The 128,771-nt window shown below is 48.2% G+C and overlaps 4 protein-coding genes and 1 pseudogene across 8 annotated transcripts; 1 reads left to right on the top strand and 4 right to left on the bottom strand.

Annotated features, from left to right (window-relative positions):
* Window positions 1-4,613: 4,613 nt before the first annotated feature.
* On the bottom strand, window positions 4,614-12,727 carry Ccdc97 (coiled-coil domain containing 97). 2 transcript variants are annotated; one of them, XM_021168482.3, is made up of 5 exons: window positions 12,581-12,727; window positions 9,192-9,644; window positions 8,235-8,504; window positions 7,837-7,966; window positions 4,614-6,605 (listed from the first exon to the last, which is right to left on the bottom strand). In XM_021168482.3, exons 1-5 carry the CDS (start codon window positions 12,627-12,629, stop codon window positions 6,485-6,487), a joined length of 1,023 nt encoding a protein of 340 aa, XP_021024141.1. In that variant the 5' UTR covers window positions 12,630-12,727; the 3' UTR covers window positions 4,614-6,484. The 2 variants fall into 2 exon arrangements, with proteins under 2 accessions (XP_021024141.1, XP_085698141.1); XM_085842015.1 differs by having other exon boundaries at window positions 9,192-9,576; window positions 12,581-12,720.
* A 2,150-nt stretch (window positions 12,728-14,877) lies between these two features.
* Hnrnpul1 (heterogeneous nuclear ribonucleoprotein U like 1) lies at window positions 14,878-49,304 on the bottom strand. 3 transcript variants are annotated; one of them, XM_029479379.2, is made up of 15 exons: window positions 49,259-49,304; window positions 44,007-44,132; window positions 41,561-41,714; window positions 39,824-39,897; window positions 38,582-38,721; window positions 36,238-36,337; window positions 34,175-34,287; window positions 27,874-28,140; window positions 26,594-26,716; window positions 26,366-26,494; window positions 20,443-20,611; window positions 19,620-19,910; window positions 18,254-18,543; window positions 16,486-16,677; window positions 14,878-16,047 (listed from the first exon to the last, which is right to left on the bottom strand). In XM_029479379.2, exons 2-15 carry the CDS (start codon window positions 44,125-44,127, stop codon window positions 15,931-15,933), a joined length of 2,280 nt encoding a protein of 759 aa, XP_029335239.1. In that variant the 5' UTR covers window positions 44,128-44,132; window positions 49,259-49,304; the 3' UTR covers window positions 14,878-15,930. The 3 variants fall into 3 exon arrangements, with proteins under 3 accessions (XP_029335239.1, XP_021021680.1, XP_021021682.1); XM_021166021.3 differs by lacking the exon at window positions 49,259-49,304 and adding an exon at window positions 47,447-48,261; XM_021166023.3 differs by lacking the exon at window positions 49,259-49,304 and adding an exon at window positions 47,553-48,259.
* Window positions 49,305-50,326: 1,022 nt separating this feature from the next.
* On the bottom strand, window positions 50,327-81,285 carry Axl (AXL receptor tyrosine kinase). Of its 2 annotated transcripts, XM_021168625.3 has the most exons (20): window positions 81,005-81,285; window positions 79,852-80,077; window positions 79,449-79,549; window positions 78,195-78,371; window positions 71,260-71,340; window positions 71,006-71,121; window positions 67,701-67,911; window positions 67,270-67,409; window positions 66,529-66,679; window positions 66,285-66,311; window positions 63,877-64,009; window positions 63,388-63,479; window positions 59,898-59,993; window positions 59,651-59,728; window positions 57,656-57,748; window positions 57,178-57,299; window positions 56,518-56,627; window positions 54,615-54,774; window positions 53,983-54,119; window positions 50,327-52,266 (listed from the first exon to the last, which is right to left on the bottom strand). In XM_021168625.3, the coding sequence occupies exons 1-20, from the start codon at window positions 81,066-81,068 to the stop codon at window positions 51,915-51,917; spliced, it is 2,667 nt and encodes an 888-aa protein (XP_021024284.1). In that variant the 5' UTR covers window positions 81,069-81,285; the 3' UTR covers window positions 50,327-51,914. The 2 variants fall into 2 exon arrangements, with proteins under 2 accessions (XP_021024284.1, XP_029335821.1); XM_029479961.2 differs by lacking the exon at window positions 66,285-66,311.
* Window positions 81,286-94,959: 13,674 nt separating this feature from the next.
* Window positions 94,960-109,626, bottom strand: Cyp2s1 (cytochrome P450 family 2 subfamily S member 1). Its single transcript, XM_021168438.3, has 9 exons — window positions 109,094-109,626; window positions 107,654-107,819; window positions 104,517-104,666; window positions 102,638-102,798; window positions 102,379-102,558; window positions 101,228-101,369; window positions 98,910-99,097; window positions 96,890-97,031; window positions 94,960-96,745 (listed from the first exon to the last, which is right to left on the bottom strand). Exons 1-9 carry the CDS (start codon window positions 109,271-109,273, stop codon window positions 96,549-96,551), a joined length of 1,506 nt encoding a protein of 501 aa, XP_021024097.1. The 5' UTR covers window positions 109,274-109,626; the 3' UTR covers window positions 94,960-96,548.
* LOC147003378 (cytochrome c, somatic pseudogene) lies at window positions 103,168-104,024 on the top strand (annotated as a pseudogene).
* Window positions 109,627-128,771: the final 19,145 nt, after the last annotated feature.

Here is a 128,771-nt window from a genome sequence, read left to right as displayed (position 1 = left end):
GCAGAGCTAAGTTTATGGAAAGCCCCTCAGTCCTTCCCACTCTCTCCAAAAGCTGACTTATCCTTTTTGGGGGATCGTGTGTCTTTACAGGAGGAAATACACACATGGAAGGTGGGTATGTCTTAAATCCACAGAACTTAGTTAGTTTAGCATCTGCACATGGATCTAAGACTGCTTTCTTGATCATATCTTGATCACGAGTATGGGACCCCAAAAGAACTTGGGGGACACATAGCCTTACCAGATGAGCTAAAAAGCCGTATCCGAGGCCTCCATTTCTGGTAAATCACTGCAAGTTGAGTGGTGAGGAACTCTGTCCTCAGTCACCCTGCCTCCCTTCCTGGGGTGGTTGCAAGAGTGTGTGTGTGTGTGTGTGTGTACGTGCACATGCATGAGCATACATGCGTGCATGTGTCCTCAGGAAGATAAGTTACCCAGGCAAGAAAGACCGACTGCCTGAGCCTAGCGAGTCCTGTGTTTCATCTCTTCCCATCTGTTGGGGGGAGCTTGTGAATTCTCTCCTGCTTCCTCTTTCTCAAGCCCGTTTCCTCCTTTCTCCCGTGTTTCACTTCCCCTACCCTCTGCCTTTCTCAGGCCCCTAGGGCTCCTAAACTTGCTTTCCACTTAGGGAGTGTCTGGGAGGGAGGGAGGCAGGGTGACTGAGAGCAGAGTTCCTTTGGTTTGAGGTTGACAGCACTGAGCCTGGAAGAGTGGGGTCAGAGGCCTCCTAGCCTCTTCCCATCGGGGCTGAGAGCCTCTTAGGAACAGGTTGGGGTTGGGGGCAGGACAAGAACATTTGTCATTGCCACTAGCTCTGGCCTGGCAGATACACAAACACGCAAGCAAGAACACAATCAGGATTGTAGTCACTCAAGGATTGCTGAATAGCCCCACTGCCCCCAGCAGAAGCCGAAGTATGGAGAGGGTTCCACAACCACACCAACACATTCACCTCTCAAGACGAGGGACATAGATTCTGACACCTGGCAGTCGACACAGACCACACATACAGACTATAAACAGGCCAGCCCTGGGCCCTCACAGGACATGACACAAGTAGAAAGTTTGATAGAAAAGACCATCACACAAATATACATTATAGGGCCAAGCTTGTACCACATGCCAGACAGATTCATAGTGTCAAACACACCAGACACACATCACAGCATCAGAGCCCAGCTGGGAAACAGACAACTCCCCCGAGCAGTTACACAAACATCCTCCACGGGGTCATGGTCATTGCGTGACCTGCTGCAAACCCACTCATACCACACACGCCGGGGTTTCATACACGTCACAGTCCCAGCCAGACTACCAGTAGGTCACAGCTACTGTCTGACACTCTTCACACACACCCACTTGCCCGGGGAGTCCCAAGTGGCCCCACAGACCCAGACACAGTCACACCCAGGATCCCAGACTAGTAGCTCCCACGTACCCAGACACACCCCCAGGATTGCCGAGCCCTTATACCAGGCCTTCATCCCAGAGCCTGCGGATATGACAACTGCTGGCTGTGCCCCATGTCCTGCCCACTGGTGACATAGCCCGCCCACCTGCCTGTTGCTCCTAGGCAGGCCTGGTTGCTGGCAGGCCTGGGGGAGGGTAAATTGCAGGCTCAGCATCTCTACTGCCCTGGCACTTGGGCTCGATGGGTGGCCTGACCCAGCACAGGACACATCCCTCCTACCCACCAGCATCTACCTCACACAGGACAGACAGGATACAGGGTTAGGCAGCTGGGGCATGGGGGGAACTTGTGGGAGGGAGCCTGGGTTCCGGCTCAAGCCCTAGCTTCCTGTCCAACTTCCAGGGCAGGAAGCAGCCAAGGAGGCCTGCACAGGCCTTCCTGTCCCGTCCTGGACCTACTGGGTGAGCGAGGGTGGGGTAGGGTGGGAGAGGCAGGAACAAAATTTCCCCTGAAGCCTAATCTCCAGGCGCACACAGTACCAATGTGTTTTGTTTCCAGTGTGACCTTGTAGGTGTTCAGAGCAGCCCCTTCTTCCCCTCAACCCACCCCCACTGATCCCTGAGGGCTTTTGGCCTGCCTGGCTTTGTCAGTTTGGGGTGTGTGTTCAGCTCTGTGTTTGTGGCTAGCAGTGCCACATTTCTGCTGAGTGTCTGCCGCTTCACATTTCGCCTGGGCAAGCTGGAGCTCTTTCTGTGGGTTCCCGCTAGTCCTGTTTGCTATACCAGCGGGTTGCATCTCTGGGATGAGTTTTGAGTCTAATTTGTTTTCTCCTGTAGAATCTTCACAGGTCCCTGGGTATACATTTTTGCAGTTAGTGTTGGTTCTACCTGAAACTGGGGTGTTTTATACATTTTTGTGGGTCTGTGAGTTTTTTTGTTTTTTTTGAAAGGTGGTGTGTGTTTTGTTTCTTACCTCAGCTGGTTTTGATCCATATGTATGGTCGTTACCAGTGTTTGTGTGCCTTGCGGGTGGGTGATTTTGTGAGCTATGTGTATGCTTTTTAAGCATTTAGTTTAATGTTTTTAATGATGTATGTGAGTGCTGGTCCCAGTGGAGGTCAGGGTGGGCAGATTCCCTTTAAGCTGGAGTGACAGGTGATGGCTTACATGACGTGGGCACTATGAACCAAACTCAGGTCCTCTGGAAGAGCTGTAACCCCTCTTAACTGCTGAGACATCACCCCTGCGGGGCTGAAATCAGAACCAGGGCCTCAGGTATGCTAGGGAACAGTCACTCTTAACAGTCACTTCTTTAGCCCCAGGGTCACATGTACCCCAGGCTGGCTTCGAACTTTTTTCCGAGACAGGGTTTCTCTGTATAGCCCTGGCTGTCCTGGAACTCACTTTGTAGACCAGGCTGGCCTCGAACTCAGAAATCCGCCTGCCTCTGCCTCCGGACTGCTGGGAGTGCCACCGCACCTGGCTAGAACTTGAACTCTTAATTACCCTGTTTCTCTAGCTAGAGTAACTTAACAGTTCTCAGTTTGAGTCAAGACCCTTTTGAGGGGTGGTGTCCAACAGCCCTTTCACAAGGGTCCCCTAAGACAATTGGAAGACACAATTTATGTTACAATTCATAACAGAAAAAAATTATAGTTACGAAGTATCAACAAAAAGAATTTTATGCTTGGGGGTCACCACAACATGAGGAACTGTATTAAAGGGTCACAGCATTAGGAAGGTTGGGAACCACTGCTCTCTCGTGCTAGGATCACAGATTTTATGCAACATTGAGGATGAACCGCCAGGCAAGCACTGTACCAATTTAGCTACAGCCTCAGCCCCGAGGGCAGCATTCTGTGATTAGTATGTTTTGTTCATAGTCTAACACACATTTCACAGTTTGTATCCGTGGTGTCTCCAGCACACTCGGTGTCTGTGTGAGAGGCCTCACGGGGCTTAGAGGCCTGCATGTCCTTTTGGGCTGGTTTCAGCTAGGGTGGGGAGTTCAGCTTGTGGGTTGTATGGGTCACCTTTGACAGGGTTTGGAGGTGTCTGCATTAGGATGGGGTGGGGGTGGACCCTTTACCATATGCTGATGTTTTCAGAGGAGGGAAACTTCCTATTATGTGAAGCCATTGGCTGTTGTATGACCAGCGCTGGTTGGCCTTTGTGCTGAGTGGAGCCTGTCTGCGGTGTCCCTTTGCTGGAGGGTGCCACGCTGGCTCGGGGCTGGCTGTGGCAGCGGGTAGGGCAGGGCAGGGGTTGTGGTGGGCACTGGCCTTCCGCCCGGCCTTGGTATAAATATCCCTGGGGCTGTTTACTCGGGGCGGGAGCAGCCCAGCAGGTCCTGGGGGGTGGGGGATGACCAGGCCACAGCACAGACATTTCCTTCTACTCAGACGGATCAGCAGCCTTGCTCTCCTCTCGTGGGTGGGGACAAGGTGGTGACCCCTTGTTTTAGGTTCTTAGGGGCCACCAGTAGAGCTCTGACCTGGATTTCCCAGGGTCTGAGAGACAGACAGGGAAGGGGATGGACCAGGAGACAGCAGGGGGAGGGACAGGAAAAAATGAGGGTACAGGCTGGGGTGGGGGTGGGGTCAGGCTACCAACAAGGGTGTCAGAGCCTGGTGAGTGACAAGGGAGAAGTGTGTTTGGGGATTAATGGCAGAAGCCAGGGAGAAAAGGGAGAGGATGGGAGTCACAGGGGTACAGATGGGATAGGTAGGAAATGAGGACAGTGTGGGGCAGGCAGGAACCTCCCCACAATGGAACTGAGGCTGGGAGAGCAGGCGGCAGAGAGGTGGGGGTGTCACGGTGCATGGCAGCAGCCAGCAGAGACCTGTCCAGGGCAGGACAAACAGGAGACATGGAGGTGGGGGCCGGATGCCCAAAGAGGGGCTCTCCCTCCCTGACTCAGCCTCTCCGCCCACCCCATCCCCAGGATCCAGATCAGAAGCAGTGGCGCCAGCCACCGTGGGGGCTGCTCCAGCGAGCGGGGTGTGCTTTTGCCGCCTCTGCCCCCTCCTCTGTCTCCACCTTTCTTCCTGTCTCCTCATCTAATCCCTGTCCTGGTGGCTGGCCCCACCTCTGTCTCTCATTTGCAGGCTCGTCTGAGCCATTTGACTAGCTCCAGATCCTGACTCAATGGCTGTGCAGCTCAGCTCTTTTAGAAAGTTACATAACAGATTGATGGATGGCAGTTTCTATCTTAAATAAGTTTAATGATCGGACAGAACACTGGTCAACTGTGAAAAATACTTAAGCCACAACTTCCCAAAAGAGCACTCCTGGCTCCTGTCCAGTGTGGTGGGGTCCCAGCTGGGGATTCACTGCGTCCTCTGGGGAGGTAAGGGTAGGGGTATAACAGTCCACCACCTGCCACCATACTATGTGCCACAACACCTGCACCTTCCTCTACAGTCCCCCACGACAGGAGGAAGTCTGTCTTTGCATCTCCGCTGTCCAATGAGGTCACATGGAGGCACACTGGCTGTGTTCCAGTCTTGGCTCTGCCTGGGAGGCCAGGTGGTCTCAAGATGCAAATGGCTACTTCTGGGTTCTTTCCATCCTTTGAGACAAGTGGCGACTGACAGTCTTGTTTCCAGGTCTGTTAGGAGGTGTCAGTCAGGCCTGGCCCAGGCTGAGCTGTTGAGGATCTTTCAACAGTTTAAGAGAACACCTTCTACCCCCCTGGGTGAGTTTACTTGATACAGAGGGCAGAGCCAAGACCCAGGGTCAGGACCTTGGCTTTACAAAGCAGTTTTAGGTTCCTTCAGGTATGGCCAGAGTAGACTGCAGTCATTTGCCATTCAGTGCCACAGCAGTTTGGATTCTCAGGCCCAGACATGCTGGCCTCCATCCCCACAGGAGCAGGTTGCTTCTGGCTGCTGGGGGCGCAGGGGCCGGGTGTGGGGCATGGGAAGGTGGGGCGTCTGGGTTCCCACAGGCCATGGCTGAGTCACAGGCAGCCATCTGGCTTTCATTAGCCCAGGGCAGCAGGGGGCTCTGTGGGGCGGGCCCTGTGGCCAGCTGGGGGCAGGGACACTGGGGCAGGCTGTGTGTCTGTGTGTGTGATGACTCAAGACCCATGATAACAGCCTGTGCGTATTTGGGGAGTGTAAACAGGAGAGGGAAAGGGAGAGGGAGGTGGAGGAAGTGAGGAAAAGGAAAACTGTGGCTGGGAAGGGGGTTGGTAGGGGAGAGTCCCCCTCTTCAAGTTCCTCCCACACTCAAGCTGGCCCTGTGGTACCCAGCCCTGCCTCTGCCAGCACTCCCAGCTAGTGTCCAAAAAGGAGCAGCAGAAGCTGGTGCCACCTGGGTTCCCCTAACCTCCACCCACATGGAAGGAAGGCTTCTGATGCCCTTGGCTGCCAGGCCTGGGGAAGGGGACCCAGAGAACCAGAGCAGTAAAGGCTGAGAAAGAGGGGCAGACATCAAGGCCAGGGGATCCATGTAAGTGAACAAGGGTGGGGAAGGCATGAAGGGTAAGGTGGGAGCTTGGGGGAACAAGAGGGCCCTGCATAGGACACTGGCAGAGAGAGGTGGAGAAGCTCAGAGCTGTGCTGGCATTCCGGTGGAGCTGGACACTAGCATCCATGGGGCAGCTGCAGCCACCAGACAGTTGTCAGGGCCCTGCTGTGGGCACAGCACCCGTGACACAGAGATGGGTAGAAGGTGGATGCACAGAGGTTAGACTTAGGAAGCGAGAGGTGAGGCAGTGGCATGAAGGGAGAAAGTGGGTAAGAACAAGACAGGTAGACAGGGCACAGGGACTCGCCTGTACAAGCAGCCTGTGGGCAGCTGAGGCAGGAGGACTGAGTTTCAGGCCAGCCTTGGCTACAAAGCAAGTAACACTGGCAAGTTATATAACAAGATCCTATCTCAAAGAGAAAAGACAGGTGGGGCCAGAGCCAGAGGAGCAGTAATGTTCCCAGAGAGGAGTGGGAACCCCTAAACACAAGTGGAGGCATTGTCTGAGGTGGGCCAAGTCTAGAGGGCCTGTCTTGATGGCCTGAGTCACTAAGCCAGTTTTAGTCAGCGGCCTGCGGGGTGGCTACAAGGGTGAGAGCCATCAGTCCCCACCCAGCTCTGCACTAGACACATCCTCAGGCTCCTCTTCATCAAAGTACCGATCCTCCTCATCACGTGCCACAATGTCCAGGTTGTCAAAGTCAGGGTTGTCATCCACCGTGCTGCGGAGAAGAAAGCTGTCAGGCGTCACAGCAGGCCCAGCTCGGGAACTGACCTCCTGGGTGTGCTTGTGCCTTTGGGAATCCTAAAGAGGTGTTTTCCCAATCAGCCTACATAAAAAAAATGCCCGCTTCTTTGACAGATCGGAAGGTGTGACAACACCACAGCCCTCGGGCTTCTAAGGCTTTTATGTGGCACCCACCCCAGTTCCACTGTGTGACCTGAGTCACCAAGGCTCCACTCCTGTGGGATGAGCCGTCTCAGTTCTGCCTCAGCACTGGAGTTCCTTTGTGTCTCAGGGTGCCTGCACTTGTGCTCACCCTTGCTCTCTGCAGAGCTGCTCAGAAAACACCCCACTGAGGCTCTGACCACTGCTCTGCTCCCCGCACGGTGTTCAGAGCTCCCTCACCAGTGGAAGTCAGGCAGTTCCTGCTGCAGGGGAGATTTCCTTTCGGGAAGGTAATCCTTGGCTACATCCATCCCTGCTTTAACCCTAGGGTCTGGAGACAGCAGACGTACAAAAGTGTAAACTGATCATGGGACACATTTGGGTATCTGCTGCCCTCCTGAAGGAACAGGCTTGGGTACCCTCTTCTGGTGTCCTCGGGGTCACCTAGTATAGTAGCGGGGCTGGCTCATAGGTGCCAGAGCCAACACTGCATAGCCTTGGTGGCCCCGGCTAGCAGTGGATGGACCTCACTGATGTCAGAGCTGTGGGATCCCAGCATGGTCGCTATGGCAGCGATAATGAAACTATTTGTGGACACAGTTCCCATGTCATTGGACCTGGATGTGAGCAGGCAGGGTCCTGAACTGCCAGACTAGGGATGACAGTTATGTCATCTTTCTCTCTCTCCCTCCCTCCCCTACCCCTCCTCTCTTTTTTTCTTGAGATGGGGTCTCATCATGTCTCCCTGGCTGGATCAGAGATCCAACCACCTCTGTCCCCCAAGTGCTGGGATGAAGTGTGCCCCATTAGGCTTCATTTAATGCTTTGTCAACACTGCATTAAATGTTGGCTCAGTTTATCCCTTCGTTTACAGATGAAGGGGCTAAGGCTCTGAGAGGGACAGCCACCTCCCCTCAATGATCTGAAACTTCCAGAGTGACTGACACCAGGACCCTCAGTGGGGAACTATTCCTGAGCACTCTAGCACTGCTAAGGAAGGCTGTCTGTGGAAAGGCAAGGGACCTGCCTGGGACCATGGGTGCTGGGCTGGGGGTGGGAGGCACCTGTAGTCAAAGCCCCCATCTTTGCCGTCCAGGAATCGCTGGTGCATGCGGCTGGTGAACTCCTCTCGAAGGATCAGCCTCTCTTCCGAGTCAGGCACCCAGGCTTCCGAGTCTTTATCCGACCTCTGGTCTGTGGAGATACCCAGGTGGGCAGCCTGAAGGAGACAGGTTACCATCCCATGCCCAGCCCGTGCTGCTGAGACAGCCCAGTCTCTGCCCTCCTGGCACACACACTGGACACAATGGTGATATTGTGCCCTGGAGCCTGTACCACAGCAATCATGAGGAGATGGCAGGGAAGGGGGTGAGGGCAGACATCATGTCTGTTCTCACAGGCTGGGGCCCAGCCGGGTGACACAACACAGGGGTAGGAGTGGGGTGTCAAGCCCTGCCCTTACCTTCCTCATCGCTGTCCTCTTCCTCCTCAAAGCAGGCCTCCTCCTCCTCTTGCTGCCGGAGCAGCTTTTGCTGCAGCTCCCGTTCCTGGTAGGACTGAAACAGCAGGTCGGAGAGTGGAAAGGCAGGCGTGCCAGGAGAGCCGGACCTGGGGGCTTGTGGGGCTGCTGTGCGGGCATTGAGCTCTTCCTGGGTGAGGTATTGTCCTATGTACTGCTCATACAGTAGTGGGGCACGGAACCGCATCTGCTCGTCGCTAAAATACTCGCCTCCTGTGCATAAGAGGCAAGGTACATGTGTGTGAGCACACATGTCTAGGCATGTGCGTGAATGCCCTGCTTGTAAGATAAAACCACCCACAGGTGCCTAAAGGCCAGTGGGGCATTGAATCTATAGCCTGGGCTGAGCCTGTTCATATACCCAGGCCTGCCTGAGCCACGATGTAGACAGGGATCCTGTCCCAGAGATCCTCCTGCCTCTGCCTTTCAAGTGTTGGGGTATAAACCGCCACACCAGGCTCTTCTTGGTGTTTTGTTGAGGGTGGCCTTAGGGGACATGCATGCCCCCTTGGTTTCCCTCGATGTGTGCATGGTGTGAAGATGGGATGCCATTCCTCAGGTGGCAGCCTGACTACCCCGATGCTGTGTATGCTCTTGTCCATCAGAGGACAGTGACCATCTACAGTGCCACTTCTGCTAGCATGTGAAAGGCTGAGGCTGGGGAATTTGGGTTCAAGGACAGCCTGGGCACTAGATAGTGAGACTGTGTCACACAGATGCCACTCTGTCATCTGCATTCTGACCCTGTCTGCTTATCTTTCTCTCCCTTACTTCTCCAGGGTCGGTGCCTCTGGTCTCTTTGTCTCAAAACCTATCTCCAAGGATTTCTCTGGGCTCCTGCTCTGCTTCAGTCCTCCCGTCCTCCCACCTCTGTCCCCCTCACCCACCATCCCCCCACACCTTGGATGAGCTCACGCAGGGCAGCATAACGTCGGTTACGCAGGCGGGTGCGCAGGGTTCGAGGCCGGGCAGTGCCTTGCCGGGCCACCTCGGCACAGTAGAAATCAGCACGGTGGTCTCCACGCAGATGGCCGAAGCACGCCAGGTGCTCTTCCCGGAGGCCTGTGCGGAAGCGCTCCAAGAACACCAGCGGCTTCTTGTGATACAGCTGGCCCAGGATGGCCACCTTCTCAGGCTCTGTCAGATCAGGCTCACCCTGCTGCTGGCTGCACACAGGCAGGTGGCTGGCAGCGATGGCATGTAACATGGCACTCACAGCCGGGCTCTCTGCCTGGGAGCTGTCACTGTTGGGGATGTCTGGTGTACTCTCTGGTGTCTCCTTCTCCTGCGGTCCAGATGGAATGGAAGTCTGGCTCAGCTCCCCCCAGTGCACACCTCTGGGCTCCACACCGTCTGAGAGTCAAGAGGAGTCTTTAGTTAAGGGCATCAGGGGAAGGGGGCTTAGGCAGGAGGAGGCTGGGAACTGACACATTCAAACAGCTCATGTTTACTGAGTACCTGCTACATTCTGGGTAATGTTCTAGGCCTTAGACAGAGAGACAATGGTGAACAGGCTGTGATGCTGCACAGTCAAGAGTCTAATTAATTAACAAAACCATGGAATATGCTGGGCGTGGTGGCACATGCCTTTAATCCCAGCACTCGGGAGGCAGAGGTAGAGGCAGGTGGATTTCTGAGTTCCAGGACAGCCTGGTCTACAGAGTGAGTTCCAGGACAGCCAGGGCTAAAAACCAAAAAACAAACAAACAAACAAACCATGGAATATATTACGTGCTTCCCTGGCTAGGTAGAAAGACAGTCGGACAAGCCTGGTACAGTGGTACACACCTTTAGTTTCAGTGTGGAAGAAGCAGAGGCAAGTGGATCTCTCTGAGTTCAAGGCCAGCCAGGACTACACAGTGATATTGGATTTCAAAATAAAAATCTCAAAAAACAAACAACAAAATCCAAAACACCAATGATAACAATAATGATGCCGGGCGTGGTGGCGCACGCCTTTAATCCCAGCACTCGGGAGGCAGAGGCAGGCGGATTTCTGAGTTCGAGGCCAGCCTGGTCTACAAAGTGAGTTCCAGGACAGCCAGGGCTACACGGAGAAACCCTGTCTCGAAAAGCCAAAAAAAACAAAAACAAAAACAAAAACAAAAACAAAACCAATAATGATGATGATGATGATAATAAATAAAGTATCCAAAAAAGCCAAAAAAGACAGAAGCAGCAAATGTTAGGATGGCTCACTTTTAAACTGCAGGGTAACAGGCTTGCCAGGAAAGTGACATCTTGTAGCTGGAGAGATGGCTCAGCATTTAAGAGCACAGGCTGCTGCTCTTCCAGAGTCCAGATTCAATTCCCAGCATCCACATGGCAGCTCACAAATCCTAGCACTTGGGAGGCAGAGGCAGGGGGAATCTCTGTGAGTTCGAGTCCTGCCTGGTCTATAAATCAAGTCTAGGACAGTCAGGGCTACGCAGAGAAACCCTGTCTCAAGAAACCAAAAAGGAAACAACAGGAACAAACCAAACACCCAGTTTCTGGTCTTTGGTATCTGGCAGTTGGAAGAGCTAAGAAAGAGCAGCCTGAGAAACAGACGGGAAGCAGTGCATGTTGTTTCTCTCATAAGGCAACTGTGCCAGGATTGAGGGGTGGCTGGCAGGCTGGCACTGGCTGCTGGAAGCAGTATAGTAAGAAAACAGTCTGGATGCTGGGCAGAGTAATATATATATACATACACACACACACACACACACACACACACACACAAATAGCCCCAGCATTCAGGAGGCTGGGGTAGAATGATTCATGAGTTTTATACCAGGCTAGACTACATAGTGAGTTCTAGGTCAGCCTAGGCTACAGGGTGAAACCCCACCTCAAATAAATATATATACAATCAAACAAATGAATGAATAACAATGAGAATGTAACAAAACTCTAATCAAGTAGATTGAATAGCCATGAATGGATGTCACTGGGGATCCTACCAGACTGGAACAAATTCAGGGTGGAGACCAGGCTGTAGTGGGTGATGGGTAAGAAAATAATGAGCAGTGTGCATGATTCTCGGAGAAACCGGATGTTTGGAAAGCATCAGAAGGGCCAAGGGGCACTCTTTTTCTTTGGTAAACGTTCTTGGGAGTGCTAGGAGGACAGGCCTGCTCTACCACAAACAGTTTAGGTGGTGCTGGGGATTGAACCCAGGGCCTCAGGCATGCTACGCAAACATCCCACTAATAAGCTACGTCCTTAATCCCTAGCTTTGAACCTTCTAGGCTTCTGACTATAGGCCCATTTCACCACATCTTGCCCCAGATTCTCTTATATGGCTTCATGGTAACAAGTGTGATTGGCATTCATAAGGCTTGAGCCCCAGCACCAGAAAGTTTAAAAGATACATACAATTTTGTTACAGAAAATGTTAATATATATACTTTGAAGCAGGGCCTCATAGTACAGGGTTTGACTTTGTAGTCTGGAACTCACTATGTAGTTTAGGATGTCTTCAAACTTAAGGGTAACCTCCTGCCTCAGTCTCCCAAGTGCTGGGGTTACAGATGTAAACCACCACAATTGGAGATTATCAAAGATTGAAACACATACTAGAACACACACCTGCCTCCACATTCACACACCTGCTATTTAGCTTCAGTAACTTCCAGTTCCAAGTTGTCATCGCACATCAGACTACTATGAAACATTAAAGACAGGGCGTGGTGGCACAGGGCTGTAAACTCAGTACCTTGGGACCTGGGATTGGATGACAGCAATTTGGAGGCTGACCTTGGCAATAATAAAAGGCTGAGAACAAAACAAAAAACCCCACCCCCTCCAAGCCAATACTTGTAGGAAGTCAGTAGAAAAGTAAAAGGTGCGAGGGAGAAAGGACCTGAAGAGGCAGAATGAGAACTAAAGGACCTAAAGAGGCAGACGTTGGGGTCAGGAAGGGTTAGAATGCAATGGGGGCTGTTGGTCTGATGTAAGTGAGCTTTCATGGGATACGGAGAAACTCAGGTTGGCACAGAAATGATGTTAACTTGAGAAAGGTTGGTCTGAGACTGGAAGAATCTGCAGGAGAGTTGTTATTTGCTTGAAGCGTTGTCATGGTAAAAAAGTGGGTTAGCCTAGGACACGGAAAGGGGTTCATTTCAAAGAAGAAGGGAAACGTCAACCTGCTACAAGGCCGAATAACCAGACCCACAAAGTGGACCAAGTGTTGAAAGTGCCAGTAAGCGGCGGTCAGACTTCTTAGAGTCCTCAGCGCTTGCCGGAACCATTTCCTGGTCACACCGCAAGAGCACCCTCCGGTCACCTGAGCCTGGCAAACGTCTCACCATTATCGGGCTTCCTCTCCGCCACCTCTGCAGCTGCCACCGCCTTCATAACAGGTCTCTCCAACGCAGTAACCGCCACAGCGGGCTCCGAAAGCCAGGCTGGACCCTAGGTACCCGCAGGTACTTCCGGTTACGCAAGCGTCTTTAAGCGGCACCCAAGCACCAAAGTTCCGGGTCAAAGGCGGCCCTTTCTATGCGCATGCGTAGCCCCGCTCCGAGCAGGCAGGCACAAAAAAAAAAAAAAAAAAAAAAAGGCGCTAGGTTGTGCAGATGGATCTTAAACCTATCAAACGGGAAAGTCAGCGGGGACCGTGTCCTTTGATCGCTACTCTAACCTGAGGTTCTCGTGTGTTAATATTTGGAGTGGTTGTATTGGCCATATCGCATAGACTCTTGAGTCCTCTTAAAAATATTTATGCGGTCAGAAGACAACTTATGGGAGTGTGGATAAAATTCAATCCAGATTGGCCGCAAGCATCTTTAACCGCCGAACCATCTCATCCAACTCTGTGCTCTCTGTAGATTTGACTTCCTTCTATTATCACATCCAGCCTGTAGGGCTGGCATGAGATTAAATTGGAGGGAGAACCTTTGTGTTTCCAAACAAGAAGGAAACCTGCAGATATGAGGGATGAGCTGTGGGAATTCGCTGTGGAAAGGGGAGGGACCTGCTCACCACAGGCAGGGTCAGAGGCTTTCTGGCAGGGATAAAGCCCCCAGATGAGACCTGAAAGGCATGGGCAGGAGTTAGGAAGTACTTCAGGCAGTTTTGCTGACAAAGGTACTTCTGGGTGCTGTTAACTGTTTACTATGGTCAGGGCAGACAGCACTCAGGAGACAGAGGCAGGGATATCACTGAGGGTTTGACTTGCAAGACTTGCCTTTAACAAGGCCAGCCAGGGTTACATGGCAAGTCTTTCTCAAGAAAGCAAAAAATAAAAGATTATTGGAAGCTGGGCAGTGGTGGTGCACACCTTTGATCCTAGCACTTGGGAGGCAGAGACAGGCAGATTTCTGAGTTCAAGGCCAGCCAGGTCTACAGAGCGAGTTCCACAGCAGCCAGAGAACCCAGACTCCAAAAAACCAAAACAGAAAAAAAAAAAAAAAAAAAAAAGGACTATTGGAGGCTTCGTATCAGATCATACAGGGCTTCATAGCCCTATGAGGTGTTTGGAGCCCATAGGGTTTGGGGTAGGGAACCAAGGAAAGGAACTGGAGATCACAACGAGGAAGGTGGTGCATTAATCTTGAAACAGGTTTGGAAGAGTTAGAACTTGGTAAGCACTCTGGACATTTGGGGAATGGCCTGGTAAAAACTCAGCTGCATCACCAGGAATGGCCAGCAGAGGGCGATACTGCCCAACACACATATGCCAAGAGCAGGACTTCCCAGGCTAGGGACAAGGACCCCTCCTTACCTTCTCCTAGAGCAACTTGACAAGTGTCTTTTTTCCCCCCTCCAGACAGGGATTCTCTGTATAGCCCTGGCTGTCCTAGAACTCAGAAATCCGCCTGTCTCTGCCTCTCAAGTGCTCGGATTAAAGGCGTATGCCACCGCCCAGTGACAAGTATCTTTTGGGCACCGACATGGTCCCCCCTCAGCCTTGCATCTACTCCCTCCTGGTGTCTGGCCATGTTGCACCTAGATCCTGGTACACTGTAAGTGGTATGCATACCTTTGGATACAGGCTCTTGTCACCACCCCCAGCTTCTTTTGATAGGTTGTGGCTCTTCAAAGGCTCCCTAGTTCCTACAAGGGAGCACAGCTTGCACAGGAGAAATGAAGCTAGGAAGGACAGTGGGCTAGAGTCCCACCCCACAGCTCACCCTGCATTTTCCTCTTCTCCAGAAAGCCCTGCCTATTACTTCAGGGTCTCTCTAAACGCTTGGCACTGTAACTGGTTACAAATTTGTATTCCCTTGAGGAGGAACTCCAAGAAGAGGGGCTAGGATCATCTCTGCTGTGCTCACATCCCTAGAACTGTTCAGGATGATAGGTAAGGAACAGAGCAGGCAGCCAACATTTGCACAGGTGGCAGTACAGGGCCACCCTGAGAGCAGCATCCAGGCTGGACCTTAGGAGTATGGTTGGGCAACACACCCGGAGAGGGGCCTGAGCCAGCATGGTCCCATTCTTACAGCTCTCACCTGTCTGTCCCTGCACGAGGAGCATCTGGGTTATGTGAAGTACAGACCCACTTTGTTTAAATAAATAGTCGAGGCATTTCCCCTTCAAAGGCTCCCATCCCAATTAAAGGCCAACTGCAGTAACACTTCAGGGTTTCAACCCTGCTTCCTTCCTGATAAGAGGTGCCATGTCATTTATTGAAAGAAAACAAAACAAAACAGGGTAAAACATCGAGTAGTAAGTGCGGCTTGGTAAGGTCCGGTTAGAACATTCGGGTAAAGGGGAAGTGAGAGTAATTAAAAGGACCACTGTAAAACGTTGGAGGTCTGGCACCTGGAAGAGCAATGGAGGTGGTGGTGGTGGAGGAACTTTAGGGTCTAAAGGGAAGCTGGCCCCACCCCCACCTTCCCTTCACCCTCTCACCCGCTTAAGCCCACCAGAAACTACCAAGACTCCTGGAGTAAAAGGTTTCAAGTTCAATAGTCACACTCTCTCCAAGTACAAAAAGCAGTTACAATCCAACTGAACAGACGCTTGTGTGCAAAGTTACGGGGAACTGAGACATCATATAAAAAGTTAGGTTAAAGGTGATTTTGTTGTTTGTTTCGAGGGTGTGGCTCTTCCTCGGTTACCTGAACTCAGCAAAGAAATGGTTATTTGATGAAGTATCAATGGCTGACCCACAGTAAAAACAGACAAATTCTAAAAATTAAAAAAAAAAAGCATAATTACCAAAAAAAGTCACTGCTTCCTCCCTCTGCAATTTGCTTCTTAAACTTTTTTTTTTAAAGTTTTTGAAATTTTTTTTTTTTTTTAAATCCTGAAAAGTAGACAGAAAAACAGCTCCTGGAAGAATTTACAACCAACTGCATGAGAGTCTGGGAAGCCAAGGGGCTAAAAAGCAGAGTAGGGAGGGGCAGACAGGCAAGGACCCTCCCCGGTCACTGTGGCCTCACAAGGGAGAGGCTTCTTTAGTTAAAAAGGCAGGGGTAGGGGGAAGTGGAGGGACAAAGATAAAAGAAAAGGTCACTGTTGCCTGTTTGAATCCAAAAAATGCCTGGCCTGTATGAAGAGAGAAGCTCCTCTGGAAAAAGTGGGCTAGAGAGAGGCAGCCCTGGGATAACTCTGTCCCCAGCACCACAGGACTCAGAGGGGGAAAAAGGGGCCAAGGCAGGTGCTATTAGAAGCAGCCGGCACGAGCCTCTGAAGGCTCCAGCACTGGCTACTGTGTGCTTGTGCCCCCCTGTGTGCTGCCCGAGTAGCCTCCATAGTCGTAGTTCCCGTAGTATGGCGGCCACTGGCTCTGGTTCTGATAGTACTGGCTCCACTGCTGGGCATACTGGGGGAGAGAACAAGAATATCAAGTTATCTCTTGCACTCCAGACTGTCCCTTCTCTCCTTTTGTGGTCCACCCTCATCACACGGGTTCTTTGACAGAAACCAAAATGCTTTGGAAAGGTAAGGGGTGACTTGATGTCACATAAATGGGAAAGCAGTCCTGGTCTTGTGGCTTGCTGGCTGTCCTTTTCAGGTGTGGCAGCCCCAGCACCATCTTGGAATAGAACTTGGCACCCCTTGGCTACGTTGGAGGCCTAGCTTAGCTAGGTAGGTTTGCTGCACTGGGGGCCAGGGCTACACATCGGCCATTAAAGACCAGTTTATCAAAAGCCTGAGACAAGCAGCTGCCCGTATTTCAGAAACAGGCAGGAACCCAAATCTGAATGCACACCCAAGGATGCTCCCAGAAGCCTTACCAGAAGGCCCATCTTGCACTCACCTGCTGATACTGGTTATAGCTGGGCTGAGGGTAGGTCTGGGCAGTCGGGGGTGGTGGTGGTGTATAGGGGGCAGGATTGTAGGGGCCATAGCTCCCATAGTTGTAGGCAGGTGGTGGCGGAGGTGGAGGTGGTGGGGCTGTGTAGCCCTGGGTGTAGCCTCCTTGGTTGTAGGGTGGCTGGCTGTAACTCGGCTGAGTAGAAAGAGAGACAAACGCTCCATGAGGCAGACAGCACACATTGGTATGCACACAGGTTCCTGGATGGAGGCAAGTCTGTTCTAAAGTGCAAGGGGGAAGCAGCTGACCCTAGGCTGAAACCCGAGAGCAGCAGCACACAAGGCAGTTCAAAGACCTGCTTCACAGTCTACAAACAATGTCAGCCCGGTCTCGCTCTTGGTGTGCCTTGGTAGTTCAGTAAGCTTGCATGTACAAAGTGCTGGGCACTCAGGAAATGGTGGCAAATGGCCACTGTGAGAGCTGCTGAGAAAAGCAGTGGTGACAAGATGCTAGGAGCCTTCCCTGCAGAGTGGATCAGTAACCCATTCCATCTCACCAGCAAGCCTGGCATCTTCACTAGCTCCATTTTACAGAGATGGAAGCTGAAGCTGGGGCTGCAGAGATGCTCAGGGGTTAAGAGCACTGACTGCTCTTCCAGAGGTCCTGAGTTCACATGCCAGCAACCACATGGTGGCTCACAACCATCTGTAATGGGATCTGATGCCCCCTTCTGGTGTGTCTGAAGACAGCGACAGTACATACATACATACATACATACATACATACATACATACATACATACATAAGCGAGTTCTGGCTGCTCTTACAGAGGCTCCAGGTTCAGTTCCTAGCATCTACACAGTAACTCAACTGTCTATAACTCTAGTTTCAAGGAACCCAATATCCTCTTTTGACCTCTGCAGGCACTGCACACAGGTGGGGCACATACAAACACATATAAACACACACACACACACACACATAAAGTAAATAAAAAAAATAATGAACTCTAAAAAGAAAAATCTAAGCGAGGTTGTTGGGCCAAGGTCACACTATTAGAATGAATAACCCAGGTCTGCCCAGTTCCAGAGGCTTCATTAAGCTACAGTCCCCATCACCTCACAGAAACTTCACAAGGGATTCCTAGTAATGTTTCAGTCTTTTATGTGGAAACAAGAACCAGAAGGGTCAAGCTGACTGTCCCAGGTCAAAGTCAGGTTCTATTGGAGCTAGCTCTGAACTTAAGTCTTGCCAAACTCTCATTCTAGGAAATGTGCTGGCTGGGTGGCATCTAGGAGCACTCATCTGCTCCTGGCAAGTGTTCGCAGCTGCTCCCTGGCATGTAATGGGTACTCAGATGGCTGTGAAATAAAAGAGATGGCTTCAGTTCACCAGAACCCAGGCACTGGCTTCCTAAGAAATAGAACAGGGTCTGGAGCTATTAAGGGACAAGGTCCTTACTTATCTACCTTTGGACCCTGGCCTCCCATGATGGGCAAAAGGTAACTCAGTGGAGTGCTTTCTTATAGACCAATGAGGCCATTGGTCTATAAGACATGATCTTGCTGATGGGAGCCAATGCTTGCAGCTACCTCCACCTTTGGGGAAGAGGGAGAATCTAGCCATTTCTATGTTTGACACAGCTGAACAGCAGCTGCAAGGGAAAAAAAGGACAGGCTGGAGGGAAGAGCGCCGCAGAACCGTGGATACCTCAGACCTGCCTCCTCTTCAACACAAGTGCATACGTGTACAAACATACACATGGCCTCACCTGTGGAGGGCTGTAGCTGCTCACTGTAGGGGTGCTGGTATTGGCGCTAGAGCCAGGGATGTTGCTGTTTTTGTTGTAGCTGCTGGCTCCCGGAGGGTTCCGAGCAGGGCTATAGCTAGGTGGTGGCGGTGGTTGCTGTGGTGGTGGTTGTGGTGGCGGTGGCTGTTGTGGTGGTGGCTGTTGCTGAGGAGCCCGGTTATAGCTGCCTCGGTTGTTGGAGTTGTTGTTATCCCGGTTGTTATTACCCCAGCGGTTTTGGTTGTAGCCACCACCTCCGCTGCGGTTGAAACCTACATTAGAAAATCCATAAGAGGACTCAGCATGGCTGGCTGTGACCAAGACTGAGGTCAATAAAGCAAGCAAAGGCAGGTGCTGCATCCATGCTTCCCCCAGGCCCTCGGCACACTTCCTTGTTCTTGCCCTGACACAGCACCTAGAGTCACTGCAGACAGGTCTGTGCCTTCCAGTGGCCCGTGAGCAGGCAAGGCACAGATGTTAGATGTGATCAGCTCTATGTAACTGTTCAACAAATTAGAAAGGTGTTCAGGAACAATGCTAAGCAGCAGTAAACAGCTGCAAGCTAGTCAGATTATAGTCCCAACAGGTTGGGCCAAGTGGCCTCTCTTGAGCCACTGTACAACTGTTTCTTGAATCTGTACCCTCATCAAACCAAAAGCAGGCTCCACAGAGACCCTTCCTGAGTTGCTTATCTACATGAAGGTTGTTAATTTGGTGTCATGAGGTCACAACATCCTTGGTCACTGAAGGGTCTAGAACATGTCCGATACATAGTTTTGAAGATGTGTTTGAAAGACATATTTTTATTTGGCATGTGTATGAAGGGATTGCACACAGTAGAGCTAGAGTTACAGGCACCTGTAAGCAGCTCAGTGTGGTTGCTGAGAACTAAACCCGAACCCTCTGGAGGAGCAACTAGTGCTTTTAACTGATGGGAGACGTCTCTGGTCCCACATTTGTTAATTTATGATCACACTTTACTTCAGATACCATACCATTTATTAAGAATTTAGATTTTAGCTCAGTGGACTCCCAGCTCAATTTAGCTCTGTGATCATGGGCAAATTAATTGCTCTAAGCTTGTTTCTTCATTTGTTTTTGAACAAAAAGCAGTTCTAATATTTGCCATTGTGAGATCTACAGATAGATCCCAAGATTCCTCAGAGTGTACGGTCAGATAGGGAAAGACCAACAAAGAGAGCACTGCCATGTGCAAATGGGCAAAGGCTTCAGTGCGGTTGGGAGACCAGGCAGTGGGAAGGCCCAAGGCTGCAGAGTAGTAACTCCCATCAACTGGTTCCCACAGCCTGGCCTCAAAACACAAGGCTGGAGAAGGTAAATGTCTCACCTCCTCGGTAGTTGCCTCCTCCACCACCGCTGCCACCACCACCTCCCCGGTTCTGGAAGCCTCCTCGGTTGCCTCCAGGAGGGCCTCGGTTGTCATAACGCTGGAAACCGCCGCCACCCCCACGGCCTCGGAAGCCTCCACCTCTGTTGTCAAAGCGCTTTTCAGGGGGCGGGCCGGCCTTCCGGCCTTCCTCGTTGTATTGCCTCACCAGCTTGTCTGCTTCCTCCCGCTGGAGCTCAATGAACAGAACCTCATCCAGGAAGTCCCCAACATCAGGCAAAGTGAAGTTGGCTAGGAGGAAGTAAAAAAGGACAGCAGGTCAGCACCTCCTGATGTCTGGTTCTCTTCACCTCAAAATATTGGTTCACTAGAGTAGGAAGGCTGAAGGAATGAGATTAAGATGGGACCCCAACTGCTTGGTGTGAACACTGGCAGGGGCTAACAGAGACTCTTCCCCAGAGAGGAATTCAGGTCTCTCCAGCCTCACCTCAAGGTGCTTCAGAGGCAATGAAGCTACACCCCATCTCCTCCCATGGTGGAGCAAACTGAGGCTTGCCCAAGTGCTGGGGCCAGAGGTGGGAGATGGTGTAGGTCTTTCAGCTTGGGTTCTACACACACTTTCTCTCATGGCACTCATCCCCATCCAGCCTCAAAGTCCTTCCCCAGCTAGAAGCCTGTTCCCTCATATGTGCGTAACGGGAGACACAAAATAGAAACAAAGACCAGACCACAAAGGAATCACAAGGAGCTGAGAAGGGCCAAAGTGGAGAGATCTTTGTCTTGAGGATGCTGTTAAAATGGCCCCCAACCACTCACTTCCTACCTTTCATTTCTAAGACTGCGTGATCTGGGACATCCTTCCCTTCTTCGTCCGTTCGCTTTACCGTGCGGTCTTTGAGGTCCTCATCAGTTGGACAGATTACAATAGCCTTCCGCTGGAAGCCTTCAAACGGTCTCATTTTCCGTCTCTGGGCTGACCCATAAACATTGGTCTGAGGTAGGTAAGAGGCAGAGATTGGATACTCAGAGCCGTCTCTCTTGCAGGGCATTGTGCAGGGAAACCATCAGAAAGGTAAAATACGAATCCTCCCAGCACAGACTCAGGAAATAGCTCTTTTTCACTTTCTGAACTCATGTCCATCTCAGCAAATGAAGAGACTTAGGAAACACAAAGAGGTTGGCTCCCAATAACTGGGCTTTCTGTTAATCCTATTTGTTACTGGCACTGTAGTTTAGAAATCCTTTCCCCTGATCTCAAAGGATTATGTGTTTGTAGTAAAATATGCACTGTACAAGGTATAAAGCTTAAGGGAAGAGTCTTGCCAACCACCTAGCATCAGTCATACGTCCCAGAGATAATGTACCGTAGTTCACATAGGCACTGGTACAAGTAGTTATGTTTTGCTTAATATGAAGAGAATTCTACTGCACAGTATCTCCTGAACTCATGATTCTCTTGCTTCAGCCTCAGCGCCAAGATTACAGTTCTAAACCTTATTTAAAAATTTTTTGAGACATGTAGCCCTGGCTATCCTGGAACTATGAAGACCAGGCTAGCCTTGAACTCACAGACAATCACCAGCCTTTGCCTCGGGAGTTGCTCAGATTAAAGATGTATGCCACCATGCTCTGCCTGTGTTTTTTTCCTTCTAAATAGTCAATCAGTGGAAAGAACAGAACTCAGCAGTCCTGACAATTGTGCAAACGGCTTCCATTAATGTTAGATCTTCTCCCCTGGTCCTCTGAAACACTGGTCTTACCCACAAGTCTACCCAGGGAGACTGACAAGGTGACAGCCTGTTCTTTTCCAAAGTGTAGCTTTGTTTTTCTTCTTTGCGGCAGTAGTCAGCTGCCTCCCGGGCAGTTGCTGGCAGAATACATGTAATGACTGAGAACAGCAATAACATCCCTGACCAACACCCCATGTGCCAATCAAGTCCTGTGCCAGGCTGGGTAGGATGAGATGGGAGGATGAACACAAAGTAAGACAAAGTCTGAGCGGTAGCTCTGAGGCAGGAAACGCCCTGAAAAGGGGCGTAGCTTGGCAGAACAAGGTTCTATGTCAGAGCTTCCGCCTGTTGTTACTCGTAAAACCAACTCACTGTGGATTTACTGCACTTCAAGCCCTGTGAGGGCAAACAGTATTAAAGCCTCACGGCCACTACTTTGAAGACTGCATAAGTTTAAGTGAACTAAAGCTCTGGGCGCACACTCACTTCCAGCACTAAACAAACTGGAGCCACTGTCGACAATGGTTGTCATTGGGTGGGGTGCTGTAGATATCTATTCCATGATGTTGACTTGAAGCTACCCAGACCAAAGTGAACGGTTAAGCTGCAGAGATCTTCCAAATCGAAAGACAAGAGAGGCAGGGCAGAAAGAACACAGACTTTGGGGGAGAAGCTCTGTGATGGAATATCAGCTGTGCTATTTAGCATCTGTAGACAAGCCCCCTAATTAGTCTGAGCCTCAAGCTGCATCCGAGAGATGAAGATCACATCACCCTCCTGCTGCTGGGGCTGCTAAGGGTTTGCAGATGGAGATTTTGTGGCCTGAGGTGAGGAAAGAAGCCAGCACACAGAGTGGATCTCAACATATGGTCAGCAGGCCCAACAGCATCCTAAGAGAGACTTCTCAATGCAAACACTAGGCTAGACTCAGCCCAAGGAAGATATGACACAATGGACCCCATCTAGAATGGCAGAGACTGGGGTGCCATAATAGACTAGTGGGAGATCCAAGCTGTGGGTGTGGCTGTGGCTGTTCTGGTACTAAACTAGCTCCCTGGCTCAGCCCACATGTCAGGCTAAACATTTTCCCTACTCCCAGAATTTCCTGAAGGAAGCACAGCAGAAGGGGTGAAAGGCATACATCTACATACTGTGTGTGGCCTTGAGTAACAAAGGATTTCAAGAAAAAGGTTATATAGTTACTGGGCAGAGCTGGGTCCTTAGCACCTTTCCGTATCTTTCCTAAAAGTCAAACATTTGGTTTCCTTCAGCAAAACTGTTAAGCTTCCCCTTGACACAAAAGCCAGAGTGAATGGTGAGTATCAGGGTGACCATGGCCCTATTTGCTAGTCCATCCTGTCTGGTGCCCACAAATTCCATCCTGTCTGGTGCCCACAAATGATCCTGTTCTTACTCCTCTAACCTGCGAGGGCACAGAGAAACACATTCTGGTCATCTGCCATGGCACACCTGCTCTGTCAATGTTCCAATGAGGAACAGAGAAGTAACCTTCGCAAAAAAACCAATCTTTGCAGCATTACAAGAGGAGAGGGATGAGGTCAGAGAAGACTGGACTCACACGTGCAGACCTTTGTCTGGGATGATGTGGGACTGACTCTCTGTGAAGCCAGGTCTGGAGTATATCTCCCCTGCTGCTTCCTGGGCTAGGGGAAGGAAAGAGGAGCCATGCAAATGCTTGGCTTTCCTGGAGGAAAGGGAATGAACTGCTGGTGACTGTTACCACAGCAAACACAATGAGGTCAGAGCCCTGGGGCGAGCCCTACACTCTGTGGTCTCTGGGGTTGGTGGGGGGGTGTCCTGTGGCTGTTGCTAGGAGACAAGAATGAGACAGCGAAGTCAGCTTTTCCAGACACATGGGTTGAACACCCAGCTCCTGCTCCTTCAGTTCCACAATGCTTAAAGATGTCAGCTCTAAGAGAAAGGCTGCAGCCTGTGTTCTCAGGCTGCAGACTACTTCCAACCCCAGAGAGTGAGCAGAAGGGAAGGTGGTAGGGCTGGGGTTCTTAGACATGGTCTTGCTATGTGTTATGTGGGACAGACTGAGGACACAGCAGACATAGATCATAGACATGCACCTTTGCTGACATTCTGAGTTCTTTGAAAGGCCTACTGTCTGATCTGTCCACTTTCTTGTCATATGCAACAGGGCCAGTCTGGCAGCAGGAGAAGCTTGGATGGGACCCAGAGGAGCACATCTGGCAGGGAAGACTTGCTTTGGGTTGAGTGAGGTGAATCCCAGTGGAAGGAAGAGAACTGGTCTGAGTGCCAGGAATGAAGCAGGCTTAAGGCTCTGGGGACAGTGGAGGTGGGGGAAAGAAAATTCCCTCCAGTGCCTGCTAACAAGAGGCAATTTACTTTCGGGCCCGACTCTGGCCCTATGTTTGTTTCAGGAATAAAATGATGATGATGAAGAGGAAGAGGAGGAAGAAGAGAAGGAGGAAGAGGAGGGGTGGCGGCAGTACCTGCCAACAGGGAAGAGAATGGAACTAGAACCCAAAGTTTTTTGTTTTATTTTGAATCAGGGTCTGAGTTCCTGGCTGGCCTGGAACTCAGCTTACTTCTGTCTCCTTAGTGCTGTCATCATGGTATGCACCATCATGTTCAGTCAGAACCAAAGCTTTGAGTGTGAGGCCAAGTAAGCAAAGTTGTATGCAGCCAACTGACTGACTAATGCTCTTCCTGGCCTAGGTCCTATAGACTATAACCTCCAGCTCCAGATGGTTTGGGCAACTTTGTTGTCTCTTAGAACACACAGTTCCTGTTGAACACCCTGTTTCGAATCCCTATGATAGCCTAAAGACAGGCTAGAAACCTCATTCTAGGGTTGCCTGGCTAGGTCCTGGCAAAGGTAGAATCTTGGCTGCCCAGCCTCAGCAGGGTAGTACAGATGAATTATCTTCCAAGGACAGGTATGTCTGAGGTTGACACTTAATAGGTACAGAAGAGCTAACTACAGGGAATATGACCTGGGCTGAGATTCTGCGACTGTGGGGACACAGCATGCAGTGCTAGTCTCTTTCAAAGATCTACCCTGCCCACGAGACAGCTATGCATTATCAATGTAATCCTCACAACCACGGCTAATGGTAGTATTAAGATGTGCTCCAAACCTTTGCCTACATTCATTCATACAACGAATTTTTCATAATTAAATTTTCTGGAACAACCTTTTTGGAGTTTTGGCTAAAACAAGAAAAGCCACTGGCTTAAAACCTCTTTATTGGCCTCACTGACCTAGAGCTTCAGCTCCTGGCTCTAGCCTTGGGTTAACTAGAGGACTGTGTTCTTTACTTTGGAGGGCAGGAGCTTTTGCATTATGGTTGGTTTGGATCATATGGCCTGATCTGCATCCCTTCTGCAAGGTCAGCAGGCTGGAGACCACAGGCAATCTGTGCAACTCAGGCCTAACTCCAGCTCCAAACAAGGATGTAGCAGCTAAGAAGGCTGCATTAGTTCTACTTTGTGCCTGCCTAAACTGCAGGACAGAAATGGCACATGGCATGCTCTCACTGTGACTTCTACTGTTGGGCTAACTTGGGCAGCAATGTGAGTAAAGGACAGACAGGGAATTCTTTCTGGGGAGGCCAAAAGAGGAACCTCAGGGTATAAACATCAGTGGGGTCCAGACAGACTAAAATTCTGAAAAGGTCTAACAAAGAGAGCAGGGCAGAGTGAGTTGGGGAGCAGTGAATGTAAAGCTTGATTGGGAGGATACTTATCCAGCGTAAGTAAGGACCTAGACTTGACTGCCAGTACAAGAAGCCAACTAAGCACCTCTAGAGAGAAGGCTGAGTAGTAGACCCCTTACTGTCAGGGCCGAGCTAAAGGAAAACCACAGAGCGCTTACAAACTGTCGTCAACTGGCCTGTGCAGGATCTTTAATTCATGTGAGGACAACATGTTTCCTGGGGACTTCCTTTCCACTCAGCCAGCCACCAATGCTAGTTACCAGCTCCCTTTTCATCAGGCTGTAAGCCATGGTAGCAAGTCGTCAGTGCCACACACAGAAAGCACTTTAGCCAGGTTACCCGATGGGGCTTTACAGGGTTTATTTGTATGCTTATAGGGTCCTAAGAAAGCATGCATGTAAGGCTGAACCAGAGAACCCACGACAAGTAAACACACTCTGTTGCAACTCAATGGAGCCTACACAACAAATGCAAATAAAATGCTGTGTAGGTAACAAACATATGGAACTCACCAGTGACAGCGATTCTAAGCTCTATTTAGCCCACTCTTTCTTTTGACAAGGCTGAAAACCATACATAGTGTTTTGACTCCAATTCAAAACTGACCGAACCCCACCCCTAATTGAAATGTAAACATGTGCCACATACTCCTAAGGATGTGCCCAGAGAAGCTAGAGCACCTTTACTCTGCAGTGTGTAACGATATCCACACTAGCTGTTCTGAACTAGGTCCTATGGAGGTATGAGGGGCCTTAAGCTGAGATTCATTCACATGATAAAGTTGGCTGTCCACAAATGCATAACTAGCAAGTAGTAGAGTTGGGGTTCAAGCCTGTGAGACTTAGAAATCTTTGGTTCTTGAGACTGGAGAAATAGCTCAGTGGTTAAAAGTACTAGCTGCTTTCCCAGAAGACTACTCCCAGAACCCATATACATGGCAGCTTACAAAAGTTTAACTCCAGTACCAAAGATCTGATGCCCTCTTCTGGTTTTTGTGAATCAGGCACACATGCAGCAAACTGATATGTAGGCAAAACACCTACACATAAAGAAATCCATTCCTCTTTCATTTGGCTATGTGACTCCTGCCTAAAAATGAGTGAGCCAGTAGGTCTGGGTCATGACCCAGATAGGGCTTAGAAAGTGGCAAGAAGGGTCTATTGCTATCCTCACAAATGGTGCACGCTTGACCAGCACAGCTGCTACAGAGCATGATGGAGAAATGAGAAAAGGGCTGGAGGGGAATCCCCATGCAGTGACTACGTTTCCACCCCTCTGCCAAGGACCACTGGTTGGTTGCAAGTACCTGATCTAGGATATAGTTTCGCTTCTTGCGGGCAGCGATCTGAATAAGACGGTTGAGGCACTGAGTGGCCTGCTGGATCAGGACATCCCAGCGACCAGCATAGTTCCGCTGCCTTCGCAGGCCCATCACCTGTGGGTGAGAGGGAATGAAAGGTAAGTGGAGCCTTAGGTACAGGATAGCACCCAGAGGCTGGGAGGTAAGTCAGCTAAACTTACAGGTCATCCTTACCCGCATCTTATCCATGATGGCATTGGTACCCAGAATGTTGTACTTCTTGGAAGGGTTGGAGGCAGCGTGTTTGATGGCCCACGTGGTCTTGCCAGCAGCAGGCAGGCCTACCATCATCAGAATCTATAAGAATAGGACAGGGAAGGGGTGCTGTGAAACAGCAGCAGCATGTGGCATAGTACCACCCTGGCTTGATGGTGCCCATGGTGATGACTCTGAACCTCCTGGTTGCCTCTGGAAAAATGGAAGTAATAGCATCTATCTCAGTGTTGCTGTTGGGAGTCAAAGACATAATAAGGTTTGTCAGATTCTGAGTCTACAGTCTAGCATAGGCAAGCACCTAGTCAAGTCCCACCAACAGCAGTCATAGAAGGATCAAGCAGCCACTGGCAAAGGGAAACCTGTGGCCTGGGACTGAACCATGGACAAGTATGAAAAATGGTACAGTCTTAAGAGTCTGAAAACAGAAACTGAGGTGTGCCCACAAGGTCATGAATTCCACTTAATCATCATATTTAGAATCCAACAAACACTATATGTAACCTAAATGTACAACAAAGGGAGTGACTTTTTTTTTAACCCTTAAAATATTACAAGTCAAATGTGGAGGAGCACACCTATAGTCCCAGGAACCTGGGAGCTGAAGCACTAAGAAAACTGGACTTTAGGGGGTCTGAGGCCCACCTGAGTAACATAATAAGACTGTCTCAAAAAAGGTATAAAGGGAGGTCTTCATGCAGTGGGACACAGACATGTTAATTATAAAAGGACAGGATAGCAAATTACTTGTCATGAGATCTCAATTATAGGTAGAGAATGTCAGAAACATAATAAATTCCAAAATCTCCAGATAAATTTCCATAAATCCCCATAGAATTATTAGAAACTTAAGATTATATATATTTCTTAATTTTCTGAAACAAACACAAACTGTTTATTATGAAAAATATATCTTAAGAAAAAAGTCATAATTACATCACCTGGAAGGTCAGGGTAGGGCTGCCATGAATTCAAGGCCTGGCTACAGAAGCCAAAGGCCACTTGCTATGCTTGTAGCCCCTCCAAGAACCCTGGGAGCAGAGTGCACTGCTGTCCAGCACTGCTATGAGACTCTTTCCCCTACAGTCAAGTCAGGCCTCGCCCAAGACTAGTGTGGTAACTTTCCTTGGGAACTTCACACTCAAAAGCAGCTGCACACCCAAGTTTCCTCAAGCTGCTGTTCCTTTCCTCTCGGCCTTGGGTGGCTTTGGAGGAACGAATGGCCCTCTGGTCCCACTTACCTCACACTCTGCTTTGCTCTTTGGTCCAATGGTGCCCCGTATCCGCTCACTGAGGGGAAGGTGCTGGATGAATGTGAACCCTGGGAGAACAGAACAGTAGGGCTCCGCTCTCTGCCCAAAGTTAAATTCCACAGCACAATTCTTCACCAGGACATGAGGATAAAGGGCCTGACCCCCTAAGGCCTCTTTCTGGATTCGGAAGGCAATGCCCATCCACTTGCCATTCTTGGTAAAAGAAAGCTCCACATCATTTCCACATTCAAAGTCCTAGGAGAGAAAGCCAAGGGTAAGCTGGTGTGACGGTGGAGTCCATAATAGCAGTTTCTGGAAGGCTGAGGCAGAAGGAACATGAATTTCAGACCAGACCAGGCCCCATGAAATCTTGTCTTAAGAAACACTAACTGTAAACTTAGTTAAAGCCACCAAGAGCCACAAGTGTGAGAATCAATACAGGGAGTAAAACGGCCATTTTTCTGAACCCCAGGCATTCATTTTCTCTTGGTATATACACAAGTTAGGTAGCCAGCAGGAAAAGCTCAGAAACATTTTACCTAAATCCTTTTTTACTCAAGATCTGGAAGCTGGTAACATCTTTGAGTCTTGTGCTTAGGCTGAGGTAAAGATGAAGGTAATCTGGCCTTGTCCCCAAAACTGACAGGGAACAGACAGAGATAGAAGAAGCCAGAGCAGGCACTTTTAACAGCCGAGTACAGCTCCGTACAAGGACTACAGGAGGATACAAACAAGTGTATCCTCTTGTTTATTCAATACACACTCTAGAGTGCTCACACTCTTCCTGGCACATGACTGCCGCGATGGAACCCATGGAACTCAGGGGTCAGTGGAGAATCAAACAAGGAATCTCAATACTATAATTCAGTAAAAATATTCCTGGGTTTCTCAAAAGGAATGTTTAAGTTAGGCTCTGACTAATACACGGAAATGAGCCACATGCACAAACCTTGTGGTAAGAAAATACAGGTCAGATGCTTTGACACACAAAAGGCAAGAGAAAAGTAATCTCAGACATGCATGCAAGGATTCATTCATTCAATTGTTTACTGAGCTTCTGAAGTTATAGTGGATCATATTTTATGACCTAAAGCAAATTATTTTATCTTGTTTCTCTATGGAAAAAAAAAAAAAAAGGCCAGATGGTGGTGGTACATAACTTTAATCTCAGCACTTGGGAGACAGAGGTAGAAGGATTTCTGTAAGTTTGAGGTTAGCCTCAAACTACAGATAGTTTAGGACCATTGCTGGCAATGAAGCAGAGCACTGACTCGTTTTAAAGTGAGGAGCAGAGCCTGGCCAAAGCTGTTCCAGAAAGACCACCGTAGGTGTAGTGAAGAGGGCAATATAGGTAAGCTTCAAAACTCAGGATGAGGCAGCAGCCTCAACAGAGCACAAGTTCTAGTTTCTGACAAGAGGTACACGGTGTAGAATCCTTTCTGAGGCTGACACACCCAAGTTTGCCCTTCAAGAAGTGCTGGAGGTGTCTTTTTCTGAGGAGCTCCTCAGTCCTCTATCAGCATCCTTCATGCCAGTTAATACCTTAGACATCACCGGTAATGACCACACTCAGCAAACACACCAACACAAGCCCAACAGAATTCTGCACGGAGAACAGTATCTGCCATTTTCTTCCCACGTAGAGCTCTGGCATGGAAATGAGTACTTAAGGGGTCACCTGCCCTGGGCACTAGCTTTATTAGAAGACCCACCACAGTATAAAGAGAGCAGCACCCACAGCTAACAAGTACACCTGCACAGCCCTCTGTGCAAGGCAAGGCTGTGGGCAGCACCTCTGCTGTCCTCTAGGCTGCACCAACTCTACCTCTTATTGTTGAGATGCACCATCTGCTCTCTACTTGGTCCTTTCTTTGTCAGCTGAGGAGATCTTATACAAATATGTTGTTTCCCCAGATACTGACTTTTATACCCCTTCAAACCCCTGCTATGAACCCTCTTTAAAGTTATGATAACCTCTGATAAAAAGAAATCGTATGTGGAATCTTTCTTTAAGCAGAGCTACATTTTATTCAAAAAGTTTGACTACAAGTTTAAGTATGGATGTTAAGGGAAAGAAAAATGCACAGGAAAAGACATGTTCATAACCACGAGTGTGTAAACTTTTCAAGAGAAAGCTCCTTGCTGGTATAGTGGCTCACACCTGCAATTCCAGTACTTGAGAGGGAGAGGAAAGTAAGGTCATCTTCAGCTACAAAGTGAGCTTGAGATCATGTCTCAAAAACCAGACTGGATGTGGTGTATAAGCTTTTAATGCTAGCACTGGGAAGGCAGAGCTGATAGATCTCTGTGAGTGTGAGGCATACTGGTCTACATAGGCGAGCTGGGGCTATGTAGTGAGACCCTGTCTCAAGACAAAAAAAAAAAAAAAGAAAAAGGAAAAGAAAAGAAAAACAAGAGGACCTGGGTTCAGTCCCCTGTACTTACACGGCAGCTACAAACTTGAGTTCCAGAGGATCCGATGCCCTCCTCTGGCCTCCATAGGCACCACATGTATGCACAAGATGTACAGATATACACAAAGGCCAAAACACTCATCATATACATGAAATAAAATAAACCTGGGCCCAGAAAGAGGATTCTGGGTTAAGAGTACTTGCTGCTCTTGCAGAGCACAGGCTCAGTTCCCAGCAACCATGCAGCATGTTACAAATTCCCGTGACTCCAGTTCCAGGTGACTCTTCCGACCTCGAGGGAATGCCAAGCACATACACAGTGCACATATACATTCATGTGAGACCACTCATACACATAAAAGACAAATCTTAAAAAAACAAAAAAACCATGCTGGGTGTGGTGGTGCACTCCTTTAATCCCAGCACTTGGGAGGCAGAGGCAGGGGGATTTCTGAGTTCGAGGCCAGCCTGGTCTATAAAGTGAGTTCCAGGACAGCCAGGGCTACACAGAGAAACCCTGTCTCGAAACAAACAAACACCCCCAAAAACCAAAAACTTGAAAACAGTTAAAAGCAACAAAAACTCCCTTGAAATCTTTTAACTAAATGGAAATAATCTGACACAGAATACAAGCCAATTTTACACTATCAACTTCAACTTCTTGGAAGTACAACCCTCTGGTTGGCTAGTCATCAGCATTTGAAAATACAGAGCTGACGAGTTAGCAAGTAAAGTGCTACCCATGAAGTTCGAGGACCGAAGTTTGCATACTTGGGCCCAGGTGGGCAGCAGGTGTGATGGCATGCTCCTGTAACCTCTGAGAGCAGGGGACGAGACAGCAAGATCTCTAGAGCTTGCTGATCACCTAGCTTTGCCCGAGTGATGAGTTCCAGGTTCAATGAAAGACTGACCTGTCTCAAAAAAGTAAGGTGGATTGGCAGGTTTGTTGGCATATGCTTTTAATTCCAGTACTTGGGAGACAGAGGCAGGGACAACCTAGACTACACAGTGAAACCCTTGCCTTAAAAAAAAAAAAAAAAAGAAAAAAAAAATCAAGACAAAAAGTGGAACACAACCGAGGAAGACAGACACCTACCATCAGTCTCTGGCTTCTACACATATACACACAGAAAAATGCTCACATGCACATGCTTACCATCTGCCACACCCACCTTATAACCACAAGTTATCTTAGAAAGAAATATTACATATACAGTTCCTGAGAATGCAGATGTATGTTCAAGGGTTCGTGTAAGTACAGCAAAAGCTGATCCTGTGGGGGAGGGTCCACATGCAGGGCCACAAGTGGCAAAAATGGCCAGTATTTCCTTTGGTATTATCTCCACGTCTACCAGCAAACAATAGTGAAGGCAGGGTGTAACAGGAAGCCTAGCTTCCAGAGGGTACTCTGGTACCTGTGTGCCAGCTGATAAACCTTAACACACAGAATCCACTGATGGCCACGAAGGAAGATGAGGGAAGCTCCCCCGACTATGGCTGTAAAACACAATGACTACAGACAACACACACACAATAAGCCCCAAACGATCAAAAAACAAAATGTATCTTTAGGCTACTGTAGTCCTACAAATAAGATCGTAAGATACACTAAGATACAGAAGCCCTCAAGTAGGAGGCTCCTGTGTGCAGCTGCAATGGGTGGAGGTAAAAGTTAGGTACTCGATTTAGAGTCCTTGTCTCTCTTTTTAAATTATATAAATATTTTAAAAATGCTTCTGAGTTAGTGCTATATCACTTGTATGGACATTGAAAATTTGTCAGGATATACTATTAAATGGGAAAACTGTAAGATTTCAAGACTAAAGCCAGGCAGTGACACATGCCTTTAATCCCAGCTCCTGGAAGGCAGAGGCAGGCAGATCTTTGAATTTAAAGCCTGCCTTGTCTACAAAGTGAGTTCCAGGATAGCCAGGACTATTCAGAGAAACCCTGCCTTAACACTCCTCCAAAAGATTTCAAGACTATAGAATATAAGCAAAGCAATTTTTATTTAAAAAAGAAGTTTTACTAGAAGCAAAGTACAGTGGTGGACACTTTTAATCCCTGGGATTAAAAACATGGGGATGTAGAGGCAGGTGGATCTTTTAGAGGCCACCTAGTCTATATAGCAAGCTCTAGGTCAGACAGTGTTAGACCCTGCCTTAAAACAAACAAATACACCCCCATCCCCCACCCCCATCATAAATGAGTTCCAGACCAGTGCCCCATTTACTCACACATACAAAGGTCATAATATACACAGGAAGGCCAGGAATCTGTTTCAGACTATAAGACCAAGACAGGACAACACAAAACATCATATTCCTGGCCAGCTCCAGAATCAAAACTCAACTACTAGGACAACTGACATACTTAAATGCGAGTTGATGACAGCTACACATATGGCATTGGTGTACCAATCTCATATGATAAACATACTCTAAGATGGTAGGCATATATATATGAAATATCAGGGATAGGAGATAATACAGTCTTCTCTTAAATGAGTCAAATATAAAAAAGAAACACACACACACATACACTTAAAGCAAATGTGGTGAAGGTACTGAAGATTCTTTATTCTTATTTTTCTAAAGTTTTATTGAGGGGTTGGTGGGATCCTTTGTGTTGTTACTTTCTTTTTAAAAATTTTTTTTTTTTTTTTTTTTTTTTGTGGTTTTTCGAGACAGGGTTTCTCTGTGTAGCTCTGGCTGTCCTGGAACTCACTTTGTAGACCAGGCTGGCCTCGAACTCAGAAATCCGCCTGCCTCTGCCTCCCGAGTGCTGGGATTAAAGGCGTGCGCCACCACGCCCGGCTCTTTTTAAAAATTTTTATTGATTTGTTTTTTGAGTTTCATATAGCCTAGGCTAATCTTAAACTATGTAACCGAGAATGTCCTTGAAGTTCCGACCCTCCTGTCTCTACTTTCTGAGAGTTAGGCTTATAGTTGTCTCTGTAGCCAGTCTCATGTGACAACATAGACCAAACCCAGGGCACTGTGTACGCAACAAGCACTCTATCAGCTGAGCTGCTCCCCCAGTGTCTCTAAGTTTGAAGTCATTTTCCAAGTTAAAAAAAAAAGGAACTTTTAAAAAAGGAGTTATGTGAACAAGTAGGGGCAGAAGAGACGAGCCTGAGGATGAATCCTTTGGGCCGCTCCTTCCTCTGGGGCCTCATGACACAGTCTGCATGGCTGATTGTAATCACCAACACTAACTGTACGAAGGGGTGCTACGACGTGCCACCTAACATTCTAAGTGCTTGTAAAGGGTGAGAACACAAGAGGTAAGGGCGAAGTATAAAGGAGACTGACAGGGAAGTTGTCTGGGGCTGTGAGCTTCAGAGCAAGAACTGAGCTCAGCAAGTCCGGCCCCAGAGCCAGTGATTGCTGCTCACTGTTGTACAGAACTAATGCAGCAGCACAGGCACCCTCCACCTTAGGCTTCTGCTAGTCTAGAAGGCAGTGCACGATGGGATGTCAGCTCAACTACGGTCAGGTTAAAAAAAAAATAGTTTGGAAGATAAGGTGGCCAATGGGGGCCAAAAGCTAACACAATGCCTTTTGAAAGCACAGTGGTTGTTTCCTAAGTTTGATTAGAAAAGTCATTGTGGTAACCACAGACAGAGGGAGTTGTGTAGACTTAAGTCCCCAAATCTTCATGATACCATCAGTCAGTTCTGCATAATGACAAGGATGGCAGAATCTCACAGAATCAGTGATCCCTACTCTGGAGGAGACACTATCAACCTATAGAAGAGACAGTAACACATGGAGATAGTGGCTGAATGAATGTAGACAAAGGATACAGGTATCCTAAAAAAGTCTACAGTCAGGCACCTGGCCTGCCAATTCCCACAGGCTGCCAGCACTCACCGCAAAGCAGCCAATCACATCGTTCTCAGCAAATTTGTCTCCGTAGTTTTCAAAGCGGCTATTGGTAGACTTCTTCCCTGTGCCTCCATAACCATAGGAAAAAGGCTCTTCACCTGAAGGAAGGCACAGGCAGGTTAAATCTTTGATGGACTGACTTAACACCTTCAAGCTGCCATATACTTTAAATCTGAAGACAAAGTCATTTTCTTTACTGTGTTGTTTTGAGACAAGTCTCACTGTGTAGCCCTTGTTGGCCTGGAACTCACTTTGTAGACCAGGCAGGCCCCAAACTAACAGAAGTCCACCTGCCTCTGCCTCCCAAGTACTGGGATTAAAGGTATATGACACCATGCCTGGCCACAGTATTTAGTATTTCAAAACTAAGAAAAAAATAAAATGAGATGGCCTGTATTTTTAGACTAGGTCTTGCAGAATGCTCAGGCTGGCTTAACATTCTCAACCTCCTTGGTTACAGCTAGGACTGAGGAATTTATCATTGCCCCTGGCTCTGATCTATGATTCTTTTTCTTTATATTTTGTTGAGATTGGGTCTCACATTGCCCCAGGTAGCGTCAAACTCATTAAAGAGCCAGGTCTATCTTCAAACTCTTATCTTTCTGCCTCCACACCCTAGGAGCTGGGATTCCTGAACTCTTCTTTTAAAGACTTTTAGACACTTTGACCTATGTGTACGTGTGCCTGCCTGAATTTATGTGCGCCTTCTGGTTACAGGTACCTGGAAGCTGGAGGGCGGGCACCAGATCCTCTCAAACACTAGGTTACAGGTGTTTGAGAGCTACCTGGTGCAGAGGCTGGGAACCAAACCTGTGTGTTCTGTAAGAACAGCAAACACTTTTTTGGTTGTGTGTTTTAAGGATGCAAATGATTCTGGTGTTTTTCCTGTATGTATGACTGTAAGGTACCAGATCCCCTAAAACTAGAATTACAGTTGTGAGCTGACACGTGGTTGCTGGGAATTGAACCTTGGTCCTCTGGAAGAACAACAGCCAGTGCTGCCCTGGACCCATGATTCTTAAAAGAATGCTACTACATATAAAAATAAAAAGTAGCAGTTATTTTGTGAGGGTAGGCATGTACAGAGAGGATGACAACCTTGCAGAGTTAGTTCTCTTCTTCCATTTTTACTGACACAGGTCTTCCTCAGGCCTGTGTACCAAGTGCTCTTCCTGGCTGGGCCGTCACCTGTCCTTACCAGCCTTTTGACCTGCTGTATCACTCTGTGTGTGTGCTGAGGACTAACCTCAATACTACTTTTAAGGATTTTCTAAAGCGGTGAAGTAATTACAAGACTAGGAACTCAAGCAAAACCATGAAATTAATTTAAACAAGCCACAAAAGGAAACCTGTTAAATAAATACAATAGGGTTGGGATGTGGTCAGTGGCAGAGCAACTAATTGCCTAGCTTTTGTGAGGCCCTGGGCTCTACTCCCAGCACCTACAACAGGAAAAAAAAAAAAAAAAAAAAAGAAATTGCTACAGAATGGAAAATTATGCACTGGCCAAGAAACCATACTTATTTCCAAAATTTGGCCCATTACATATTAAAAGAAACCAGAGTACATAAAAGTTCACAACATGACCCCCTTTGAGCATGCATAAAAACCAAAAGCAATGTGCAAAAGCCGGTCACTGGGCCTGGCAGCCCCTGCTTCTTCCGCTTTCACTCTAAGCTCTACTCTAGACAGCATATTATAAAGAGCAGGGCTTACAAGTTTATTTCAGTATGGTGTGAGGGTAGAAATGGTTTCAAATAAAGGGAACAGTTCTCAAAGAGAATTTTGGACTCTCTGGTAAAAGACAACGTTGAAGAATTAACTCTGGGGGAAAAACGCCAAAAGAGTTGTTTCCGACAGGTTTCAGTTGAATTTAGTCTGCCTAAAGCCAGGCAGTAACACGAAATTAACAGGTGCACCTGCCCCCCCCATCCCCCCAGTAGGTGTGTGTTGAATCGATACTGAGAAGAGCAGCTTAGGAGTCCTGAGAATCCAGGGTCAGGGGCTATCACTCTCTAATGAGGACTGCCTGGCTGACCTCATCTTACCTAGCTGAGTGCTGCAAGAGTCCAAGGACCAGCCAATACGGACAACGTGGGGGTCAGGCTCTGTAGATGGAAGATGCTTCACGGAGATTTCCTCATTGATCTGACGACAGAACACAAGAATGCTCAGGATGGATTCTCTTAAAGCTGGTGGGTTATGAGGCAATGTAGGAAGTAAGTGTATCAGGCAATTAACAGTGATAGAGCTGGAATGGTGGTCCATGCCCTTAATCTCAGCACTGAGGAGGCAGCAACAGGAAGATTGCCACAATTTGAGGCCAGCTTAAGTTACACAGTGAGGCTGAGGGCAGCCTAGGCCAGTGAGATCTTGCCTAGATAGGATGGATGGATAGACAGATATACAACTCCCCTTTGCAGTTTCAATATTTGCTGCAGGGGAAATAAACTGTCACTGAAGCAAGCACTTGCATAGCAGGCCTGAGGCTGGGTCTACAGCATCATAAAAACATGAGAGTTGAAGTGCACATGCTTTGTAACCTGGTACCTCTAGATCACCCCAGGGTTCATGTATGTAAATGTAAGCTTAAAAGGACACTGAACACAGCATTCTTTTTATAAAAGCCAGGAAGAAAACCATCAATAAGGAACCAGGTACATTATGGTACAATCAGGCCACCACAAAACAAATTAAAAGGAAGAGGCAAGACTAAGGTGAGAGTATGGGAAAATGTTGAAGCACCACAGAAAGTAACAGAAGCAGCAAGAGACAAAAGTGGGGAATGAAAGCATCCGTAACACCTGTGTTGCCACGCTCTCCCCAAAACTTCCTTTACATGGAAAGGATAGGGACACAGCACAGGACACTGTCTGCTTTTTAATTCCATACTTTGTGGGATCTAATTACATCATGATGGCTACCTGCTATCTATATCTACTAGAACTGGTTTGTAGCCTTAGGAAGATACCACATTCTACTGACTTTCAGACATTTTTCATATATCTATATCTATGAAATAACAAGGCCATACAATTTGACAGTATTTCTTTTTTTTTGTTTTGTGTTTTCGAGACAAGGTTTCTCTGTATAGCCCTGGCTGTCCTGGGACTCACTTTGTAGACCAGGCTGGCCTTGAACTCAGAAATCCGCCTGCCTCTGCCTCCCAAGTGCTGGGATTAAAGGCGTGCACCACCACGCCCGGCTGACAGTATTTCTTTTTTCTTTTTTTTTTTAAAGATTTATTTATTGATTATATGTAAGTTCACTGTAGCTGTCTTCAGACACACCAGAAGAGGGAGTCAGATCTTGTTACGGATGGTTGTGAGCCACCATGTGGTTGCTGGGATTTGAACTCCGGACCTTCGGAAGAGCAGTCGGGTGCTCTTACCCACTGAGCCATCTCACCAGCCCCAGACAGTATTTCTTTAACTGGTACTTTAAATTCCGTGTCTTCAGTTGATGGTGCCAGTCAGTAAAATGAACCTGTGCCCACTGCACCTTGAGGCTGGGGTGTGAGACTATTTATTTCATGTTAACACTGTGAGGATTAATGGAGATGATCCACATGAAATGCTCAGCACTGGCTGTGTGTCAAGGACTCCATAGATACTATCATAAATAAGTTTGGATATACAAAGAACACACAAGAATTTTTATCCCTAATGCTGGGGACTTACTTCCTTAAACATGCACTTCCTCCAAGCATTATACCCCCAGCCCAAAACTGTTAACATATATGTGACCTTGGGGAGGAGGGACCCACAGAAAGGACACGCTAGTGACTTCTGTCTTTAATTCTACACCCTGCAAACTGAATTCTTGCTTCACACAAACATGCACTGTTTTCATACCCCAACATGGAACTCTATCTAGTAATGGGCAATATGGGCAGCTCTTCACCCAGCTTCCTTCTAGCTTCCCTTTAAAGCAGTGGTATCTGAGCTTACTCTTTTTTGAACTACACTTACATAGTTATGCATAGCTGTATGCTTGTCAAGAGAACAACTTTCGGGAATTGATCCTCTCTTTCCACCACATGGCTAAGAAGACTGAATACAGGTTGTCAGCTGTGCCTGCAAGTGCCCTGACTTGCTAAGCCATCTCCCTAGAGTCTGTTCTTTGAGACAACCCCTTTGCCCATTTCACAAACATCACTGTTAGGCTCTGTACTACCTGCCGCAAATCTCACCTCAGAAAAGAATATAATTGTCCTACTTTTCTGAGACAGTTAGACCATGGCAGTTCATCATACTTTTGTCTGCTTGAACATCGTCTAAGTTCAAACCAATCACTTGCAGTCACAGCTTTGATCAAGGTAGCTGGCTGGTGACAGGCTACTACAAAGGATAGACTTGATTTCTGTCTTTTGTGTCTATCTCTCCCACTCACCTTCATTTCAAAACACACACGCCCTCTTCTGACCCCATAGCTGGCACGGGCTCCTGACCACAGGTATGCAAAGCCCTCAATCGTCAATGGATAGCCACTACTCCGGTCTCGGGCCACTTTGAAGTGCAGGTCACAGTTATCTGTGAAGAAAACAAAAAAAACAAAAAAAACCCCACCCCAGACAATTGGCTGATGTGTGGGGTTCAAGGATAGGCTTCAGCAATCCCTCAGAATCTGTAGTAAACACCTTTGAAGATAATGTGCCACAACCTAGAGAGAGGTTTAGCAGCCTTCACACTGAGATTTCAGGATACTCAGAGTACCCTAGCACCCTCAGTGCTGACTGCAGATTTCTGTACCCAGCTCTGGTATGAATATCTGACCTGACCCACACCTGGCATTCAGAAAGAGCCAGCCACAACTGTAGGGAATCCTTTCTTGACCATCCTGCCCACAAGGTGCTCTCATTTCTTGGCAGGCTGAAATTCACTGTCAATACATCAGCATTTAGTGTTGGCTTGTGGACCACTGCTACCCAACACTTTCAGAAATGGTTAGCTGTCTTAGTAGTTTTTGAGAGAAGAGAAATTGTCTGTCTTCATCTCTCACCAAAACACACAGCCAGCGATCTATAAACATGAGCTATCTAAAGAAACATTTGATATGTTAATAAAATACACTGTTCTTAAGAGCCAAAGCAGACTTCTGGGAATATGTGAAAACAGACTCAATGGCTCTACCATAGACTGACTTCAGTAGTCGAGGTCCTCCATAATAATTCCTGGGTGGTTAGATGTACAGTCAAGGCAAAGTCACTCATGTGCTGGAGGACAGATAAAAGGCCAGTGTCTCAAAGGACAAAGTGGCATAGGTTTCACTAGGAACGTGAGCAGCTAATGGAAATTGGCGAGCTGGTTGTCAAAGAGTTAAGTTTCTCCAGCAGCACTCAGATTCCCCTGACTAGAGACAAGCCCCCCTGTGCACAGCGCAGCACAGGCTTTCATATTTCTTTTGCAGCCTTGTCTTGGGAGTCTTGCTGGGCATCTGGAGGTAGGGAGGCAGCATTACTTTCCTTTGTAAAGAAGCAAGGAGAAGCAGAACAGCTTGCCTAGGGCCCCACAGTTGGCCTGTCTCCACACCAGTGCCCTGGCTCGGGAGCATTGCTGGGCTCGCTCTAGATAGTGCTAGAAAGGGATGACAGAGGTCAGAAGGCAGAATCAGATGGGTCCTTTCAGCACTCACATGTGTCAATGGCAACAAGTGTATCATCAAAGTCATCTTCATCCTCTTCAGCAGGAGGCTGAGGAGAACGGCCCCTGTGTTGGAAAGAGGGGTCAGTCATGTAACAGATGGAGGAGTGCAAATGAAAAGTTTCTGCTGAGATTTACAAGTGACTCCCAACAGCTTTCTGGAGCACCATTTCTTCCCAGGGTTACCAAATACTTGCCGAGGGCAGTGAGCATTAGCTCTCAGCATATAAAAAGGACAAATGGACTACTCTGTTAAAGATGGGCAATAGAATCATTCAAGGAGCCTTTTCAGACCTTCCTTTCTCACAGCCTAGGACTCTCTGCACTCTGTGAACTGCTGCCCTCACTGAGTGAGTGCTCAGGGGAGGCCACAGAACTCAAGTTGGAACATTAACGGCAAGGGTCTGGACAAACTGCAGTAACCGAAATGTACCCATGTATTAGGCTTCTTAAAATCCTCTATCTGAAAAGATATGAAATGACCCACTTTTTCAGCCTCTTGCTCTTTTTAAAGTGTCCTTAATTATGAACAAGGTATCTTTCTACAACACTTAAAAAAAAAAAAGAATTTTGTTAACTCATTGATTTCTGCTATACAGGAGTAACAGACAAAGGTTGAGCCCAACACCTGGCACTCAGCTTGGATGTTGCTGACACTCTTTACAGCAGGTGACCCTTTAGGGAAGTCCCCTTCTAGCCCTACTGGTCCAGGATTTGTTTGTTTGTTTGTTTGTTTTTAAAGACAGGGCTTCTCAACATAACCTTAGCTGGCTTGAAGACACAGGGATTTGCCTCCTGAGTGCTGAAATTAAAGTCATCTGAAGTGTATCCTAGCAAACTTTCCCTGACAGTTCCAAACGGGAGCTGATATCTCTCCTCTGCTTGCCACCAGCAAGCAGCGCCTGGCCTTTGCTTTGCTGTGTGGGAGGAGGAACAAGTCCTCTGACGTAGGTTCCTTGTCCTGATCTTAGTTACTGTCTCATGAGAGCCACATTCTTTCTTTTCCTCGGCCATGGTAGAGGTAGAACCCAGAACCTCACATGTGCCAGGGCTCCACTGAGTTATACCCAGACCCCTAGTCCTTTTCTTACATAGATTAAGGAGAATGGCCAGACAAGTGGCCACTCCTAGTGAGCTCCCAAAACTTCTATCTTGCTCACTCTATGAACTTGTGACTTACTTGTGGTAAGAGTCTACCCCGATCCTACACCGGAAAGCAGAAGGCAAGCCCACTGTGCACTGTGCTTCAGTATCCTCAGGATTCAGTACCAGGGAAGGTCAGGAAGTAGCATTCAAGTGAAGGGATACAGACTGGCCAATAAGAATCAGGCACTAGCCAGGAATAGAGGCTGAAGCAAGAGTATTTTTATGAGTTTAAGGCTAGCCTGGTAGACATAGCAAGTTTCAGGCCAGTTAGAATTACATAGTGAGACCTGGTCTTAAAGGAAAAACAAGAAACAAACAAAGCAACCCACCAGGACAGACACTGCATAGCCCAGAAGCAGTACGGAAAGGCTAAAGATATAGACTGGCATCTTAAAAGTAAAATCTAAGTCCGGCATTTGCTCTGCAGAGAATAAGCAGGGAGGAATGGGAGGAAGGATCAAAGCTTGAGAGTTCGATCTGGCAACCAGTAAGGAAGGAATACCAGGGAAGAGAGACCACTACTCCACCCCACTCACTGAGCTCTCACTTATGAGAACAAGTGGCTACTGTCACATGTACTCACCTTCGGTCCTCTCGGTGCTCGAAGTACCCACGGCCTCGATTCTCTTCAAAGGGCCTCTTTCGATTCTGGAATTGCGGTCTGTCTGTCTTGAGCTGTGAGGCTTCAGGGGGGAGGAAGCTGGGTGGGGCTTCTTGCTTCATTTCTGTCTTCAGTTCTATTGTCAGACGAATCAGGAGTCAAGGCACTGGGGAACCTTGGGTTATCACTTCTCCTACCCCTTTAACTCCTTTTGATGCAGGCAGGCTTGGGACGACACTGAAGGGTTGAGCTCTAAGAGGCCTATGAGTGAGCCAAGGAGGCCAGAATAATATGAGGCTATGTGGGTGACAAGTCTGCTGGCCAGGTAACACCCTTCCTTCAGATGGGGGGGGGCTTTCAAAATACAGATCTCTCAAATGACCCAAAGGTGCGACAACAGATTTTGGCTAAGGTTCTGAAGGCTCATGAATGCTGACAGAAACCTTGGCCTACACCGAGAGGGAGTGAGCCCTAAGAGACTATAAAGATCCTGTAAACTCTGAGAAGCAAGAGTTAAAGTGCCTCCCACCCTGTCCTCTATCACCAGAGAATCTGTATGCCTCATTCTTACTGAGCTTCTCTCTGACAAAGGGAGGGAAGAGGTGAAGTCAGGAGAGTACTGAGTACAGCAAACTCTTCTGGCTCTAGTCACTTTCTGGAAAGCCCAATAGGCCAAGTGCAGCCTACTTCACCACACCATATTGAACAAGATGTTATGGTGGGTAACATCTGGGACCTGGGAAAGCCCCAGTCAGACAGATCCGTGAATAGATGACCAAAAAAGAACAAGCTATGGACGCATGCTGCCCTACTTTCTGAAAGGGTGCTAAGTGGGCACCATCTCCACCTACTGCTAATGCGACTCACTCATATCTACTCACCTGCTTGTTTCAAGTTACTCCCTAGCTTTGGCACATGGAGCCAATCCCTGAGTCAATTTTCCTGGTTTCCCAGGGTAGAGATTGGGTTTAGTTATTTTGATGGCTGCCTTCATGGCTTATACACAGGCCAGACTCGGAAGAAGCCACTGGTGCTGGGTACCAACACAGAAAACCACAACAATGACCAGCCAAATGACCTCACAAGACAGAGTCTGTCAAAATCTACAGTTTCCCTAGCCTCCCCTCTACACACACACACACACACACACACACACACACACACACAGAAACACTCCCAACCAAGCAGGGGATTTTACTCTGTGGATGAAGAAGAATGGCATTACATAGGATCAACTAGATTCACGAGCAAAGGCACTGGAGCTGGGAATGGTGATGCACATGAGTAATCTAGGTATCTGGGAGACTCAAGCAGGAGTATCTCAAGAGCTAGAACAGCTGGGGTCTAGAGTGAGACCCTGTCTCAAAAGAAATCAACTTCTTTTAAAAACTACCGCCATACCAGGAATGGAGCATTGACAGTTGGTTCAGCCATTTTCAACAGTAGGACTTCCCCTAAACTATCAGATTTACACGCAAGAAATGAAGCTCATGCATCAACAACATTGGTCTTGTCCATTTCTTGAGTTTTAGCCTCAGTTTTGCCCAGACAAGTCAGCCCCTCTCACCCCCTCACATAAAAGAGAAGAAGCTGTATGTTTCCCTGCTTATAGAAAATGAGGTCTCTCCGGGCATGGTGGCACATGTCTCTAATTCCAGCACTTGGGAGGCAGAGGCAGGCGAATTTCTGAGTTCAAGGCCAGCCTGAAATTGAGTTCCAGGACAGCCAAGGCTACACAGAGAAACCAGGTCTCAAAAAACCAAAACAACCCCCCCCCCCCCGCCCCCAAACCTACGCTGTTCTGCAATAATATAGGAACATTTTAAAGATCCTGAGTTTAAATATACAGTATGAGGTTTGTTTCAATCTCACACTTCTCTAAACTTTTAATGAACAATAAACCCCTAATAGGCAGTACAGCTATGCTGCATTTTCCAGCTGTATCTGGCTATGGAACCCCTTTCCAATGAGTGTTTACTGGAGCACTATTCTTCAGAACAGAGGGAGCATCACACTGAATTCAGAAAGCTCTTTTTGGCTCCCACACTGTAAGACTCTAAGGCTAAAGCCTTAGCACCCAGCTCTAAACTCTCTAGGGTGCTAGCACTAACACCTAAAAGAGTAAGTGAAATCCAGACTGTGTTGCCGTCTTCAAAACCAAACAGAACTGGGAGGGAAATGGAGGCAGAAGGACCAGGAATACAAAGCCAGTCCCAACTCCTTTTTGAGTTTAAGGCTAACTTGAACAACCTAGTAAGGATGCTATCTCAAAAATAAACCAAAACAAAAATAAAACCCTGAACTACAAACAGAATAAAACCTAAATCTCAACCTAAACAAACCAACCAACCTTGCCAGAAGGACAAAGGCCAGAAGAGCGAGATGCAAGGTCTTACTTAGAAGAGAGCAAGCATGGGAGCCTTCCTACCTGGGTGATATGCTTGCTGCTGTGGCTCCATGTCTAGTGGTCTCCTATCATAGCTTGACTCATTTTCTTGTTTGATGACTGGTGTCTCGTAGAATTGGTTCTGTCTGGTAATATTGTCCATGACATCTTAAGATTTAAAAAAGAAAAAAAAATCAGTTAGATGAATGCATTTGAAAGTACTTTTGTAACCAAGACATCGGCCTTCACTCAGATTGTCGGAAGTCCACCTTCAAATGGTAACCTATTTAGGTAGTAGGTGTCCCCAGCTACCTAAGGCTATGTCCTCTGTGTCTCAAAAGTCTGCAACAACTGAATGCACTAAACTGACTGAGGAAGAAGCTCTATAGTTTAAAAGAGATAGTAGAGTCAAAGAAGTAAGTCTGGCTTGACTTCTGAGCAGTACGTCCTTAGAGTAGCTTCGACTCTGGAGCTTAGACTTAAAGAAACGGAAGCTACTCTAAGGACATACCAGGCACTTCACTGGGCTGGTAACACTAGTCTCTATTTAAAGTACATTGCTTAGAGTTCACTTCATGGCCCAGTCTTCAAAACCAGCTCTCTGAACAGTCCCACTCATGTGTGACGTAAAACATTCCTACCTGGCCTGCTTTTTGACGTAGATTAAATCGAGGCCTCATGCATGTACCACTAACACAGGCAGTGCAGCATACAACACCTCAGGATCATAACAGTGTCCAGGACTACTAAGAATAGGTCCCCAAGTAGCTGGAGCTAGGACTGGCTAGGAAAAGTGTTCTCTCCGATCAGGAAGTGATGAAGAGGGTTAACAGCAATAGTAACTACTCATGGAACACATGTCATACACACATCAGGCCTTGGGATACACGGGAGTATAAACTTGCCCCACTAAAGCATCCAGCCTAGGAAGACAGACACTTACACTATAAAATTATATATCATACTTTATGTGAAGCACCAAGAGCCAAGAAAGATCCAGTGAGGAACAGATAAGCCTCAACTCAAAGGATACATAGTCAAAGGCTCAGTGATGAGATCAGAGAATATTCCTGGGGAAGAATAATATCTCGAAAAGCTTAGAAGCAGAATTACAGCGGAAACAAACACAGAACGTTATGAACTTAGGACGGAGAGTATGTAGCTCTGCCCCTGGGGTAAGCATACTGATGGGTACCTCCAGAGCCCTGCTAGAAGCTGTGCCAGGAGCAGCGAGGCAGAACCACAAGGAAGGAGACTAATGTGCCACTTGTTAACTGGATTCTTTCTCAGAGGACAAATACATCTGGGCACAAACCAGGTGCAGCCCAAAGGGAGGAAAGCAAGAAGTCATGTGGCTTGCTGTATACAGTATCTGTTTACCAAGAATGAAGGAAGTACTAGAGAAGGAACCTGAAGGAGGTGCTTAGATGATTTTGTTGGTGTTGGTGTGTGTGTGTGTGGAGTGACAATGATGTCAAGGGACAGAGGATCTCCTTAACTGCAACACAAGGCCTCTTCACACTATTTATTCTTCCTCCTCCAGTCTCAGGACAATGTCTTCCCCAGAAAGCCTGTGTTCTTGCCCCTACTAGGGGATAGGCTGCTCTAGAGAGGATATGATGCTGGCTGGGGTCCTTTTTTTACTCTCTACAACATTCCTCTAAAGACAGGCAACCTTGTATGAAGCCCTTGAAACACACAATCTCATGACTATCAACTCTAGAAGGACAGTCTTACCATTCCCATTTTACAAGGAGACCAGGCTCAGTGGGGGAATGATCTGCTGATTTCAAAAAGTCTACAGTTGGTTCTGAAGCATCCAACTCTCTTCCCCAGGACCCCTTTGCAAGGTTAAGCGCAGCATCCTCTCGGCTCTTTCACAAGCCTTTCTTGCCAGGGTTTCTCAGCTCTGGATACATTCACAGGCCACTCCTCCCTTCTTAGCACGGAATTGTCTGTGGAAGACTTGCCAGCACAGGGGTAATCCCTAACACTCTACATCTAGGGTGACCCCTCTACAGGATCCAACTTCTTATGAACAAGTGAGTAGCAGATGCCAATTCTAAGACTCTTTTGAGGACTCATTTTTTCCCTCTTTTTACTGTTTAGTTCCAAACTCCACAGTGCCTTCTCAGAAAAACACTCTAAGTCTTGGACACCACTGTGTCTGGTTCCAAATTCCCTCTCATACCAGGGTCTCCTTTACTCAAAGGACTGCTCTTTGATGCTAATCCTAACTAGAGACACTTTGGGCGGATCAAGTTCCCCCATATCCCCTGAGCACCCCATCTCCCTGAGCATACAAGTAACTATTTCTGGGGACTCAGGAGTCCTCTCTTGGAAAGGAATACTCCCTCTGCTTCATCATGAGGCCCCCAGCCAAAGCAACAGGTTTCCTTTCTTTTTCATACCCTCCACACTTCCCTCCCCCACACCTGCTAGACCAGCCACATGATCCCTGGCACACACAAGCGTCCCACCATAGAGTTACCAACTCATTCCCCACAACTCCTGTTTCAAAAACTACCCATAGTTAAGAATGCAAGGCCACTCAGCAGAAACCACAGAGTACTATCTTGAGTCCTCCCTATTCTAGGCCCTCTAGTTTCTTTGTCCACGAGAAGATTCTGTCCTTTCTTGTCACCATTTAGATCCCAAATCTCCTCTGGAAGCCAACTAGATAGCCTAAATCTCCCAGTACCAAACATACAAGTTGTACCCGCCCTCAAGGACCCTGTAACCTCGAGGAAATGTAGGAGTTGGGGATAGGGGTTTCCAAATCTTCTGCTGGTCTTTCATTACCTCCTAAAAAGCCACCTGGCAAACACTGGAGCGTTCAGTCCATGTTTTGGGAGGCTCTTCCCAGCCTTGGACACCCGTAGGTCCAAAGCGCCAGTCCACCCCCAGCACTAAGCAGATCTCATCCCATCCATGAGGAAAAGCAAAGATCTTCTACCCTTAAAATTCTCCCAGTCCTGCACCCTAGGCTATTCTTCCGCTACCTGGAAATCCAGCTTTTGAGACCCAGCCCAAACGGTGGGCTAGCATGGCTACCTAAGCTGTCAGCTTACCGCTCGGCTAGAATCTCTCATTTTCCAAGACGCCGCCCCCCGACACCCCTTTCCCTAAAACGTCTAGTTCTTCCGACTTTTTCCAACTCAAAGCCACAAAACAGAACCCCAAAGCAATTTCCGGTCTCCGAATCCCAGGATATAAAGTCCTCCCCGCCCGCCTGCTAGGACCCTGGTCGCCTTAAAATAAAATCCATCCCCCTCCACACGGTTTTCCTTGCACCGAAGGGCAGGATCCGCCCTCAGGCTGCCCCGAGGCCCTGGCCGCAGATCCTTTACAACGGCAGGTGGCAGGATCCCTGGATCCTCAGATCATCTCCTGGATCTCTGTGGAGTCGAGCTCCCGCGTCCCACAGCCCGTCCTCGGCCCGGACTCCAGGCTCCCCGGTCCCCCGCCCCGCGCACTCTCACAATGTCCGTCCGGCCCCGAGTAGCCGCCGGGCTCCGGGTGCGGCTGCAGCCCGGGCGGCGGTGGCTGCGCGGTCCCCTCCAGCTCGGAGCCCCCCTCGGTCTCGACCTCCTCGTTGTTGTGCCCAGGTAACCCCGGATCGTCGTCAGCCTCGAGCTCCCGTTCGTCTTCGGGCTCCTCGGCCTCTAGCGCCGCCAGCAGCCGCTCAGCAAGCTCGGCCTTCAGGCCGCGAGTGTCCAGGCCGCGGCGCTGCAGCTCCTCGCGAAGTTCGTTCACCTTCAGGCGACGCACATCCATGGCCCGGGCCCCCGGGGCGGCCCCCGAGCCTGGCCCGGCCTCCCAGGGCTCTGTCCCCCCTAAACCTTGCCTGTCAGGAGGCGAAGGGGGAAAAGGGGGGGCCACTCCAATGGCGGCGGCTCAAGATGGCCGCCGCCGCCTCCTCCCCCTTGCCCGGACCGTACGATGTAAAACGAGTCTCAATTGGTCAGCGCATGGGGCAACGGGCGCGGGCCCGGGAACCAAGCCAATCACAGTGTGGCTTTCAAAAGAACGGTACTAGAGGGCTCAGGAGCTGCCTAAGAGGAAGCGTTAGCCTACGTTGAAGTCGCGGCCAGAGCGGAGGGCGGGAAAAGGCGAGAGGCGGAGCAAGCGCTGATTGGGCAGCGCTCGCGCGCCCGCTGCGGTACAGTCAAATGAAGGAAAGGGAGTAACGACTTGGAGCCATTAGCAGCCAGATCTCAGAACGACCGCCCAGTCTCTCCGAGCCGTGCTTCCCTCAGACTCTCTGTAAAACACATTCTAACTGGTCTTCATCTCACGCCCCCTCGCGGAGGCCAAGCGGGTAAAACCACCACAACCAATCAAATGCGGCGGGAAGAGGCCGGCCAACCCTCGTCTTTCCTGTGGCCTTTCGGGAACCGGAAGGAGATTAATTCACCGAGGCCCCGCCCCTTGCCGTTAGGGCGGTTTCAAAACAACCTGTTCGCCAATCGCAGTTACTGTTATATTCCCCCACTGCCAGAGCTTGAGCGCTTTAGAAAAGCAAACTAGATTGGCCATTCTTGAGAGGCTTGCCTCTCAAAGTTCTCCGTACAGCAGCGTATAATACGGAATGAAAATCAAGTGGATCTGTTACTCATCGTTTGTTAGAAACCCAGTTGTCTTTATGAGAAACAACAAAATTGGTTCTGGAGAGCGCTGAAGGGTTGAAAGCAGGGGCTAGGCTAACAACGGGAGAAAAGTTGTGTGGTAAATCACACCCCTCCCTTTGATGCACAAACTCCCAGGGCGCTTTCTCTATGGTTGCTAGACAAGCCACTCTGCACGCAACCATAGAGCCTTCCCGCTCTGGGCATAGCTGCAGAAGTTCGCGGCTTTCCATCTCGAATCCTCTAAACCGTGGTTGCTCAACCTCAATCTTGCTGTGTCTACTCTGAACAATTCGCACAGGAGAATCCGTAATTACTACAGGTTGTGCTAATCCATACACCTGTCGCCCTTTGCTCAGAAGACAAAAACTTCGTGAAATAACACCGAGACGCACAACGCAAATGTGCACCGACATCTATAGCCTTAACTCCCAACAAAAGCCACAAACACTCTCTACTTAGACACACGCAAACATCCCACAATAAATGAATAGGCGTGACAGGCCAAAAGCATCAATTCAGGATAAGACTTCAAACGGCAGTGTAGGTGTGGCACAAGCATGCAGCATCGTGCGACAAAGCTCAGCTAAGACCGTTCACGTTACAAGCTCACACCACAGCAACCTAGACACACAGCACCCACTCAGCAGCGGGACAGACACTCACGTGGGCCCGAGGTTCCAGTCCAGACACCCCGCCCCTCGCCCACGTCGGACTTCCTCTCTCCTCCCAGCTGCCCACAATGATTTGTTTTTTGAAAGGAAAAAAAAAAAAAAAAAAAAAAAAAAACCAACTTTGTGGCCCGGATTGAACTGTACCCGGTTCTCAGGAATCACCACCGGGGGGCGACCGGGCGCCGCATAGGGTTCTTGCAACGGTAGTAGTCACAGACTAGGAAAAAGTGAACACTCGATCTTTGTCCATCTGTGGATCGAGGTGTTCTGGTCCATCTTTCCTCAACAATCTGAATGTTTGCCTATGTGAGAATCTGTTGTACTAGTCTGGGCATAGGTCTGGGCATGTTAATTTATTTTCTTCTTTATTAAGACAGTCTCATGTAGCCCAGGCTGGCCTGCATCTCTCTGTGTAATCAGGGTCAACCTTGAATTCTTGATCTTTCTGCTTATACCTCTCAAGCGCTGGGTTTATGTGCACCGTGTTGGATTCTTGAGTGTGTGTAATGCTGTTCTGTGTCTCAGTTACTAAAGGTTCTTCCTATTGCTGGTGAGTACCTGCCTGCTGATGTTTGCAGATTTACAAGTGTGGGTTTATATGTTTCTGTTACTGTGTGTGCGTAACTGGGCCTTTGCATTTGTGGCTAGGTTTGCCCGAGCATGTGCACTAATTCACATGTCTGTTACTTTGGAATGTTTGTGTAAGACCCTGTGGGGGATCTCTCCCTCCCTCCCTCTCTCTCTCTCTCTCTGACAGGGAGGGAGTATTCCTCAGGGCTTCTTAGAGTCTGACTTTCCTTGGTTGTATATATTTGTCTATGTGCATGGTTCATGTCTACTATCACTAATGAAAACATTCCCATGTGTCCCTCAAACTCTTCTTATTCTTTTTATTGAGGTCAGGGTCCCTCTATGTAAGCCACAATGGCCTGCAACTAACTTTCCATCCTCTTGCCCCTCAGGTGTTGGGATTACAGGAGCCTTTCTTTTCACAGTGGGGAAACCGAATCTCTTGGGGGAGGGGACGTAGCACAGTTGAATGGACACAAGAGACAGAATAGTGACTGACAAAAGTTTTATGTGATCTGAGCCTCTCTGGAGGCACCAGAGTCCACACTTCAGAACAGGAATAGGGGACTGGCTCAAGGGGCAACATGGCCCCAAATGAGGGGAGATGACCCATCCCTTGGAGGAAAGCAGGCATTCCCAGTGCATCGCACAGGCTTAAGGTGGGGTATACCCCACACAAGGAGAGGAGGAAGTGTAGGTGCTTAAGGAGGGAAAGGGCTTAGGATGGCTACAAGCGTCCATCCTTGGAGTCGTACCTAATACTCTAGACTTGTGGACCTTTAGAATCTTAGACACTCAAAACATTGGATCCATAGTGCTTAGAGATTTGAGATTTTTAGACATATGTATTTTTGGACATTTAATTATGTGCTAGAAAGGCAAAAAGCAGCATAGAACCTAGAGGTGTCCAGCATTAGAAATGGTTAGAACTTTGGTGTCTCGTTAGTCCTAGTAAACTGGAGCCTCTTATGACTTGGATGCTGAGGACCCATGACTTGGACCCACAGCATCTTACAGGGCCTGAGATGAAGATCAGGCCAACGTTAGAGTTTTAGAGTTTAATAATCTGGAATCTTGGGAACATATGATGTGCAAGCTTAAGAATCTAGAACCTGAGCCGGGCGTGGTGGCGCACGCCTTTAATCCCAGCACTCGGGAGGCAGAGGCAGGCGGATTTCTGAGTTCGAGGCCAGCCTGGTCTACAAAGTGAGCTCCAGGACAGCCAGGGCTACACAGAGAAACCCTGTCTCGAAAAACCAAAAAAAAAAAAAAAAAAAAAAAAAAGAATCTAGAACCTTGGACTAAATTTTAGATTATCATCACATCATAGCTTAGAAACTCCGCTGGAGACTCTTAAAGCTTTTGAATTTCAGAGTCTAGAATCATATTTCCTTGAGATACAGGATTTTTATATAAAAGAATCTATGGTCATAAGGCTTCAGAATCTGTGTTTGACCATCACTGGGGTCTTAGAAATTAAAAAAATAAAAGTTTGAAACATTATGATCTGGAGTATTCCAACATGAGCCTTAAACTGTTAAACTGGAAAAACAGTATGCCTTAGAACCTCCATGCCTAGAATCTTTAGAATTTAAAAATCTACACTCTTCCACTGACAGGACCCCTGGCTCCAGAAAAATAAAGTCTAGAACCATTAAGCCTTAGGTCCTGGAATCTCAGAGTCGTGCAACCTAAAACCATGGAAGCATTGCCAAGAATTATAGAACCAGAAAAATCTAGAGCCATAGAATCTCAGAGCCTTCGAGCAGTGGGCCTGTCTATAGCAACAGCGCTGCAGACCTAGAAACAAGCATCTCGGTTCAAAGACTCATCATTTTTGAGAACTTTGAACTCTAAACTCAAACCTTAAAATCTAGAACGCTGGGATGGAAGATGTGAGACGATCCCTTGAGACTGTTATGGATAGGGTGCATAAGGCATGGGCTGCATCTGAGAAGGGAGGGAAGGCCATTCTGCAGCTAGGGAGAAGGCCTGGAGTGACGGAGTGGGGGTGAGCTTTCCCCCAGTGGCAGTGCCTAGCTTGGGTCCTGAGAGGATGTCCCAGGCGGAAGATTGTCTCAGGCTCCGTCCTCCTGCCCTGGAGGTGCTGGGCAGCCTCTGTCAGCAGACAGAGTGGGTCCTGGGGCTGTAGAAGGACAAAGGACATAGCGTCCAGCTGAGTGGACGTCAGCTGCAGTGAGACAGCTACAGGAATCCTTAGGATCAGGTTGGGTTGGGGGGTCAGCTCCTCCAGCAGCCCCACGGGGTTCAAGGTGGCTTCCGCCCTCATCCATGTTGACATAGAGGATTTCATCCGGCTCCTGAGCAGGGGGCAGAGCCTTCAGTGTGTTCTCCAAGTCTTCCCGGAGCTCTGCAAAACTTGGCCGGTCTCGAGGGTTCAGTTCCCAGCACCGAGACATCAGGGCATACCTAATGAGGGAAAGCAAAGGGGGCAGACTGAGCAGGGGCTCAGAGGGGAGCATACTAGAGGTTAAGGGGAGCATTTAGGGCATTCAGGTGAGAATGAGAACCTGGGAACTAGAGAGAGCCTCAGCAACTTAGGGATGTCTACAGGGATTTGAGAACTGCAAAGTTTCTGAGGTGGGCCAGAAAGCAGCTCAGGAACTAGGAAGGATCATAGAAAACCTCTCTGAGTCTTGGGTGGTTTTTAATGCGAGTTTGCTAGGGCAGAGCTTCCCAGTGTGGTCACACAGAACAGACTCTTGTACCAAGGCCTGGCCTTGCTGCTGTTTACCAAGCACATTGGGGAGGGGGCGAGGCACACCTATGGAATGAACTAGAAGTCATATGATTTTCCTATGTCCTTACATTCTCTGACACTCCACCATTCAAAAGCTGAGACTAAGTCCCCACCATGAGTGTAGGGATTTGCTTCTGGCTTAGCAGAAAACATGGCACACGTGTGACTTGTAAGACTAGGTCATAAAAGGCAGTGCAGCTACCTCTTGCACATTCTCTCGGATCATCTTGTAAGGAAGCTCAAGTCACTGTATGAAGAGGTCTCATTTGTTTATTTGTTTATGTCTTCATATAGCCCTGGCTGTCCTGGAACTTGCTCTGTAGATGAGCTTGATCTCAAACTCAAGAGATCTGCCTGCCTCTGCCTCTGCCTCTGCCTCTGCCTCTGCCTCTGCCTCTGCCTCTGCCTCCCGGATGCTGGGAATAAAGGTGGGTGCCATCATCCCCAGAATGAGCTTGCCACTTTGAAGTCAGCTTTCCAGCCTCAGCATTCACATGCATCCCCAGCTGCTGCCTTGATAACCTTGTGACAGACCTGCAGCAGAACCACCCTACTAGGCTACTCTCAGGCTGATCTTCAGACACCATGAAACAAAGGTTGGGTTTAAATTATTAGGTTTTGGAATGTAGAAGCTCATACAGCAGCAAATAATATGCCCTTCCTGAAGACTTCAATTTTCTCATTGGCAAAAATGGGGATAACCATGGTGCCTGTCTACTAACGGTGGCTGTGGTTGGGATCAAATGAGTCAATACAAGTGGAACACTGTATCACTGCCTTCCAGTAAGTTCAGTAAAAGATTAGCTATTAATCTCATCCTCTAGGAGTGCCCAAAGGAATCGTGGGGAATCTGAATCCCCCCACCTGACCCAAGCAACATCCTCTTCTTAACCTTAAAGTATGGGCTAAAAATCACGCCTTTCTCTACACTCTGTGATGCCACAGAGGTTTCCCCGCTAGCAACTCAGAGATCTAAGAGTCTGGAGAAGGTCAATGAAGCAGAGTGGGGGTTTCTGCACAGGACCCTGGGTGTTGAGGCGCATGGGAGGTAAGGGACTGTGGGAGGTAGGGGTCCCAAGGCCAGGGCTACCCAGGAAGGTTGTATGCAGTTGATCATTGCTTAAGACCACCTGGCTGAGGTGGGAAGGGGTTGACCCAGCTTGCCTTCCACACAGCCAACAGAGAGGAAAAAGGTTCCTTTAGCAATCTCCCACCCTACTGGCATTCTCAGAGCACTGGTGAGGGGCAAATGGGTTTCTTAATATTCTGAGGGGTTCCATGCACATTTAGTCAGAACTTGAGATGTTGTTGGGGGCTCTGTGTGTGTAATTGAAGGTTGGATTAAATTCTGAGGTGGGGTTAAGGGGAGTTTTAAAGGTCCTCACAGGCCGTCCAGACAGTCCACAGGCTGTTTCAGACGATTTCCTTGACGCAGGTAGTCGTAAATCTCACTGTTCTCCACCCCTGGATAGGGAGTTTGGCCTCGGGTGGCGATCTCCCACATTGTCACACCGAAGGACCACTGTTGGAGTAGAGGAAGCGGGGTGAGAGGATCTCTCCTACACAAAGACACCTCCAACATGAGTTAAGACAAGCACTCAACACTTACGTGGACATTTGTTGACAGCGGCATCTATGGGTGTATCACAGTATGCACAGGAAGATTTTGACAGGTATACACACACACACACACACACACCCGGTACCTGACTTTGTAGGATGCAGAGATATGCACACCTGTGTACACATTTGCATGATGTCACATGTCACCCTTCATGCCCACATTGTTGTACACATCCTATGGCATACTTGGTCACCACTGCTTCCTGAGTACCCATACTGTTACCACGCATGTGTCCTAGCCCTGTACACATATTATTCATACGTTCTCCAAACATGTCCTGGCCTCACAGACAACTTTGCAAGGATGCCCACAGGTCCCTGTGAGCCCTTCAGCTTCTCAGGCCTTGTCACCCATGCTGGCATGATTACTTGCTCCTGGCCAGGGCACACATACCACATCGCTCTTGCTGGTGTAGACCCGATCTGCCAGACTCTCAATAGCAATCCACTTGACTGGCATCTTGGCAATGCGCCCTTGGCGGTAGTAATCCCCGTTGTAGATCTTCTTGGAGAGCCCGAAGTCTGCCACACACACGGACATGTTCTCATTCAGCCTGCCCAGATTGGGAAAAACAGTAAGGTCAGGACATGGCTCAGCTCTACCAGGAAGCCTGCTGGGTCTCAGATGCGCCTCCACCTCCTGCCTGACCCCATAGTCCTGCTGAGGGTGGAGCTCTGACTCCTAAACCCTTACTCCGGTCCCAGAGGGAAACGCTTTACTTCTGGTTCCTGCTACAATGAGTCTGGACAAAAGGGCTTCCAAAAGCTTTCTCAGCTTTGGCTTTTTAATCAGTCTTGAGATCTTTCCGAAACTCCAGAGTTCCTGTTCTGTTTTCTTGGATTTAAAAAAAATGTTTATTGTTTTAATTATGTTTAGGTGTGTGCCTGCCTGTGGGTATGTGCATTCGAGTGTGGGTACCCATGGAGGTCCGAAGTGTAGAATCTCCTTGGGGCTGGAGTAACAGGAGGCCGATGTGAACCGATGTGAACCGATGTGAACGGATGCTGTGGGTTCTGGGACATGAACTTGGAAACAAACAAACAAACAAACAAACAGCCAGGAATGATGGTGTGTACCTATAATACCAGCCCCTGAGAGGCAGAGAAAGAAGAGTTGAGTTGAAGGTCATCTTTCACTATATAGTAAGTTCAATGCCATCCTGGCTAGGTGAGATCCTGTCTCAAAAAAAAAAAAAAAATCAAACTTTGGAGGCTGCAGAGATGGCTCGGTAGCTAATTGCACTTGTTCTTGCAGAGAACCCGGGCTTGATTCCCAGCACCCACACAGCAGCTCACAACTGTCTTTAACTCTGGTGCCCTCTTTTGGCCTCCTTGGCACTGCTCACACATAATGCAGACATGTAGTCAAAACATCCATGCATATAAAATAAAAAATAAATCTTTTAAAAAAAATCAAGCCAAACCAGACAAAACAAACAAAGGAGGAAAATAAAAAAAACCAACAAAGAAACCAAACAAAACCTTACACAATGTGTGTGTGTAGACCAGGAAGGGCAGAGACAATAACTACACAAGTGCATCCATATAGACAGTACCTATATCTTTTAAAAAGTCCAAGAAAGGTCAGGTGTGGCTGCACACATCTTTACCCTAGCACTCGGGAGGCAGAGACAGGAGTATCTCTGTGAGTTCAAGGCCAGCTTGGTCTACATTCGCAAGATTCAGGACAGCCCAGGCTACACCCAAATAAACAACAATAAAGACCCCAGTGTAGGGCTTCTCTAGAAAGCCTTCCCAAGCATCTCCTTGCTGGCCTTCTCTGGTGCTTTGGATATAAAGTGTCACCTCACAGAGGGGAACAGTCCCCTGAAGGCTTAATCCCCAGCGGGTGATGCTCTCCCTTGATGAGCTCACAGCAGAGCGGTCAGTACAAGGAGATGGGGGTCTCGCTGCAGGAAGTGGGCACTGGGAAGGTTCCTCTGATGGGTAAATGTCTCTCTCTGCTTTCCTGCTCCCCCCCGAGGTAAGCAGTGATACACCACTCCGCTCTATCTCAGTCATGACGCCACACCTTCCCAGGAGTTCACCGCGATGGTGCCACGTGACCCGTGGTCTGGAATCTCTAAAACCCTGAGCTCAAATCAATCTTTCCTCTCCACTTGTTTCCCTCGGGTATTTTGTCACAGTCACAAAATGGCGACTGCCACACCTTTCTAACCTTGTCTGGAGGTCCAACCCTCCCAAAGGCTCCTTTCCCTTTCATCCTGGGGGTGGGGTGGGGGGTGGGGAAGAAGCTTCTTGCAGAAGGAGGGGCTTCCAGAGGGCTTGCCACTCACATGCAGTTTCTGGCAGCCAGGTCCCGGTGTATGAATCTCTTGGTACTCAGGTACTCCATACCACTGGCAATGTCGGCCATGAACTTCACTAGCATCTGAGTGGGCAGGAACTGGAGGGCCAAGGCCAGGAGAAGTGGTCAGAGTCAAACAAGGGCCTCCTTCCCTCCCTGTGTGTGTCTGGATCTACTCTGGTTTTCATGGCTTTGAGAACATCAACCCTTTTCTATAGCTACAGGGTCCTAGAAAACCTACTCCTCTCTGATTTGGGCTATTTCTCTAGCCTTAGATACCCATCTGAGCCAGGGACCCCCTTCCTGGGTTTCAGACCCTGGTCCATGCTAAGCCTTGGTTAGGAATTTGTTTCCTGCTTGCATCTCAAAGTATCTCCTTAGTCTCCTTCAAGGTCACCCTTTCAGTCAGGCCTTCCCTCCACCCCAATTAATTCCAAGGCCACTTTATTGTTCTCTCCTTCTGCACTTCCTTCATAGCACTCACTGCTCTTGCTTATTCCTGTTAACTTATTTATTGCCTTGTCCACCCCTGCAATACAGGCCCCTCGAGGGCCAGCTAGAGGTCAGCCGTGGCCTTCCTTCTCGGCGCCTGCGCAGCTGCTAAGTGTTCACTGAATACTCATGGACCGGAAGAGTAGATGCCTCTCACCACTGGCTGGTCCCCGAGCCGGGAGTACAGGAGGAAACTGTGTAGGTCTCCATGTTTCATGAAAGGCAAGATGACCACAGGTTCTGGGAAACCCTCTCGGTCAGAGCCCTGGAAACAGACGCCTGAGCCCCCCACCCCAGGAAGATCAGTTATTCTGGCAAGGCAGAAGAGGGGAACCCAACTCTCTCCCAGACAGACTCAGCCTCCCCCTTTCCCACCCCCTCAAATCTAATCTCCATATTATTTGGGAGGTAGATGGTAAGGATGAAACTTCAGAGAGGCCATTTCCCAGGGATGTTTCCGGAGCCCTCCTGGGGACCCTCAGCTATTTCTGGGAACAGGTCAGGGGTCGCATTCCAAGTTGAGGGAGCAAAAGAAGAGGAGCTTGCTGATCCTGAAGGAGAAGCGGGTAGGGAGCCAGGAAGTCTGATCTTTCTGGGCTCTGGGCTGGGCCTGGGAGAACATGCCCCTCCCTCACCAATGAGCCTCATGACGTTGGGGTGGTCAAATTCCTTCATGCAGACAGCTTCACTCAGGAAATCCTCCAGCTCTGATCTTGTGCAGATGGCAACTTAGGGGAGAAAGGGAGGTGAATAACAAGGGTGGAAAAGGGAGGGAGGAAGGAGGAGGGAGAGGATTTCTTCTTCCCTCCTCCAGTCTCCTGCCATTCTTCACCACCACCACCACCACCATCACCACCACCACCACCACCACCACCATCATCATCCAAATTCATCAAATGTTATTACTGGATCTTAAGATGTCATACGCACTGTTTTACTTACATAGTTATTTTATCCTCAATAAGTATAGTACACATGGTACTAGCTTGTCTGCTTGTTTATGAAGGCCAGCAAGGAGATGCTTGGGAAGGCTTTCTAGAGAAGCCCTACACTGGTCTTACAAATGCAATGCAGTCCCCTCACTGGGAGAGTTTAGACAAGAGCTCTATTGGTGAGCTGTGTTCTCAGTTCCTCCATGGCAAATTCTAACCAAGCATTCTACTACCAAGCCAGGCCCCCAGCCCCTCCCTGGGGGATTCTAGGCAGGGGCTCCACCACTGAGCCACTTGGTTTTGTTTTGTTTTGTTTTGAAACAAGGAAGTTTATGAGTTGGAAGCCAGTTTTACACACATTATGAGATGTCTTAAAATGAAAAAAAAAAAGCAGTAAAGTAGCTCAGAGGGAGGGTATTTGTCTGACACGTGCAAGGCTCTGGAGTCTCCAGAACCAACTTTCGACACCCCACCCCCACTCACAGGCACAAACACACATGTGCGCATGCCCACACACACATACACATGTGCGCGCGCGCGCGCGCGCGCGCGCGCACGCGCACACACACACACACACACACACACACACACACACACACACACAAACACACAGCAGCTTAATCTAGTACACAGAAGATGCTTAGTAATGAACATGCAAATGCATTGACGGCTCCGTAGCTCAAGCCCCAAAACTCAAAATTCACACATCATTGCTCTCTGCCCTCCAGCCCTAGCCTAACCCCGATAGGCTTTCCTTCCTGTAGGAAAGGACTTCTCCTTGATTCCATATGCTGTTTAACTACTGACTGGCCTTTACCCTCTCTGATGAGATAGTTGCAATACATTATCAGTATGCATTACATGCCACCACTGGCACTTAGTGCTTTGTTTTATAATAGTCCTAAGAAATAGCGACATCATGAATGTTTTTTCCCAAGGAAGAAAGGAAGGCTTGAAGAGGTAAAGTCAGAGCTGATAATGCGAGTGGCTGGCTGTGCCTCATTCTGTCCTGCCCTCCTTCGAAAAGTCATTTCCAAGTTCCCTTTCCTGCTAGCGGCTATCAGTGGCAGACATTGGTGAAAGAGAAGCCAGGATATCTCACCCTCTTTCCACTTCCATTGCCTTGGAACTGTTACATGTTCACCAGGTTTCTTTTTTTCTTTTTCTTTTTTGTTTTTTTGTTTTGTTTTGTTTTGTTTTGTTTTGTTTTGAGACAGGGTTTTTCTGTATATCCCTGGCTGTCCTGGAACTCACTTTGTAGACCAGGTTGGCCTAGAACTCAGAAATCCGCCTGCCTCTGCCTCCCAAGTGCTGGGATTAAAGGTGTGTACCACCACCGCCCAGCTGTTTGCCAGGTTTCTAACTCTCCCTTGGAAAGCCCTTGATTCTGTGTTCTCAGCTCCTTGCTGGCTATGGGCTCTGCCTACAACTTCCTCCCTTTGCCCTTCAGCCTAGAGGTGGAAGTGACTTCCTGTTGTTGCTAATCTGTTTGTCTTGATGTTTCAGTTATTATTATGCTACCCCAACCTTCATTCAATGTGATGGCAATGTCCCTAAATTCAACTCCTTCTATTTGAGTATCTGGCACAGGCTCCATTTTCTTGCTGGGAACACTGGTACTTTCCAGAGCATAGGGAAGAGGCTTGGGTTAGGGACCGGGGCTGCTGTACGTGTGCTTGCACACGACCACATACTCACTTTTCATGGTCTTCACAGCGACCTTGAGGATGGAGTCATCCTGATTGAGCTGGCCCTCCATCACAGCGCCAAATTCTCCTGGGGCAGGAAGAAGAAAGACATCTCAGAAGGGGCAGTGTTGCCTGCAGTTGGCTGAGAACTGGGGAGAGAGGAATCTTGGCATTTTGGTGGGTTATGCGCCTGTATGTGTACATGTGCCTGTGTGTGTGCCTGTGCACATGTGTGGACATGTGCTGGAGGGACTCACCTTCTCCCAGGGTCTTCCCCAGGGCCACCTTATGCCGATCTACCATGACGTCTCGTAGTTTCTCCTTCAGCTCTTCACTGATACCGAGACTGTTCACTGAGATGAGGCAGATGGAGCCGTGTGGCAGGGTTGATGATCAGGTAATGTGAACCAAGAAGGACAGACCCACTGATGAGTCACTGAACTGTGTCCAGAGCACTCAACCCATCCCAGTCCCTGTAGCCTCCCAATCGGCTCCATAGAAGCAACTACTAGGTTAAAATCTGGCCCCAGTCTCACTGTAGTGGGTACTCTAACTGGTCAGTGCCCTCTACTAAACATAGTTCTTCAGAGTCTGAAGTTTACCAGCACAAAGAAATGGTCTTTCAAGAGATAGAAAGTCTAATTAGCTAATCACCCAGACTTGATACTTGCACATTATATACAAGTATCTAATTATCCCCCTGTATTTCAGAATCTGTACCCCATAAATATTATAATTATGTGATTACAAAATAAGAAAGGTGGGCATAGTATCACATTCCTCTAATCATCCCCTAGGGAGGAAAAGCAGGCAGATTGCTGGGAGCTTGAGGCCAGTGTGGGCTACATAAGGGGGCTAGTCTCAAAATATGTATCTTTAGCATTCGGTAAGCAGAGGCAGGCATATATATCTCTGTGAATTTAAGACAAGGCTGGTCTACTTAATGTATTTGAGGTGGGTGTGAGGGCTACATACTGAGATCCTGTCTCACCAAAAGCTACTACCACCACCAAAACAAATCCATAATCTTCCTATAAGAAAATTATTAGGTACTGCAGAAGTCACTGTATTCAATTTAGTTTTTTTTAAAAACAGTCTTAATATGCAGCCTAACCTAGCCATATTCCCAGCCCCTCATTGAGGGATTCTAGACAGGGCTCTACCACTGAGCCACGACCCCAGCCCTTCACTGGGGGACTCTAGGCAGGGGCTCTACCACTGAGCCACACCCAGCCCCTCACTGGAGGATTCCAGACAAGTGTTCTATCACTGAGCATTGGGCTATATCCCCAGACCTCTTTTACTCTTCTTTTGAAACAGTCTCACTAAGTTACACAGGCTGGCCTGAACTCAATCTAGCCCAGGCCAGTCTCAAACTTTCAGTCTTCCTGCTTTAGCCTGCCATGATCTGCCACCCCCGCCCAGTTTAAGATAGCAGTTTGTTTTATTTTTAAATCTGTGTTTATATGTATATATGTATGTATGGGTTTTTGCCTGCATGTATAGCTGTGCACCATGTATATGCAGTACCCATGGAGGCCAGAAGATGACATCAGATACCACGGCACAGGCGTTATTGAAGGCTGTGAGTCACCATGTGGGTGATGGGAATTGAACACAGGTCCTCTGAGAAAACAGCAAATGCTTTTAACCACTGAGCCATCTATCTCTCTAGCTCCTGACAATGGTTTTTAAAAATCCAGTGACATACAGGCATATGTTCTCTCAACCACAGAGTGTTAATGTCTTCACAGATCAGGGAGCCTGAGGGACAGTCCCTTGAAAGTTTATAAAGAATGGGGGTGCAAAAGAGCAAGCAGCATCTTGGTACCACTGTGAAAATCATTTTGACCTCATGGATGTCCAGCCCAGCTCTCCAGAACCTCTTGGGACCAGGCTCATGCTGCGAGAATTGTGGCTTTGTATCACTTCAACAAATCACTGTGGTCATCCAACTACTGTTTCCTTCTCTTCTTAAGTAAATGTCTTTCCCAGCCCTTCCCAGCATCCCGTGGGACACTGGCAGTTTGGGCTGTGTGCTAGATCTAGACTTAGATCTGTCCTTTTGCTCTCTGGATTCCAGCTGGAAAACTGAGGGGCTTTCATGGTGGTGGCCTTGGAGGATGACCTCAGCTGGGGCCTTCTGTGACTCTATCGTCTTATGGATCTACAGTTCTAAGACCCTATGACTTTCAAAACTGAGAGCCTAGAGCCCTGAGCATACTGTTTTCCAGACCAAGATTGAATCTAGATTTCAGTTGTTTCTAATGTTCTATAATTTCAAGAGGCCACTTCTGAGTGTGGCCATTAGGAGTATTGACTTCAGGTTGTATATGGTGGCACATTCAAGTAATCCCAGGACATGGGACTCTGAAGCAAGAGGATAGAGAGTTCAAGGGAAGTCTGAGCTCCCTAGTGAGGCAACGTCTTAAGGAACCAAGGGCTGAGTGTATGACTCAATGGTAGCCTGCTTGTCTTGCATATGTAAGGCCCTGTGTTGTAGCCCCAAGAAGGGAGAGGGAGGGAGGGAAAGATGGAGTGAGGGAGAGACAGTTTCAGACAGACAGGAGGGGAGAGAGAGCTTCAGAGCAAGTTGCTGGAGGTAGGATCACAACTTCAAGAGAACCCTGGTTACATAGAAAGTTTAAGGGTAGCCTGAAACTCTATCGCAAAAAAGAAAATGAAAGCAGACAAACATGAATTCATAGGAAAGCTGGCTGGGTTTAAATCTCCCGTATCCATAACCTCACAGCCTGTGTGGCATTAAGCAGGTTACTTAGTTACTCTCTGCTACAGCTCCCTCATCTCTGAAGGCAGGGTGATAACACAGCTCATGCCTTTGGGTTGTGAGGATTGAATGAGTAGATGTGTATAGAATGCTTAGAACAGTGCTCGTGGTGTGTGTGTGTGTGTGTGTAGGGACTGTCACACCATTGTCATTGTCATCATAATTGCCTAACAATATCCATCATCATCTTCTTCATCGGCATCATCATTAAACATTATCCCAAGATGTTCTGGCTCTTAGATTTGGTGTTCTGAAGATTTAGTGTGTCTGGGATTCAAATTGTCCTGGCCAGCACCCAGGAAGTGGAGGCAGAAAGGTTGCAAGTTTGTAGCTAGCTTCGTCTATAGTTCCTGCTAGTGGAAGATGGAGGCAAGAGAAGGCAGTCCAGCCTGGGCTTGATCTCAAAACAAACAAACAAACAAAACCCCAAATCCTTATTGGTTGTGGTTTAATGTCAACCTGACAATATCTAGAATTGCATAGGCAACAGGCCTCTGCGCATGTCTTGGAGGGAGTTTCTGAATTAGACACTAAGGTGGGAAGGCCCACCTTAACTGTGGTCTGCAGCATTTCGTGGCCTCGGGTTCTGGACTGAACAGAAAGGAGAAAGCAAGCTGAGCCAGGCATTTGTCTCCCTGGGCTTCCTGACTGCACACAGGAATTGACCAGCCACCTAACAGAGCCTTTCTTCATCAGGCTGGACTAGTCCTGCCCTCAAACACGGAGCCAAAATTAACCCTTTCTTCTTGAAGCTGTTTTTTTGTCCTCAGTGCTGAGAATGCACAGCACCCTATCGTCTACTGTTCTAAAGCTGTGTGTGGTCCAAGCCTCACAGTGCCTAGAGCCTGAGGCTCTAACATCCTTGTGTTCTGCAGACCTTCAGGAACTGTTGGCTCGTGCATCTGCAGAAGCTCAGAATCGGCTACAGGGGCCCACTTCTCCATTTGGAATTCACTTACAGGTGGCTTCAGTGGTCCGGCGACTGTAGGACTTCCGGGCGCGGTACCTGACTACCAGTTCACCTCTTTCCACGGTTGGCGCAAACACCTCCCTAGGGGTTGAAGGGAGAAGGTGAGGGATGAACAGAACCACGTGGAACCCTGTCCTTCTAGTGGGCATTGAAGCAAGCACCAGTGCATTCCCAAGCTGTGCAGCTGGCTCTCCCCTTCAGTGCATGCTGAGCACATCTGGTGCTGAGCACATCTGGAATTAGCACTCGCTGCCTTCCATCATCTCTTCAGGTCTCCTCATCCCCATTCAGACCTCTCTCTCTGTCTCTCTCTCTCTCTCTCTCTGTCTCTCTCTGTCTCTCTCTTTCTCTCTGTCTCTCTCTCTGTCTCTCTCTGTCTCTCTCTTTCTCTGTCTGTCTCTCACATACACACTCACACAGGCACAACCTCCTCATTGGTCTTCCATGACTTCAGCTTCCCTGATGAGTTCTAACTCACCCATATCGAGTCTCCTTCTTCCTCCGATGGACAAGGAACAGGGCCAAGATGAGGACGCAGGCGGCAGCCACAAGTGCTCCCAGCAGTACATACCACCAAGGCCACGAGAAGGCGCGAGGTGGGGGTTCACTCACTGTCAGAGGGTATGGGGGACAGATCACACAGCTAAGCCCCCTGGATCCAGTTCCCTGGGGCCCAAGTGGGAGTGACATGGAAGGGAGACAGAAGTGTGACCTGGGTGGAAAGGGAAGGTGAGGTGTGTGTATATAGGGAACATACAGGGAGGGGATGAGTGTGGGAGAGAGCTAGTAATGGTGCAGGGGAGACAGTGGCAGGATAACTGTGCAGAGAAGTGACCTGGGTGTGGGAAGACCAGTGAGGGAGGGAGAGAATTCACATAGTGCATGTGCATGGAGCACATGCATGGAGCACAAGGCTGAGGAACAACAAACTAAGGAATATCTTTTAGGAGTGCTCAGGAGGCGAGGACAAACACACGTGCATAAGGGAAGTGTTTGTGTGCACGCACGCGCAAGCATGAGGACAAAGAATGGGGTGGCCATTGGAGGAGCTTGGGCACAACACAAAGGCGAAATGTCCAGTTTTGTTTTGTTTTGTTTTGTTTTGTTTTGTTTTGTTTTGTTTTGTTTTGTTTTGTTTTAGGGAGGGTCAAATAAACCCCAGGCTAGTCTCAGACTTAGTATGCAGCCAAAGATGTCTTGAACTTCTGATCCTCCTGTTTCCACCTCCTGAGTGCTCGGATTACAGGGATGCATCATTGTGACTGGCTTATGGAGTGCTGGACCAGGGCCTCCTGCATGCCAGGCAAGCACTCTCTACCAGCTGAGCTACATCTCCAGCCTCCCTCCCCGCTCCTCTTTCTTTTTAGAGTCAAGGTTTTTTGCAGCTCAGGGTGGCTTGAACTAATTCTTCTGCCTCCATAGCCTTCCCATGTGCTGGGGTTGCAAGTGTGCATCAACCATGCAGGCTGTCAGCAGTGATCTTTCAGGATGTGGTTGAGCATGAGACAAGTGTGCAGTGAACATGCAACATACGTGAACTAAGCGTGAGCTGGCAAGTGAGGCGCACAGGAAGGGCACGGGAAAGTATAGGAAAGAGGACAGGTGTAGAGAAAGGAGGGACCGGACTATGGTTGGTCATGTGAGTGTGCTAAGAGTACAAAGAGGTAGGTGTGTGCATGTGTCTGTGTGTGTCTGTATGTGTTTGTGTGTGTCTCTGTGTGTGTCTGTCTAGGCATGTGTCTGTGTGTCTCTGTGTATGTGTCTAGGCATGTGTACGTGTCTGCGTGTGTCTGTGTGTATGTGTCTATCTAGGCATGTGTGTGTGTGTGATCTATGTATGTGTCTGTATAGGCATGTGTCTGTGTCTCTCTGTGTATGTGTATCTGTGTGTGTCTGTCTGTCAGTGTCTGTGTGTGTCTGTCTAGGCATCTGTGTGTCTGTGTATGCATGAGAGTGGAGCATGTGCTGGGCATGTGTGAGGAAGGAAGGGCTGTCTCGGGGCATGAGAGGAGGGCTGAGGACGTAGAAGGAGGAGGCATGTGAAGAGCACTGAAAGCAGTGAGCTGGGTTCTAAGTGGTGGCTCTGCAGCGTTAGGAGGGTGCCATGGAAGTGGAAGAAGGTTTGAGAATTGCTGAAGAAATATTTGAAAAAGAGAATCTCTCTCCTTCCTTCTCTTCCCTTTTCTTCCTTTCTTCCATCCTTCCCTCCTCCTCCCTCTCCCTTCCTCTCATTGATCTGCCTATTCATCCCTTATACATTCCATCTATCCATTGGCCTATCTCTATATGAATTCATCTGTATGTATAACCATTCACTCTCCATATGCCTGCCCATGCATCCATCCATTTATACATCTACCTATCCTTCAAAAAAATTTTTTTTGAGACAGGGTCTTACTATGTGGCTGTCCTGGAACTCACTACATAGCCCAAGCTGGCCTCAAACTTAGAGAGATTCACCTGCCCCTATCTCCTAAGTGCTGGGATCCAATGCACATACCACTATGCCTGGCTATCTATCCTTCAGTATTCTTTTCCCACACATGCGTCTATCCATCCAAGTGTCTGTCAACCCAGTCTCCATATACTTATCCACTCATGCATCCCTCCTTTAATCTTTCCATTCATTCGTTCACCCACCCACACAGTGTATGTTAATTCACTCCTTACATACCCATGTGTCTGTATATCTATCCACTCTCCCATACCACACTCACTGGGCCATTCTAGGCACCTCCCTCAAGGACCTCACTAACTGACGAAGTGAAGGGTCAGAGAGATGTGTTTGGGATGCATGACAGCGGTGTGTAAAAGGTACATGTGTGGTGATGAGGCCCTCACTGCATGTTGAGGGAAGGCAGAAAAAGGGGGCGCAAAAGCCCTTACCCAGATGGTGGAGTGGCTGTCCTTGCCCTGTGAGGAGAAAGGACAGAGGAGAGACATGCTCAGAGAGGGTGAGACTGACATGACGCCAAGTGAGCGGGCTGAGGGAGGCTCTGTGTCAGGCTCAGGGTAGCAACAGAATCTAAGCTGGGGGAGCACTCAGAGGCATGGGGAACAAGTCAAAGGTGCCAGGAAGAGACCATCCTAAGGGAAGCTTGAAGGGGGCTGGGTATGGCTTTAGAGTTACCTGGGCGCCAGGGTTCTAGGGGCACAGGAAGGCTCCAGGGCCCATCCCCAGCCGAGGTATAGGCTGTCACAGACACAGTCAGGTTAGCCACAGGCCTGTCCCCCCGCAGTTCCAAGGTCACCTCTCGAGTTAGCCCTATATCCATAAGTACCTAGGAAGTCCAGAGGCGACATCAGGAGGGACACCTACATCTTGAACTCCTAAGACTCAACTCTTGTTCATCCTTTCCCCTCGTCTCTACATTTGTCTCCACATCTCTAGCTCCATGCACTCTGGAACGTCAGCTGCACAGGGCAGGGACTCCGCCTCATCTCTGGCCATATCCTTAGCTTCTCAGAACAGTGCTTGGCACCAGGCACAGCTCAGCATTTGTTGAAGAACTGAATTCTCATCTTTTTGTCCTCATCTAACCCCTTCTAACTTCCCACCCCTCTCTCCACCTTGGGGTGCAGCTAGCCCAGATAAAACATCTGTATAAATTAGGAAGTGCCTCATCCCTAAGATGCTGTAAAAGTTACAATACCCAAGCCCACTGAGGTGCTGTTACAATGCTCACAGACAGACATTCCTCAGCCCCTTCTTCGCGAACCCATTTAGGATTTCTGGAATGCGCCTCAGCGGACATGGTACAACAGTATAGTAGTGCCCGGTTTTCATAATTGTCTGCGTCTACTTTGTCATCTCTTTCCCATCTCCCGCTTCCCACAACCATTCCACCCTAACCCAGCCAGCAGCACCCACCTCGGGGGTGTCCTGGCCTCGATATGCCAGCCGGTACCCTAACAGGGTGCCTTGCAGGGGCACCCTTGGCTCCTGCCAACGCACGAGGACCTGGCTCCCATTCCGCATGGCGCTAACGTTCTCAGGGGGACCCAAGGGCACTGGAGGACATGGAAGAGGGAAGCTGGTACCCCCACCTTTTCCTGACCCCCTCCCCTGTTCCCAGGAAGTGGGGCAGGTTGCAAAGAACACACGCGTGGGCAACTCGTGCAGGCCTTCCATGAGCGGAAGCACAGGGAGAGATCTGGAGAGAAGCCAAAGGGCAGAGCTCAGGGGTTAGGGACTGGACAAAGAGACTAAGGCCATTGTGGGGTAAAGGGGTGAGAGGAGAATTCAGGATGGGACCAATGAAAGCAAAGCCCAATGGTATCTTCCTCCCAAGACTTTCTTACCTCCCTCTGTGGTCTCCACAGGAAGCCAGTGGGTCCAAGGTGAGGGGCCCTGGCTGCTGGTGCAGGATACCCGGATGTGATATGGGGTGTGAGGAAGGAGCTTTTCCAGCCGAAGCTGGTGGGGGGGCACTGATACTTGCAAGGTGAGGGGCTCTTCTGGAGGATCTGACTTTCCCAGCCAGATACCCACCCCATCATCTGACAGCACGGCCTGAGGAAAGATAGGAGGATCAGAGGACAGTTACCAGTTACACTACTCTTGATTGTGGTCCTAGTGTGACTATACAACTTTGCAAGGATGTGTGGGTCTCTGAGTGTGTGTGTGTGTGTGTGTGTGTGTGTGTGTGTGTGTGTGTGTGTGAGAGAGAGAGAGAGAGAGAGAGAGAGAGAGAGAGAGAGAGAGAGAGAGAGAGAGGGTTTAAACAACTCTCTGTGTTGTAGCTCCACAACAGGACAATGGGCATTCAGATTTGCAAAGCAAAGAAATTGTATGGCCACACCCTGTCTTGACCCTTGCAAAAGACACCTCTGGCAAGACTTCCTCCACCCCTGTCGGCTTTCTGAGCCTCAGTTTCCTCATTTAGAGGACCAGAGATGCCTTGAAAGGTTGTTTAAAGATGAAATGTACAGGGCTGGAGAGACCGCTCAGTGGTTAAGAGCACTGACTGCTCTTCCAGAGGTCCTGAGTTCGATTCCCAGAAACCACATGGTGGCTCACAACCATCTGTAATGGGATCTGATGCCCTCTTCTGGTGTGTGTGAAGACAGCAACAATGTACTCCATGAATAAATAAACAAATTTTAAAAAACAGACAAAAAAAAAGATTAAGTGTACAAACTGCAGGAGTGGTTCAGTGGTACAGCGTATACTCTGGATCCGTGATATCACACAAAAACCCATAAGCAAAACCTCAAAGCAACAACTCAAGGACAAAACCAAACAACCAACCAATCAAACAAATAAAACATTAAATGCAGTTGTGCAGCTGATGTGGTGACATACAACTATAATCCAGCTCTCAGTGAAGCAGGAGAATCACCACTTCAAGGACAGACTGGGCAACATAGTAAGATCCTGTCTTGGAGAAAAAAAAATTAAAAAGAGAAAAGCCAGTATCTTTCCCACCATTGAGTGACAAGGGAAGACTACTTGTTATGTGACAAAGTTTAATGATATGTAGGTTAGTTTGTTTACAATATTATCAACTTGTCCCCCTCCCTGACTTCTTTCTTTCTGAGACAGTGCTATTATGTATCCCTGGCTGACTTGGACTTGCTACATAGACCAATCTGGCCTTCAACTCTAAACACACACCTGCCCCTGCCTCCCCAGTGCTGAGATTAAAGGCAAGTCCTACTATGTCTGGTTATTGCTATTGTTTGTTGTTATTGTGATTTTTGTGTGTGTGAGTGTGTGTATGCTATAGGACAACTTATATGAGTCAGTTCTCCTCTTCTATTAATTGTGTCCTGGGAATTGAATTCAGATTGTCCAGTTTGGCAGCAAGCACCTTTACCTGGTGAGCCATCCAGCTGGCCCCCACCTTGTGTTTCGAGACAGGGTCTGGGAGTCGGACCTGGGACTCACTGATCTGCTAGACTGGCCAGCCAGTTAATTCCAGGGATCCATCATCTCCCTCTGCCCCAGCACTGGGGTTCCATGTGTGTTCTATTATGCTCAGCTGTTTTTTTTTGTGGCTTCTGGGGTTCAAACTTGGGTCCTCAAACTTGCATGGTAAACACTGTACTGACTGAGACATATACCTAAGCCCCCTTTTTGGCACGACTGGGGATGAACCCAAAGGTCTCATCAATGTTGAGCAAATGGTCTGCCATTAAACTATCCCTCAGTCCTAAAAGTCAATATTTTTTGAGAGCCTACTCTATGCTAAGTCCCTTGTTAAGCCTGTACCCAGATAAACACATAAATCCCTCCTGCCCACTTAGGGGTTCAATTCTTTTTCTCTTTCCAGTTTTACAGATGGGGAGACCAAGGCCCAGATGTTCAGTATCTTTCCCAAAGTAACATGGCCCTATAAAACCTGAGGAGGGGGCAGGTTAGTGGATAGCAAGAAGGGGCAAGTCTACTCTCTGACCCACAGTGACATACAGGAAGAGGAACCTCTGCCAGGACAAAGGGGAGATGGGTACAGACAGTGGGCTCAAATTCACTCCCACTTCTCTTTTCCCTGGGACAGCCATGACCCTCCCTCAGGAACTGTCCAGCCAGAGCCTGTGGGCAGCAGGAAGTGAGACCTGGAGAAGGAAGAACCCACACTTCTGCTTTTCTTCGGACACTGCATGGATGTGGGTAGGAGGGCAGCTGTGGCTTGACCGACATTTGAGATTGTTCAAGTTGGTGGAATGCCAGGATTGAACCTCGGTTTTGTTCTTCTGGCTAAGGGGGCTGGGGTGGAGGTGCAGGCTATTTTCCTTTCAGGATCTCTCAGTTTCATACCTTGAAAGGGAAATGCCCCGCCCTGGTCAATTCTACACATGGGCTCTACCTCAAGTCACACCCCCAGCCCCTCACTGGGGGATCCTAGGCAGGGGCTCTGCCACTGAGCCACGCCCCCAGCCCCTCACTGGGGGATCCTAGGCAGGGGCTCTACCACTGAGCCATACTTTCAGCTTTCTAAGTCTTTTTTTGAGACAGTCTTGCTCTTTTGCCCAGGGTAGCTTTGAACTCTCCATCCTCTTGCTTCCAAATGCTGACATTACAGGCCTGTACCATTGTAACTCTGCTGTTATATGTTCCATCAAACAGCCTTATCTGCCTGACCTATGCTACATAACATTGAGGTGACGATGTGACTAAAATCAGTGTCCTTAGAGAGCCCAAATGCCATAGTGGGAAATACCTACTCTAGAAAGTGACAGTCCAGAGTGGTCAGGGTGAAGACAGTGAGCATAGGGTTGTGACAGGGACAGCTACAAGTCCTGACAACTTAAGAGTTCCGAATCCAGCTACACTCAATATTACTAATACTAAAAACAATAAAACCAGCTAACAGTCCATAATACATCCCCAGACAATGTTTTAAGTTGGCTGCTTGCCTTCATTTACTGAATTCTTATTTCTATCTTGTAAATATTAGCATTATGACCATCTTATAGATGGGAGAACTGAGGCCCAGAATGGTCTTTGGGGTTTACTCAAATTCACACAGCCAACAGGTGAAATAGGTGAGTCTTGGATTAACTGGTGCGGAAGGGCTGGTTTTCCATTGAGAAGATGATATAGGCCTGTGGGTGTGGATGGAAGGAAGGTTGAGGCCGAAGTGATCAAAGTCAGAGGGTCTCACCTGCAGGTTGCAGTGGGTGAGCGGGTAGATGCCACTCAGGCCAGGGGTCCAAGCTACCTCTAGCTCCGTAGGTTGTCTGGAAACCACGTGGAGATGGTGAGGCCTCTGGGGGAGCACTGTGGGCACACAAGGGAAGGCTGACTCTTAGGAAACTCTCCCCAGAGCCCTCCATCTTCCCTCTGCTTTCTCCTCTGACCTCTGGTCCAGCTTCCCACACCCCTGTCACCAAGATCCCTGAACCCTCTTCTTGTTACCTGTGATGGTGGCTGTGCGGGAGGTGGTGACTCCCTTGGCATTGTGGGCTTCACATGAGAAAGAAGATGTCTTGTTCAGGCCTGGGGAGGAATATGAGAAAGCCTAGTGTCACAGGGGGGAGGACTCCCACACCTTGTCACACAGTCACAGACACACACGTGTAAATGCACACAGAAACACACATGCTTACATACATATGTACACAGACACATGCACCCAGACTCATTTAGACTCATGAAGTGTTCACATGTACAGAGCCAGATGGTACACACCTGTCACACCAGATAATGGGCAGGCTGAGGCAGGAGGATCTCAAGTTCAAACCTGCCTGGCAGAGTGAGTTCAAGCTTCTCGTCTCAAACTTAAATGGTTAAAAAGTGAATGAGAAAAAGAAACAAAGTTGGGCGTGGCGGCGCATGCCTTTAATTCCAGCACTCGAGAGGCAGAGGCAGGAGGATTTCTGAGTTTGAGGCCAGCCTGGTCTACAAAGTGAGCTCCAAGACAGCCAGGTTTATACAGAGAAACCCTGTCTTGACCCCCTCCCCCCAAAAAAAGAAGAGAAACAAAAGGGAGGAGAAAGGAAAGATGACTGCTCCTAGTTATGGGGGAGGGGAAGTTTACCACAGACACGTGGGAGAGATGGGGCATCTAGGAGAGTCCAGGGTGGACATAATCAGACTGAGCTGGGTCATGTGGGGGGGGAGGGGCAGGGAGAGGAGAGAGGGGAAGTGAGGCACAGAGCCAGGAGGCCCAAGGGTACAAAAGACCAGGTAAACAAAAATGGTTGTACTCTATAGGGAAAAGCAGCCCAGCCCCTTGGGTTGGAGAAGTTTAAGGTAGGGTGTGGATTATAATGGTTAGGGGGACCCTGTATATGGAGTGAGGGATGCTGGGAGAACCTGGAGGTGGGGCCCAGTTTGGTATGTTAGGTAGGTTCCTCAGTCGTTTGTCCCAGGCTTGAAATCTAACAAAAAGGATCCTGGACGGGGCTGGGGAGATGGCTCAGCAGTTAAGAGCACTTACTGCTCTTGTAGAGGACCAGGGTTTGGTTCACATAACCTACATGGCTGCTCACAGCTGTGAATCCAGCTTCAGGGGATCCAATGCCCTCTCTGATCTTCACCATTATAGCATGCATCTATCAGGTCCACACACATAAGAGTCAGGCATATACACATATAAAACAGACAAGACTGTGGATGTAGCTCAGTGGTAGAGTTCTTTCCTATAGTGTGGAAGAGTCATCCACATCCCTGCAGAGAAAGGGGTCAGGGGATGTTATATCAACATACCAACATTACCAACATACACTCACACAGGCCAACACAGACTTACACAGAGACACAAACAATGAACACACACTTAGGACAGAGTATATAATAATGTACATAGGTTTGCTCATTGCGATAAGTTTGTCTCCTACAACTGCTCTCTTGGTCTGCTTCTGCTCTCTCTCTCTCTCTCTCTCTCACACACACACACACACACACACACACACACACACACACACGGTCTTCCCACAGGATGCCTATATGTCTATGTGACCTCAGCCTCCTTTCTTCATGCTGGCTTCTTGGATGACACACCTAAGTCACCCTGCCCCTGACTAATCTCTGTAGAATTGGAACCTGGCTTGGCTTTCTCTCCTCGCTGCCAGCATGCTCACACATTGCCCAAGAATCATGTTTCTTAGGCCTCTCTCAGAATCTCCATTTTTAGGAGCGCAGGGGATGTCTGTTTATGTAACCCTGAGGTGGCAGCATGGCCGGGCACACAGTAGGTACTCCACAAATGTCTGTTGAATGAGTGGGTGAATTTTTTTTTCCCAAGACAGGGTTTCTCTATGTAGCTCTGGCTGTCCTGGAACTCATTCTGCAGACTCAGAAATCTGCCCACCTCTGCCTCCTGAGTGCTGGGATCAAAGGTATGTGCCACCACCCTCTGGCTGTGAGTGAATTTTTAAAAAGATCGTGTGTGTGTGTGCCACATTTATTCAGGTGCCCTCAGAGGCCAGAAGAGGGCATGGGGTTCCCAGGAGCTAGACACACACGGGAGCATGTGAGTTGGCCCATGGAAGTTCTGGGAATTGAACTCAGGTCCTCTGTAAGAGGAGCAAGTGTTCTTATCTGCTAAACACTCTCTCCTTCCCCAGAGAAAATTTCTGATCAAGCCCAGGGCCGCACACATGCCAGTCCGATGCTCTACAGATGAACCACACCCCCAGCTCCTCCCTGGTGGATTCTAGGCAGATGTCTCATTGCTAAGCTGCATTCCTAGCCTTCTTCCTTTTAACTTTTCCTTGGAGATAGGATCTCACTAGGTTGCCCAGACTGGTCTTGAACAGACCCTGTAGCTCAGAAGAGTTTTGAACATGTAATCCTCTCGTCTCAGCCTCTGGAGTAGCTGGAATGGCAGGCCGACAAAAGCAAGCCTTACAAGCCAATGAACACGTGTGTGCATCTGTGTTTGGGTGTGTAAGGAAGAAAAGGGAGCCTGATTATGTAACAGGCCAAGCAAGCCAGTTAATGTGTTTTTGAATAAATGTCTTGGTGTGTCTGGGAAAGGTTCGTGGGCCAAGGTATTTGTCTTGAGTCTCTTATTTTGTCTTGTTTGTGTGTGCAACTGTGTCATCACCGTGCACACACAAGTGTGTACAAATACAAATACCCAAGACACAGGCTGGCAAACACACAGATATGCAATACCCATGTGTGCAGAGTCCTCTAGTGCCGGGGCTGCAATTCTGAGCCTGGTGGATGTGGATGAGCGTGCGTTCGCCCATCTGCGTTTCATGGCTTGTGTAAGTCTGAGGACAGCATGTACTTGTGTCACTGTGGCATCTGCGTTTGTGAGAGCGCGGCGTTCCCTCCACCTGGTATGTTGGAGGGCAGCCTTTCTCAGCAGACACAAAGTTTCCTTTTCTCAGTCAGCAAAGGGAGTGGAACAGGGGAAAGTTGGTCTTGAAGGCCGGAAGGGGGTGGGTAGGGAAGCGCCCTAGCCTCCGCTGCCCGGGCTGGCTGCGGTTCCCAGCCAAGGTCAGGTGCCCGCGGCGCAGCCCCCTCGGCCCGGGAAGGGATGCGCGGCCCTTGGGAGGGCACCCTAAGGGGGGCGAGCGCTGGATCACGTCCAGCCACCTGGCACGTGGGGGCCACCACGCGGGGAGCTGGCGCCAAGGGCCAGCCGTAGCAGCCCCGGGGCAAGGAGGGGGGTTGGTTCTGGAGCTCGGTTCTGTTCCGACCGCAGCATTCCTGCCCCCGCCTGAGTCACCGGGGCGCCCCCCACCCTCCACTTCCGGCCTGTCCTGGTGGGCATAGCCTGGGATTTCCCATTCTCATGCCCCAGGGGCTGCTTCTTAAATGAGGACCCTGGGATGAGCTGAGGGGTCTAGGACCCCCTCTCTCCTCCTGCACTCACCCTACAGAAAAGCCTGTGGACTCCAGATGTGTTTTCCAGATGTACTGCCCCGCCCCCACCCCATCCGCTCACTCCCACCCATGGCTTTTCTGAGGGAAAGAGAGAGATGGAGGGAGAAGAGGACACGCCCTGACTCAGATAGAGAGGGACAGAGAGGCACTCACACGCACAAACTGACAAAATTCTTTTACAAAGCACCCTCCCCTCCCCCGACAGTGAATCACTCTTAAATACACAGGGACCGTTATTAGCACAAATATAAACACACAGAAATGCAGCACTGGCTAAGCTATACACTATTCGCAGGGCGGATGCTGTACCAAACACAGTGACATAAATGCACTGGGACTTACTGGTAAACACATGGAGACTGACAATGAGGCATAGCCCCGTAAACAGACAGACAGACAGACAGACACACACACACACACACACACATACACGAACTCTCTCTCTCTCTCTCTCTCACACACACACACACATACACACACACACACACAAGTCAGTGTGGGAAGGAACACATAAACACACAGTCCAACCCCCACACATGCACTGCAAACACCTGGCCAAATAGTATACATAGACATAAATACTGAGAAGCACAAAGCAAGCATACTTCTGTCTCCAGACAACACATGTCAGTGTTGAAAGGGACAGACAAATGGATACAAACTAGGAAGCAATAAAAGTTAATGTTGACTCCTCACCCGCCCCCCCACACACACGCAGAGAGAGAGAGAGAGAGAGAGAGAGAGAGAGAGAGAGAGAGAGAGAGAGAGAGAGAGAGAGAGAACGCTTTATCTGTGCCAAAACAGAAACACAGACGGATGGGAAAACAGGCGGATGGGGAAAACAGTTATTGCGCAGCCACAAAGGCCCTCTGCAGAGACCACAAGATGGGGACACTGCCACATATACATGGGTTGGCACAGATTCATGGCTAACAGGTGAGCGCTTAGGATCCAGTCACCAAGAACCAGTAGGAGTCAGTAACAGACCCAGAGAGAGCACGTGTGTACTAACATTCTGCTGTGAATCTCTGCCTGTCTCTTTGGTACATGCTAAGACACAGAATTTCAGGGTTGACGATCATACTTTTCTTTCCTTTTTGGGGGAGGAGGATTGAGACAGGGTTTTTCTATGCAATAGCCCTGGCTATCCTGGAACTCACTCTGTAGATCAGGCTGGGCTCGAACTAACAGAGCTTTGCCTGCCTCTGCCTTCTGAGTGAGTGCTGGGATTAAAGGCATACAGCACACTGCCTGGCTCATGCTTTTCCTTTGATGGTCAATAAGAAACATACCAACCTAGTGACACAGGCATCTTCCCTCTCTCTTTGGAGACAGGGTCTTGTGAAGCCCAGGCTAGCCTCCTTGACTGTTGATTACAAGCACAAGCTGCCACATCTATATGATATCTTGATCCTGCAAGGGACTGGGACCTCGCAACAGTACATACAAACCCTGTGCACTCCTGTGAACTGGTGTTGTTACCTTAATATACAGAGGTTTTCAAGCTAGCCACATGGTGTCAGCAGCTCTGGTCTCATGAATGGCCATGAACACAGAGCACAGAAGGAAAACAGATACAAGACAAAGTTGACCTTTAGTGACGGCTACAGAGACACACTCAGAGCCACAGAGACTGGCCCCCCACTAAGACATTCTTTCCTACTTTAAGCAGTTGATGCTGATGAATCTGCTGACCCGAGAGGACAGGGCTACACTTTCGGAAATCCTCACCTCTTTGCAGGTGCTTTTGTCAGTAACACACTGAGAGACACAGAAGACCCTCTCACACCTGCGGGCCCCATCTCTTCCCTCCTCCCTTCTTGCCAGCCAGGCTGACTCAAGCCCCATTCTTATCCCTATCAGACCACTCGAGCCACAGGCCTGAGTCACCCTCTGGGGGCCAGCATGCTCATCACACTTCCTTGCACACTCAGAGCTCCCAGAATGCTGGGAATGTGAGCCGTCCCCTCCACACTGGAGGACCCATCCTCACCTTTCCCCGAGAGGCAGCAAGTGGGATTTTAGGAAGCCGTTACTCATCCAGATATTGCTATGTGTTCCTCCATCTCTTCTTCTTTAACAAGGTCCCCTAGCCCTGTCTCTGACTACCATGGGACCCTAAGCAAAGTGCCCGATCTGTATAGTACATAAAGGGAGGGTCACGCTGAAATAGGGGTGCTGTTATTCAGGCCACATTATCATGTGTCTCTCCAATCCGAGTCACTTCAGTAACCTGTTCTCTTTTAATTTTTCTTCCTCACCATGCCCAGCGTTAGCCTCTAGCTTACTATATAGCCAGGGCTAGCTTTGAGCTTGATAATTGAGGATGATCTTGACCTCTGGTAGTCCTACCTCCACCAGTGCCGTGATTGCAGGCATGTACCACGGAGCCTGGTTTCCATGGTGCTTTGAGTGGCCAGGGCTGTGAGCGTGCTAAGGCAAGAGTTCTACCAACTGATTAACAGCCCCAGCCCTTTGGTTTTCTTGTTTTTTTTTTTTGTTGTTGTTGTTTTTTCTTGTTTTTTTTTTTTGGTTTTTTTTGAGACAGGGTTTCTCTGTGTAGCACTGGCTGTCCTGGAACTCACTTTGTAGACCAGGCTGGCCTCGAACTCAGAAATCCACCTGCCTCTGCCTCCTAAGTGCTGGGATTAAAGGCGTGCGCCACCACACCCGCTCCTTTGGTTTTCTTTATTGATAGGGTCTCACACTGAAACCCCGGGCTGGCCTAGAACTCACTATGTCAGCCAGACACATCTCAAACTGGTGACAATCCTTCTGTCTCAGCTTCCAAATTCTAGGATTACAGGTATGAGCCTCCACCCTTGTCTTCCCTAGTCGACTTTCTCTTTTACTCACTTTCCCTCCCTCATTCTACTCTGGACTCTGCTTTTCCAGGAAAGCTCAGCCGAGCATGGACTGAGGTCTAGGGGACACTTCAGAGCAGGGGGTGGGCAGGTCAAAGGAAGTGGACAGAAGAGGGTATTGGTTCATTCTGATGCCCTGCTTGGGTCAGGGCTGACAAAGGAGAACCAGGCCTACACACTTGGGCCACTGAACAGCATTAGAGATTTGGGACAAAGAATGCTATTGAACAGAGAGGGGCTGTGGTGAGCAGAGAGAGAGAGAGAGAGGCTGGGGTGAACAGAGAGAGGCTGGGGTAAGGGGAGAGAGAGAGAGAGAGAGAGAGAGAGAGAGAGAGAGAGAGAGAGAGAGAGAGAGAGAGAGAGAGAGAGAGAGAGAGAGAGAAAGAGAGAGAGAGACAGAGAGAGAGAGAGAGAGAGAGAGAGAGAGAGGAAGAAGAAGGAGGAGGAAGAGGAGGAGGAGGCTGGGGTGAACAGAGGTACACACACAGAAGTAGTGAAACAGTGATGGAGCGACAGAGGGATGGAGAACAGACAGACAGATGAAAAATCACAGGGAGGGAAATAAGACAGAAGACAGAGACAAGTAGACAGACACATCGAATGAAGGGCCCTGGCTGCCCTGCTTTGGCCCACTCTCAGACTCACCTAGAGTTTGCAGACTGTGCTGGGAGCTGTGTCCTGTGACTGGGGCCAGGGGGACAGCATCTTGAAGCCAGAGTAGGGTCACGGGTTCCGGGGGTCCCTGCGCCTGGCAGCTTAGGTTGAAAGGGGTGTTGGCAGGCACAGCTTTGTCCTCAGGCTCCTCCAGGAAGTACGGGAGACCTGGGCAGTCAGGGACAGAAACTTGGTCCCCTCTGTGCCTCTCAGGGCCCCCAGATTGTCATTAGGATGTTGGAGGGGCTGCACACTACATCCACCCTGCAGGGTTTTTTGACTTGTCCCTTATGTCTGATCCCCTAGGACACGTGCGTCACCTTCAGATATCTGATCCTTTATGCTTTTATGCCTAGGACCATGCTTCCAACATCTGGTTTAGCCTATGCCTGACTACCTTGAACCTTTTCCAGGGCATGTAAAAGTCTCGCCTTGTCTGTTTTTCTTTTTCTCTTCCTCCTCCTCCCCCTCTTCCTGTCCCCCCCCCCCCAATCTCTCTGAGATACGATCTGTCTACAGAGTCTTGGCTGTCCTGGATTCACTCTGTAGACCAGGCTGGCCTTGAACTCACAGAGATCCTCCTGTCTCTGTCTCCTTGGTGCTGGGATTAAAGGTGTGTGTTAGCATGCCCGGGTCTTCTCTTTTTGAGGGTCTTTCTATGTACCCCAGACTAGCCTCAAACTACAGATCATCTGCCTCAGTCTCTTGAAAGTGGTGCTGGTGAGATGGCTCAGTGGTTAAGAGCGCCGACTGCTCTTCCAAAGGTCCCGAGTTCAAATCCCAGCAACCACATGGTGGCTCACAACCATCCGTAACGAAATCTGATGCCCTCTTCTGGAGTGTCTGAAGACAGTTACAGTGTACTTACATATAATAAATAAATGAGTCTTTAAAAAAAAAAAAGAAAGTGGCAATTATATGTGTGATTCACTATGCCTGGCTTTCCTTGTATCCCTTTCCTAATGAAGGAGTGAGGTACTTGGAAATACGGGAGAATTAACTTGTGTGCAGCTGATTCCCAGACTAGAAGGTCCTACTCCAAGCACATCTGATTCCCCAGGACATCCAAAAGCTCCCCAAATCTCTCTCCTCTGGGACATAGACCTGTCCCCCATAATGTATGGCCTCCCATGCCTCCCCAACTACCAAGATTCCCTAAGTCTCTGGACTTTACGTCCCAATGGGAAAAGCTCTGAGTTCTTCATCACCTGTCATCCCCGCATAAGCTCTGACCCGAGAACTCACCTTCCAGCCCTACAAAGCCCGGCTGAGACACAAAGGTCCGTCCTTCTAGATGCACCATACACTGGTACTCCCCTGCATCTGAAAGTTGCAGGGCTGAGATTCTAGAAGGGAAGAGGAGGGATTTAGAGGCTGGGGGTCAGAGCTGGACACTGGGATGGTCAGCAGAACTGAAAGAGGGAGGGGGTCTGGACAGGAAACTTATAGGAGGCTGAAGTAGGTCCTATTTTTAACTCATTTTTACAGAAGAGGAAAACGAAACCCAGAGGTCATATCACAAGCTTGGAGCCACGTGCCCAGTAAGTGGTCAGGTGGAGATTCCCAACCCAGGTGGAGGGGCTGCCCAGTGGCTTGGGGTGGAAGGGCTGTGTGTATGGAGCTCACTGGTCAGTGACAGGTGCCACACCTGAGCTGGCTGACAACTTTCCATTCATCTTGCCAGTCTTCGCCCAGAGGCACCTGGGTCTGGGTGTTATCAGCCAGTTCTAGGATCTGTCCATCTCGAAGCCACACCACCTCAGGGGGTTCCCCCTGAACCTGGAGCTCACACCGAAGTGTCCCCGTGAGTCCTCTGGCACCTGTGATATTTCCTGGGTTCCCCACAAATGGACTGTCAGCCTCAGTCTGTGTGTCTGTCAGGGAGATGGTAAGGAGCATGGTTAGAAACCCTCACTGCTCCTCTGGTCCACCTTCCCTATCTGCCCATAGTTGCCAGGACCCCACATAGTTGTAGAGTGACCTCAGAGGGGGGTGGGGTGGAGGCATGGGAGAGGATGGGAGTCTTCCCAGGGGATTGAGGTCCGGCTTCCATCTCATGTCCAGTCTGTTAGGAAGAAGGCCTGGGATCTGGCAGCCTCCCACGCCCTGGACTGCCTGGCAGGGCTGGTCCTTGCCATTCTGGTCTCTAGAGACTTCACAGTCTGGACTGGGAGATAGAGGGAAAGAAAACGGAGCAGAGAAGAAAAGGAAAGGGAAGGGAAGGGAATGAGAGGGGAGGGGAGGGGAGGGGAAGGGGAGGGGAGAGGAGGAGGAGGAGGAGGAGGAGGAGGAGAGAGAGAGAGAGAGCACTCCAGCAGGGCAAGAACAAGTGGAGGGGGACAGCAGTGACAAAGGGGGCCCAGGACTCCCAAACCCTCTTTCTCTAGTCTTCCTCTGTGTTTGTTGGGGAAAGATCCCTTCCTGTAATCTGGACCCTCTAGTTCTGTCCCTCTCCTCAGGACAGATTCCTCAACCCCCCAGCCCTCCCTCAGCTCCTCCTGTCTGTCTTTCTGCCCAGTCCATCTTTTGGTCCTCCCCGTTACTGTTTCTTGTCCTTCTGTTTCTCTTCTGAGTTGCTTTCCTCAACCCCAGGCTCTTTGAGTCTGTGTCTTTCTGCTCCCCCCCTCACCTCCCCCCCCCCCCCCCCCCCCGCGCCCAGGCCAGCACTCTGTCGTCCCAAGGAAACTCCCTAAGCCAGCCCAGTACCCACAACACCTGCCAGCCAGCCCCCACCTCCTCACTGCCCCTGCCCTGGATCCCATCAGTCGGCGTCTCTGCCTCAGTGAGACCCCATCACTCACCCTTAGGGGCTGCACACCCCCAGCAGCACAGCGCCAAGCACCAGGCCAGCGGGACCCTGCCCATCCTCCAGACACCAACAGCTCAGATTGATGCCAAACTTTCTTCCGAAGTTGATGGGCACCTCGCTAGGAAAGGGGGCAGGGCCGGGTTGTCCCCGGCCCTCCCCCCACCTCTGGGCTCCTGGGATTTGGCACTGCCCGCCTGGCACAGCGGGAGCCCCTCGGCTGGCTCAACTCCTCCGCAGCTAGCCGCCTTCCCGGCTACCCTGCCTCATTCTCTCACTCCCAGACTTCTTTCCCCGCCCCTGGCTCCCCCTCTGCCTCCGCCCACTAGGGCCCCAGCCTTGGGGCCACTGGGACTTGGAGGGGTTAACTAGGAGTGAAGAGTACGGGATCTGCCTTGTCTTAAAGGAGCCTGGGCGCCTTGGAGAGAGGCTGGGGAGGAGGAAGGAGACCTCGGTGGCTCATGGTGGCTGAGGCCGGTCCTGGGCTGGTGAGTTAGGAGGATGGGCTCTGTGTCCCCCTGAACTCTCAGGGTCTGGTAAACATTCCTGTAGAATTTCCACTCCTCTCAGCCCAAGACGCCCCCCAACCCCCCTTTCTGGGCCTCCACCCTCAGCCCAGCCTCCCAGGCCTCCTCCAATTCCCCTCACACTCAAGGCAGCTTGAACAAGGACTCTCTCTCTCTCTCTCTCTCTCTCTCTCTCTCTCTCTCTCTCTCTCTCTTGGCATTGACACAGAAGCTGGGACAGGTAGAGACATGCAATGGCATGCTGCCTGCCCACAGATACCCTCAGATGAGCTGGGTCAGGAGCTTGCCTGCTGGAGAAGTCTTACAAATGGAAGGTCACTGCGGGACTGGCATATGGGGGATCAGGGTACTCACTGAGGGCACATCAACACTCAAACCCACTGAAGCCCACTTGAACACAGAAACAGGAATCCAGAGGTGGCAGCAGACTGAAGTGACAACCCCAGCTCTAGCCCAACCACATGACTTTGGGCAATGGGCAAATGCCTGTCTTCCTGTACCTCAGTGTGTCTAGCTGTAAGATGGGGATGAGGACAGCCCCTGCTAATGCAGCAGGCTAGTGCGAGAATGATTTAGGTCAAAGTGCACGCAGTTCCTTGCACAGGGTGGCCCAGATGACGAGGTGCCCAGGATTTTTGCTACCCGTGCTGGTTGTTCCTCTGCCTCAGGATTCTTGTATCCAGCCCTGGCAGATCCGGAGCCAGTATTACGCCTCTGCTGCATGTCTGCTTCTATGCCTCTAGGTGTTTGCCATAGAGGGCATGCTCAGATGGCCTCCGAGTACCCAGTTCTCTTCTTCATTAGTCAGGCTGCTTCTTGATCAAATCATTGAACTGCTTTTGATCACCACAGAATCCCGTGTCACCTCCTGGCATCTCTCTCTCCCCCTTTGTCCTTCTCCACATCCACCACTTCTCCTTCCATCCCCCTGCCTCCAATCCATCTCTTGGTTGGGATGTTTCTGAGAGAGCCCTTCTCCTCCCCCCATGTCTGTCCTCGAGACTCCCCACTTCTCTGATGACCAACTCCAAGCCTCTCAGCTGCTTGCTCTCGGTCCTAACCATAACCACCATCCTGTTTGTATCTTGCTTCAGTGATGTGGCAGCCCCGGCATCTAACCTGCCACCTAGTCTGAGTCTTAGGGTCCTGAACGCTCATGTGGGTTAGTTGCATGGGATGCCCAGGAGAGCTCAGTCTTACAAACCTCTCTCCTATGTGGCTGCCTCTCTACAGTCTCACCCTGGTCTAGCCTTGCCATTTCCCTCCTGAATCCCAGCTGTAATTTGCTCCTTCAGTGGCCCGATTGATTCTTCCATCACGTCTCCCTTTTAGCAGCCACAGGGTGTTTCTTATCCCACATCCTATCTGACCCTTTCCTTCTCCCTCCTTCCCTCTCCCCTGCCACCTAGCTGTATCCCATCTTCTGCTTCAGCCTTTAGGATAAAGCCACAGGCTTCTTACAGGTACCCCTCATTGCCACCTGAGCGTGTCCTCACCTCCCTAGTCAGTTTTCCTTTTCTCACCTGAAACACCTCGCTCACAGGCTGTGGAACATCCATCTGCAGCACTTTGTCCCAAGCTCCTACACTTCCCTCAGCCCCACCTCTCCTCCCTTTTCTTTTGCATCGTTTCCAGCCCCCTCCCACCTAACCTAGCTCTACTCCTTCTACTCCCTTTCATCACCACCTTTTTCTGAGATAGTCTCACTATATTACCAAGGGTGGTCTTGAACTCTCAGTCCTACGTGCTTTGCCCTCCAGAGTGCTGGGTGACAGGCAAGCACCACCACACCCAGCTTACCCGGTGCTTTTCATTGGCAGCGGGCCCCATTTATTGTCATTATGGAGTTATTGCACAATTCTGTTTCCTGCCTGTCTCTCCTCTCTGCTGGTGGACACTGGGAGGACAGCCTGGGGATATCGCAGATATTGCTGCAACCCTCAGAAAAGGCTTGCCACACTGTTGATAAGAAAAAAAAAAGGCATCTCTGGGGTGAAGTGGAAACTTTAGGGTTCTTTGGAAAGTCGGTTGGATGATATTTTGCTGGGGCAAACACATGAAGGGACGTTTCACTAAAGCAGACGTAGGTGTGAAAGGCTAAGGTAGACTCATGAAGGAATGTTTCGCTGAGAGACACACACAGGAGAGAGGATGTTCTGCTAAAGCAAGCGTGTGAAGGGACACGTGATGAAGGATTCTTTGCTAACAACACTCAGGTATTGGTCTGCCTTACATTGCATAGTTGATCTGATTTGTTGGGACTCCACAGACTTGGTGTGAGGCAGACTTGGGTGGAGGACGCATGATGTTTGGAGGGTGTTAGAGATCGGGCCTAATTCTTTGATTCGACAGGGAATGTGCTTGTTTGTGCAAACACTAAAGTTAGTTTTTGATTGATCAATAAAGATGCCAGCGACTAATGGCTGGGCAAAGGGAGGCAGGGTGGGACGCTTAGAGTTGATGGGGCTAGGACACAGGAGAAAGGAGGAAAGGCAGAATTTCAGGATTACTGTGACTCAGGCGGTTGCGGGGAGCGTGGAGAGAGATGGATCAGATTTAGAGCTGCAGAGGGAACATCATCTGAAATGTAGGAGCAAAGGGAAAGTGGCCGGCCGGAAAGGCTGCTCAGAAGCGTCTTGGGCATCAGAGACCAATGGGCCCTACAGAAGGTAACAGCGCAGCAAAGTTAAAAGTAGATCCAAGGAGGCTGGAGAGATGGCTCAGTGGTTAAGAGCACTGGCTGCTCTTCCAGAGGTCCTGAGTTCAATTCCCAGCAACCATATGGTGTCTCACAACCATCTGTAATGGGATCTGGCATGTCTGAAGACAGCTACAGTGCACTTACATACATTAAATAAATAAAATCGTTTTTTTAAAATGCAAAATATGTATTTAATGTTTCTAACCAGTACAAAGACCAAAGGCCACATTTACTCTAAGTTAGTCACAAACCAATTATTTAATAGAAGCTATAAAATAATTGGGAAGAATATTTGGAAAATCTCAAAAGATTTAAAATAGGAGGACACTTTACAAAAAGCCATGTAAGAAATAAAATTCCTCAGTTATATGTAGAAATGTAACATTACAGGGGAGCTTATAAAATACAAAGACAAGTATAAAAGGACTGTGTATTCTAAATCCAAAAACTCAATAATAACCAAATACTTAGTTTTAAAATTTACAGTTCCTGGGTATGGACCACATTATTATACACATCTTCCAAGACAGCAATCATTATTCTTCAGTTAGCCATGTAAGGTATCATCTTCTACAAAATCTTTGGCCATCTCTCCTGTGATCACATCAATGTGACTAACCTTATTTCTGGACTTTACACCATAGAATTTGTCAGCTGAATCAAGCAGTTCAGGCCTAAAAGCAGTAGTAATAAACTGGGCATGTACAGCTAGCTCCATAATCATATCTGACACGGCTTTTCTGTGCTGAGCATCCAAAGCTTGGTCGATCTCATCAAACAGGTAAAGAGGAGCAGGGTCACATTTCTGAATGGCAAAGATGAGAGCAAGGGCTGCCAGAGATTTCTGTCCTCCTGATAGCTGCTGCATTTCTCTCATCTCCCCTTGCTTCCCTATAAACGACACCCTGACCCCAACTCGTGTGAACTGGTCAACTGATGGAACACTGCTCTGTGACCCAGAGCCCCGTTCGCTCTCACCGCTCCCTTCTCCTTCATCCTGAGACTGGCTGCCCTCCACATCTCCTTTCTTCATCACCAAAGTTGCTTTGCCACCAGGTACCAACTTCTGGAAAACTTCACTGAAGTTCTTAGATACCTGTTTGAAAGTTAACTGAATAGCTTCATATTTTCTAAGTCTGAGTACATTCATCAATTCCATGATTGAAAATCTTTTTTTTAAAGTAGATTTAGAAAGTGTTGAGCCAGGAGTACATGAGGGGAAAGCATGCTAGCATGGGAAGATTTAGGAGTGCCCAGCCTTTGAGGTAGCCAAGGCATTTCAAAAATAAACGAATGAGTGTGTCCTTCATTCAGGGATCCAAAGATTCCCTGGGCGGGTGGCTGGAAGCTCGACCTGCCAGGACCATAAAGCGATGTTGCTCAAACTCACCCTACAGGAGGGTATAAATAGGACTCCATGGAGTGACGGAGACAGAACTTGGCTTGCTGGTAGTTAGCTGTGTGACGCTCGCTCGTGGGTTTCACATCTTCGCTTTCCTGAGAAAGGCACAGCCGAGAACTTCTCCCGGCATTCCTCCTGGTCCCTCCTGCTGACTCAAGCTGAGGCTGGGGCCTGGCTGTCTCTGCTAGATCATGTCACCGTCACCGCTGTTGCTAACCTGACTCTACTGAGCTGGACTGCTGGTGTATCCATGAAGTGTTTGCGAATGGAAAGCGCTGTCTGCTGTGAACTGAACTACTGATTTCCAGACAACACAGATGGGAGTTGCTCTAAAGAACTTTTATAAACAGGTCCACTTCCCTCGCCCCCCATCCTTTTTTTTCTACTACTTCTGGAAGGTGGTGGGCTGAAAGGGAGGTTAAAGCATTTAAGAACCATCATTAAAAATAGGATTTGAACAAATTAAAGTCACACTGGGTTACAGAGGTCCATCCCAGGACTGGGGATCTGACTCGGGTGTGTTGAGGGCTTTACCCAAGTAAGAGCCAGGTGTGGCTGTCAGCGCCTGTAACTCTAGAGGTGGTGAATATGGGTGGATCCCTGGGGCTTACTGATGAGCCAGTCTAACCGAAACTGTGAGCCTCTCGTTCAGTGAGAGACCCTGTCTCAAAGAGTAAGGTAGAGGGCTGAGGAGGTGGCTCTGCAGCTAAGAGCACTAGCTGCTGTTCCAGGCGACTTGTGGCGCCAATTCCCAGCACACACTTGGCAGATCACAACTGGCTCTGTTCCAGAGGATCTGATGCCCTCTTCTGGCCTCTGCAGGTACCAGGCATGCACATAGTGTGAAAACAAATATACAGGAAGACAAAACAACTAGATACATCTTAAAAATGATAGTCCTTAGCAAAAACAAAAACAAAAAAAACCCAAACCCAAAACAAAACAAAACAAAAAAACCAACAGGTTGACAGAGAGGAGGAAGACATCTGACTTCTACCTTTGGCCTCTGCACACACATGCAGGGGCACATACATCTGTGAATGTGGAGGCAGGCACACATACACATGCATACATACGTATTACATACACAATCCACATTAAAAAAAAATCACACCCTTGTGTTGATTCACTAAGGTCAGTGAACTCGGGGGGGGGGGGGAGGGGGATTCATGTCAAATTTAAACTTGTGAAGCCATCGCTCAAGAACCTGAGGGGTTGCAGCAGGAAAAGAAGCTAGTCAATTCAAGGCTAGACTGGGCTGTATAGTGAGGCCACCCCACAAAAGCAAACAAAACCGAAAGTATTGGCCAGGTATGTATGCCTCCAATCCCAACAGCTGGGAGGTAGACGCAGGAACATGAGTTCAAGGTCATCCTCAGATACACAGCAAGTTTGGAGTCAGCCTGGGTTTTGTGTGAGTGTATTTCAACAATAAACAACAGAAAAATGTTTGTACCTAATGTGCGTCTTTAGTCTATGGTGAATTACCTTGAATTTCATTTTAGAAAGTGGAGACGGGGGGTGGGGGGGCTGGTGAGATGGCTCAGTGGGTAAGAGCACCCGACTACTCTTCCGAAGGTCCAGAGTTCAAATCCCAGCAAACCACATGGTGGCTCACAACCATCCGTAACGAGATCTGACTCCCTCTTCTAGAGTGTCTGAAGACAGCTACAGTGTACTTACATATAATAAATAAATAAATATTAAAAAAAAGATATTTAAAAAAAAAAGAAAGTGGAGACGGTGCTGGAGAGTTGGTCCAGCAATTAAGAGCACTTGTTGCTCTTGCAGAGGACTCGGGTCCAGTTCTCAGCACCTACATGGTGGCTTACAACTGTTTATAACCCTAGTCCTAGGGGAGCTGATATTTTCTTTTGACCCCCAAAGGCACCAGGCATGTACTTACAGGAATGCAAGTAAAACACTCATATACATGAAATGACAAAATAAATTTATTTTAAAAAACTTTATGCCCTCCACACTGAACATTGAGAACACAACTCAGTTTTCTCAATGAGCTCCAGTGATAAGGACCACAATGATCCTCCTGCCTAGGGCTCCAGTGTTGGGGTTAAAGGCTTGTGCCACCAGCACTCGAGCCCTACTCCTACTTTTATTATAAATATTTATTCATTGTGTGTGTGTGCCCGACTTCAGTATCTCTGTGTCACATGTGAGTGCAGGAGCCTGCAGAGTTCGGAAGAGGGCATTGGTCCCTTGGAACTGGAGTTACCATGGCGTGAGCTCCCACGTGGGTGCTGAGAATCAAACCCGGGTCCTCTGCATGATCAGCAAGTGCATGCCTTTACCCACGGAGCCACCTCTCCAGCCCTGGATCTCCCTTTTGTTAGAGACAGAAGAACAATGATAAAAGTACTTCTGAGGAAGTAGGCTGGACCTTGGGGAAACAGCAAGGCACGGAAGTGTGGTCTTCAGAGCCTGTGGTGAGGAAGGTCTCTCCGGGGTTAAGCTAGAGAGCTAAGGAAGTAGGCAGTAAGACACGTGGCAAGAGCGTTCCAGGCGGGAAGCCACCAGCCAGCGGAAAGACTCAGGCAGGCACCGGGTAACTTTGGAGAGACACATTTGTGACTGGAATGAGTGCAGACATGGGCAGGCCCAGGCAGGATGAGTAGTCTCAGCCCAGTAGAAGACCTTGATCATTATTCTGAAGGCCATAGTGGGCTTTGGGCTGGAAATATAGGATTTAATCTGGTTCTGTCTGTCTATTAATATTTCTTTGGTGCCGGGAACAGAACCTGGGGCCTTATGAAACCATGCTAATGAGTCTTTATTAGGTAAGAGCTGAGTGAATGAGCCACACCCCTAGGTTCTCACTAGTAGAGTCTAGGCAAGTTCTCTACCACCGAGCTACATTCCAAACCTTGGCTTTTCTGAGACAGTATTTAATTCTGTAGCTCTGTCTGTTCTGTCTCCTGGGTGTTGAGGTCACAGGGGTGGAGCGCCATGCCTAGTTGATAAATTTACCAATAAATAAATAGAATGAAGGGCGTCACACATCCCACACAAGTGTCACACAAGTATCACTGACCGATGACCCCAGACTTCCACTGGGTTTTATTTAGATTATTTTTAGTTTTTTGGCGATTTACTTTTATTTGTTTATTTGATGTGTATGGGGCATGTCACTGCACACGTGTAGAAATCAGAAACCATTTGTAGCAGTCATTTCTCTCCTTCTACCATGTGGCTCCCTGAGATTGAAAAACTCAGGTTTTTAGGCTTGGTGGTAGGCCCTTTTACCCAGTGATCTCTCTCCCTGGTCCTCCACTGGGTTCTAAAGGATCCGCCAGCTAAGGCTGCTAAGTGAGAAGTTGGTGGGAGATTTCCTAGCAGACACCAGGACCCAGACATACCAGTCTTAACTCTTACAACCCATGAGGTGTGATTTTATGACGTGATATAACAAGAGAGGGAATGTTGAGTATCCCCCAGAGAAGACCACTCAAACACAGCTAAAGCCAATACAAAGTTGGCAGGCAACTTTACTGAGACTGTCTGTCAGTCTGTCTCCCCCTCTCCCCCTCCCCCTCCCTCTCCCCCTTCCCCTCCGTTTCCCTCTCCCTCTCCCCCTCCCCTCCCCCTCCCCCTCTCTCTTTATTTATTTATTTTTGGTTTTTCGATACAGGGTTTCTCTGTGTAGCCCTGGCTGTACTGGAACTCACTCTGTAGACCAGGCTGGCCTCCCAAGTGCTGGGATTAAAGGCATGTGCCACCACGCCCGGCATCTCTCTCTCTCTCTTTAAGGCAGTCTTTCTTTGTGTAACCCTAGTTGTTCTAGAACTAGCTCTGTAGACCAGGTTGACCTTGAACTCACAGAGATCCACCTACCTCTGCCTCCTGAATGTTGGGATTAAAGATGTGTGCCACCATTGCTTGCTCAGAGTGAGCTTTTAAACACAAACCTTGTATCCTGGATTGATGTACTTGAGTTAACAGAAACAGTCAGTCAGAAGCAGAGCTATAGAAGCTGGAAGGCAAGGTTAGTAGATTTAGAGACTTTCCCAGTGCCGTGGCTTTGATGGATTAGGTCTCTGTTTTCCTTTGGACAGGTGGTGCTGTCTATGTGTTGAGTTTTACGGCCGAGGTGGTATTTCCATTGTGGAGTTGGCTGTGCTAAGGTCTCGGGGTCTGCCACAGGCATCTCCATTGAGGAGTTCTTTGCTAGTATGAGCCTGCATCTAATCCAGCTTCCAGTTTATAGGAGATTCTGGGAAGAGAAGGACATTGAGTAACATCAAGAAAAAGCCATCTGCCAAAAACCAGGATAAAAACACTTACACAGGACAAATGACCCAGATTATTTAAAATATAAATGATACGTGGCATGTGGGAACACATGCCCACAATCCCAACACTCAGGTGGCTGAGGTAGGAAGATTTGGAGTTTGAGGCCAACTTGGGGCTCACAGCAATCCTCTGCCAAATATAAAATGGAAAACCTAGGGTTAGGGAGATGGGTCAGGGTGTAAAAGCCACTCTGTGCCCAGGGGAGTTCAATCCCCAGGTGGAAAGAGAGTACCAACACCTACCCCCACATAGGAAAATAAATAAATGTAATAAAAATTAAGAATAAACTAAGTGAGGTGAGATAAAATAAGCGAAAGAATGGACAACAGTTACAGGTTTCCAAAACCGAAAACTCATATCAAGTAAAATCAAGATTCTATTTTTTAAAAAATAATTTACTTCTGTCTTTATGTGTGTTTTGGGTGCCTGCACACATGTCTGTCCACCACGTGTGTGGAGTGCCCACAGAAACCAGAAGAGCGATCTAGACTTATAGAAGATTGTGAGCTGGTTGCTGGGCGTTGAACCTGGGTCCTCTGGAAGAGCATGTAACTCTTGAGCTGTCTCTCCAGCCACTGAGTTTTAATCTCAACAAGTCTACGTGGAGCCTGGTGACACTTGCCTATCATCTCAGCACTTGGGATGTGGAAGCAGGAAGATCAGCAGCTCAAGGCCAGCTCCGGTCCCATGGTAAGTTTGAGGCCAGCCTGAGTTACATGAGGCTTTGTCTGAAAACAGAGTGGAGGTGGACCAGTGTTTCTCACCCTTTCTAATGCTGTGATCCTTTAATACAGTCCCTCATGCTGTGGTGACCCCCAACCATAGAATTACTTCATTGATACTCCATAACTGCTATTTTGCTACTGTTACGCATCATAGTGTAAATATTCGATACGCAGGATATCTGATATGTGACCGCCCACCTCCCGTGAAAGGGTCATTCCACCCCTAAATGAGCCGAGATGTTCAGGCTGAGCCGGAGAGACCCCTCAGTGGTTAAGAACACTTGCTGCTCATGCTGAACACTGAGATTGACTCCCCAGCAGCCACCACTTTTATCTCTAACTTCAGGGGATCTAGTGCCCTCTTTTGGACTCTACAAGCACCAGGCACACATGGCACACATACATGTAGACACAGTCACATAAACATTTTTAAATCTTTACCACACACACAGGGACACCAAGCAAACAAACACAAAAGTAAATATAGTATAGTATTCACTTGTAAGGCCGGTGACGTGGCTCACTGGGCAAAGGTGCTTGCCTCTGGACCTACAACTTGAGTTTGATGCTTGCAACCCACACTGTGGACAGAGAGAACACACTTCTGCAAGTTGTCCCCTGACTTCCATGTACTATGGCACATCATACCCACACGTCCTTCCAACACAAAATAAATAAATAGATAAATAATTAAATAAACGCAAGAATGAAAACAAAATCCTTTTATGAGGCCACCAGGGAAATGTAAACACTGATCTGTTTGTCGTGACGTGTGTCAAAGTGAGTCATACAGTTTTTGACTTTTTAAAAGTAAACGTTAGTTGGGCATGGTGGCTCATGCTTGTCATTCCGACATTCAGGAGGTTGATGTAGGACTTTGTACAGTCAACTCACTACATGATGAGTTCCAGGTTAGCCTGGGCTGCAGAATGAGACCTGTCTCAGAACAAACAAAAATGAGGGGCTGGAGAGATAGCCCAGGGGTTAACCGAGCTTGCTGCTCTTGCAGAACACTGAAGTTCAGTGACATGAACCCAAGTGGAAGACTCACAATCCCCAGTAACACCAACTCCAAGGGATCTGATGCCCTCTTCTGGCTGCTGCAGGCACTGCACACATGTGCGTGCACACACAGACACATACACAGACACACAGACACACATAGTAGTAATAAAAGCAGATATGAATCTATTTAATGCCATTAAGATATATACTTTGACTAAAGAGTTGAAAGTTTTTTGTTTTGTTTTGTTCTTTAAGATTTGTTTATTTTATATATGTGAGTACACTCTCTGCCTTCAGATACACCAGAAGAGAGCATCAGACCCAATTACAGATGGTTGTGAGCCACCATGTGGTTGTTGGGAATGGAACTCAGGACCTCTGGAAGAGCAGTCAGTGCTCCTAACCACTGAGCCATCTCTCCAGTTCCCAAACTGATAGGTTTTGATATCTGAAACCCACATGATAAAAGAAGAGAATGTATGTGTGAGTATGTGTATGTGAGTGTGTGCGTGTGTGAGTGTGTGAGTGTCTGTGTGAGTGTGTGTGCTGGGCTGTGATTTCAGGACCTCATGTTAGCAAGGCAAGCGCTACACCAACTGAGCTGTATTGGTATTTCTATGGTGTTTGTGAGGCAAACACTCTACCCAGACACTATGTCTCCAAGCCATGCTCCCTGACCACAGTCACTAATTGCATACGTTTCATCCTGATGTCCAATAATTCTTGTCTGTGGATGAAGCCATGAAAGAGTGTGTCTTCTTTTTCTACTGAGATAATCGTAATGTCAGCTCTTATGTTGACAGAGGGCAAGGTCAAGGGTTATTATTTACCTACTTATCTTTGAAATAGCCTTTAGATACAGCTTAGGCCACCTCAGACTCACTGTGTACTCCATGCTAGCCCCACACTCTTGGTAATCAGCCTGCCTAAGCCTCTTGGGTGCTGAAATTAGAGACATGCACTACCATATTTAGTTCCATGACTCTTTATATACATTACTTTGAAGATTCCAGATTTCCATGAATGTGAATCTTGAGTGCAAAGCAAGCACAAGCCATTGCCACCTTTAAAAAAATTATTTATTTATTTATTTATTTATTTATTTATTTAATGTATATGAGGACACTGTTACAGTCTTCAGACACACTAGAAGAGGGCATAAGATCCCATTACCGATGATTATGAGCCACCATGTGGTTGCTGGGAATTGAACTCAGGACCTCTGGAAGAGTAGTCAGTGCTCTTAACCACTGAGCCATCTCTTTAGTCCACTGTTTTTGTTTTTGTTTGTTTGTTTGTTTTGTTTTAAGGGCCATCAAGATGGCTCAAAGGGTAGCCAGGTGGTGGTGGCACATGCCTTTAAGCCCAGCACTTGGGAGGCAGAGGCAAGTGGAGTGCTGGGAGTTTGAAGCTAGTCTGGTCACTTAGTGAATTCCAGGACATTCAGGGTTATATAATTGAGATAACCTGTCTCAAACAATAATAACAGCAGCAACAGCAAAAACAATATGAAACCCAATAATTTATACTTATTTAATTATTCAGAATTCCAGAATTTTCCATTTCTTATGCTTTGCAGTATTGGTCATGAGATTCAAGGTTTCCTGTATGCTAAGCAAGTAATTTATCACTGAGCCACGCCCCCAGCCCCTCACTGGGGGATTCTAGGCAGGGGCTCTACCACTTAACTATATACCAGCCTATACATTTATTTCTTTGAAACTTATTAACTGTCTAAAATAGTAAATCCTCCCTCAGGCAAGGTGCAATCAGATAGGAAATGCCTGTAGGATTCCATTCTTATACCCTTCTATAGAATTTAAGCCAATAAGGTGATCTCAAGGATAAAAACAAAACAAAACGAAACAAAACCTTTGTGTGTGCACATGCATGTGTTCTCGTTGTATGGATCTATGTGCCGTGGCTGGGTCGGAAGACAACGTTGGGCATGGGTCCTCACCTTCTACCTAGTTTGAGATGCATCTCTAGTTCACCACTGAATGTGTGAGGTTAGCTCACCTGTGAGCCTCCTTCCTATCTTTGGATTCCATCTCACTTTAGAAGCCCCGAGACTATAGACACATAGTTTTGCCTCTCGCTTTATGTGGGGTCCTGAGGACTCCAACTCAGGTCCTCATGCTCTGTGGCAGGAACTTTATGTACTGAACCATCTTCCAGACTAGAAGACTTTTGTTTTTGATACATTATATATGTAAATGTATAATTTTATGGGTATAGGTGTTTTGTTTGCATGTATATCTGTGTACCACATACATGCATGGTATCCTCAGAGGACATCAGATCTGAAGTTGGAGTAATAAGACAGTTTTAAGTTGCCATATGGGTGCTTGGGATTGGACTTGAGACCTCTGGAAGAACAGTCAGGGCTTTTAACCGCTGAGCTGTCTCTCCAGCCCCTCAGAAAGCTTTTAAAATGATGATATAGCTCTGGGGTGGGTACAGGTCTATAGGTCGCTCAGTCGGTAGTGCTCACCTAGCAGATGATGAGGCTTCGAATTCCATCACCAGCATCAGTGAGCCAAAAGTGCACACCTTTAATCCCAGCACCCAGGAGGCAGAGGCAAGTGGATCTCTGAGTTCAAGGCCAGCCTGGTCTACAGAGCAACTTCCAGGATGGTCAGGGCTACACAGAGAAACCCTGTCTCAAAAAAGAAAACAAAACAGGCATAGCGGAGCACACCTGTGATCCTAGCACTTGGGATGTATAGGCAGGGGGATCAGAAGTTCAAGGCTAGCCTTGACTTTATAGAGAAGTCAGCCTGGGCTACATAAGACCCTCCTCCTCCTCCTCCTCTTCTTCCTCCTCGTCCTCATTTTAAAAGATTTTTCAAATGACATGGTTTTTCTGTGTAGCCCTGGCAGTCCTAGAACTTGATCTGTAGACCAGGCTGGCCTCGAACTCACACAGATCCACCTGCTTCTGCCTCCCAAGTGCTGGGATTAAAGGCGTGTGCCACCACTGCTTGTCTAAGGCCCCATCTTAGAAGAAATTAAAAGGCACACATGTTCAATTATTTTCTAACATTTTTTCTTAAAATAACCTTAACAAAGGGTGATAAGTGAAACAGACCTAGCAGAAAGTTAGTGGTCACTTTATTTTTTATTTCTGTCAGTAATGAAGATGGAACGCTGGGCTCAATACATGTTAAGCTACATCTCCAGGCAGAGTCGATAAAATTGATGGTTGTTTAAAAAAAAAAAAAAAAAAAAAAAAAAAAAAAGGGCAGTGGTGGCGCACGCCTTAATCCCAGGACTTGGGAGGCAGAGGCAGGCGGATTTCTGAGTTCAAGGCCAGACTGATCTACAGAGTGAGTTCCAGGACAGCCAGATTTACACAGAGAAACCCTGTCTGGAAAAACAAAACAAAACAACAACAACAAAGGAGTAAGGGGGAAAAACAACCAGGAGGGAAAGGGAAGGAAAGCACGGTAGTGGAACCAAGCGTAGGATGCCCCGGCCTGTGTCCTTAGTGCCTGTGTGTCAGTATGTGCTTTCAGATCTGGAGCCCTTCCAGAGACCAGATCTGCTGTCGGCCGAAGACTTTCCAGTGATCCTGAAGCAGGACAGCAGACAGCCCTAGCCCTGTCCATTCCCTTCCCTCCCCCTCAGCTTCACATCTGGCACTGATGTAAGCAGCGAGGTGGGCGTGGGCGAGGTGGGCGGTAACCATGTTTTTCTGCTCCCTCCCAGCCTCAGGGGAGGGGCGGGCTCCCTCGTCCCCACCCCTTACTCACACAGGCAGAGGGGGTCCGTTCGGGCCAGAAACAAACTTTTATTGCAAAACGGGAACCTTCAAGTCACAAAGAGGTCAGCTATGGCTTCTGTCCTGATAAAGAGGGCTGGAAACAGCCAACAGCACTCCCCTGCACCATCCCTGTATGGCCAGTTAGTCCTTCCAGGAGAAGGATACATTTCCAGCACTCTGATGAGGACTTGCAGGCAGCTCCGAGATCAGAATGTGTTTGAGAGCAGGCCCCTGATAACATGGCTGGGAAACCTGAAACCTTTTTCTTTGAGTGGCTGGTCCTCATTTGTAGAAGGTCTGTGTGCACAATCACAGACCAGGAAACCTTTATATTTGGGCACATTTGTCGGAAGGAGCGTGTTGGAGCGGCATGGGTGTGGAGGTGACTGGGGAACCGTATGTCGTCACGGTGTGTCTCAGTGGGAAGAAGTTTGGAAGGGCCAAGATCTTGTCACATACGGTTTGGCTGTGTGGATTACTGGCTGGTGGCCGTCGATAGAGCCACTCATGTGCCTGGATGGGGGTGAGGTCATCCATGGGAGTAGACAGAACATCGTTCTGGCTGTGACATGACCCCAGCTGGGGCTTGCTGTTTTCTATGGCAGGGACCCAGCAACAGCGGTGCTGAGCGTGTTAGACAGGGAGTAAGAGTCCCGAATGCGGTTGGGTTGTTTGTGTGTCTGTGTAGGCAGTCACTGGATTAGAGTTGTGAGCATACAGAGTCGTGTGGTGGACAGCGGAGTAACTAGCTATATGCTTGCAATTCCAGATGGCCTATATTACATGATGTAGGCTGAAAGCCTATGCAGCTCATGGTGGTGCATACCTGTAATTCCAGCGAGCAGGACGCTGAGGCGGGAGGATTACAAGTTTGAGATCGGTTTGTGTTACCACATAGCAAGATCCCCGTTTCAGACAGCCCTCTCCAAAAAAGAAGCCTATGCATCAGTTGCTGTGCAGTTGTGTGGTGGGGGTGTGGTCCCTGGTCTCCACAGCTGCCTTGATACGTGGTGTGTAGTGTGATGTTGCTTCTGAGACACCTGCTTCACACACACCCTTGAGGCTCTTTCAACCCAGACGGCTCCCACCTTCCAAACTCCTTCCTTCATCTGGACTGGTCGCCAGTGGGCCAGACCCGCAGCTGGAAGTCCGGGGGGATGTTGAAAAGTCCACTGATGGCTGGCTTCAGGCTCAGGTCACCCGGTGGGCACGGGGTCTCCAGGGAGAAGGCTTGCAAGATGGAAGTGAAGAAAAGCCACAACTCGGCCCGAGCCAGGCCTTCTCCCAGGCAGACTCGCTTACCTGGCAGGGAAGGACTGAGTCAGCTGCGGGGCATCTGGCTCTACAGACACGGGGACCCTGGGGTGCAGGAATGTGCTCCTCAACTGGAGCTCACACCACTGGCCAATTAGCACCTTCCAATTATCCCTAAAGCCCGGTAGATACCTAAGGAGTAGGGCAGGAAGGCTTCGTGTTTTCTCAACCGACCATCATCGTCCAGGAAGCGGCCTGGATGGAACTCTCCTGGGTTCTGGAAAACCGCAGGGTCATGCAGTATGGAGCCAATCAGAGGAAAGACCTCAGTGCCCTGAGGAGAAAGGGAAAAGCTCACACAGTTGGGTGTTCTATGTCCATACTTTTAAGATAACCTGATTAAAAATTAAGATTTGTTTTTTTAAAGATTTATTTGTATTTAGATTTTTTATTTTAGTATTTTGAATTATGTACATATATGTCAGTGTATGTGTGTGTGTGTGTGCGCATATGGATACTCGTAGATGCAGGAGCATCAGGTCCCCCTAGAGCTGGAGTTGCAGGCATCTGTGAGCCACCCAACGTGGATGCTGAGAAGGAAACTTGGGTCCTCAGCTACAGCACTATGCACTATGCTTTTTAAGTAAACACGTCTGTGCCTCTGCCTCTCTCTCTCTCTCTCTCTCTCTCTCTCTCTCTCTCTCTCTCTCTCTCTCTTTCTCTCCCCCTCCTCCCCCCCCCTCCCATTTGCTCCTACTTTCTTTCTAGACCGGGTCTCATTATGTAGCCCAGGCTAGCCTTGAACTTGCAGCAATTCTCCTGTCTCAGTCTCCCAGTGATGGTCTAGCCGGCGTCTGCCACCACGCTGGGATAGCCAAGTGTTTTCTTTCAGTATTCACACACACTGCCTTGCATAAAACAGGTTCACACAGTGGCCTCAGTCCTGTCCTCGCACCTGGAATCTCTGGAATAAAGCTCAGGAAGGAGGCGAGATTGCAAGTTCAAGTCCAGCCCGTGCTACTTAACAAGATCTTATTTCAAAAGAAAAACAACCAAACCAAACAAACAAATACACAAACCCCACAAAGGTGTGTGTCTAGGGATGTAAGTCCGCGATAGAACATTTGCTTAATGTGTAAGAGGCCCTGGGTTCAGCCCCTAGCACCTTATGGGGGTGAGGGGTGATATAAAAAAGATAGAGAAACTAAGGCCTAGGGAACTTAAGCAGCAGCCGCAGAAACCCCCGGGGGAGGCTGGCAAAGTGTGTTATTTTTATACTGTTTTGAGATTCTGGGAGTCTGCTGTGATCCCAAGATTAAGTTGTAGCTGTACGAAGCCATCTCTCTGGGGAATGGCCCAGGGAGGCAAAAGACAAGAGTGTGTGTGGGAGGGATGTCCAAGAACGGACAGGCTGGGAGGGCTGCAGTCTCTCAGGCCAGAGAGAGCTTGTGTATTCTTGGGGCTGTTGTGGTAAAGGGGGAAAGCAGGCGGAGAAACCAGAGCAGAGGGGCAAAACATGGCTTGCTAGGGAGTCTGGCCCATGGCGTGTGAGCTGTGAAGGTGAAGGGGCTCCCGTAAAAGCATCATGGGACTGTTATTAAGGAACAGAAAGGCAGGTTGAAGTGATTAAAGTTTAGGTTCTGGGTTCAAATCTTGCCTTCTCACTCTCTGGCTGGGTGCACACATCTTAGTTCTTCCATCTGTAAAATGGGTGTGATGATTACATAGGATTGCTTTGCAGATGAAAGAAAATAATACGAACAGAAGGCATCCATCCAGAACAATAGCTGACACAATGTAAGGGGTTGTGACATCGTGACTGTCTTCTGTATGTATATATATGGCATCCATCCACCATCAAGAGCTGGGTAGATGTTTTACAAGCATTATCTTACAAGTCCAAATGACTATTATTATTATTACTCCTAATTTCAAAGAGGAGCATATTGAGGCTCAGTGGATGAAGCAATTTGTTCAAGTTCCAGCTAAGAAAACAATGGGGCTAACAAGGATTTGATTCCAGAAAGAGCCACTGCTGCTGTTATCGCAGGATTGGGGATATATCGCCCCCTGGTGGTTCTATTCTGAACTGTTTTTCAGTGGAGGCGGGAGAGAAAGGGGTGGGTGGTGGTTGGGGAGAGGATACCCCAGAGATAGGGATATCAAAACGCAAGTCCCAGAGATAACTGCTCTGGCCGTGCCATACACCTACCTTGGGCAGAGTGTACCCTCGGAAGCAAGTGGTCCTCGTGATGGTGTGGGGCATGCCCATGGGTACCAGTGCCAGGAGCCGCTGTGCCTCGTGTAAAACGGCATCCGTGTAAGGGAGGCGAACTCGATCGCTGAGACTCGGAGCCCTGCCAGGACCCAGCTCCTGTATGAGCTCCTCCCGGACGCGCTCTGAATGCAAGAGGAAGGTTGCAGGTCAAGGGTGGGATGAACCCTGTGATCTTTTTCCCAGAAGCCTCATCTTGTACAACAGTGGTTTGGGGGTGGGGCTGGCAGCAGATGAGGAGCAGCGTAGGCCTGGGGTCTCATCAGCCTGATATTGCATCTATTTTGTCTTAACTTTCCTAGCAAAAAAATGGTGTTGAGACTGGTTGTCCTGGAAATCACTACATAGACCAGTCTGGCCTTGAACTCGCAGAGATCCATCTTCCTTTGCCTCCCAAGTGCTGGGGGAGGGGTGTGGTTCATTCCCAGCCTGACCTGTTATCCATCTGCCCTCCCTCAATTACCGCAGGTTCAGGGCTAGCCTCAGTTCTGACTGTGACCGGCACCTCTCTTTCATTGTTTTCTGTTTTGCCTATAACCCAGGCTAGAGTGTATCTCAATGTGTAACCAAGGCTGGGCCTCAAACTCACAGCCTACTATGTGCTGGCACTACAGGTGTGCACTACCACACCTGGATGGTGACTCCACTTGTGTGTGTGTGTGTGTCTGTGGTTGTGTGCACAGAGTGTGCTTGGGGTGTATGCACACACACCAGAGGACGATGCCCGTTTCCTGTTCCATTACTAAGCCACCTTATCCCCAGCATTCATCGCTGAGCCTGGAGCTAGGCTGGCAGCCAGCAGTGATTTTCCCAGCTCAGCCCCTCCTCCTTTACTGCTGTAGAGACGTGCTGAGCTGTTTACATGGATGGTGGAGATTTGAACTCAGGTCCCCATGCTTGTGCAGCCAGTGCTCTTACCCTCTGAGCCATCTCTCTAGCCGGGTTATAATTTTTAAATTCCAGGGTTGATCCAGTGTCTTGTGAAGTTTGGATTCTTCTCCTTTTGTGGGCCTGGCTCAAGATGACTTTAATACAGTCCCCACATTTTTGTCTTTTGTCTCATGACAGGCCCTTGGTATGTAACCAAGGTCTTCCTTCACTATGTAGAAAAGGCTGGCCTTGAACTTGTGGCAATCATTCTGCTTTAGGCCTCCTGAGTGCTAGGATTACAGGCAAGACCTACAGTCCATGTTCAGCCTCCCCTAGAAAGCAACTCTGTCATCATTCTTCCTGTCTGTAGCTCAGGGTAACGCCACTGCCTGCAGTTTCCCAGCTAGAAACTCAAGTCTGCCCCTGGACAAGTCCTTCCTTCCATCCTTGTTCTCCACAACCTGCCTGTTCTGCTTCTATTCCACTGCCTCCGTAGCCTGGCCTAGCCCTGTCTTAGGTCTTCAGGTTTCTGTCCACCTTCCTGAGTGCTTGGGTATTCTCTCATCATTTACAATCCACTGTGTGCGTGTGTGCGTGCATGTGTGTGTGTGTATGTGTATGTGTGTATGTGTGCGTGTGCATGTGTGTGTGTGCGTGCGTGTGTGTGTGTTTGTGTGCGTGCATGTGTGTGTGCATGTGTGTGTGCGTGTGTGTGTGTGCGTGTGTGTATGTGCATGTGTGTGTGTAGTATGTGTGCGTGCATATGTGTGTGTGTGTTGTGGGGTGCTAACTGGGAATGTTACCCAGAGCCTCATGCTTGCTAGGCCGTCATACTCTACCATTGAGCCACGTCCCTTCCTCTCACCAGTGGATCCCACGCAAGGGCTCTCAAGCTCCCGTCACTGCCCCCTGAGACTCTAGGCAGGAGCTGAGTTCCAGTCTCCTACAGTTCATTCTGTCCTGGAAGCGCAAAGATTTTCTAAAATGCAGATGCAAACTGGGTGTGGTAATTTAATACACTCCGCACTTGGGAAGCCAAGCCAGGACGCTGAGTTAGAGGCCAGCCTGGGCTAAACAGTGAGTAGCAAGCTAGCTTGGGCTATACAGTATGATTTCCATCTCAAATAAAAATAAATGCATAAATAAATCATATCTTCCCTGCTCAACATCCTTCTATGGCTCCCATGACTGGGGACAAGGTGACAAGGTGGCATAGACAGATCTTGTCTTGCCTCTCACTATGTCTTGCACTGTGATCAGAAGTTCTGGAAGCCCTGGCCTCTCGGGGAATTTTAAATCATGACCTTTTCATCTCCCTCCACATTCTGTCCCCAGGAACCGTCGCTCAGGTTCCTGGGGCCTGCCTGGCAGGAACAGTTTCTTACGCTGGACTTGAGGGTATCTCAGCAGGAGCAGGAGGGCATAGCGGATGGTGGCACCGATGGTCATGGTCCCAGCAAACAGCAGGTATGTGACCGTCATCAGCAAGTTCTTCTCGGTGAATTCTGTACCTGGGTCTTGTTTCTCCTGAGGATTGAAATAAATGTTTGGGACAACTTGAGAAATGAGGATCTGTTATTTAAGTGAGATTTAGATTTAAGTTTATTATTTATTATTATTATTATTATTATTATTTTCCAGACAAGGTTTCTCTGTGTATCCCTGGTGGTCCTCAAACTTGCTCTGTAGACCAGGCTGGCCTTGAAGTCACAGACATTCACCTGCCTCTGCCTCCTGAGTGCTGGGATTAAAGGCATGGCAGGTGAGATTCAAGATTTTTAAAAAAGATCTTTTAAAATTTCATGTGTGGGCATGTGTGTGCCATGGCATGCATGTGGAGGTCAGAGGACAACTTGTGGCAGCTGGTTCTCCCTGTCCACTGTGTGGATCCCGGGGATCAAACACAGACAGTCAGACTTGGTGCCAAATCCCTTTACCCACTGAGACAAGCCATTGGCCATTACTCCCATTTGGGGTCTCATGTAGCTCAGGCTGGCCTCAAACTTGCTATATAGATGAAGATGATCTCCTGCCTCTGCCTCCTCAGTGCTGGGATGACAAGTGTGAGCTACTATACCCGGTTCATGTGGTACTACGGGTGGGACCCAGGGCTTCCTGCTTGCTAGACAGCTCTGCCAACTTGTACACAGAGACATGGAGGTAGAGAAAGAGACCTGAAGCCAGGCCTGGGGGTTTAGCCCTTAGGAGGCAGAAGCAGGGGGATATCTGCAAGTTCCAGGCTAGCCTAGGTCTCAGGGTGAGTTCCAGGCCAGCCTAGGAAACAGAATAAGACCATATTTCACCAAGAGTAAGAAGGGAGGAGAGCAATAGCTATCCTCAGGAGCTCGCAGTCTGTAAAGAAAGCTCTGTAGAGCAGACTAGAATCAAGAAGGGATGGTCTCCTCCCCAGGGTCCAATCCTGAGTTCATCCCAGGGATGAGGGCTCAGCATATGCTAAGTGTGTGGACTATCACCTAGGCCAGTAGTCAGTCAGTCATACTCAAGAGGGACACTTTCCTCTCCCAAGTTTCCATACCTGTGCCATCTTTAGCAGGAAGGCATCAACGACGTCACGTGCAGGACCTGAGGTTTGGAAGCGTCCCTGGTGTTTCTGTACCTGCTGGATAGTGAAGGCAGCCAGGGTGCCCAAGTGGTGCTGGAGCTGTGTGTGGGGGCCTGGCAGGGGCTGCAGTAGCCAGGAGAACATCTCGTAGGCCTGTGGGCACAGGAAGACAGCTCATTCTCAGGGTGTTTGACAGGAAGTTTCGAGGCTGAAGAAGGCTCCCATCACTTACCTGGCCCCACGGAGAGCTGATCCCTAACAAGGTACCACTTGCTGCCTGGATCACAGCCTGGAACTCTTTATCGTCGTAGGGCAAACGGATGCCAAAGACAAGGGAACAGACGACATTAGAGGTGGCCTGGGCCAGCAGCATGGAAGGGTTGAATGGACGTCCTGGGAGGCATAGAAAAAGAGAGAGGGGGCGGGGAGAGAGAGAGAGAGAGAGAGAGAGAGAGAGAGAGAGAGAGAGAGAGAGAGAGAGAGAGAGAGAGAGAGAGAGAGAGAGAACAGAATTAGATAAAAAGAGGCAGAAGGAGAATTAGAGCTAGGTATGGCAGCTCACACCTGCATTCCAGGCCCTTGAGAGGCTGAGGCAGAAGGACTGCTGGGAGTTCAAGGACAGCTGGGCTTACAGAGTGAGACCATGTCTTACAAAGCAAAAATAAAACAAAACACACAACAATAACAACAACAACAACAAAGAGAGAAAACAGGACATCTGTTTTGGGTTGTAGCATCTGTGGTGTTGAAACTAAAAATGTTAAAAAAGGCCAGGAGATTTTTGTTCACAGGTGTGCCCAGTGCCACACTGTGGAAAAGGGAGGCAAGCATAAGACTGGACCAAGTCTCCAGGGTCTGTTTGGGCAGAAGACAGGCCAGGCTGCTGGATTCTCTTACACAGGGGCCCATGAGAACAAAGGATCACCTGGGAGATACAGCCTGGAGTATTTGGAGAATTCAAAGAATACATATCTGAGACAAAAATGACATTCACTGGATTAAGAAAGGAGAGAGGGCAGACTGAACAGCTTATCTTAAGGGCTACGAGTGAAGCTGGGCAGTGTTGCCGTACGCCTTTAGTGCCAGCACTTGGGAGACAGAGGCAGGTGGATCTCTGAGTTCCAGGCCAGCCTGGCCTAAAGAGTGAGTTCCAGGACAGAGAAACCCTGACTTACAAAACAAAGCAAGGCTACTGCTTTATTTATACGAAACAAAGGTCTCATGGCTTTTAATGTGTACTGCGATTTGATTCAGAACATGAATAGCAAGCCATGTTTTTGTTGGACAGTAAAGCGAAAGTGATCTTTAAAAAGTAACAGTTCCAGCTGCACGCATGCTAACACTGCTCTCTCTCCCTTTCTCAAGATCGGACTTAATTAGTGATGTTCTATGTTCCACAAAGATGGGGGTGTCACTTCAAACCCTACTGAATGGTTTTATACTTGAATTTATATACCCAGGCTTATGACCATGTTTAAACACGGGGAACATTCTATCACTGTCTCAGAAGTAAGAAGACCGCCTGTGTTTCAGTTTGTGTTCACCGACCTGTTATAGACAGTGATGATGCTAATTTAATTAGAATTCCCTATGTCAAGGATGCTGGTTTTTACTGTTGAAAGGCACTTACTGTGGTTTATATATGATATCAGATAAACAGTATTACATACACACACACACACACATACAGAGAGAGAGAGAGAGAGAGAGCCAACAAATGGAGCAAAAGAAGCCAGGCATGGTAGCTCACACCTGCAATCCTAGCACTTGGAGACTGAGGCAGAAGGATTAATTACCAGTTCCAGGCCAGACTGGCCTAACCAGTAAAATTGTGTCTCAGACAAAACAAGACAAAGTAGGTAGGGGGTAAAGAGGAAGGAAGGGAGAGAGGGAGAAAGAGAGCCTGCTCAAGGGTACCAATATCTCAGGGACAGAGACAGCTGTTGTGGCACCTCCAGGGATGAAGGACAGAGTCAGTGAGGAGGAGAGCAGTGCCCTCCACCCTTGTGCACCCCCCAACACAGCCCCGGCAGATTCACCACCACCCTGGAACAAAGAGGATGGTTCCTCTTCTCTTGGCTGGAAGCATTTGTTGTCTCCACCCTGCTGACCTTCTGTCTTCTGGAAAGCCTCCACCAGATTCTGCACCTCCGCCTGGATCAGCTCCTCGCCTTCTCGCTTGCCCATGCCCAGGTCCCGTAGAGCGAGCAGGGTGAATTTCCTCAGCTGTTTCCACCGCTCCCCATTGGCAAAGAAAACTCCTGCATAGAAAGCTAGATTCAAGAAGGGACTGGTCCTTTCCCCTCAGTGAGATGCCCCAGGGCCCTGTCCTGGATCTGTACTGGCCTGGCAGATGATGTGTGCATATGTGAGTGTGAGCATGTGTGTGTGTGTGTGTGTGTGTGTGTGTGTGTGTGTGTAATAAGGACTCAGTAGATGCTCTATGAGTACATAATTGAATTAGCTCTTTATCCTTTGAGCTTAAGCCAGAGGAGATAGTCTCCTGAATGTGTGGCTAACTCTCCACCACCTTTTAAATCTCTCTTTGTCCCATCTGGCCATCCCGGCCTGTGTGGGGGAGCACCACGGGCCCTGATGAGCCAAGGTGAGAATATGAACAGAAAGCAAGGTTAAAATCACATCATCTTTTATTTTATCTAAGACACAAGCCTTTGCACAGACTCCCTTTCTGAGCTCAGCACTACGGGGTGAAGGCTGGCTTGTAGTGGTGGTTGGAAGCTGTCCTTGGCTCCCCTCATGTCTGGAATTAGCTTGTATATCTTTCTTCTCCCTACCTCAGCCCTCATCTACCCCTAGCCCTCTCAGGCTCTTTTCTCTGACAAATACCATTTCTCTTCATCCTTAGTCCTTGTCACGGTTCAGCTAGTCTCTTCTCTGGGCTTTTAACTCACTTCATGGCCTTTCCCTGTGGAAATGCATGGATCTCAGAAAGCCAGAGCCCAGCTGCTCTGGTGTGACTCACAGACCTGCTAGTCACCAGAGCCATGCTGACTTCTGGTTTTATTAATCATCTACTACAACTTCTCTCATTTCCTCAAAGGCTTCATGATTTCCCATCCCCACCTGGACCCTTGCTGTTTCCTCATGCTTGTACCCCTCCATTCTTTTAGGGGTTGATGGACATGAACCCAGGGCTTTGCCTATGTTAAGCTCTCTACCAATGAGTCTTGCTCCTCCCCAGCCCCTCCCTGGGGGGTTCTAGGCAGGGGCTCTACCACTGAGCCACACCCCCAGCCTCTCCCTGGGGGGTTCTAGGCAGGGGCTCTACCACTGGGCCACGCCCCCAGCCCCTCACTGGGGAATTCTGTGAAGACTCTACCACTTAAGTACATCCCTAGATGCTGCCCATTTTAAAATTTATTTTAAAAGATTTACTTTATTATTATTATTTTTTACTTCTGTGCATGTTTGTGTATGTTCACACATATACAAGTGCCTGGAGAGGCCAGAAGAGGATGTCAGATCCCTTGAAGCTGGAGTACAAGCTATTGTGAGCTGCCCAATGCGGGTGCTGGGAACAAGGCTCAGGTTCTCTGCAAGAACAGCAAACGTCCTTAACTGCTGAGCCATCTCTCCTGCCCTCATCCTTCTGTTTTTAATTATTTATGATTTTTTTTTGAGAGGGTCTTTCTGTGTAGCCCAGATTGGCCTGAACTCCTAGCAGTTCTCCTGACTCAGCCCGTCAAGTACTTGGATCAAAGGACTGAGTCACCACCCTCAGCTGCTTCCTCAGCCTCGACGGACTCCATTTACCCGTTGTGTGGCAGCCCGGATGTCACCTCCTCTGAGAAGCCTGTCTCCTTGCCCATCTCAGTTCAGCACCTCTCCCCTGACGCTGTGCCCCTGCTCTCAGGGCTGTGGCTCTCCTTTTAGAATTCTACCTCCTCACTCCGAGAAGACATCTGTCTTGGAAATCTCTGTGTCCTCAGGACCTAGGACAGGGCCAGGCACAGGGAGCCCGTGGGCTGAGGAGATTCATTCTTCTCCCTCCTCCATACATGTGCACATGCTAGTCCTTCTGCCTGGATACAACTTCCCTTCTAGCCCAAGAACCGCAGCTTAGACATCCTCTTTTTTTCCTGGCGGATCCTTGGGTATATCTTTCAGAGCATAGGCTGTGTCTGGCACTGCCTGTGGATTCCTAGAATCCTAGATTTCCCCCCACCCCCCATGCTAGCTTGCCCCACCCATCCTTGGCAATCCCTCAGAGCAGTTACTGTATGGTGACAGGTCTGTCTGGGTTCTCTAGGGGAAGTAGGCAGCGCTATCTTAGTCACCAATGTGCTGCCAGACTTTTCGGTGGTACTGTGATTGACGCCAGGGCTCCACACAAGCTATGCATGCTTCCCATCTTAACATAAAGAGTGATTTCTGTGTTTTGGGCCCCCCATCCCTCTTCTCTCTCTTTTGGCTTGGGCATGGAATCCATGGCATTCTATAAGCTGGGCCCTTCACTGGTGAATTCTACGAAAATACTCTGTTGAGCCACAACCCTAGTCCCTGACCAAGGCAAGGGTGGGTGGGGTGGGTGGGGCAGGGAGGGAATTCTAGGCAGGGGTTCTACCACTGAGCCACGCCCCCAGCCCCTCACTGGGGGATTCTAGGCAGGGGCTCTACCACTGGGCCATGCCCCCAGCCCCTCACTGGAGGATTCTAGGCGGGGGGGGGGGGGGGGGGCTCTACCACTGGGCCACGCCCCCAGCCCCTCACTGGAGGATTCTAGGGGGGGTCTACCACTAAGCCACACCCCAGCCCCTCACTGGGGGATTCTAGGTAAGCACTCCACTGAACAAGGCCTGCAACCATCACTGGTGGATTCTACGAATGTCCTAGTCCTGGACATTTTTAAGACAGGGTCACACTGTCTTGTCCTATGTAGCCTAAGCTGACCTTGAACTCACTATGTAGTGCATGTTGAGTTTCTCCAGTCTGTGCCTACCAGATGCTGGGGATGAGCCCTGTACGTCAAGCTTCTGTGCTGTGCTTGTCTATCAATTCCTAGACCAAGGAGTAGTAATTACGACGACTGTGGCTGGCAGTTAGTAAGCACCCATTTGACACAAGCCCAGTTTCTACCTTAATCCTTAGTACAACCTTAAGTGACAGCCACTGTTGTCATTCCATTTCCTAGAAAGATAGGCACTCAGTCACCTGTACAAAAAGCTCCAGACCTGCAGTAGAGGCAGGATCCAGCAGCCCCGGTTTGCCTTCATGACTCATGACTCACCGTGACCATCAAAGGTCTTATCCAGCGTTGCCAATGTTCCACGCCCGCTGAATTCCTCAGCCTGACCTCCCAAGGCTTCTCTTACAGCATCATGTCCAACCAGGACCACCACGCGGCGCCGGGGGCCCAGGTATACCGTGAACACAGGCCCATACTTCTTACTTAGCTGGGGGCAGAGAGGGAGAAGAGAGTTCCAAGGAGCTGCCTCTTTCAGGCGGTCTGTATTAGTTCCAAACCGTGTGCTCTGGCTTTTGCGCCCTGTATCAGGAACTAGTCTGCTCCTCACCCCAATCAAAAGCATCCCTTTGGGAAGCTGCTCTCTTTTTGCATCAGAGTGTGGGGTGGGCGCTCCAGCCCACCCACACCCTTTTTTTCTCGAGACAAGGCTTCTCTGTGAAACTCTGGCTGTCCTGGAACTCTCTCTGTAGACCAGTCTGGCCTCAAACTCACATAGATCTTCTGCCTCCAGAGTGCTGGGATTAAAGGTGTGCACCACCACCGCTCTGCTGGGTGGGCGCTTCTTAAACACTTCCCTTTGCCTTCCCTCTCACTTCCTTCTAGGCTCTAACCTCTGATCTTGGGACCATCCACAACCAGCTTTGGTTTCTCATAAGCCCCCTCTTCCCAATATCTGGCTACTCATTTCAACCTCTGCTGAACACTTAAGTCCCACAGCAAGTAACACGGAGCATGTGTCCCGTTTCTCTCTTAGACTGCCCACTCCTCTTTCCTGTCCTTAAAAGTCCCTTAGAGTATTTTTGAATGGAGAACTTAATTCTCCCCACTACCCCCAGCAAGTTGGGACTGCCTCCCCATCCTCCCACAGGAGGCAGGAACTCCTAGCTCCCTCCTAGCAGAGCTACACCCATCCTCCCACTCTGGGAGTCTCGGAGGCAGATTCCTTCAGCCCAGGATGCTCTCTGCTCAGCCCCCTCCAGCTTCCAGATGCTTCCCTTCCAACGGGGGGTGGGGGTGGGGGGTGGGGAGGGTGCTGGGGATGGCAAGCTCGCCCACTACCCTCTTGTTTAGAGAATGTCTGCTTTGCAGCTTTGGTCTCAGCTCACTAACTTCCAGCATGCTGTCGGTCCCTGCGACCTGGGACCCCTACCCCTCTGGGTCCTGTTCTCATTTCTTCCTAGTCCTCTGTGAGCTGTGTCCCTCCAGATCTAGTGCCCTTTTCAGGGCATTCCCTTTCTTTCTTAGCCCTGGATCCCACTTCCAAGACTGGCTGAGCTCTGCCCATTCCAACCTGGATACCCTTGCCCAGCCCAGGTCAACTTGTTCGCGTCTCCAGCTCAAGGCATTCATGGTCTCTTTGCCCTCAGAACTCCTGCTTCTGCCTCCTTTATAAGAGAGTCCAAGACTCATCTGCTCTGGCACTTAGAAGACTCCCCGCCCCCGCGCACATCCCCTGGTTAGGATGTCCTTGCGTCCCCTCACCCGCAAAAGCCCCGAGTACAGAGCCCCGGGACGCAGCTGCAGGAGGTTCCCCAGGAACGGCAGCGGCGTGGGCCCCGGGGGTAGGTAGCCTCGGGCCGGGGTCCTTAATAGCGTCAGAGGCAGCAGTAGTAGCAGCAGCAGCAGGGCCAGCAGCAGCACCCAGGTGCTGGCTGCCTCCATCTCTGCAGGTCGGCTGGGTCTGTACCTCCTAGAAGCTCCTTGCCGCCGGACTAGTTAGGGGCGGGAACGGGGCGGCTCCCTCCTCAACGAAATCAAGAGGAGTGGGGCGGGGCAGCCTCCTGCAAGGCGTCGCTCCCCGCACCCCTATTTCTCCGTCTCTGGCCCGCTGTCGCCAGAAGTCTCACACCATCGCGCGAATGTATCTCCCAGGTTACCAAGGTTTTCCCGGGGTTCAGAGGGCGGAGACAGTACCTTGGGCCCTAGGTGGGGCATAGTAAGCAAACAAGAGGAACCTGGGAGCGGGAGACCTTGCCTGGCTGCAGCAGCCACACCTCGCGCGGCGGTGACCCCGCCTGGCTCTCCCCAGCTCCTGCCTCCCTCTGCTTATCTTGGTGTGCGTGCGTGCGTGCCTGTGAGGTGTCTTGGAGGCACTTTCCTCGCATCCTACCTCCGCCAACTAGGAGGGACTTGACATTCTGTTGTCCCTAGATTACAAGGCTCCTGTGACATTGCTATCCGACTTAGGTCAGTGTGTATTGGTTGACTCATTCTTTTGTTTTGTTTTGAAACGGGGTCGCAGGTAGCTCGAGCTGGCCTGAAACTCTCTAGGTAGTTTAAGTATGACCTTGAGTTTCTTAATCCTCCTGCCTCCACTGCTCACTAGTGGGATTAAAGGACTTGTTCTTTAAATTAAAAACAAAAAGTTTTTTTTTTAACGTGTATCTGTACATTCGTGTTATATTCGTGTATATTCTGTGCATGGGTTCAAATGTGTATGCGGGTACTCCTGCATGTACGTTGGCAGGCAGGTAGAGTTGACATCATGCATTCCTCCATATTTATCTAGGCAGGTTCTATCTGGAATCCCTCCTCTAGCTGACTGGTTTGCTCCAGGGCTCCCTGTCCTCCTTACAAGGAATCTGGAGCTATAAATTTCAGTCCTCATATGGTCGTACTTATCCACTGGGTCGTCTCCTAGCTCTAATTCATTTTTTATTAATATATATATATATATAATACACACACATATATTTTCATTCTGGCATTTTCATGCACACACAACATATTTTTCACATTCATATTCACAACATTCAATCAGTTTCATGTCTCTGAGGCCTTCGCTCTTCCTACTTAATTAGTTAGCTAATGACCAGATGAGTTTCATTAGGGTTGCTTACAGAGTCTCAGTTGAGAGACTGTTCACAGGAGCACGAAGTCCGTATCCTGAGGCCACGCCTCTCTCTCTTGTCTCTCTCACTCTCAAAAACATTTTTTTTTTTTATTAAGCAGAAGAGGATACTAGATGTCATTACGGATGGCTGTGACCCACCATGTGGTTGCTGGGAATTGAACTCAGGACCTCTGTAAGAGCAGTCAGTGCAAACTGCTGAGCCATCTTGACAGCCCAGTTCCATTCTTTGACTGATTCATTTAGAGCACTGGTTCTCAACCTTTCTAATGCTACAATCCGTTAATACAGTTCCTCATGGTGTGGTGATAGCCCCCCCCCCCCACCATAAAGCTATTTCGTTGCTACCTCATAAGTGTAACTTCGCTACTTTATGAATCGTAATGTAAATATCTGATATGTGACCCTAAGGGGGTTGGGACCCATGTGTTAAGAATCACTGACTTAGAGGTGTCTTGCATACTTATCAGTGGCCACCAGACAACTTGAATTCAGAACTCTTTGCTGCACCTGCAGTAAGGCCTCTGCTAGGATTTAGCAGCTATATATCTGAATACAATCTGAAATGGGGTATTTAACAGGCACTAAGTTTTTACTGTGTTAGGGATCAAATCCCTGGTCTTTTTTTTTTTTTTAGTATTTTCAGATTTATTTATTTATTTTATGTATATGAGTACACTATACACTGTACACTGTAGCTGTCTCCAGACACACCAGAGGAGGGTATTAGTACTCATTACAGATGGTTGTGAGGCACTGTGTTGCTGGGAATTGAACTCAGGACCTCTGGAAGAGCAGTCAGTGAGTGCTCTTAAACGCTGAGCCATCTCTCCAGCCCCCAAATCCCTGGTCTTAGAGCTATGTAAGCTCTGCCTCTGAGTTAACAACCCCAGGCCCTCTCTGTTAGAGAGCACTCACTAGAAACAAGACTTGTTTCTTTTTTTTTTTTTTTTTCTTCTGAAGATGTGGTTGTGAGCAAACTAGAGGAGTTCTGGGTTCTTCATATCCACGTGCAAATGAAGGTGAGGTCAGGGAATCAGGAACTACAAAGGCCTGAGAGGGATAAGGCAGCATGAGATGATACTTCTGGTTTGGCTCATTGTAGTATCCCTAGCATTGCCCTGCCTGGCACCTATCAAGGTACCATCTTGATCTGCTATATCAAGGATTGAGTTGAAGGTAGGACGTCCTAGTGCTCTAGGGACGTGGGGGTGGCTCTTGTGGGACATGACTTCACATTTCAGAAAAAAAAAATCACTGTGTTTTCTTTCTGTTTTAGGGAAGCACGATGAACCCATGTTCTCCGAAGAAGCCATATTTGGGTTGCTGATGGCTGAACTACAACTTTAGGTTGTGAAGAGACATCTGAATATTGCATAGCATGAGTCGGAATTACATGGGGCTATCCCCAGTTCCCTTTAGCAGTCATCTGCTAGTTCTGTCTGAGTTTACATCTTTGCGACTCTTAGGTGCAGCTTTTGGAATGCACTGCTGAACTTGCTAGACCACTGGTGCCCACCGACCCCGACGCTCTGCCTTTGTTGGGCCCCCCTCCCCCATATGTTTGGTAAATGTAGTGATTCATGGCTTCTTTTGTTTTGTGACTATAAAAAGTTCAAGTCACCTCCTTCACAGTGGAACAGGACATTAGGGACAGCCCAAATCCCTGCTCCCAGACAACAGGTACTCTCAGTTGGCCCAGGAGAAGTGGCTTTCATTCCCTTTGGACCAACAACTGTGATGTGGGACCTCAGAGATGATCATCTGAGAGTCATCAGGATTGGAACCAGATGCCAGCATCAGCCGTCTCCATCCGTGTTGTATCTCAGAGTAGATAATGGTGAGTCCTTCCAGGAGCCCGTACCCGGACCCCGCCTTTTGTTGTGGTTGGTGGCTTGTTGGTTTATTCTAAACTGGTTGTTGTGTTGGACATTCTATTATTGTTTCAATACATTCTTCTGGGACATCTGTTGCTAGCACTCAACCTTTCTTTCTTTCTTTTTTTTTTTTTTTTTTTTTTGGTTTTTCAAGACAGGGTTTCTCTGTGTAGCCTTGGCTGTCCTGGAACTCACTCTGTAGACCAGGCTGGCCTCGAACTCAGAAATCCGCCTGCCTCTGCCTCCCAAGTGCTGAGCACTCTACTTTTCTAACTTTACTTTCCTGTTTCTTGTTCATCTTCATTGAAACTTTGCCCTGTTTAGTTTGGAAATTCTGAGTGCTGGTTGTAAAGATGCCTGAGATAAGAGGCCCTGAGTTTCTTCTAACCCAGCAGGTGGGGGTATCAGAAGGAACTCTGACATGTAGTGGCCTCCTACTGAGGCTTTGGCTGGCAAAATGGCTCAGTAGGTAAAGCCTGACCACCTGAGTTCAATCCTGGGGATGCACAAGGTGGAAGAGTAAACTGACTCCTGCAGTTTAATCTCTGACCTCCACACAAATGGTGTGGCATGTGTATGTCCCATCTCTCAATACAAATAAATGTAAAAAAAACCAAAACAGACAAACAAAAACCACCTGAACCAAAACCTGACTTCCTGGGTCAGAAGTTCCTTTTTTGGCTCACTTAGAAAGGCACACACAAAGGATGACTACTCAATACCGGGAGTCCCTTCACATTTCCATAAATATGTAGCATGAACATCAGACCCAATGGAAGGAACTGACCCCGGGTGAAACCTAAGGGAACAACTTCCATGAGTCCTAAGTCTTAAGCCTAAGCCCTCAGTTAACACAGACTGTTGGAATTTTCAGGAGCAAAGGCCGTTAAGATGGAACACATACAGCACTTGGGAGGCAAGAAGACTGGACAGAGTTCAAGGATGCACCTGAATAGGGTGTGTAGGGCCAGTCTTGGGGGGCTACTTGAGACCCTGTGTGAAAAGCCCAAACTGAACAAAACAAGAATTGTAGGGAAAGAGAAAGCACTCAAGAAAAACTGTGGTCTTGTCTACCAGATGGCTCTGTTTGACAGATAGGATAACTTGCAAATATTTGGGAAAATGTAGAGACTGAACTAAAGATAATGGGGCTTTGTGTTTTCCTCAGTGGGGGGATATTTGATATCCTTGTGGCTAAGCCAGAGTAAAAGGAGAGATGGAGAGTTGGGAATGGACTTCAGTTGGAATTTAGAAGCAGCTAAGATGAGAAATGATAAAATTGCCAATGTACAAGAAATTAATGAATGAGTTTAGGAGATGGAAGCTGGTCAGACAGGGCAGGGGTCTCCCACCGTTCAAATCCTCAGCCATAAGCCAAAATTGCCCTTGGTCCTGTCTAGGCTAAAAGCGTTTGATGCTCTGGTCCCTGATATGGCTCTAAAGATTTTAGGGTTGCTTCTTCAGAAGTGGGAAATGGTGAGGACAGGCAGTAGAAACTGGTCAGACAGGCCTGGGACCCCCAAAGCCTGCCCTTGATGACAGGAACAACAGATAAGAACCCTAGTCCCTCTTTGTTGTTCCCCAAATGAGCACTCATGGCTGAAGGCTTGGGGTAACTGGATTGACCAACTCGTCCCTCTCCCCACACTACATGTCAGTTTCTGACATAAGTTCTTTATTCTATCTATCTATCTATCTATCTATCTATCTATCTATCTATCTATCTATCTATCTATCTATCACATATGTATGTATGTATGTATGTATGTATGTATGTATGATCTATCTATCTATTGAGACAGAGTCTCTCTATGTAGTCCTTGCTGTCCTAGAAGATCAGGCAGATCTTGAGCTCAGAGATCCTTCTACCTCTGCCTCACGAATTTCAAGATCAAAGGTATGTGCTACCATGCCTGCCTTTATAAGTCCTTTAAAAAGGACTAGAGGAACAGTTAGATGGTACTCTGGGACCATGCTTGCTATATAGGAGCTCAGTTCTAGTTTTTCCCTCCCTCCTTCCCTCCCTCCCTCCCTCCTTCCCTCCCTTCCCCTTTCCCTCCCTCCCTCTCTCCTTCCCTCCTATGTCCTTCCCTCCCTCTTAAGCTTCCACCTACGAATCTATAACACACTTCTTCTACTATTTTTTTCTTTCTTTTTTTTTGGTTTTTGAGACAGGGTTTCTCTGTATAGCCCTGGCTGTCCTGGAACTCACTTTGTAGACCAGGCTGGCCTCGAACTCAGAAATCTGCCTGTCTCTGCCTCCCAAGTATAACAAACTTCTAAACCACACTCTCTTTGGTCCATGAATTTCATTCTCTGAATCTGAGAGGTGAGAACCACAAAGTCTGGTTCAAAGAAGCCTTGGTGGCTGGCTGTTGAGTTTCCGGGATTCTAGCTCCCTAAGAAGAGAAGGGCTCCCTCACTCTCTAAGATACCTTGATATTCCAACATTATGAGAACTGAAAGATGTTGAAGGACAGGAAATTGGTAAGAAGATTTCAGTGCTTGGAGAGATGGCTCAGCAGCTAAGAGCACTTGCTGCTCTGTCAGAGGACCTGGGTTCAATTCCCAACACCCACATCCGGAGTCTCCCACCCTTTTTAACTCTAGCTCCCAGGGATTCTACCCCTCTGGTCTCCAAGGGCACCTGCCTCATATGTACATGTCTACATCCAGACACACACACACACACACACACACACACACAGGCACATAATTAGAAATGATAAAAACGTAAACATTTTAGAGCTTATATCAGATCTAAAGATGTATGTGTGGATGTATATGAATGTGTATGTGTGTACAGGTATGTGCATATGTGTATGCGTATCTGAGGAAGCTAACAGCCATGTCTCCATTCCCACCCAGCCTTCTCTGTCAGGCTCCTCTTCTATTGGGCTTTGCGCCCACCTCCTCCTACCCACCCCTCCTTCTAAGATTTAGTTTTTATTATTTTTTAAAAAAATTTTTTTGAGATAGGATCTCTCTATGGAGCTCAGTGTGTAGATCTCAAACTCTGAGATATCCTGTATCTGTCTCCAAGTGCTGGGATTAAAGATACGTACCATCATGCCCGGGAACAATATTCTGTATCAAAGGAAGACAGTGTTATAGCCTCTATCTATGCCGCCTGGGCCACAGACTGAGTGGAAACTGACTGGCTGGCTCAGCAGGTGAAAAAGCCCTTGCTACACAAGTCTGGGCACCTGGGTTTGATCCTTGTGACTCAGGGTGAGTGTAGCAAACCTGCTCCTCAAAGTCTCCCCCAACACACACACACACACACACACACACACACACAAACATTCCCCACATACCCCATACACACATACACACCCACATGCATATACATATATACACATATGCACACACATGCACACATATACACATACACACACACATACAGACAATACACTACACACCTATACACATATAGCCCTATACATACATACACATTCATATACATTCACACACATACACACACATTAAAATTAAAAAAAAAATGACCTGGAAACTTTGATTATGAGATTTTTCTGAACAAACAGACACATACACACAATACATCATACACATATACATACACAAATAATACAAATAAAAAAATTTTTTTAAATGACCTGGAAACTTTAATTGTAGGATTTCCTGATCCATTCAAGAATCCTTTGGGGGCTGGAGAGATGGCTCAGTGGTTAAAAGCATTAACTACTCTTCTAGAGGTCCTGAGTTCAATTCCCAGTAACCACATGGTGGCTCACAACCATCTGTAATGACATTCTTCCAGTGTGTGTCTGAAGACAGCTGCAGTGTACTCATATAAAATAAAAATAAATAATCTTAAAAAAAGAGAATTCTTTGGGATTTGCTAAAGAACTCCAGGTCATGTTATTGACCTATGAACCAGGGTTTCCTGACATATCAATTGGCTTCAGGAAGCCAGAGAGGGGGATGGTTTTGCTTGCTAGATAGAAAAAGCACTTATGCGCTGGGCCTGATAGCACACATCTAGAATCCCAGCACGTGGGAGGTGGAGGCAGGAGCATTATGAGTTCAGGGTCAGCCTGGGCCGTCTGAGGCCTTGTTTCAAAGAGTCAGAGAAGGGCCAGTGAGATGACTCAGTGGGTATGCTAGTCACTTTTCTATTGCTGTGGTAAAGTACTATGACCACCGTAACGTAGAAGGAAGGGTTTATTTTGGGCTTGTGTTCCGGAAGTAAGAGTCTGTCAGCATCGTGATGGGGCGATGGGGCGATGGGGCGGAGTGGCTGACAGGGAGGCTGGAGCAGCAGCTGAGCGCTCACATCTGAGATGGAATATGCAAAGCAGAGAGAGCAGAGTAGAAATACACAGAGCTCTTGATACTTCGGAGACTCCCAGCGACACACTCTCTCCAGCAAGACCACACTTCCTAAGTCTGGCCCAACAGTGCTACCACCTGAACTCCAAGAATTCAAATACCCGAGACTTATAGGGGGCTGGGGGGGGAGGTGGTGTGCAAATCTCATCCAAATCACAACAGAACAGAGCGTAAAGGTGTTTGCTGCCAAGCGCAGGGACCTGAGGCTGAACCCTGAGACCCACATGGTAGAAGAAGAGAACTAACTCTTAGAAATTGTCCTCTGACCTCCCCAGGGATGCTATGGCTCGTGTCTCCCCCTCCCCCAATAAATAAAAATGAAATTTAAAATAAGACAGAGCTTGAGGCAGGGGCTGGGAGAAACACAGAGGATTGTGAGTTCAAGGCCAGCCTGAACTGTACATGTGCGTTTGAGCTACACACACAAAATAAAAGACCCTAAGAAGGGGCTGATGGGGCTGGAGAGATGGGCCAGTGGTTAAGAACACTGGATGCTCTTCTAGAGGTCCTAAGTTCAATTCCCAGCACTAACATGGAGGCTAGCAACAGTCTATAATTGTAGACCTATGGGATCCAGTGCCCTTCCGGTGTGCATACCGGTAGACAAAGCACCCATTTGTATGTAAGCAGAGCAGCATCAGATGAACTTTTTTGTATCATCCTGAAGCAAAGAAAGAAACTGGTATCGTGTTTTTTATTTTATTTTTTATTTATTTTTTATTTTTTTTTTATAATTTATTTTTTTATTAGGTATTTTCCTCGTTTACATTTTCAATGCTATCCCAAAAGTCCCCCATACCCACCCTCCCAATCCCCTACCCACCCACTCCCCCTTTTTGGCCCTGAGGTTCCTCTGTACTGGGGCATATAAAGTTTGCAAGTCCAATGGGCCTCTCTTTGCAGTGATGGCCGACTAGGCCATCTTTTGATACATTTGCAGCTAGAGACAAGAGCTCTGGGATACTGGTTAGTTCATATTGTTGTTCCACCTATAGGGTTGCAGTTCCTTTTAGCTCCTTGGGTAATTTCTCTAGCTCCTCCATTGGGGGCCCTGTGATCCATCCAATAGCTGACTGTGATCATCCACTTCTGTGTTTGCTAGGCCCCGGTATAGTCTCACAAGAGACAGCTATATCTGGGTCCTTTCAGCAAAATCTTGCTAGTGTATGCAATGGTGTCAGCGTTTGGAAGCTGATTATGGGATGGATCCCTGCATATGGCAATCACTAGATGGTCCATCCTTTCGTCACAGTTCCAAATTTTGTCTCCTTCCATGGGTGTTTTGTTCCCATTTCTAAGAAGAGAAGAACGCATGTTCCACTATGTTCATAGCAGCCTTATTTATAATAGCCAGAAGCTGGTATCGGGTTTTTTAGGGGGATGGAGGGTGGGGTGGGATTAGCAGGCAGTGAGGGAGCAAAGGTTGCAAGTTAAGAGAGTGGGCGGACCCAGACAAAGTCCGCGTTTCTCTGTGAGTCAGTTCTAGTCTAGAGTCCCTGTTTCTCTCCGCTCCCTCCCTCTCTCCCCCTCTGCCCCTCCTCCCACTTCTTCCTGTGTCCCTCTCCAAAGCTTCTATTTCTTTCTGTGACACATGGGTGGTAAAATAACCCCCATCCAGCCTTTCTTGGGCGGGGGTGGGGGGATGGGTGGTGATGGGGTCTCTTATTTTGTGTATATGCACATACATATAGTAAAAGTGGATTTTCTCTTGTTAATTTTGTCTCTGTATGAGCCCATGATGGGGATTGAACCCAAGGCTTTGCACACACGAGGGGAGTATACTTCCACTGCTGTGCCCATAGCCCTCCTTTTACTTTGAGACAGAATCACTAAATTTGTCAGGCTGGCTTGAACTCCTCCTGCCTCAGCCTCCAGAGTAGCTTGATTTCCAGGCCCGTTCCAACAAATGTAGCCAGCCTCTCCCCACCCCCTCTTCTTTCCTTGCTTCTTGAGAACAGGTGTCCTTATGTAGCCCAGGCTGGCTTGGAACTTACTGTGTGACAGAAACTGAACATGAACTCTTCCTGTCTCAGCCTCTGGAATGCTCAAATTAAAGGTATAGGTATCGAAGTGCTAAAACTAGATCCATCTCTACAAAGATACGTGGACCTTTGGGGAAATCGCTACCTGCATCTGACAATCCCTGATTGTCCCCAGTCAGTATGCCAAAAATGCCACACTGTAGGGTGTATTGCTCTGAGTCCCATACACACACCTTCATCCATCCCTCCTCCCACGGTGATGGCTACAGTTATGTTTTAAGTTTAAATCACTGTGATTAAGAGATGTATAAAACAAAAATGCCTCTTAACACGTGAGCCCCACGTGCCCGAGGGCAGACAACCTCCTGGAGTGCTGGAGGCCACTGTTCCTGTACAATAACAAGCCACGTGTTTCCACTTCTGTAAACAAGTTTGGTTGCCCCAACTGCACAGGGTGTGCTTGGTCACAGGTAGGGAGGAGGTAGGTACACAGGCAGGAAGTACGGCAAGATGTATGGTTTCCTCTCATCGGACTAAGGAAGTACATAGTCTTGTGGGTTTTGTCTTTAAAAGCCTTTGACTAACGTAATTTGCTAGCCCATTCTGGAAATCTCAGGTATGGAGCTGGCTGGTGTCCATCATTCTGGTCAGTATTTAATAAAGCTCGTTCAAATTTGAGCTCGAAGTTGTGGTAGTGGTCTTAGTCTCACCTGGTGGGATTTATACCAAATTAAATTGCAAACCAGGGGGTGCTGGAATGGTGGTGCTTTTGTAACCCCCCAGCTGCTGGTGGGGGAGTCTGGGAGCACAGACAAGTGGATTATGGAGTTTCATGGCCAGTCAGTGTAGCTGAAACTTAGGGCTCCAGGGTTAATGGGAGACCCTGTCTCAAAAAGTCAGGTGGGTGATGGAGGAACACATGTGATGCTGTCCTCTGCATCACATGGGTGTGTTGCCCAGCACGTTCAAGAACCTGAGCTCCATTCCCAGGATGACAGCAAGAACTCATAATTAGTTTACTGTCCTCACGCACACACACAAAAATACACACACACACACACACACACACAGTAAAAAGAATGTTTTAAATATAGAGACAAGAACAGGTATTAAATAAAAACTACAGTGGATATTACTCTGAACTAGCTTCCTGTACTGTATCCGGATAAACTAGACTACAAATCAAAACGGAGTCACTCATGCTAAGTTCTGTGTTGCCAAACTGAAACTTGAGCAGTCATGTGACCTTCCAGGAACCAAGCCAACCCTAGATAACCAGTGTCAGGTGCCGCAGGCACATTTTTTCCTGCTTTTTATGGTTTTTGTTTTTAACAGCCCAAAATGCCCATCAAGGGACACAGGCAGATGATGGAGTATCATGTAGTTCTTATTCATTTTATTTATTTTATATGCTTCGGTGTGTTGCTCAGCACGTTCAAGAACCTGAGCTCCATTCCCAGGATGACAGCAAGAACTCATAATTAGCTCACTGGCATGCATAAACTGTTTTGGTTGAATGAAATTGTGTGTAGTTCTAGAATTACCTATAAAGATTTCTCATATATATATATATATATATATATATATGCATTTATTGATTTATTTATTGATTGATTGATTGAGACAGGGTCTCTCACTGTAGAGCCCTGGCTGGCTTTACACACACACACACACACACACACACACACACACACACACACACACACACAAAGTAAATAAAGTAAATTATTAAAAAAAGAAGAGAAAAATCCTGGGGTGATGGTCTAGGCATCTGGGAAGCAGACAAAGGACTAAAGAACCCTCTGACCTTGCTTCATGGTCTCTCATCTAGTATGTAATTCTCAGTCTCTTTTCTCTAAGCCTGTTTTAGGCTGACCGTTCTTTCTTTCTTTTTTTTTTTTAAAGACTTATTTTTTTTATTTTATGTATGTGAGTACACTGTAGCTGTACAAATGGTTGTGAGCCTTCATGTGGTTGTTGGGAATTGAGTTTTTAGGACCTCTGCTCGCTCCGGTCTGCCCCATTCACTCAAGCTTAAAGATTTATTTATTATTATTCATAAGTACACCGTAGCTGACTTCAGATACTCCAGAAGAGGGCGTCAGATCTCATTACTGGTGGTTGTGAGCCACCATATGGTTGCTGGGATTTGAACTCAGGACCTCTAGAAGAGCAAACAGTGCTTTTACCCGCCGAGCCATCTCGCCAGCCCCCTAGGTTGATCTTTCTTAAAAAGGATATATAGAATTACAGTTTTTACTGGACATATTATTTGTATGCTGACAGTCAAGACAAGTCGGGGGTCAAAATGCCCTCTTTTATAGTGTTTCCTGTCTTTTAATATGGAAAAAATATTTTTTTTGTCTCTCTTAAGTCTCTTTATTTTCTTATTTAAATTTCGTATTTTTTTTTTAAGGTTGTATGAATGTTTACACAACCTTGAGACAGGAGATTCTTGACCTAAACAGTACAATGTCATGTCTGCCTTGAAACAAGATATGAGGGCAGAGAAGTCAACATTTGAATAACACAGAGATAACCTTTACAGAGTTCACAAAAACATTACGCCTACACAGGACAGCCTGGGCTACAATATTTACAGAAATCTTCCTTTGCAGGCTCAATAGCTTGGCACACATTTGGAACCTATTCTTGTGTGCTACGTGTGCGTGTGTGTGATATGCCTGTCATGGTGAAATGTGTGTAGGATCAAGCTCAGATATTGATCCTTGTCTTTCACAGCATTTGAGCCTGGGTCTCTGTCATTATTGTCTTGTCTGTTTCCAGATGTCCTTTTTGTCTCCCCCTGTCTTGTCCTAGTGCCAGATTAGGGGTGCACTTCACAGCTCTGTGTGGGGTCTGTGGTTTTGACCCCTGACCTTACTCTTGCAAGGCAAGGGTTTTACAGTGTGAGGTGTCTCCCCAGCTCCCACACCTAAATCTTTTGCAACTGGAGGCTTACTTTGGTTTTTGCATTTGTCTTTATCCACGAGGGTGGTTCTGCCTCACTTGTTTTTAACTTCTGGGAGGTGTTTCACAAAATGACTTTGACATATATCTCCCTCTGTTGCCCCCAGAGACATAGCTGAGCTCTGATGGTTTCCAGGCCTTTTCCTTTTAAAATCAGTTCTGCATCTTTTTCTGGGTTGAGAATTGAATTTCAGATGCCCGAGTCAAAGGAAGTCTGTTTCCTTCTGCGCCGCCCTCTCCTTGATCTGCCCTCTGAGCCCAGTGGGTCCAGTCCCTCCTGACCTGGCTTCCAGGCCTCTCCTGAAGCCCCTCTCCTCCTAGCCAAATGTGCTGGGTTATTTGTAGAGCTCTGGTTTCTCTGCCTAGACCAGGGAGGAGAGACCAGTCCCTTCTGTCTCACCCCTGGGTACCTGACAAGTCTCAGCATCTGGTTTCTGGGCCTTGGCGGCTCACATCAGCGATCCCCTGTCCTTGGGAAGCTGGCAAAGGAGGACTGCTCGTTTCAGACCAATGTGGGCTACAAAGTGGGATCCTGTCTGTTAACCCCCCAAATAATATCCCACAACAAACTCAACAAATGGCAAACACTCACAAAACCACAAACAAAACAACAAAACAACAGTGGTGATCCTCAGAGGGGGGCACCAGGAAGGATCGGACAAGGTTTAGGGGATGATGGGGAATGGGGGTGGGACTTTGTTTGTTTGTTTTTTTCTTTAAAGTTAATTTTTGGCAAAGGGAGTTCCCTGAATTCAGTTTGCTCTGCCACAGCCACGACTCCCAGTTTTCCTCCTCTGTAAATACAGCTCATATCTGCAACTATTTTCCATTAATTCCTTTGTAAAGTTTTTTTTTTTAGATTTATTTTTATGTGCATGAGCGTTTTGCCTGCATGTATGTCTGTGCATCACATGTGAAGTATCCACAGAGGACAGAAGAGGGCGTCATGTGCCCTGGAACCGAAGTTACAGCATGTAGGTGCTGGGAATTATCTTTCTGGCTCTTCCCCATTAGATTCTTTAAATTGGGTACGATCCTTTCTGTCTGGTATCGAGGAACCTGGGACTGGAGGACAGTAGATTATTTTCCCAGTGTCTGACTTTCTAGGATAGGGTTCTACTCTGACTTCCTCTCTATTTGCCTCCTTCTGGGACCCTCTGCCCAGCTATGCCACACTCTTCCTCATGAGCTGACTTGCTTCTTGCAGGCTCACTCCATTGCATGCACACGGTGTCTACCAGAGCATGCTCCAGCCATTGAGCTACTGCTTTCCGACTGCGTTGTGGTTAGAGGGCTAAACCAGGCGAGGTGGAAGACCTAGAGGGACCAAAAAATTCTGAGAAGGAAGAGTGGGTGGAAGGGAGTCAGAGATGGACACCACAATCTTTCCCCTTCCTCACTTCTTGCTCTCGTGCTGGTTTCAAACCCCACGCTGGCCTTGTGGGTGGCTGTGGGCAGGAGTCTTTTCCCGGAGATCTCACCCAGCAAGTCTAGGCAATGCATCAATACCTCTCCCTGAGAATTACAGGAGTCCTAGGATTAATGCCTGTATTGCATTTTGGCAAATTCTGGTTCGGTTAGTCAATGTGTGGCAACTAAAGTTCAGGGTGCTTGTTGTGTGCCTGGGGTGAACCCCAGAGTTCTTACAACCACCCAAGAGTGGCTATCATTATTTTCTCCACTATAACTTTTCACGGACGTTCCATTCCTCTAACTGTACTAACTTGTGTAAACAGGTTTGTCACTAATTTCAAAAGACCACGTGAAAAGGATTTTTTTCTCTGCATACTCCCTCCCAGGCTACTGGCTGTCTCAGCCACACCGCATTTTCAATCAGGCAGTTCTTGCAGTTATAAATGTTTAACTTTCTTTGCCTGAACCAGCCTGGGCTTGTGCGTACTGCCCTTCCAGAAGGAAACATCATCCTCACAGAGTAGGGAGAAGGTTACAGGCTCCTAAGAATTCCTTTCTGGGAGTCACTGTTCTCCTAACACCCACATCTCCAGAGAGAAAGTAAATTTCATCTGTTTCTCTTTAAAAAAAAAAATCAACATGCCTGGGCTTCCAGAATAATGAATGGCTGGAGAAGATCCAGAAGTCAAGGATGTAGCAGATGCCTCCAGAGGTGCCTGGTATCAAAGATCTAAAAAGCCCCACCTAAGTCTTGGGAGCCATTTCCATGCTCAGGCCACACTCTGGGGGTCCTGGGGACTTGGAAACCAACAGTCCTAACTCAATCCTTCATAGTCTAGCAGAGGCCAGGAGAAACAGGTCATTGTCCAGTTTCTCTAGGCAACCAATTTGAAATGTATCAAAGAAAAACAGAGTATTTTGACCTCCTCATCCCATGTCCCATGAGAGTTTGTATCATGGTATCATTATATTTCTCCATTACAGAGTTGCCAGAAATGTTAGGGAAGACATTTAATAATTAGACTTCACTTTTGGAGTGTGCGTGTGCATGTGCGTGTGTGTATGTGTGTATGCAGGTAGGTGCATGGAGAGGTCAGTGGTCAATTTTAGGTGCTGTTTCTCAGTTGACACCCCTTTTTCAGTAATATCTATCTATCTATATATCTATCTATCTATATATATACAAATATATATATAAATACATACATATGTACATAAACATGTACTATATATACATTCATCATCATCATCATCATCATCATTATTATTATTAATTATTTTAAAGGCAGGGTCTTTCACTGACCCAGGGCTCAGCAATTAACCCAGGATGTCCGGTCAGAGAGCCTGGAGATCCCTGGCTCCTCTTCCTAGTGCTCATGTCTTTATGCTTCTCTGTTCCTTTTGTCTGACAGGGTCTCATGAAGCCCAGATTGGTTTCAAACTCACATTGTGACTAACTGAGGAGGACCTTGAACTTCTGAACTTCTTGCCTCCCATTCTGAGTGCTGGGGTTATGAACATGCAACACCTGGTGTTTGGTGCCGTGGATTGAGTCCGGGGCTTTATGACTGCTAGGCAAGCACTCTACCAATTGAGCTACACCACCACCACTTCAGTTAAATTTTTTTTTTTTAAAGATTTACTTATGTGTATTAGTGTTTTGCATGCATATATGTTCCTGGTACCCTCCAAGGTCAGAAGAGGTCTTTATACCACCTGGAACTGGAGTTGTACATGATTGTGAGTCACTCTGCAAGAACATGTACTAACCACTGAACCATCTCTCCAGCCTCTAACATTTTTTAAGAGAATAACCTACTTTTATTATTTTAAATTATGCATGCGTGTGTGTGCGTGCGCACATGGGGGAATGCACACATGACTGTAGGAGCCCAAGAAAGCGAAGGGCATTGGGTTCCCTGGGCATTGGGTGTTGAGTTACAGAAGCTGTGAGCCACCTGACTTGGTACTGGAAACTGAACTTGGATTCTGTGGAAGAGCAGTATGTTCTCTTAGTCATGGAGCTGTTCCTCGAGCCTCAAGTTTGAACAGTTCTCATCCCTGGGCTGGAGAGACGGTTCGATGTTTAAGAGTACTTATATGCCAGGTGTTTTAGTCTCAGCACTGGAGAGGCAGAGGCAGGTGGATCTCTCTGAGTTCAAGGTGAGTTCCAGGACATCCAGGGCTACACAGAGAAACACTGTCTGAAACAATACAAACAAAACAAAACAAAACAAAACAAAACAAAACAAAACAAAACAAAACAAAACACACTCATTGTCTCTTTTAGAGGAACTGGGCTCAGTCTCAGCATCCATGCTGGGTGGCTCACAACAACCTGTGATCCAGTTTGGGGAAATCTGATGTCCTCTTCTGGTCTCTGAGGGTATCTACACACACACACACACACACACACACACACACACACACACACACACAGACAAACACACACAGACACACACACAGACACACACAAGACACACACACAGACACACACACAGACACACACAAGACACACACACAGACACACACACAGACACACACACACAGACACACACACATACAGAGACACACACACAGACACACACAAGACACACACACAGACACATACACAGACACACACACAGACACACACACAGAGACACACACACAACACACACACACAGAGACACACACATGTGCACACATATATACACAAACATACCAAAACCTTTTTTAAAAAAAATCCTTTTACTTCTGCTGCTGCAAGCATGGAGAAATAGCATTCATATAAGAGGAAGACAAAGTAATTTAGTAATATCCCCTCTCATCTGTTTTTTTGGGGGGTGGGTGGGTGAGGGATGTTCTTTAGATAAGGTTCCTCTATAGCTTAGGCTTGTCTTGAATCCACTATGTTCTATAACCATCCAAAATTCTTTTATGAACTTATTTCTAGGGAAGGTTTTGCTATGTAGCCCTGGGTAGCCTGGTGTATGTATAGACTAGGCTGGGCTCAAATTCACAGACATCTGCCCACTTCTACCTTCTTCTGCTGGTTAAAGGCTTGCAACAACATTTCTGTTTTCTAAGAAAAAAATTGAAAAGAAAGATTTGCAAGAAAATCATGTGAGACACAGGAAAGACCTAAAAATATTTTTCCTGTCTTTTAAATTAGTTATTTATTATTTTTGAGATAAGAGTCATCCAGCAGCATATCTTGTATTCTTTTTTTTTTTAAAGTTATATTTTTATGTACTGTATGTGAGTGGGAGTGTGCGCTGGTCAGAGGACAACTTTCAGGATCCAGATCTCTCCTAGCACTGTGTGGGTCCTGAGTATTGAGCTCAGGTTGTTGTGCTTGGCTACAAGTGCCTGTACTAGCTGAGCCATATTGTGGGCCCCCTTATTCTGTGGTCTCACAACACAGGCCACTTTGGGGGAGTCTAACACAGACTATTTTTTCCACACTCAGAGCCATTCTGCATCAAGCAGCAGCTTGGTCTCCTCCAGTTTCATGGGGACATGCCAGATGGCACAAGTTGACCCTCTCTCCCATAAGGCTAACCCCCGTTCCTGTCCTAGGAGAAGATTGCTACAGCCTCTGACTGTCCACTCTGTGCTTCTGATCTATTGGTTATGAGTCAGGTTCTCATGACCTCCCTCCTGGGGCCTAACTAATTTGCCAGAGTGGAACTTAGGGAAGCAGTATTTATGTTTCCTGATTTATTATAAAGGCCAGATGGAAGAGATGTGTTAAAGTGTGGGAGGAGGCTCTTCACTTTGAGCTGTAGTGTACTAAGTGATGGGAGCACACAGGCATCAATGACCTAGATGGTGTGGTGTGGTGGGACCAGAGGAATGATTTACCTACCACATATTTAGCATGTATCCAGCTGTCTAAAAGCTCTTTGATCACGTTATTTTACTTTCTGTTTTCTCATGCGGCCCAGGGTGCTCCGGAAACCACTATAGAGCCAAGGATAAGCTCGAACATCTCCACCTGTTTCCTGTTGACATTACAGGCATGCACTGCTATGTCTGGTTTATGTGGCTGCTGAGAATGGAGCCAGGACCTTGTGCGCGTTAGGCAAGCTCTCTACCAACAGAACAGTGTCCTCGGCCATGCCTTTTATCATTTTGATGGAGTCATCTTCATTGAAGCCTGCTTGAATACATCATGGGCCACCATGATCAACTTGACCTTCACCTCTCTGTCCACACTACTGGCCAGAGAATTGGCTGCAAGCCTCATCTCAAAGCTGCCTAGAGGCATCAGCCACCAGCCATCAATTTAGTATGCTGAAGACACTTGTTACTTCAGACATCCCATTATTTATTTTGTGTACCCATATGCAGCTATTTGTGAAGGCTAGAGGACAACTTGTAAGAGTCAGGTCTTTACTTCTACCATGTGGGTCTGGGGAATCGAACTCAGGTCTTCAGGCTTGGCAGCAAGCCCCTCAACCCCTTGACCATTTTTCCAGCCAAGCTGTGGGGAATATTGATGCTCTAACCATTTCTTTATTTGTTTACCAGTATTCTGCAAACACAGCATAAATTGAGGATAGCAGGGAGGTAAGGCTAGAATCCTTCCACTTAGATGTATCCCCATCTTTCCCCTGCCAAAGTAAATCATGAACAGATGGGGATATAGCATGTTAAGAGCTCTAGGTTCAATCACACACACACACACACACACACACACACACACACACCCTGCAGAGAATGAGCAAGCCATTCTTAATTAGTTCTTTCCAGAAAATTCTCAGTTTATTTTGCTGTGTATTATTACTGTTATCATCATTATAATTATTGAGAGGGAGGGAGGAGTAACCCTGAATTTACAGTCCTCTGCTCCAGCCTCCAGAATAGCAGGGGCACCATAACACCTCACTTGGAATTGTCTATTTGCAAATGAGATTCTGGGTGTCTATTCCTTTAGTTTCCTTTCTGTATCTGTCTATCCCCAGGAAAATCCTCAAAGATCTCTGGTCAATGTATGCCAGACTAATGTCTAGTCATGACCTTGAAGGGTCATGGTTTCTGGTTTTCACTCTCTGGTCTATTATGGTCTATAATAATACATTTACATCTTTATAGTAATTACTGCACATCCTCATGTGCGTGTGTGTGTGTGTGTGTGCATGTGTGTGTTCCCTATCAGATGTCCATTGTCAGCACAGACCTACTAAATGATTCATAACCATTATGATTCAGCAGCAATGGCTTGTGTCACCAGGCACTGTGCTGAGCCCATGAGAAACATCACCTTACTTAGTTCCCACTTACAGGTTAGGAAATGGAGGTTTTTTCAATGAATAACTCTCAAGCTAGGGCTTGAGTCCAGGTCCATACAAACACAGACACACGCCACTCTGCTTGGAGACTGGAGACTCTCAGAGCTGCAGTGGAATCTTGTTTGTTTTGAGACAAGGTTTCTCTGTGAAGCCTTGGAACTCACTCTGTAGACCAGGCTGGCCTTGAATTTACTGAGATCTGCCTGCCTCTGCCTTCTGAGTCCTGGAACTGAAGGCTTGGTGAAGCCCCCTTCCTCTGAGCTCAACTTCTAGCCTTTCTTCTTTCTTTTAAACTTTTTACTTAGTTAATATTATTTTACATTTTAAATTATGATCATTACTTTGTGTGTGTGTGTGTGTGTGTGTGTGTGTGTGTGTGTATAGGTTGGTGTGCATATACCATGTTGCATGTGTGTAAGTCAGGAGACTGCCTAGGAG

This window comes from Mus caroli, unplaced genomic scaffold (genome assembly GCF_978045245.1).
Source record: "Mus caroli unplaced genomic scaffold, Mus_caroli_1 scaffold_8, whole genome shotgun sequence".
NCBI lineage: Eukaryota > Metazoa > Chordata > Mammalia > Rodentia > Muridae > Mus > Mus caroli.
Note: the sequence above shows the minus strand (reverse complement) of the source record. Positions and strands in the feature narration are given on the sequence as shown.

Coding starts and splice junctions, on each gene's coding strand:
- Ccdc97 (XM_021168482.3), bottom strand. CDS start 12,629: ATGAAGGCGGTGGCAGCTGCAGAGGTGGCGGAGAGGAAGCCCGATAAT. Junction 8,505..9,191: donor CCTGCGTGAGCTCATCCAAG/GTGTGGGGGGAT, acceptor TCTTATGCACAG/GAGGCGAGTATTTTAGCGAC. Junction 7,967..8,234: donor AGAGGACAGCGATGAGGAAG/GTAAGGGCAGGG, acceptor GTATCTCCACAG/ACCAGAGGTCGGATAAAGAC.
- Cyp2s1 (XM_021168438.3), bottom strand. CDS start 109,273: ATGGAGGCAGCCAGCACCTGGGTGCTGCTGCTGGCCCTGCTGCTGCTG. Junction 101,370..102,378: donor TCCTGCTAAAGATGGCACAG/GTATGGAAACTT, acceptor TTCAATCCTCAG/GAGAAACAAGACCCAGGTAC. Junction 99,098..101,227: donor GAGATACCCTCAAGTCCAGC/GTAAGAAACTGT, acceptor TCTTGCATTCAG/AGCGCGTCCGGGAGGAGCTC.
- Hnrnpul1 (XM_021166021.3), bottom strand. CDS start 47,741: ATGGATGTGCGTCGCCTGAAGGTGAACGAACTTCGCGAGGAGCTGCAG. Junction 28,141..34,174: donor ATGTGATTGGCTGCTTTGCG/GTGAGTGCTGGC, acceptor TTTCTCTCCTAG/GACTTTGAATGTGGAAATGA. Junction 19,911..20,442: donor CGCAGTCTTAGAAATGAAAG/GTAGGAAGTGAG, acceptor ACTTCCTCCTAG/CCAACTTCACTTTGCCTGAT.
- Axl (XM_021168625.3), bottom strand. CDS start 81,068: ATGGGCAGGGTCCCGCTGGCCTGGTGCTTGGCGCTGTGCTGCTGGGGG. Junction 59,729..59,897: donor GGGGAAGACCCTGGGAGAAG/GTGAGTCCCTCC, acceptor TTCCTGCCCCAG/GAGAATTTGGCGCTGTGATG. Junction 54,775..56,517: donor CTGGCTGCCAGAAACTGCAT/GTGAGTGGCAAG, acceptor CAATCTGGGCAG/GCTGAATGAGAACATGTCCG.